This window comes from Acanthopagrus latus, chromosome 11 (assembly GCF_904848185.1).
Source record: "Acanthopagrus latus isolate v.2019 chromosome 11, fAcaLat1.1, whole genome shotgun sequence".
Classification (NCBI taxonomy): Eukaryota; Metazoa; Chordata; class Actinopteri; order Spariformes; family Sparidae; genus Acanthopagrus; species Acanthopagrus latus.
This window is the reverse complement of record NC_051049.1, coordinates 1,782,159-1,924,608: the sequence shown is the minus strand read 5'-3', so window position 1 is coordinate 1,924,608 and position 142,450 is coordinate 1,782,159. Positions and strand designations below refer to the sequence as shown.

General features: G+C 42.9%; 9 protein-coding genes across 14 annotated transcripts; 4 read left to right on the top strand and 5 right to left on the bottom strand.

Annotated features, from left to right (window-relative positions):
* Positions 1-14,314: 14,314 nt before the first annotated feature.
* Positions 14,315-17,198, top strand: LOC119029114 (interferon-induced protein with tetratricopeptide repeats 3-like). The gene is made up of 2 exons (XM_037115715.1): positions 14,315-14,610; positions 14,935-17,198. The coding sequence occupies exons 1-2, from the start codon at positions 14,603-14,605 to the stop codon at positions 16,235-16,237; spliced, it is 1,311 nt and encodes a 436-aa protein (XP_036971610.1). The 5' UTR covers positions 14,315-14,602; the 3' UTR covers positions 16,238-17,198.
* Positions 17,199-17,371: 173 nt separating this feature from the next.
* On the bottom strand, positions 17,372-22,486 carry LOC119029116 (interferon-induced protein with tetratricopeptide repeats 1-like). Its single transcript, XM_037115716.1, has 2 exons — positions 21,170-22,486; positions 17,372-20,615 (listed from the first exon to the last, which is right to left on the bottom strand). Exons 1-2 carry the CDS (start codon positions 21,175-21,177, stop codon positions 19,313-19,315), a joined length of 1,311 nt encoding a protein of 436 aa, XP_036971611.1. The 5' UTR covers positions 21,178-22,486; the 3' UTR covers positions 17,372-19,312.
* A 389-nt stretch (positions 22,487-22,875) lies between these two features.
* LOC119029167 (interferon-induced protein with tetratricopeptide repeats 1-like) lies at positions 22,876-27,362 on the bottom strand. Its single transcript, XM_037115808.1, has 3 exons — positions 27,347-27,362; positions 24,908-25,022; positions 22,876-24,529 (listed from the first exon to the last, which is right to left on the bottom strand). Exons 2-3 carry the CDS (start codon positions 24,913-24,915, stop codon positions 23,227-23,229), a joined length of 1,311 nt encoding a protein of 436 aa, XP_036971703.1. The 5' UTR covers positions 24,916-25,022; positions 27,347-27,362; the 3' UTR covers positions 22,876-23,226.
* Positions 27,363-30,768: 3,406 nt separating this feature from the next.
* On the bottom strand, positions 30,769-36,550 carry LOC119029168 (interferon-induced protein with tetratricopeptide repeats 5-like). Its single transcript, XM_037115809.1, has 4 exons — positions 36,525-36,550; positions 35,603-35,661; positions 32,801-32,915; positions 30,769-32,422 (listed from the first exon to the last, which is right to left on the bottom strand). The coding sequence occupies exons 3-4, from the start codon at positions 32,806-32,808 to the stop codon at positions 31,120-31,122; spliced, it is 1,311 nt and encodes a 436-aa protein (XP_036971704.1). The 5' UTR covers positions 32,809-32,915; positions 35,603-35,661; positions 36,525-36,550; the 3' UTR covers positions 30,769-31,119.
* A 4,606-nt stretch (positions 36,551-41,156) lies between these two features.
* LOC119029169 (interferon-induced protein with tetratricopeptide repeats 2-like) lies at positions 41,157-42,870 on the bottom strand. Its single transcript, XM_037115810.1, is given in 3 exon segments — positions 41,157-41,200; positions 41,203-42,458; positions 42,844-42,870. Coding segments are annotated over 3 exon segments (1,305 nt in total). The 5' UTR covers positions 42,849-42,870.
* Positions 42,871-48,567: 5,697 nt separating this feature from the next.
* Positions 48,568-57,534, top strand: trmt1l (tRNA methyltransferase 1-like). Of its 2 annotated transcripts, none has more exons than XM_037115805.1 (16): positions 48,568-48,797; positions 50,192-50,299; positions 50,393-50,455; positions 51,379-51,492; positions 51,834-51,898; positions 52,293-52,449; positions 52,758-52,878; positions 52,996-53,075; positions 53,184-53,436; positions 53,902-54,114; positions 54,202-54,392; positions 54,922-54,988; positions 55,132-55,295; positions 55,378-55,443; positions 56,009-56,135; positions 57,034-57,534. In XM_037115805.1, the coding sequence occupies exons 1-16, from the start codon at positions 48,737-48,739 to the stop codon at positions 57,221-57,223; spliced, it is 2,040 nt and encodes a 679-aa protein (XP_036971700.1). In that variant the 5' UTR covers positions 48,568-48,736; the 3' UTR covers positions 57,224-57,534. The 2 variants fall into 2 exon arrangements, with proteins under 2 accessions (XP_036971700.1, XP_036971701.1); XM_037115806.1 differs by lacking the exon at positions 48,568-48,797 and adding an exon at positions 49,339-49,362.
* Positions 57,535-58,348: 814 nt separating this feature from the next.
* On the top strand, positions 58,349-85,807 carry niban1a (niban apoptosis regulator 1a). Its single transcript, XM_037115803.1, has 14 exons — positions 58,349-58,615; positions 72,170-72,300; positions 72,736-72,864; positions 72,969-73,083; positions 76,324-76,488; positions 77,197-77,312; positions 80,062-80,166; positions 80,456-80,618; positions 80,969-81,156; positions 81,799-81,945; positions 82,252-82,371; positions 82,485-82,592; positions 82,692-82,803; positions 82,899-85,807. The coding sequence occupies exons 1-14, from the start codon at positions 58,561-58,563 to the stop codon at positions 84,110-84,112; spliced, it is 2,868 nt and encodes a 955-aa protein (XP_036971698.1). The 5' UTR covers positions 58,349-58,560; the 3' UTR covers positions 84,113-85,807.
* Positions 85,808-86,044: 237 nt separating this feature from the next.
* kifap3a (kinesin-associated protein 3a) lies at positions 86,045-119,609 on the bottom strand. The gene is made up of 20 exons (XM_037115804.1): positions 119,419-119,609; positions 117,838-117,969; positions 117,462-117,607; positions 117,307-117,365; positions 117,046-117,187; positions 114,542-114,641; positions 112,792-112,916; positions 112,541-112,639; positions 111,431-111,609; positions 108,275-108,437; positions 103,491-103,591; positions 100,801-100,909; positions 100,609-100,721; positions 100,361-100,526; positions 98,520-98,645; positions 97,803-97,901; positions 97,150-97,235; positions 94,698-94,884; positions 94,448-94,538; positions 86,045-88,620 (listed from the first exon to the last, which is right to left on the bottom strand). The coding sequence occupies exons 1-20, from the start codon at positions 119,592-119,594 to the stop codon at positions 88,521-88,523; spliced, it is 2,499 nt and encodes an 832-aa protein (XP_036971699.1). The 5' UTR covers positions 119,595-119,609; the 3' UTR covers positions 86,045-88,520.
* mettl11b (methyltransferase like 11B) lies at positions 119,571-133,266 on the top strand. 5 transcript variants are annotated; one of them, XM_037115814.1, is made up of 4 exons: positions 119,571-119,669; positions 127,822-127,994; positions 129,951-130,203; positions 131,226-133,266. In XM_037115814.1, exons 2-4 carry the CDS (start codon positions 127,923-127,925, stop codon positions 131,480-131,482), a joined length of 582 nt encoding a protein of 193 aa, XP_036971709.1. In that variant the 5' UTR covers positions 119,571-119,669; positions 127,822-127,922; the 3' UTR covers positions 131,483-133,266. The 5 variants fall into 5 exon arrangements, with proteins under 5 accessions (XP_036971709.1, XP_036971710.1, XP_036971706.1 ...); XM_037115815.1 differs by lacking the exon at positions 119,571-119,669 and adding an exon at positions 121,549-121,687; XM_037115811.1 differs by lacking the exon at positions 119,571-119,669 and adding an exon at positions 123,735-123,933.
* The last annotated feature ends 9,184 nt before the right edge of the window (positions 133,267-142,450 follow it).

Below are 142,450 nucleotides of genomic sequence, written 5' to 3'. Positions count from 1 at the left end.
GGGGCAGCAGTTGTGGGGGTAGCAGTTGTTGGTGCAGCAGTTGATGGGGCAGCAGTCGTTGGGGCAGCAGTTGCAGGGGCATCAGTTGTTGAGGCAACAGTCGTAGGGGCAGCAGTTGCAGGGGCAGCAGTTGTTGGGACAACAGTTGCAGGGGCAGCAGTGGATGGGCCAGCAGTTGCAGGGGCAGCAGTCGATGGGGCAGCAGTTGCTGGGGCAGCAGTCGTGGGGGCAGCAGTCGTGGGGGCAGCAGTCGTGGGGGCAGCAGTCGTGGGGGCAGCGGTTGCGGGGGCAGCAGTTGTGGGGGCAGCCGTTGCTGGGGCAACAGTTGTGGGGGTAGCAGTTGTTGGTGCAGCAGTTGATGGGGCAGCAGTCGTTGGGGCCGCAGTTGCAGGGGCATCAGTTGTTGAGGCAACAGTTGTAGGGGCAGCAGTGGTTGGTACAGCAGTTGCAGGGGCAGCAGTTGTTGGGGCAACAGTCGATGGGGCAGCAGTTGCAGGGACAGCAGTTGTGGGGGCAGCAGTTGCGGGGGCAGCAGTTGCAGGAGCAGCAGTCGTGGGGGCAGCAGTTGCAGGGGCGACAGTTGTGGGGGCAGCAGTTGATGGGGCAGCGGTCGTTGAGGCAGCAGTTGCAGGGGCAGCAGTGGTTGGGACAGCAGTTGCAGGAGCAGCAGTTGTTGGGGCAACAGTCGATGGGGCAGCAGTTGCAGGGACAGCAGTTGTGGGGGCAGCAGTTGTTGGGGCAACAGTTGAAGGGGCAGCAGTCGATGGTGCTGCAGTTGAAGGGGCAGCTGTTGTTGGGGCAACAGTTGCAGGGGCAGCAGTCGTTGAGGCAGCAGGTGCAGTTGTTGTTGGGGCAACAGTTGCAGGGGCAGCAGTTGTTGTCGTTGAGGGGACTGCAGTTGTCGTGGTTGGTGGAGCAGCAGTTGTTGTCGTTGAGGGGACTGCAGTTGTTGTGGTTGGTGGAGCAGCAGTTGTCGTTGTGGGGGCAGCGGTTGTTGGGGCAGCAGTTGTTGTGGGGACAGCCGTTGTTGTGGTTGTAGGTGCAGCAGTTGTTGTGGTTGTCGAGGCAGCAGTTGTAGTTGTTGGGGCAGCTGTTGTGGTTGTCGGGGCAGGACTTGTTGTGGTTGTGGCAGCAGCAGTTGTGGTTGTAGGGGCAGTTGTTGTTGTGGATGTGGGGGCGGCAGTTGTTGTGGTTGTGGGCACGGCAGTTGTTGTAGTTGTAGGGGCAGTAGTTGTTGTGGTTGTCAGGGCAGCAGTTGTTGTGGTTGTGGGGGCGGCAGTTGTTGTGGTTGTGGGCACGGCAGTTGTTGTAGTTGTAGGGGCAGTAGTTGTTGTGGTTGTCAGGGCAGCAGTTGTTGTGGTTGTGGGCACGGCAGTTGTTGTAGTTGTAGGGGCAGTAGTTGTTGTGGTTGTCAGGGCAGCAGTTGTTGTGGTTGTGGGGGCAGCAGTTGTTGTGGTTGTCGGGGCAGGACTTGTTGTGGTTGTGGGGGCAGCAGTTGTCGTGGTTGTCGACGCAGCAGTTGTTGTGGTTGTAGGGGCAGTTGTCGTGGTTGTGGGGGCAGCAGTTGTCGTGGTTGTCGACGCAGCAGTTGTTGTGGTTGTAGGGGCAGTTGTCGTGGTTGTGGGGGCAGCTGTTGTTGTCGTAGGGGAAGCAGTTGTCGTGGTTGTGGGGGCAGCAGTTGTTGTGGTTGTGGCAGCAGCAGTTGTGGTTGTAGGGGAAGCACTTGTCGTGGTTGTGGGGGCAGCAGTTGTTGTGGTTGTCGGGGCAGTTGTTGTTGTGGTTGTGGGGGCAGCAGTTGTTGTGGTTGTCGGGGCAGCTGTTGATGTCGTTGTGGGGGCAGCAATTGTTGTGGTTGTGGGGGCAACAGTTGTTGTGGTTGTCGGGGCGGCAGTTGTTGTGGTTGTGGCAGCAGCAGTTGTGGTTGTAGGGGAAGCACTTGTCGTGGTTGTGGGGGCAGCAGTTGTTGTGGTTGTCGGGGCAGCTGTTGTTGTGGTTGTGGGGGCGGCAGTTGTTGTGGTTGTTGGGGCAGTTGTTGTTGTGGTTGTCGGGGCAGCAGTTGTCGTGGTTGTCGGGGCAGCAGTTGTCGTGGTTGTCGGGGCAGCAGTTGTCGTGGTTGTCGGGGCAGCAGTTGATGTGGTTGTGGGGGCAGCAGTTGTTGTGGTTGTGGCAGCAGCAGTTGTGGTTGTGGGGGCAGCAGTTGTTGTGGTTGTCGGGGCAGTTGTTGTTGTCGTTGCAGGGGAAGCAGTTGATGTGGTTGTGGGGGCAGCAGTTGATGTGGTTGTGGGGGCAGCAGTTGTTGTGGTTGTCGGGGCAGCTGTTGTTGTCGTCGTAGGGGAAGCAGTTGATGTGGTTGTGGGGGAAGCAGTTGATGTGGTTGTGGGGGCAGCAGTTGTCGTGGTGGTCGGGGCAGCAGTTGTCATGGTTGTCGGGGCAGCAGTTGTTGTGGTTGTCGGGGCGGCAGTTGTTGTGGTTGTGGGGGCGGCAATTGTTGTGGTTGTGGGCACGGCAGTTGTTGTAGTTGTAGGGGCAGTAGTTGTTGTGGTTGTCAGGGCAGCAGTTGTTGTGGTTGTCGGGGCAGCAGTTGTTGTGGTTGTGGGGGCGGCAGTTGTTGTGGTTGTGGGCACGGCAGTTGTTGTAGTTGTAGGGGCAGTAGTTGTTGTGGTTGTCAGGGCAGCAGTTGTCGTGGTTGTCAGGGCAGCAGTTGTTGTGGTTGTGGGGGCGGCAGTTGTTGTGGTTGTGGGCACGGCAGTTGTTGTAGTTGTAGGGGCAGTAGTTGTTGTGGTTGTCAGGGCAGCAGTTGTTGTGGTTGTGGGGGCAGCAGTTGTTGTGGTTGTCGGGGCAGGACTTGTTGTGGTTGTGGCAGCAGCAGTTGTGGTTGTCGGGGCAGTTGTTGTTGTGGTTGTGGGGGCGGCAGTTGTTGTGGTTGTCGGGGCAGCAGTTGTTGTGGTTGTCGGGGAAGCACTTGTCGTGGTTGTGGGGGCAGCAGTTGTTGTAGTTGTTGGGGCAGCTGTTGTTGTCGTTGTAGGGGAAGCACTTGTCGTGGTTGTGGGGGCAGCAGTTGTTGTGGTTGTCGGCGCAGTTGTTGTTGTGGTTGTGGGGGCCGCAGTTGTTGTGGTTGTGGGGGCTGCAGTTGTCGTGGTTGTTGACACAGCAGTTGTTGTGGTTGTAGGGGCAGTTGTCGTGGTTGTGGGGGCAGCTGTTGATGTCGTTGTGGGGGCAGCAATTGTTGTGGTTGTGGGGGCAACAGTTGTTGTGGTTGTCGGGGCGGCAGTTGTTGTGGTTGTGGCAGCAGCAGTTGTGGTTGTAGGGGAAGCACTTGTCGTGGTTGTGGGGGCAGCAGTTGTTGTGGTTGTCGGGGCAGCTGTTGTTGTGGTTGTGGGGGCGGCAGTTGTTGTGGTTGTTGGGGCAGTTGTTGTTGTGGTTGTCGGGGCAGCAGTTGTCGTGGTTGTCGGGGCAGCAGTTGTCGTGGTTGTCGGGGCAGCAGTTGTCGTGGTTGTCGGGGCAGCAGTTGATGTGGTTGTGGGGGCAGCAGTTGTTGTGGTTGTGGCAGCAGCAGTTGTGGTTGTGGGGGCAGCAGTTGTTGTGGTTGTCGGGGCAGTTGTTGTTGTCGTTGCAGGGGAAGCAGTTGATGTGGTTGTGGGGGCAGCAGTTGATGTGGTTGTGGGGGCAGCAGTTGTTGTGGTTGTCGGGGCAGCTGTTGTTGTCGTCGTAGGGGAAGCAGTTGATGTGGTTGTGGGGGAAGCAGTTGATGTGGTTGTGGGGGCAGCAGTTGTCGTGGTGGTCGGGGCAGCAGTTGTCATGGTTGTCGGGGCAGCAGTTGTTGTGGTTGTCGGGGCGGCAGTTGTTGTGGTTGTGGGGGCGGCAATTGTTGTGGTTGTGGGCACGGCAGTTGTTGTAGTTGTAGGGGCAGTAGTTGTTGTGGTTGTCAGGGCAGCAGTTGTTGTGGTTGTCGGGGCAGCAGTTGTTGTGGTTGTGGGGGCGGCAGTTGTTGTGGTTGTGGGCACGGCAGTTGTTGTAGTTGTAGGGGCAGTAGTTGTTGTGGTTGTCAGGGCAGCAGTTGTCGTGGTTGTCAGGGCAGCAGTTGTTGTGGTTGTGGGGGCGGCAGTTGTTGTGGTTGTGGGCACGGCAGTTGTTGTAGTTGTAGGGGCAGTAGTTGTTGTGGTTGTCAGGGCAGCAGTTGTTGTGGTTGTCGGGGCAGTTGTTGTTGTGGTTGTGGGGGCGGCAGTTGTTGTGGTTGTCGGGGCAGCAGTTGTTGTGGTTGTCGGTGAAGCACTTGTCGTGGTTGTGGGGGCAGCAGTTGTTGTAGTTGTTGGGGCAGCTGTTGTTGTCGTTGTAGGGGAAGCACTTGTCGTGGTTGTGGGGGCAGCAGTTGTTGTGGTTGTCGGCGCAGTTGTTGTTGTGGTTGTGGGGGCCGCAGTTGTTGTGGTTGTGGGGGCTGCAGTTGTCGTGGTTGTTGACACAGCAGTTGTTGTGGTTGTAGGGGCAGTTGTCGTGGTTGTGGGGACAGCTGTTGTTGTCGTAGGGGAAGCAGTTGTCGTGGTTGTGGGGGCAGCAGTTGTTGTGGTTATGGCAGCAGCAGTTGTGGTTGTAGGGGAAGCACTTGTCGTGGTTGTGGGGGCAGCAGTTGTTGTGGTTGTCGGCGCAGTTGTTGTTGTGGTTGTGGGGGCGGCAGTTGTGGTTGTGGGGGCGGCAGTTGTCGTGGTTGTGGGCGCAGCAGTTGTTGTGGTTGTAGGGGCAGTTGTCGTGGTTGTCGGGGCAGCAGTTGATGTGGTTGTGGGGACAGCAGCAGTTGTGGTTCTGGGGGCAGCTGTTGTTGTCGTTGTAGGGGAAGCAGTTGTTGTGGTTGTCGGGGCAGCAGTTGATGTGGTTGTGGGGGAAGCAGTTGTTGTGGTTGTCGGGGCAGCAGTCGTTGTGGTTGTAGGGGAAGCAGTTGTTGTAGTTGTTGGGGCAACTGTTGTTGTCGTTGTAGGGGAAGCAGTTGTTGTGGTTGTGGGGGCGCCAGTTGTCGTGGTTGTGGGGTCGGCAGTTGTCGTGGTTGTGGGGGCAGCAGTTGTTGTGGTTGTCGGGGCAGCTGTTGTTGTGGTTGTCGGTGCAGCAGTTGATGTGGTTGTGGGGGCTGCAGTTGTTGTGGTTGTGGGGGCAGCAGTTGTTGTAGTTGTCGGGGCAGCTGTTGTTGTGGTTGTCAGTGCAGCAGTTGATGTGGTTGTGGGGGCAGCAGTTGTCGTGGTTGTTGCGGCAGCAGTTGATGTCGTTGTGGAGGCAGCAATTGTTGTGGTTGTGGGGGCAACAGTTGTTGTGGTTGTCGGGGCAGCAGTTGTCGTGGTTGTTGGGGCAGCAGTTGATGTCGTTGTGGGGGCAGCAGTTGTCGTGGTCGTCGGGGCAGCAGTTGTTGTGGTTGTGGGCGCAGCCGTTGTTGTGGTTGTGGGCGCAGCCGTTGTTGTGGTTGTGGGGGCAGCAGTTGTTGTGGTTGTGGGGGCAGCAGTTGTTGTTGTTGCCATGATAGTATTACACAAACTGGTCCCACAGCAGGTTGGGCCACTGTTGAGTGTCCCAATACTTCCCATGAACGGTAGGCTACCCAGGACTGGAGCAGCTACACATACATTTGAAGATGTACACCCAAAGGCTGGAGTAGCTGTGCCTGAATTAGTCACTGTAGACAAAAAAGATAGAAATAATTTTTAAATCACAGTCTTGAAGCATAATGTTTTTTGTTAATGATTTCAGGAAGAACTATTCAGATTCTTCACTTGTAGTAGAAAAAATATTATAATAAATAAAGGAAAAAAATTAAGAAACTTAATCTTAAGGACAATTAGTTTCACCTCATTATTATTTTTTTACTAAGCGGACCCAAATTTAATTCTTAAATCAAATGTGAGCGTTTTGAAAAATTGTCTACATTTGATTTTTATTAAATCGTCTAAGTCACAATAGCTTTTATATTAATTTTGAACAGTGAAATATACACTCGCCTCAGACGTATATATTCAAGTTCTGCAACATTATACATAAGTTCAGTGCTTTAGTTACTATACTTAATAATGTTCCTCAATTTTTTTCTAGCATTTACAGGTAATGACGTCTTTGAAAAACCTCCAGGCAGCAACATTTATTTAAACAATCTGTTTTTTACTGTATCTTAAAGACTCACAACTCGCTTGAAAGCATCGGTCCTCGTTTCCCCTGCATGTCAACGGAGTGTTGCATAGTTGGTTGGTACAAGAGAAACACTGTAGGCTGTTGGCTGTCGGAGTCGCAGGAGCTGAGAGAGAAAAGAACAAAATCATTTACTTGAAGAAAAGAGAACATTAAAGTGTTTCATGATGAAAATCAAACATGTTTGAAAATAGCAGTATTACATATGGGAATATATTTCATTTCATATGCTGTCTATACTAACCAGATAAAGTTGCTGTGTTACAGTTATCTGTGTTGCAGCACTCAGCAGATGTAACTGCACTGGAAGCACCCAGGTTGACTGAAAATGTCTGAGAGCCTGTGGCTGGACACAGTGAGGGAGATGCACATCCCTTGAAGATCTGTGGCACCGTCACTCCAGATGAAGTGGCTACAAAATCAAAGGTTAGTTTGTTAATGTTGGACTCACAACATTACATACAGTTTATTTATATTTCACTAAACAGAATAGATGACATAAAGAAATGAATACCTTGAATATTAGCTGTTATACACATCGTCTCTGTAGTACATGTCACAGCTGCCTGGGTTGAACACTGTGTATTGGTGCAGGTTTGACACACGAGTGCTCCAGCTGCAATAAGGAGAAAAACAGTTAAAGTATGATCACATCTCAAATGTCGAACCAAATGTCTGAAGTTTTCTGATCACCTGTGAAGGCTTAAAACTCTTCTTCCTCTTCTGCAACAGGATTTTAAATTACACAAGGTTGTGTAAATGGTGTCTAGTTTTTTGGACATTAATCTAAGTCATCATTATTTTCTGTCTCTTTAGACTCTGTCGCTTACTGCTATATCATAACATTCAAATGTATCCTCGAAGTCTTACCTACAAGGATACAAAACTTGTTTTGGTAATATAAAAAACATCAGATGATAATCAGTGTAATATTTAAGTGTCTTTCTGAAATTGGTTGTTTTGAAATAAAAATCTAAAAGCTCCTAAATTAAACTCAAGCACCTGCAACAAGTCTAATGTAAGAGAGAATAGGTAGAGTTACCTGTGCTGGAGAGAGCCCAGATGAGAGTCAGAGAAAGGATCAGCTTCATCATGATGAACGGAACAGTACAACAGATTTCTTTTCCTGGACGGTGATACTAAATCTTATGAGCAGCTCTTGTCTTTATATACTGTACAGGTGCTGAATAACTTCATGACAGATGCATTCACGTAAAACGTCAGGGATCGGGTGTGTTCCCTTTATTAACAACGTCACTGTTCAGTTACTCCCTTCCTCTATTGTCAATTGGAATATCAACATATAAACACATCTTCCCACACCCTTTTCTGGCACCTAAAAAATATCTTAATGTCAGCAACCAAAATGCAGTTTATTTCTTGTGAAAGGTGGATGGACTGAGTAAATACCGCTGACAAGAGCAGAAACAATTACAGGAGTTATGTGTTATGTAATTTACAAATTCTGTCTTTCAATATACCATTCCAAAACCAAAAGCAACACATTTTATCAGTAAAAGTGTCAGAAACAGATCTTAGAGAACGTATATGATTCTCACCAATATGCACTTGACTGTATAAAGATTCACTTTGCATTGAAGATTATCAGATTATATAATTTAGGTCATTTTAGATATTGACAGTTTAGAAGAAAGGAACGCCAGCTTGTCATTTATTTCCCGTTTCTGTGTTTTATTTTTTATTCTGTCCTTGAAGTCAGGACAAAAGCCAAAACAGCTTGACGCAAAAAACAATTATATAGTCATTGTGTTAGACATTGCTCTGACGGGAGGGACACTGTTTGATATAATATAAATAGGCTTGTCCGTACTACACTTTACATCATGGTTTTCTTCTCCTCTTGTTTTGTCTTGATGAGGAATGTTGTGAAACTGCCAACTCGTCTGTACACTTGAATCAATGATGTTAATTGCGTAGACTGTCGTGTGAGCCACTGTATCTTATTAAGCAATCTTTTCAACCATTATTTATATCTTGCACTCCACTGCACTGTAATTTGTATTGTGTTTTCTGCTTTTTGTCATCTATTGTGCTTGTAAATATGTAACTTTGAACTGGCTTGTTGTTGAAAGTTGCTATACAGCTGAACTTAACTTGTATGACCTTACCTCTACCATTTATAACAGTACTCTACCAACAGTATATGTAACTAAATGCATCAGTAATTATAACTACACATAAATATACTATATTTACAGGTGTACTATTCAGGATTTGTTGGTTGATTGTTTGATATAATCGATGATAAAACCAGAGAAATCCACAAGTTTATTCAAGGTAACATTTAATTTGGTTGCCTGTCACTACTTGCGCGAAAGAGCGGTCGCTGAACGAGATTAACTCTGATCCAAATAAAACTTTAAAACACAGGACATGATAAGATACAATTGTGATGCCCCTGTGGGCATGTGTGGGTGTGGTTTAATTCCAGGGCTGATTACAATAACTCAGAGCACCTGTTCCCAGTGCCCTTTAGTCTTTGGCTGCTCCTCCTTGAGTTTAAAAAGAGGCTGTGTGAGGGCTCACACTCTCTGTGTCCTGTGTACTAACATCCCTCTGTTTCCCTCCCGCAGATGCCACCGGAGTGATCCTCTATTTGTCTGTTGATTATTAAGAAAAAAATAAACTTGTTTTGTCAATTGCTGACATGGTGCGTCTACCTCTTGTTGCGGCCACTTGAGCCAGGTCGTAACACAATATACTTTATTGTCCTTGTAGGGAAATTAGTCTTGGACTCAAAAGCATAATGCCCCCAAGTTACAATAAAATAAAGTACATAAAACAAAACAGCAGCACCTGTATCAGTCACAGCAATAAATTGTACATATCAAATACTGCGCAAACTCCATAATGAATAAAAACCCTTAATGAAACCATTACACAATCCCTTCAGCCTCGAGCAGCCTTGTTTTAAAGTTTGATAGAGGCAATGACCTTATGATAACAACCACATGACCTTGTCTGTGAACATTTGCGCCTGAGTCACGTCAGATAGATTTTTTGACCTCAGGATAATTTGAGTCTGTGCACATTATTCATGCATTATATTATTATGCATTATATTCAAAAGTAACGTATGAGTTTTCTTTCCACCTGTAAACGACTCTGGATTAGAGCAGAATCCGATGTGACTCTGGGTGTTTATCCTCCAGAGGGTCTCGCTCTACCCCTAACTCTCTACCCTTCTTAATTGAAATCAAAGGCATTAACATAAACTCACTTTTAATTTTACTTTTTCATCAACAGTAGCAATGTTAAGTGACTTTACCTGTCAGTGGGTCAGCTTCCGTTACCTATAATGTGACAGTCCACGAGTCCATCTTACGGTTTTTAATTTATAGTGCTGTAGTGTTCACTTGCGTGCTTTAAAATGCATTTTTAAATTGTTTTAGGTTTCTGCTTAATTTGATGTTTCCAGGCCGGGTTATGATAATTTACAGGTGCACAGTCACCTATGGCGTTGAAGAAATGTGTCAAAGGTAATAAACTTAAAATGCAGTTTGATTTATGTTGACGGCAGTGCTGCTGTGTTGTTGACATCATTGCCACACCTGCTTTTGCTGAATAAATACCACAGTTCTGTATTTTTGTCTATAAATAATAGATCATAAGAATCAGGTATGTTCTTTACAATAGTTGGTTTGTCTATCACACACACAAACACACACACCCAGTTACTTTACGTGTGTCATCCTTTTTGCCTTGTTCATTACAAGCAATTATTTTCTATTTTTGGACACGCATTGTTTAATGAAAGGAACAACAATTCCAGTTGTTTGATTTGCAGTGGTGGAAAGGAACTAAGCACATTTACTCAAGTTTACTCACATCTAGTTTTGAGGCACTTGCTTTTATCTTGAGTATTTCCACATTCTTTTCTTATTGCAGAATGAGACTAACAGGCTGAGTCAACCTTTATGTGGGTCACTCTACAGGTACACCTGGTCAATCATGTAAGACTTGATTAAATACACATTCAGCTAATTACAGTCAAGTCATTACAAGAACACTGGAACAATATTCCATCGCACTGACACAGTCTCATACACGTTTTGATCTAAGTACATACACTGTTAGCTTGAACACTGGAAACAAGACCAAATGGTTCATGTTTTGCAAAAATATCTATGTATGTGTGGACAAGACCAAAGTGCTGCAGGGCTGATCAGAACAACAGTGGGAACAGATGTGTAGTTCGAAGGGGTTGTCAGCTGACTGCAGGTCAGGCTGCTGAGCCTAGAAGCAGAGAAAAGTCCAAGGACGCTTGGTGGACAGCTTGAGAAGGGCAGGTCTACACAGTGAGACAAAAGAACAGGGAGAACTAAGAGTAAGAGTAGATTAATTCAGATTCAATTGTTGAGAAGGCACAGAAGGTCTTACAGCGCCCTCTCCTGGCTGATACACATTATCAGTTTAAGGAATACTCACTGACTGCACACTGAACAAAAAATATAAAAAAAAATATAAAGGCAGCACTTTTGTTTTGAACTCAAAGATCTAAAATAATTTCTATATACACAAAAGAACCATTTCTCTCAAATATTGTTCACAAATCTAAATCTGTGTTAGTGAGCACTTCTCCTTTGCTGAGATAAGCCATCCCACCTCACAGGTGTGGCATATCAAGATGCTGATTAGACGGCATGATTATTGCACAGATGTGCCTCAGGCTGGCCACAATAAAAGACCACTCTGAAAATGTTCAGTTTTATCAAACAGCACAATGCCACAGATGTCACAAGTTTTGATGGTGTGTGCAATTGGCATGCTGACTGCAGGATTGTCCACCAGAGATGTTTCCTGTGAAGTGAATGTTCATTTCTCTACCATAAGCCGTCTCCAAAGGTGTTTCAGACAGTTTGGCAGTACATCCAACCGGCCTCACAACCGCAGACCACGTGTGACCATGTGTAACCACACCAGCCCAGGACCTCCACATCCAGCATGTTCACTTCCAAGATCATCTGAGACCAGCCACCCGGTCAGCTGCTGCAACAATCGCTTTGCAGAACCAAAGAACTTCTGCACAAACTGTCAGAAACCGTCTCAGGGAAGCTCATCTATATGCTCACATTCAATGGTGTCTGGCACGTTGGAGAGTGATGGTCAGCCGTCTCTTCCCCTGCACCACAGGTGTGCTTCACACACCATCGACATCATTTCCACATATGATGAAATATTTAACTTCCAATGCAGAGAGCAAGGCTGTGTATAGGAGCAGCACAGCAAAATGCACAGCTCTTTAGACCAAATCAATAGATCTACCCTTGCATCAGAAACAGTGGAGGAAGTCACAAAAAGAAAGCCCCTGGTACTGACATCCACAAGCTGGAATTCCTTTGAATGAGTGAGCTTCATACACTCTGCACCAAGCTAGGAGTTAAGTGCTTCAAAGACAAAGAGTACCAGTTCCTACATGAGTACTGCACCACCATGAAGCCTCTGACTGCAGCACTGGACTTCTTACAGGGTGACTGTCCTTATGGAACTTTACTACCAACACTTGAAGTTCTGATGCAGAAGACCCTGGCTGTGAAAGATGCCCTCTCCAGCATGACTGTAGGCATTTCAGATGCCAGAGTGCAGGTATGTTCCATCTTTTAGCTAGTTATAATTTCTTGCGTCCCATTATTCAGGAACATGGAACAGAATATTCGTTATCATTGCTAAGGAAGATTAAAACAAACACAAATATCAGTAAATAACCTAAAACAAAATTAAATCCATAATTTATCCCAAGTTAGGCATGGTGTGCAAGTAATTCAATGGCATAATAAATAGTTGGCATAAACATATCAATTATATTTTTCAGGATATCCAGACTCATTTTGCAGGTGTGTTGGACAACAAAGATGCCCTTCTCACAGCTGTCAGTTGTCCAAAATTCAAACTCAGATGGCTGAGAGATGAAAGTAGGAGGGAGCAAGTAATTTGCCAGCCAAGGTGAGATGGACTTTTTGACTTTTGAGACAAGAGCCAGAGACCCTCTCGGCAGAAAAGGAGGTCATGAGGTCACTACCTGAGGTCAGCCTATGACCTTCAGACTCCTGTGGAGCGGCTTTTCAGTCTGGCAGGTTTGGTGCTCACACCTAGAAGAAATAGACTCCCTGACCAGAGGTTTGAGAAGCTTCTGTTAATGAGGTACAACCGGTGATTTACTCACCCCACTCTACTGTTTCACTCATAACATACAATTACAACATGTTGGCACTTGGGCCAAAGCAACAAAAGTAGACATGATATCAGCCTACATGTGGTGTTATACTCTGTTTTTGTTTTGTAAAACCACTCAACCACTCACATGCTGCTTTAATGCTCTAAACATCGGGTTCAACATTCACAAAACATGTTAAAGAATGTAATAGTTACATTTGTAAACATGTAGATTATACAGTCAGTGTGGGTTTACAGAAAGGATGTAATACCATAAAACGACTCTTTTGTGGAAGATGTCCAGATTGAGGTCGGGTTCGGGTTAGTTGTATCTTAAAATTGCAAATCCTCAGATCCACCACCAGCTCTTTGGTTTTTGTTGTGTTGAGCTGCAGGTGGTTCAGCTCACACCATGTGACAGAGTTATCCACCACAGCCCTGTACTCAGCCTCATCACCCTTGCTGATACATCCAACGACAGCAGAGTCATCAGAGATCTTCTTAAGATGGAAAGACTCTGTTTGGTAGCTGAAGTCTGTGGTGTAAAGGGTGAAGAGAAAAAGAGAGAGGACAGTCCCTTGCGGGGCTCAGGTGTTGCTGACCACTGCATCTGACACACAGTGCCGCAAGTGCACATACTGTGATCGGCCAGTGAGGTAATCCACAATCCAGGACACAAGGGGGGGGTCCACCAGCATCGCCGTCAGCTTGTCACCCAGTAGAGCAGGCCTGATGGTATTGAAAAGCACAGGTGAAGAACGTGACCCTCACAGTGCTCCCCGGCTTGTCCAGGTGGGCGTAGACACAGTTCAGCAGGTAGATGATGGAACACTCAGCTCTGATCTGGGGCTGGTAGGTGAACTGGAGGGGATCCAGGTGCGGCCTGACCATAGGCCTGAGCTGATCCAGGACGAGTCTTTCCAGGGTCTTCATGATATGTGACGTCAGTGCCACGGGTCGGTAGTCTGAGAAACCACTGGGCTGATGGTGTCACAATTTCCAAAGAAGTTTATAAGTGAAACGGCTTTGCCTTTTTAGTTGATGCGAAACTCTGAACATAACCGGCTCTGCAACAGGTTGGCCTCCTATTGTTGCCTAAGGTACTAAACTGGCTAGAACCAGCCCTGGATCCCAGGTGGTGTAGGAGTAGAAGAATGGTGAGAGGGCCCGTTGCAGTTGCTTCATAGGAAAAACAACCCTTCACTGACATATAAAATCTAACTGACTTGGTTTATTTTTGGTAAGGGTATATCATTTTTGTGTTGATGAAAAGTAGAGTTGCAGCTTCTGAAAGCAGCTAAAAATAAGGTTTTTCTTATGACTGCATGGCTGTGGATGTAGCATACGTGTCCATCAAAGAAAACCTGTAGTGCAAGTTATATTTTTTAACTTGCTTTTAGCCTAAATGCGCGTATTGCAGCTGTATGAGTGAGGAGGAAAACAGCGTTTACAATCAAAATAAATATCAGAATGGACTCTGAAATCAACAGAACATAAACAGGATCCTGACTTTCCAATTTTGACTAATCTTGGTCGCCTTACATTAAAAAATGTTAATAGCCGTTGCTTAAAATAGGGGCTCTGGTTTAGGGAGGTTCATTAATAAGGGTGGGTAAAGCCTTTGGTGTAGATCAGGTTTTATACATGATAGAGCTGTGAAGGTCATCAACGTTTACTTGAGTGATAAATCTTCTGACTCTTAGCTAAACAGTAACTTGTCTTAATGAATATTTTGTGAATCCTAGATAAGTGATTATACACCTATAACTAAATGTGTTGTAGTTTCCTAATTGTAGTTGCTACTCTTACATCAATTCAATAACATTTAGTATCTAAATAATGAGCTGTCCCCTGGCGTGTTTGTTCCGTGACGAAGTTACAGTGAACTGAAAGTTTTGCATGTGGCTTATCTGTGGTCAGGAAAATGAAGAGTTAAAAGTCACTGCACACTTTTTAATCTGAGGCTAACTGGAATTCTTTTCAGCGTCGGAAAACATATATCACTTCATTCCAAATCAAAAGGCCAAAGTCAAAAGGCTGAAGTCCAACAGCGAAAGTGACGAGATACCGTGAGCACCACATGCGTTCCTTTTTGTGACTGACGTGTGGCTGCAGCTTTCTATTGGTGGGAAAAGAGAGTCCACAGTCCAAATCCAGAGCTTAACATGAAGCCATTAACAACTCCATAGAAGTTAAATATTACTGATTATGACAGTCAGCAGCAGCGTACATAAAGAACAGAAACCAGAGTAATACCAGTAACAGCTGGATGATGAGGTGAGTTTCTGCTCCTGCATTAATATATCAAACTTTAAATATATTAAATATTATGGATTATGCTGTTTCCTTCCTTACCTGCCTCAATCCGCTTACCTTTATGCCCCCTTTCTTTAATTCTTCATACTTTTTTTTCCTTCTCTTCTTCCATCCCTCCCACACACTCCTTTCTTTCTACCTTTTCGCTGCTTGTATAAAGGATATCACTACATGTGCTTGGTGAACACAGTTTGTTTGCAAATGATTGTTTTTTACTTTACTTTTTTTGGCATCAGTATTCTGTATGTCATTTAGTGTTTGTTTTATTCATTATGTGTTGATCAGTGCTACTCAATCAACACTGGAGTCCAAACTGGAGGCCCTGCAGTGCCACTTCACCTGGGATCTGGACCCCAGCAGGTCCAGACTCTTCCGTCTCAGGGACCAGCTGGAGGACATCGGCACCGAGGAGGGTTACTGTTGGCTGGGTCACACTTACAACCTGCAAGGTTACATCCACTACCTGCTGGGATTCACCGAAGAGGCCCTGCGTTTCTTCAGCAGGGCTGCAGAGGCCTTCCGCCAGATGAGAAACACCGTCTCAGAAGAGGGTCCCTGGTTAGTGGTGAACTACGGGAACCTGGCTTGGCTGCACCACCACCTGGGAGAACAAGCAGAGAGTCAGGCTTACCTGTCAAAGGTCGACGCCCTGATGAATAAATACCCATCTCCATCCCAGGACGAGCTCCATCCAGAGATCTACGCTGAGAAAGCCTGGACCCTGATGAAGTTCAGCACAGACAAGAAGCAGCTGGCTGCAGATTACTTCCAGAGAGCCATCAGGATGCAGCCGGACATGGTGGAGTGGCACACCAGCCATGTCTTAGCGTTAGTCAGTGCTTTTAAACACTGCAACAAAAAGCTGGAGGCAGATATCTTTGAGAAAATGAAAATCGCCAAGGAACATGATCCAGAGAACTTGTACCTTGCTGCACTTTACCTTGAGGCATGTGCGAAGAAAGGGAAAAAAATACAAGATGAAATACGTGAGTTAGCCAGAAAGGTTTTAAGAAAGCCTGTCAGCAGCTACAGTGGTATCAAACCAGTACTGAGGCTGTACAGAATCTACATAACTATGGATGAGGCCATTGATTTGGCAGAGGAGGTTCTGGAAAGACACCCTGACGAACGTTATCTGAAGAGGTGTGCTGCCATCTGCTACAAGAAGAAGATCTTGTTACACAAGTCCAATCCCCTGGAGAGCAGCATGATCAACAGAGCAATCAGTCTCTATAGGGAAGTGATTTCTCTGTACCCACATTCTTCACTTAAAAGAAAAATAGTTCTTGCAGACATGTATGGAGAGTCGAATCACCAAGCTGAAGCTGACCAGATATATGAGCAACTGCTAGAAAGTGATCTGGATCCCGAAGAGGCACAGATGCTTTACAACTGTTATGCAAAATATGTACATTTCATTCGAAAGGAGAGCTACAAGTCCATAGAGTATCACATGAGGGCAGCGGAGATACCGTTACAGTCTTCATATCGTGAGAACAGCATCCGAACGCTGCAGAGGATTAAAGACAGAAACAGAAACCGAATGTGCGGACAAATCGAGGAGCTTCTAGCTAACCTGCAAGCTTAAGACGCTGCAATACAAACGGAACATGCTGAGCTGTCCAACTGAGTGGACTATAGTGGATTTTCTTGTCTGTTTATTTTGTTTGCAATTACTGTTTGAATAATGTTATCAAGCTGCCCTCTCAATTTTAATCTTAACAAGACTTTTACCAGGTGTTTACTGCTCCGATGAATCGTTGTTTCCTTTAGTATTGGCAGGGAGAAGGGATTAGTATTGTGTTGTTTATAAGGCATACCTTGGCCAAATATTAATTACATTTTTAATTTATAATATATATAAAGGGGATACGATGGGGGAGGGAGGTGGTTAAACTAATCCCAGATAGAAAAATTGACCAGATAGCCTCACCCGGCTTAGAATGAGCTGTGGCCCAAATATTAAACAGACCTGGACTAGAGCAAGTTTGCTATCTGGGATGTAAGACACAGTTTACAGAGAAACTAAGAACTGAGACATGGCCTCAATGATTACAGTCCCAAAAACACAATTATTCACTTATTTTGGTGAAGCTCGATCATAATTAATGAAGGAAATAACTGGGATTCATTGATTTTTCCTGCTGATAGAAAGCTCTACTTGCTGCTGAGCTAGTTACTTGAGTTAGCCATGCAGCTAGCTGTCCTGTCAGCTGGCTCAGCTCAGACTTGGAGCCTGAAGCACAGAGGAAGGTGGTGATCGCATCTGCAGCACAGGAGATCTGGACCAGCGGGTGGGAGAGTCAGTTATTAGGACTGCTAACTGCACAGCTAACTCAGCTAATTAGCTAACAGAAGCTAATTTTACAGAAAGGAATTACAGGGTACATTTTTGACGTATATCCTCAAACTCAATAGAACACAAAACATAAAAGACCAAAACATGATAAAGGAATTAAAACATCATTACTTCATCATTTTATCATGAGAGACATTCATTTCACATGTTGTCTTAATTTTTGTCTTTGTCTTAAAAGGGGCACTATGACATTTTGGAGAAGAAATTCAAACTGTGATTCCTACATTCACAATATTATTGAGGTAATGATACAAAATCATGTATTTGTTCATGTTCTCAGAGAAAAATAACTTCCCCAGGACAGTGATTGAAGCTAGAAAGGTGGCAGGGTCCGCCACAGTTAAACAGTGTGAAACTGTGTTGTCCTTTGAGGTGAGTTTTTTATTCAGTTTGGACAAACTGACCTTGAAAACAAAGACAGTTTGTTTATTCAGCTTGTTTAAGCAGAAAAAAACAAAATCAGCCAATGAATCCTTCTCTGCACATAAACATTCTTCCCCAAAACTACAGAGTGCTCCTTTAATTGTGCATTAGATATGTTGGCTAATATTTTGCGAGGTCACAGAGACTTTAACCTTTGACCTCTGAACATTAGATCCTTTCATCCTTGACAACAACAACACGCACTGATGCAATAACCTGCAATGATCACGTGTGCAGATCATTATCACTGTTACCATTGTTACAACATTCAGGTTGACAAGCAAAAAGGATGTGAGAGGGAAATTGTTACGTAACAAAAGGTTATTCAAAGTCACTCCTTTACACAGTGGATGTTTCCCTCACAGCAACAAACAAGAACACAGAAAGTTCCCTTAACAGAACCAACGTACCAGGGGAACAGAACTCAGTGCCACACTAATGACCAGCATTGATGAAAAACTAAATGTTTGAAGGCTGCCGTAGACTGATGCCAAGTCTCCTTATAAATATGCAGGACAACTATCCGTGTGAGTCCCCCACCGAAACTGACCAAACCAAACATAAACACAAGTCCATTTAGCTGACGAGCCCTCACTTTGTCTTGATCCAGCTCTGGGTTCAGACATAAAATATGGGAGACCTGCATAGAAATGGGTTAACACAACAGGGTCATCACAGTGACACTGGCACAGAGACTTTAAACTCTCTTCCTTGTTCTCTCTTCAGCCATGACAGTGCCGTGTCACCATCACAGAACTGTTTATAACAGTAATTATGTCTGTTGATCTTCAGCCAACTTCTTCCTGACACTTTTCTCTTCCCATATTGATCCAGTTTAATACATCATGCAACCAAAATGACAGCTGAACATGCCAAAGTGTCAAGTTCTAGGATTATCAAATACAATTTGTTAATTAATCTTCACATTGATAGATTCCTGTATAAAAGTTACCAAATTAATCTTATTTGAAACAAACTCATTAGAAAAATGATTCTGAAATCTCAGACATATAAAATAAAGCCTCATCAGGACCCTCGCACATGTGTCAAGTTTAACGCTGGTGGCAAACAAAACAAGATTTCTTTGTGTACATAATCTTTATTTATTGATATTCATATTTTGCACAGCTGGGACACAGATTAACAAGATTTACTATGAATACAATCAGCTGCATCTGGTGATAATATTCAGGTTATAAGACACATCTTAACATGATCAATAAGAGAGTTTCAGTAATCAATACTCCAAAGAGAGATACTTTAATACAGTCCAAAAGAAAAAACAAAGCAACCCAGCAGGGGGAGGATGAGCTCATCAACATCTACGTGAATGACTCAGGTTATTAACTGAGTTCAGATTATATACACACACCAGTGGATGTTTTGTTAACTAGCAAACTGCACATTCAAAAGCAAAAATCCTAATTTGTTTCTTCAACAATTTACATGATTTCTTTTGTGTTTGTAACTCTGAAGACATTCAGCCACACCTGGGAAACTAAAGCTGATCACGTCAGGAGGTCAAAGTGAAATTACACGTATTTACTTAATATTTAGATTAAAAAAAATCTTTTCTGCTGTAATTATTCGCATTGATAAAGTCAAACCTTGCTTTATATCGCGCTGTGATCAGTGGCATTTTCTAAATGTGGTTGTTATCAAATGAATCACGCTGAATAGTGCCAAACTTTGTTTCCTGCAGCGATCAGTGGCTCACTTCCATTTTAGGTTTATTTCAATTATCATCTTTTCCTCAACTGCTGCATATCTTTCCAAAATGTGTTGTGTTTTGTTTTTTTTTTACTTTCTCTGTACAGATTTCTTCCGGTGATGCAACACCTACACTTCTGCCTGTATTTGGAACCAGTGCTGTTAAACACACTATGGCTCTTGCAGGTTTTCCAGAAACTGCTGGATTTCTCTACACATTCGGTTTCTGCTCCTGTCTTTAATCTTTCCCAGAACTCTGATGCTGTTCTCACGATAGAAGGATTGGATCGGTATCTCTGCTGCCTTCATGTGATATTTTATCGACCTGTGACGATCCTGTCGATCAAAGTTCAGAAATTTTGCGTACTGGTTGTAAACCATCTGTTTATCTGCAGGATCCAGATCACTCTCTAACAGCTCCTGGTAAATCTGCTCAGCTTTAGCCTGGCTGTGATTTGACTTTGCGTATATGTTTGCGAGGTCTATTTTCTTCACCAGAGAAGACTGAGGGTAAAGAGAAACCACCTCCTCATGGAGGCTGATCGCTCTGTCTATCATGCTTTGCTTCGGGCGACTTTCTCTGAAAAAAATGATCTTCCATTTGTAGCAGAGAGCAACACATCTCTTCAGAAAACGCACATCTGGATGGTTTTTCAGAGCCTCCTCTGCCAAATCAATGGCCTCATCCACAGAAACATAGTTTCTGTAAACCCTGAGTATTGCTTTCACACCGCTGTAACTGCTGACTGGATTCCTCAGAATCTTCTGAGCTAACTCTCGAGCTTCATCTTCAACTCTTTCTCCTTTCTTTGCACATTCCTGGAGGTGCTGAGCAGCGAGGTACAAGTTCTCTGGATCTTCTTCCTTTGCAATTCTCATTTTCTCGAAGACGTCAGCCTCCAGTCCTGTGCTGCTGTGCTTAGAAGCATTGACTAACAATAAGACATGGCTGGTTTTCCACTCCACCATGTCCGGCTGCATCCTGATGGCTCTCTGGAAGTAATCTGCAGCCAGCTGCTTCTTGTCTGTGCTGAACTTCATCAGGGTCCAGGCTTTCTCAGCGTAGATCTCTGGATGGAGCTCGTCCTGGGATGGAGATGGGTATTTATTCATCAGGGCGTCGACCTTTGACAGGTAAGCCTGACTCTCTGCTTGTTCTCCCAGGTGGTGGTGCAGCCAAGCCAGGTTCCCGTAGTTCACCACTAACCAGGGACCCTCGTCTGCGTCTGCTCTTCTTGTCTGGCAGAAGGCCTCTGCAGCCTTGTTGAACAAACTCTGGGCATCTTTGCTGAACCCCAGCTTGTATTGAACGTACCCCCGCAGGTTGTAAACGTGACCCAGCCAGCTGTTTCCCTCCTCGGTGCCGATGTCCTCCAGCTTGTCCCTGAGACGGCAGAGTCTGGACCTGCTGGGGTCCAGATCCCAGGTGAAGTGGCACTGCAGGGCCTCCAGTTTGGACTCCAGTGATGTTTGACTGATGGAGAACAAAAATACAGATGATCAGTCAGCTTCAACAACAGACTGAAGTGTTGCTGCGTGTGGAGAAACTCTGTTCATGTGGAGGAAGGAATATATACATGATGTGAGGAGCACTGAATGGTCAGGAAGGAAGGAAGGAGCATGGTAGGGAAGGGTGCAAGGAAGAACTGAGTAAGGAGCCTGGATAGAAGGAAATAAGGAAACAAGGAAGGAAAGCTGAAAATGCAGTAAGGAGCATTGCATGGTCAGTTAGAAGATAAAGAAGAGCGTAAAGTACACCGACACTGAAAGAAGCAGAGAAGGGGAGAATGAAGACATGAAGGAGGGAGAGAGGAAGTGACTGGTTAAAGAAATATGAACAAAGGAGGAAGATATAAGAGACTTAAAACCACATTTAATTCAAACCAACCATCCTGGATACATTTAACAACACCAGGGTCACAGTTGACAGAATAAGAAGGGAAAAGGAGGAATGAATATGTCGTCAGTGACCCAAAACTAAAACATGAAATGCATCATAGTGATGTGAAAGCAGCAGCAGTCACTCACCTCATCATTCAGCTGTTTCCTCCACACAGAAGCTCTCTGAATGTTGCTTTGGGGTTCGCTGACACGATCTGAGTGATGTCCAACTTCCTCTTTACTGTAAGTGACGAGCTACTGTCGAACAACCACAGGCGAATTTAACAGGCGGGGCCGTTTCCAAGAGTGCGAGGACCGCGAACTGACGCGAATTCGCCTCGGACGTGCGGCGAAGTTTAAAACAGCTGTAGGAGCTCTCATCATGAACATTCAGAGATACGAGCAGCTCTCATCATGAACATTCAGAGAAAATCAATAAGAGAGGAGAAAATAAGAGAAAGAAATTCTGAATTTTGAGCTGTGCGAACTGGTTCGCGCGAACAAGGCGGCGAGGAAGTCCGCCCTGAGTTTCGTTTCCTCGGAATGAAAACTGAAGACCTGCAGCCACTTGAGTCAGTGCTGCCTAATTACCATGGAAACTCAGTCCTAGCCCATCTTAACCACTAACGTAGAAAAGAACATAGTGCAATAAAATACATGATTGGAAAAATAAAAGAGATACTAAAATAAGATAAAACAAACATAAACGAGTACTGAGGTGGGAACGGTGTAAATGGATATGATGCAAAAGAGGGATGAAAATAGCCTACTTATAATATACTACTTAATATTCATATATCATTTTTATTCATATTTTTTTCATTTTGAAACGATCGATGGATTTATACAGCACACCTACAGGAGCACCTGCACCTGTACCTGCAGAACACTGTGTACAGTAACACAGATGTGCTTCTCGTGCTGAGGAAGTCCAGAGACTCGACTCGCTCTCCGGCTCTGACGTTTCGGCATCGCGGGGCTGGTGGGCTTGCTGTGTATACAGCTCTGTGTGACGCTATTTATCATTTTAGATTTGATTATAGTAGGACTCAAGTGATTCGATTCAATGATACCAGAGATTTGCGACTCACAGGTTATTTTTAAGACCCAGGTTAAATTTCCGGATGAGTCACGATTCATACACCTCTAAATCTGCCCGAGCCCCCCCGACTGCACAGAAACATGAGTCAGTGCACTAAATGTAAGAAGATTCACAGTATTTCTGCCATCGTGGCATAAAATCTGCTTGATATTAATCATAAATACTCAAATGAGCAGTTACCTGGTTACCTGGGCACACCTGCGTCATGACGCTCTGCTGCCACCTGCTGGTGTCACCAGGTTACTGACGACTCCATCAGTCGTCCACATTAAAGTGTGTTAGTTCCAGCAATAACAGCTCAGTGACTAAGTTGCATTGTGGGTAATGTAGGCGGCAGGTTTTCAACAGGAAGAAGAGTGTGTGGAATAAAAAAGTGATATCTCTGGTTCTGCTGCATCAGTTTTTGTATCACTTGTTTTAAAAGTGTTCATAATAAATCCAACAGTGTTCGACCAGTGGACTGCTTTTCAGGAATTATTTTCCCCTGATAATTATTATTAAAATCATTCAAATTAAATACAAACTCATCAGGAAATTATTCAGATATTTCAGACACATTAAATAAAGCCTCATCAGGACCCTTTTAAAAACACAGAAGAAAAAAGTAGTGATAAAACAAATGATTTGCATCTCTCGTATTTCCAAATGTATTGCTGAGGTTTTAATATTTCAGTTTGATTAAACCTCATCAGCGACCAGCGTCCAGTACTGCAGCCACCAACACAAACAACAACAAAGAAGATTTTTAAGGTATGTTTATTATATTTATTAGTCATTTGTACAACTGAGACATCTTAACAAACTTTCTATGAATACAATCAGTTACATCTGGCATCATTGTTCAGTGACACATCAAATAACTGTTACATCATCAAAACTCTACATCAGCAGAACAAATGTTACATAAAAGGTGTAATCTTCTTATATAGACTTAAAATACAGCACAGGAGTACAGTGAACATAAAGGACAAAATGGGTTTAATGAGCTTGTAATTTGAATTTTAATAATGATAGTTGAACATGTGGATATTGATTAAAAGACCATTGCACTGCTGTTGAATGACTGGAATCAAATTAATGAGCCTGTACAGATTTTTCGGCATTACGGCTCCTGCCGGTTCTGCAGAAACTCCTCTAAGTCTTCCGCCCGTTTCCTAACTGCATCTTTAATCTTTCCCAGAACTCTGATGCTGTTCTCACGAAAGTATGATTTGTACGGTATCTCTGCTGCCTTCATGTGATACTGTATTGACCCTTGACGATCCCTTCGAACAATATTTAAATAGTTTGCGAACCTGTTGTAAACCATCTGTTTCTCTTCAGGATCCAGATCGCTCTCTAACAGCTCCTGGTAAATCTGCTCAGCTTTAGCCTGGCTGTGATTTGACTTTGCGTGTATGTTTGCGAGGTCTATTTTCTTCACCAGAGAAGACTGAGGGTAAAGAGGAATCAGCTCCTCATGGAGGCTGATCGCTTTGTCTATTGTGCTTTGTTCTGGGAAACTGCCTCTGGAAGTAATGATCCATTTGTAGCAGAGAGCAACACAGCTCTTCAGATAACGCACATCTGGATGACGTCTCAGAGCCTCCTCTGCCAGATCAATGGCCTCATCAACGGAAACATATTTAAAATAAACCCACAGCAAAGATTTCAAACCGCTGTAGCTGCTGACTGGATTCTTCAGAATCTTCTGAGCTAACTCTCCAGCTTCATCTTCAACTCTTTCTCTCTTCATCGTTTTAGCGTTCTGCTCAAGGTAGTGAACAGCGAGGTACAAGTTCTCTGGATCTTCTTCCTTTGCAATTCTCATTTTCTCCAACATGTCAGCATCCAGTTCTGTGTACACTGACGTTAAGATACTATACAGCACTAAGATGTGGCTGGTTTTCCACTCCACCATGTCCGGCTGCATCCTGATGGCTCTCTGGAAGTAATCTGCAGCCAGTTGCTTCTTGTCTGTGCTGAACTTCATCAGGGTCCAGGCTTTCTCAGCGTAGATCTCTGGATGGAGCTCGTCCTGGGATGGAGATGGGTATTTATTCATCAGGGCGTCGACCTTTGACAGGTAAGCCTGACTCTCTGCTTGTTCTCCCAGGTGGTGGTGCAGCCAAGCCAGGTTCCCGTAGTTCACCACTAACCAGGGACCCTCGTCTGCGTCTGCTCTTCTTGTCTGGCAGAAGGCCTCTGCAGCCTTGTTGAACAAACTCTGGGCATCTTTGCTGAACCCCAGCTTGTATTGAACGTACCCCCGCAGGTTGTAAATGTGACCCAGCCAGCTGTTTCCCTCCTCGGTGCCGATGTCCTCCAGCTGGTCCCTGAGACGGAAGAGTTCGGACCTGCTGGGGTCCAGATCCCAGGTGAAGTGGCACTGCAGGGCCTCCAGTTTGGACTCCAGTGATGTTTGACTGATGGAGAACAAAAATAACAAATATTAATCGTCAATCATCATCAAAGGTCAACATAATACTATCTGAACTGTAATATGTTTGGATATCCTGTTCATCTCATGTGGACAGAATGAAGGCAGGACAAACAAGTGGTTTGAGGAGAGAAAAGGAGGAAGGATAAAAGGGAATGAGGAGCATCAAATGGACCAGAAGGAAATAAGGAAGGAGGTAAAGAAGGAGGATTAAATGGAGAGCAAGCAGATACAGATGTGAGGAGAGGGGAAGAAAAGTAAGATTAAAGAAGGAAGTGAGAGAATGAAAACATCATTATAAATTTAATATTTTGGGCTGCTGGACTCAACAAAACTCATTATTTTTTACAAAAAAGCCACTCACCTCATCATTCAGCTGTTCACTCCACACAGATGTTCTCTTTTACTTGATTTTATGCTGATTTTAGCTCCTGAAGCTTCTTTGGGTTTGCTGACACGATGTGAGTTATGTCTACTTTCTGTTGAGCAGGAAATGATGTGAGGTTGTTGAGCAAGTACATCTATAAATAGGTGTGCTATTGGGTGTACACCTTTATAGGTGAACATGTGGATATAGGTGTACACCCAATAGGTGTACACCTTTAAAGAGGTGGACCAAGTCCAAGGCAAGTCCAGACAGGTTCAACAGGTGAAACTTGTTTTTTTTACTTTCCGTTTCCCTTCTCCAGTTATGATCCTTGATTTTCATTTCCTAGTAACTGAAAACTCCAGCCACCTATCTGTCTGTGTGGTCGTAACACTTTAAAGTGTCTTTAATGAAGAAGGAAGTGGGCTGGAAGTGTAAGTGCTGTGATGCACACTGCTGTATTTCAGCTGGGGTGGACTTCTGTTCTCAAAGTGTTTCTGGGCCTCTATGGATGTTTGTCTCGGATGTCTCGTTAAAGTTGGCAGGTAGCTTGAAAGTGCAGCTCAGTTATCACCTCCTGATAACTGAAGCTTACTTGAACAGTCCCACTTAAGTTTATTTGATTAAATGAACTTGACGTAAATTTCTGTTTTGGGAGGAAACTTATCAGCAGCATCACCATGATCCGCCAACATTTCAAGTTACTCTTTTAGTCTTTTTACTTAGTTATTTTTTCCACACAACTCCTCTTGTAGCATTAACACCCTGTCTGTTGTGGCTGTCTGCAGAGAGTACAGTTACAGTTGTGTTTTTTTTAAGGTGATCGGTATCAAGCCCACTTAGTTGAAGCCTGTTGGTGTTGGTGACATGTTGACTGGGAAGATGCATGTGCACGCGTTTACTGCACCTGGTCCGAATGGATGAAATAACACGTCCTGTGTCCACTATGTGGCGCTGGAGATCATCCATCAATTATATGTCATGTTGTAGCGTAAGATGATGTGGAGAAAACAACCTGCAAATCTCATGTTAGTCGGATGATGTTTGTGCTTGTGATAGTTCTTCCTTCTTTCAACAATATGTGTTATGTGTGAGAGAAGGTGTGTGTTTGTGTATGTGGGTTTGTGTATGTGTGTTTGTGTGTTGCTTTGTGCTACATGCAGAAGAAAAATCTCCACTTGCAGATACAACAGAGCTGATGGCGCTCGGGTCCTAATAAAAGGAAAAACTTTGCGGAGTAAACTTGAGGTACTTCAAACTTGTATCTAAATACAGTACTCAAGTAAATGTACATAGTTACATTCCATAGCTGACGTTTGGTATTAAATCATGGAGGGTTAAGACTCTGAAGCTTATTGTCACCCAGGTGTTCCTGGTGTTTGGAGTCATCCGCTTGTACTGTGCTTTTATTTTGAAAGCTGTGATATGTAACTCCGGTATCAATCAGGTTCGAAATCCTAATTTCATTTGTTGCCATAAAAGAGTTTTTTTAAAGAGAATTTTACTGCAGTCAAGCCAGCCTTGGGCCGCGTTTGCTTGATCAAATCGGTCGCACGTTTTTTTTTGTTGTTTTTTTAAATCCTGTTTCAAAATCCTTAACAGAGAAAAAATAATAGTATATTTCAGTCCAGTCCAGTTTTGATGTGGAATAAAAACAAACGCACTTAACATAAGTAGTAAAAAATAATTATTATTTTTATCTAGTAAGTATTTTGATAAAGTATTACTCGAAAGTAACAGTGCACAGTAAAGGTACTTCATATTATCCATTCAAGTAGTCTAGGAAGGACTAAGATCAGCAGTATATGAATACTGGAGTACTTGTGGAAATATTTACTTTTTCTCACGTTGTCCTTTACTTTGAAATCCGGAAGGATACCTTCGTGATACCTTCAGTTTATTACCTGAAATAATCATGTAAAATCTGGTATGTTTCATGGTTCTTGACTGCAGTCTGACCACCAGTCAGGCCGGGTTCAGTAAGATTACCGGACATGTTTGTGCGTTTGCGAACTGGAAAAAAAGGTGCGGCTGATTTTACCAGTCAAACGCGAAACACGGCTGGTTGGACCGCATCTTTGTTGCACTAACGAAAGCTGATGCTTCCAGCAACACGTAACTGTGGGACTGTGGTTGTAACCATAGTAACGGGCACGCAGTGTCTCCTGGCTTTCCGGTTCATCCGGTCATTGCGGAACTGACGATGCATTCAGGTATGCACTCAGACAATGGGAGATGGGAGTTGTCAGATCTGGGGGGAATGTGTCAAGCAGGCGCCACCTACTGGATATAAGGGTAAATGTACTTTTCTTTTTTCAGTGCAATTTAGGCCACTCTGATGTCAGAACCATGTGACAATCCCAACACAAATATAATGTGATCAAATATCAGAAACATCTTCTTATTTATCACTGATCAGAATATTAGGTCACTGACCGCCTCATGTGATTCCCAGGGAATGTGACTGAATCAGAACTCCTTTATTAGTCCTGCAAACAGAGATATTTCTCAGTCTCAGCAGCCTGAGGACAGTTCAATTTAACAATAAACAATAATACAAAATAAACTATATAATAAAAAAGTAGGAAATAGATTCTTATATACATTATATACATAATATGTACAAGTGCCCTGGCCCCTTTCTGTGACATCACCCCCATGAAGTGATCATTCATATTTAATTTCATTAATCTTATGGTATAAGTGCAGAGCAGTAATCAAAAACACTTGAGCTGAGGTGTCAAAATTACCTGATTACAATATTAATGTAACTTGATTACATTTCGTTAGTAGTGGAATTATAACAAAGACCAGAAAAACGAAATATCAATGAAAAAATTACCTTTTTGAATCCTATTAACAATTGCTTATCCATGTTGGATCTATTGATATTTGTTTTATTTTAATTTTGCAAATTATAGGAAACAAGATGCAGTGGAGGGACTCCATGCCTAGACTCAATCCCAGGGTAAAGACACCTGTTCTATCTGAGACACCTGCTCTACCGACTAAGCTAAACAGCTTTGACCCATCATAGACTCTCAGGTAAAATATAGGTACACCATGCAAAATAAGCCCCGCCCACATATCCTCTGGCTAATCCAGGAGCTGAGTGCCAAAAGGGGCGGTCTCGCTCGCTTCCCGCGTGAAATAACTGCATTTCCCTCCAAAATTTAAGATGCCTGTAATAATGGCTGAGGGATTGTTACTCTGGTCGGAGCTGCTGTTCTCTGAGGACACGAACATGGTGAGTAAACTGTTGTGTATGATTCTGCTTTACCTGTCCAGTTACCTGCTCAGTGCAGGTGTATTCATGTCTGTGTGGGAGGTGTACAGATCAGTTACTACTTACAGATCTCAGGTAATAAGCCCAGGTGATGTTCCTTCATATACCAGCGAGCTCCACATCATAACTAACTTCATGCTTGTCTAAGCCCACTTAGTTCTACATACGTGCGGGTTACCAGGGAGCCAGCCTCCCCCTCATGTCGGTGAGATTTGTGTTTGCCTCAAATGTTTCAGAAATAACCCTGAACAGAAGCTGAAGACGTTTTGTTTAACTGTTAAGTGTTGAGGTAAATTGGCTGGAACATAATCCTTAAACTATACCAATTTAATCCGCTATGGACGTTTTGTTTTGCTCCGTGCACCAAACTCCATTTTGATTTTTGCAGTTTTTTCTCTGCCCTGTTTATGACATGAATAATGCACAGTTAATTATATTTCGGTTACTTTCTCAAAACACGTAGGTAGTTTCGGTAAAATCGGCATGAAAGTTGTTCGTTTTTTTTTTTAAATGTATGTATTATTTAGAACGCCATGAAATCTGGTTAGGCACCTCAAGAAACATTATTTGCTGTTTGGGACCAGAAGGACCCAATTAGTGTAAATTCAAAATTGTAGCTTCATACAATAAGTAGTTTTCTCAAAAATCAATGTCCTCATATGAGGACAATGGGTCGATCTTACTGTATGACACAAATAGACACCATAGGTCAAAAAAGTATACAACAATTTATTTTAAAATGTAAACATTAAAGAGTATACATTAAGTGCAAACAGTTGTTTATTTAAAGCCCTAAACATGGCTATACAAAATAAAACTGGAAAGTACCAGGTAAACAGTTCATTTCAAGCCCTTAACATGGCTAAACAAAACAACAACAGTACGAATAATGCCACATATTACTAAATATTATGTCTCTGTTTGCTCATGTGAAATGGTGCTTAACACAGTGGAATTCATTGCCTGAACACATGTTCAAAGAAACAGAATAAATCAGAAAGTGATGTCACGTTCCCTGAGCAGCCTTTGAAGTTTAGCTTATTTCTAACTAGCCTAACTCCTCTATCTTTCCAGAAAGCAGTCTGTCTGCTTGTCTGAAACAGCCCTACTGGCCGCTGCAACTGCATTTCACAGCATTTAAGAAATGCTGCAAAGCAGCTGCGTTCACTTTATCTAGCTACCTTGCCCGCTAGTGATTTAATTCTAAGGTTAAAATGAAAGGTTAAAGGTGTAAAGTGTTTACACCTGTAAACTTTAATTTATTAAAAGTCTATCTAACCACATATACCACTTAACATAACTATTTACAACTGTAAACGCATCTAAATATTCCCAAGTTTAGCTAACAACATGGTACAATCAATAATGTAATACCGTCCCGATGTCCTCAAACGAGTATGTGACATTTACTGATGTTCAAATTTGATCCTATTACTAAAATGTGTAAAAATTTTATGCTATATGAAATTAGAGACATTATTGTACATACATACACTGGTTTCATACATAATATTTGGATATAATTGTTACCTCGCTCTTTTTTCTTTTGGGAGCTGCTGTAGAAGGCTTTCGCTGATATTCCCGCCATTTTGTTTTCACTGAAATTGGTGTAATTTCATGGTGTCACCACAAGATGGGATGGGCAGTGTCCCTAAATGTGGCTAATAGGTCAAAGTTTTAAAAAATTGAGTATCATGGTGCTAAGAGGCAAAAATGTAATGTCCTCGTATGAGGACGCAGGGTCTCAGGAGGTTAAGACCCAGGTTAAAGATCCGGATGAGTCACGATTCATACACCTCTAGATCTGCCCGAGCCCCCCCGACTGCACAGAAACATGAGTCAGTGCACTAAATGTAAGAAGATTCACAGTATTTCTGCCATCGTGGCATAAAAACTGCTTGATATTAATCATAAATACTCAAATGAGCAGTTACCTGGTTACCTGGGCACACCTGCGTCATGACGCTCTGCTGCCACCTGCTGGTGTCACCAGGTTACTGACGACTCCATCAGTCGTCCACATTAAAGTGTGTTTAATTACAAACCAGTGGTATGAAGCTCTCTGAGGCTCCAGAGGAAGCTGCGCGTCATCTGAGAATCTAGTTCCAGCAAAAACAGCTCAGTGACTAAGTTGCATTGTGGGTAATGTAGGCGGCAGGTTTTCAACAGGAAGAAGAGTGTGTGGAATAAAAAAGTGATATCTCTGGTTCTGCTGCATCAGTTTTTGTATCACTTGTTTTAAAAGTGTTCATAATAAATCCAACAGTGTTCGACCAGTGGACTGCTTTTCAGGAATCATTTTCCCCTGATAATTATTATTAAAATCATTCAAATTAAATAAAAACTCATCAGGAAATTATTCAGATATTTCAGACACATTAAATAAAGCCTCATCAGGACCCTTTTAAAAACACAGAAGAAAAAAGTAGTGATAAAACAAATGATTTGCATCTCTCGTATTTCCAAATGTATTGCTGAGGTTTTAATATTTCAGTTTGATTAAACCTCATCAGCGACCAGCGTCCAGTACTGCAGCCACCAACACAAACAACAACAAAGAAGATTTTTAAGGTATGTTTATTATATTTATTAGTCATTTGTACAACTGAGACATCTTAACAAACTTTCTATGAATACAATCAGTTACATCTGGCATCATTGTTCAGTGACACATCAAATAACTGTTACATCATCAAAACTCTACATCAGCAGAACAAATGTTACATAAAAGGTGTAATGTTCTTATATAGACTTAAAATACAGTACAGGAGTACAGTGAACATAAAGGACAAAATGGGTTTAATGAGCTTGTAATTTGAATTTTAATAATGATAGTTGAACATGTGGATATTGATTAAAAGACCATTGCAGTGCTGTTGAATGCTTGGAATCAAATTAATGAGCCTGTACAGATTTTTCTGCATTACGGCTCCTGCCGGTTCTGCAGAAACTCCTCTAAGCCTTCCGCCCGTTTCCTATATGCATCTTTAATCTTTCCCAGAACTCTGATGCTGTTCTCACGAAAGTGTGATTTGTACGGTATCTCTGCTGCCTTCTTGTGATACTGTATTGACCCTTGACGATCCCTTCGAACAATATTTAAATAGTGTGCGAACCTGTTGTAAACCATCTGTTTATCTGCAGGATCCAGATCACTCTCTAACAGCTCCTGGTAAATCTGCTCAGCTTTAGCCTGGCTGTGATTTGACTTTGCGTATATGCTTGCGAGGTCTATTTTCTTCACCAGAGAAGACTGAGGGTAAAGAGAAATCAGTTCCTCATGGAGGCTGATCGCTCTGTCTATCATGCTTTGATTTGGGAAACTGCCTCTGGAAGTAATGATCCATTTGTAGCAGAGAGCAACACAGCTCTTCAGATAACGCACATCTGGGTGACGTCTCAGAGCCTCCTCTGCCAGATCAATGGCCTCATCAACAGAAACATATTCAAAATAAACCCACAGCAACGGTTTCAAACCGTTGTAGCTGCTGACTGGATTCTTCAGAATCTTCTGAGCTAACTCTCCAGCTTCATCTTCAACTCTTTCTCTCTTCATCGTTTTAGCGTTCTGCTCAAGGTAGTGAACAGCGAGGTACAAGTTCTCTGGATCTTTTTCCTTTGCAATTCTCATTTTCTCCAACATGTCAGCATCCAGTCCTGTGTACACTGACGTTAAGATACTACGCAACACTAAGATGTGGCTGGTTTTCCACTCCACCATGTCCGGCTGCATCCTGATGGCTCTCTGGAAGTAATCTGCAGCCAGCTGCTTCTTGTCTTTGCCGAACTTCATCAGGGTCCAGGCTTTCTCAGCGTAGATCTCTGGATGGAGCTCGTCCTGGGATGGAGATGGGTATTTATTCATCAGGGCGTCGACCTTTGACAGGTAAGCCTGACTCTCTGCTTGTTCTCCCAGGTGGTGGTGCAGCCAAGCCAGGTTCCCGTAGTTCACCACTAACCAGGGACCCTCGTCTGCGTCTGCTCTTCTTGTCTGGCAGAAGGCCTCTGCAGCCTTGTTGAACAAACTCTGGGCATCTTTGCTGAACCCCAGCTTGTATTGAACGTACCCCCGCAGGTTGTAAATGTGACCCAGCCAGCTGTTTCCCTCCTCGGTGCCGATGTCCTCCAGCTGGTACCTGAGACGGAAGAGTCTGGACCTGCTGGGGTCCAGATCCCAGGTGAAGTGGCACTGCAGGGCCTTCAGTTTGGACTCCAGTGATGTTTGACTGATGGAGAATAAAAATAACAAATATTAATCGTCAATCATCATCAAAGGTCAATATAATACTATCTGAACTGTAATATGTTTGGATATCCTGTTCATCTCATGTGGACAGAATGAAGGCAGGACAAACAAGTGGTTTGAGGAGAGAAAAGGAGGAAGGATAAAAGGGAATGAGGAGCATCAAATGGACCAGAAGGAAATAAGGAAGGAGGTAAAGAAGGAGGATTAAATGGAGAGCAAGCAGATACAGATGTGAGGAGAGGGGAAGAAAAGTAAGATTAAAGAAGGAAGTGAGAGAATGAAAACATCATTATAAATTTAATATTTTGGGCTGCTGGACTCAACAAAACTCATTATTTTTTACAAAAAAGCCACTCACCTCATCATTCAGCTGTTCACTCCACACAGATGTTCTCTTTTACTTGATTTTATGCTGATTTTAGCTCCTGAAGCTTCTTTGGGTTTGTTGACACGATGTGAGTTATGTCTACTTTCTGTTGAGCAGGAAATGATGTGAGGTTGTTGAGCAAGTACATCTATAAATAGGTGTGCTATTGGGTGTACACCTTTATAGGTGAACATGTGGATATAGGTGTACACCCAATAGGTGTACACCTTTAAAGAGGTGGACCAAGTCCAAGGCAAGTCCAGACAGGTTCAACAGGTGAAACTTGTTTTTTTTACTTTCCGTTTCCCTTCTCCAGTTATGATCCTTGATTTTCATTTCCTAGTAACTGAAAACTCCAGCCACCTATCTGTCTGTGTGGTCGTAACACTTTAAAGTGTCTTTAATGAAGAAGGAAGTGGGCTGGAAGTGTAAGTGCTGTGATGCACACTGCCGTATTTCAGCTGGGGTGGACTTCTGTTCTCAAAGTGTTTCTGGGCCTCTATGGATGTTTGTCTCGGATGTCTCGTTAAAGTTGGCAGGTAGCTTGAAAGTGCAGCTCAGTTATCACCTCCTGATAACTGAAGCTTACTTGAACAGTCCCACTTAAGTTTATTTGATTAAATGAACTTGACGTAAATTTCTGTTTTGGGAGGAAACTTATCAGCAGCATCACCATGACCCGCCAACATTTCAAGTTACTCTTTTAGTCTTTTTACTTAGTTATTTTTTCCACACAACTCTTCTTGTAGCATTAACACCCTGTCTGTTGTGGCTGTCTGCAGAGAGTACAGTTACAGTTGTGTTTTTTTTAAGGTGATCGGTATCAAGCCCACTTAGTTGAAGCCTGTTGGTGTTGGTGACGTGTTGACTGGGAAGATATAGTTCACTGAGTGCATCACTGACTGAGATTTTACTTTAATTAATTGAGAAATATGATATTTGTGATTCATGACACAACTCAAACAGGATCAATATATTATTTGTCTCTCTTCCTTCACTAAAATACAAAGTTCATATCAATAAGGTCCCATGGAGGAGACTGTAAAGGGGCGGGCCTTCACCTCTCTGCTGCCACCTGTAGGTTACACTTCACAACGACAGGATTCAGTCTAACTGAAAAATCTTATTTTCCAAACAAAAGTTCGTATTTAATCATTTCTTCTTGTTCACTTGGGAAATGTTGTTATAAAGATGTAATGTTAATTACAAGGCGCTGTCAAAGGGTGCGCACATAGATGTATGCATGTGCACGCGTTTACTGCACCTGGTCCGAATGGATGAAATAACACGTCCTGTGTCCACTATGTGGCGCTGGAGATCATTCATCAATTATATGTCATGTTGTAGCGTAAGATGATGTGGAGAAAACAACCTGCAAATCTCATGTTAGTCGGATGATGTTTGTGCTTGTGATAGTGCTTCCTTCTTTCAGCAATATGTGTTATGTGTGAGAGAAGGTGTGTGTTTGTGTATGTGGGTTTGTGTATGTGTGTTTGTGTGTTGCTTTGTGCTACATGCAGAAGAAAAATCTCCACTTGCAGATACAACAGAGCTGATGGCGCTCGGGTCCTAATAAAAGGAAAAACTTTGCGGAGTAAACTTGAGGTACTTCAAACTTGTATCTAAATACAGTACTCAAGTAAATGTACATAGTTACATTCCATAGCTGACGTTTGGTATTAAATCATGGAGGGTTAAGACTCTGAAGCTTATTGTCACCCAGGTGTTCCTGGTGTTTGGAGTCATCCGCTTGTACTGTGCTTTTATTTTGAAAGCTGTGATATGTAACTCCGGTATCAATCAGGTTCGAAATCCTAATTTCATTTGTTGCCATAAAAGAGTTTTTTTAAAGAGAATTTTACTGCAGTCAAGCCAGCCTTGGGCCGCGTTTGCTTGATCAAATCGGTCGCACGTTTTTTTTTGTTGTTTTTTTAAATCCTGTTTCAAAATCCTTAACAGAGAAAAAATAATAGTATATTTCAGTCCAGTCCAGTTTTGATGTGGAATAAAAACAAACGCACTTAACATAAGTAGTAAAAAATAATTATTATTTTTATCTAGTAAGTATTTTGATAAAGTATTACTCGAAAGTAACAGTGCACAGTAAAGGTACTTCATATTATCCATTCAAGTAGTCTAGGAAGGACTAAGATCAGCAGTATATGAATACTGGAGTACTTGTGGAAATATTTACTTTTTCTCACGTTGTCCTTTACTTTGAAATCCGGAAGGATACCTTCGTGATACCTTCAGTTTATTACCTGAAATAATCATGTAAAATCTGGTATGTTTCATGGTTCTTGACTGCAGTCTGACCCACAGTCAGGCCGGGTTCAGTAAGATTACCGGACATGTTTGTGCGTTTGCGAACTGGAAAAAAAGGTGCGGCTGATTTTACCAGTCAAACGCGAAACACGGCTGGTTGGACCGCATCTTTGTTGCACTAACGAAAGCTGATGCTTCCAGCAACACGTAACTGTGGGACTGTGGTTGTAACCATAGTAACGGGCACGCAGTGTCTCCTGGCTTTCCGGTTCATCCGGTCATTGCGGAACTGACGATGCATTCAGGTATGCACTCAGACAATGGGAGATGGGAGTTGTCAGATCTGGGGGGAATGTGTCAAGCAGGCGCCACCTACTGGATATTAGGGTAAATGTACTTTTCTTTTTTCAGTGCAATTTAGGCCACTCTGATGTCAGAACCATGTGACAATCCCAACACAAATATAATGTGATCAAATATCAGAAACATCTTCTTATTTATCACTGATCAGAATATTAGGTCACTGACCGCCTCATGTGATTCCCAGGGAATGTGACTGAATCAGAATCAGAACTCCTTTATTAGTCCTGCAAACAGAGATATTTCTCAGTCTCAGCAGCCTGAGGACAGTTCAATTTAACAATAAACAATAATACAAAATAAACTATATAATAAAAAAGTAGGAAATAGATTCTTATGTACATTATATACATAATATGTACAAGTGCCCTGGCCCCTTTCTGTGACATCACCCCCATGAAGTGATCATTCATATTTAATTTCATTAATCTTATGGTATAAGTGCAGAGCAGTAATCAAAAACACTTGAGCTGAGGTGTCAAAATTACCTGATTACAATATTAATGTAACTTGATTACATTTCGTTAGTAGTGGAATTATAACAAAGACCAGAAAAACGAAATATCAATGAAAAAATTACCTTTTTGAATCCTATTAACAATTGCTTATCCGTGTTGGATCTATTGATATTTGTTTTATTTTAATTTTGCAAATTATAGGAAACAAGATGCAGTGGAGGGACTCCATGCCTAGACTCAATCCCAGGGTAAAGACACCTGTTCTATCTGAGACACCTGCTCTACCGACTAAGCTAAACAGCTTTGACCCATCATAGACTCTCAGGTAAAATATAGGTACACCATGCAAAATAAGCCCCGCCCACATATCCTCTGGCTAATCCAGGAGCTGAGTGCCAAAAGGGGCGGTCTCGCTCGCTTCCCGCGTGAAATAACTGCATTTCCCTCCAAAATTTAAGATGCCTGTAATAATGGCCGAGGGATTGTTACTCTGGTCGGAGCTGCTGTTCTCTGAGGACACGAACATGGTGAGTAAACTGTTGTGTATGATTCTGCTTTACCTGTCCAGTTACCTGCTCAGTGCAGGTGTATTCATGTCTGTGTGGGAGGTGTACAGATCAGTTACTACTTACAGATCTCAGGTAATAAGTCCAGGTGATGTTCCTTCATATACCAGCGAGCTCCACATCATAACTAACTTCATGCTTGTCTAAGCCCACTTAGTTCTACATACGTGCGGGTTAACAGGGAGCCAGCCTCCCCCTCATGTCGGTGAGATTTGTGTTTGCCTCAAATGTTTCAGAAATAACCCTGAACAGAAGCTGAAGACGTTTTGTTTAACTGTTAAGTGTTGAGGTAAATTGGCTGGAACATAATCCTTAAACTATACCAATTTAATCCGCTATGGACGTTTTGTTTTGCTCCGTGCACCAAACTCCATTTTGATTTTTGCAGTTTTTTCTCTGCCCTGTTTATGACATGAATAATGCACAGTTAATTATATTTCGGTTACTTTCTCAAAACACGTAGGTAGTTTCGGTAAAATCGGCATGAAAGTTGTTCGTTTTTTTTTTTAAATGTATGTATTATTTAGAATGCCATGAAATCTGGTTAGGCACCTCAAGAAACATTATTTGCTGTTTGGGACCAGAAGGACCCAATTAGTGTAAATTCAAAATTGTAGCTTCATACCATAAGTAGTTTTCTCAAAAATCAATGTCCTCATATGAGGACAATGGGTCGATCTTACTGTATGACACAAATAGACACCATAGGTCAAAAAAGTATACAACAATTTATTTTAAAATGTAAACATTAAAGAGTATACATTAAGTGCAAACAGTTGTTTATTTAAAGCCCTAAACATGGCTATACAAAATAAAACTGGAAAGTACCAGGTAAACAGTTCATTTCAAGCCCTTAACATGGCTAAACAAAACAACAACAGTACGAATAATGCCACATATTACTAAATATTATGTCTCTGTTTGCTCATGTGAAATGGGGCTTAACACAGTGGAATTCATTGCCTGAACACATGTTCAAAGAAACAGAATAAATCAGAAAGTGATGTCACGTTCCCTGAGCAGCCTTATAACTTTAGTTTATTTCTAACTAGCCTAACTCCTCTATCTTTCCAGAAAGCAGTCTGTCTGCTTGTCTGAAACAGCCCTACTGGCCGCTGCAACTGCATTTCACAGCATTTAAGAAATGCTGCAAAGCAGCTGCGTTCACTTTATCTAGCTACCTTGCCCGCTAGTGATTTAATTCTAAGGTTAAAATGAAAGGTTAAAGGTGTAAAGTGTTTACACCTGTAAACTTTAATTTATTAAAAGTCTATCTAACCACATATACCACTTAACATAACTATTTACAACTGTAAACGCATCTAAATATTCCCAAGTTTAGCTAACAACATGGTACAATCAATAATGTAATACCGTCCCGATGTCCTCAAACGAGTACGTGACATTTACTGATGTTCAAAATTGATCCTATTACTAAAATGTGTCAAATGTTTATGCTATATGAAACTAGAGACATTATTGTACATAAATACACTGGTTTCATACATAATATTTGGATATAACTGTTTCCTCGCTCTTTTTTCTTTTGGGAGCTGCTGTAGAAGACTTTCGCTGAAATTGGTGTAATTTCATGGTGTCACCACAAGATGGCGCGGGCAGTGTCCCTAAATGTGGCTAATAGGTCAAAGTTTTGAAAAATTGAGTATCATGGTGCTAAGAGGCAAAAATGTAATGTCCTCGCATGAGGATGCAGGGTCTCAGGAGGTTAAGACCCAGGTTAAAGATCCGGATGAGTCACGATTCATACACCTCTAGATCTGCCCGAGCCCCCCCGACTGCACAGAAACATGAGTCAGTGCACTAAATGTAAGAAGATTCACAGTATTTCTGCCATCGTGGCATAAAAACTGCTTGATATTAATCATAAATACTCAATTGAGCAGTTACCTGGTTACCTGGGCACACCTGCATCATGACGCTCTGCTGCCACCTGCTGGTGTCACCAGGTTACTGACGACTCCATCAGTCGTCCACATTAAAGTGTGTTAGTTCCAGCAATAACAGCTCAGTGACTAAGTTGCATTGTGGGTAATGTAGGCGGCAGGTTTTCTTTTTTTTCTTTTTTTTTTAATTTCTTTTTTTTTAACAGTTTTGGTAAACAGTTAGTACAGGACTATATACAGAAACAATTGGTGGGGGGGTCCCCGCCGCCGCTGACATAAAAATATACATTTCTTATCAGGCAGATTAAATGATTAGGGTACAACATAATATTGCCAGCGAGATCAAATAAAGTCTGCTCTCATGGGGGTAATGAAGGAGATCCATTTGTTCCAAATTTGGTAAAATTCGTTCTTTTGGATTCTTATTTGGTAGATCAATTTTTCCATTCTAAATATCTCCAAAGTAATTCCAATCCAGTTGTCTGAGGTGGGCGGAGGCGGACTTAACCAACTCCTCATAATTGTCTTTTTACTTGCCACCAGGAGTATCTGCAGCAGCTTTATCTCTCTCTTACTTTTCAAAAAAGGAACATAACCCAAGTACAGTGCATCAAAGCTCAGGGGTATTTGGGTGTTAAAGACAGTGCTTAATGTAGACTGGATATCCCTCCAGAAGACTACTAACTTGGGACAGTCCCAGAAGATATGGTAGTGGTTGACAGCAATCGAGCCACAATTCCTCCAGCATGGCATAGTTGCACCTTTATACCTCTCCTGAAGCGGTGTCTTGAAATATCTTATGATATTCTTCCAGCAATGCTCTCTCCAGTCCATAGAGCTAGATGTTGACCACTGGAAGGACCAGATATTACTCCAGGCCTCCTCGGAAAGCTTGATCCCTGATTCCCCCTCCCATTTATCTTTAATGTATATGGTGTTATTATTACTGGAGTAGGAAAGAGCTTTATACAGTTTTGAAATAGATTTAGAGGGGAACATGGTCATGCCATTTTTCAGAATGTGGAAGAAAGCTAATTCAACATCTGAAAGGTCAGTTAGTTTACATTCATGATCGATATAAGAGCGTAGTTGCAGGTATCTATGGAATTCGTTCCGTGCCAAGCCATGTTTGACTCTCAGAGTATCAAAGCTGCACACAGTGTTTTTTTGCGTAAGTGATATGAATGCTGTGAGACCATGCGTTGACCACAATTTGAATCTGGAGTCGTGTCTGTTGGGAAGGAAATCTGAGTCATAAGCAAACCATCTGAATATCCTCAACATTTTATCTATCCCGCTGATATTGATCACCCTCTGCCAAACCTGCAGCGTATGGGTCAACCAAGGGTTACCCAACTTAACCACCCCGTCTATTAGGCCCTTATCCGCTATAACTGCTTGAATTGGGAACTGTATCAGTAATTTGGACTCTAGCTCCTTCCATTTGGCTGTATATGTTGCATTACTCCACAATAGAAGGGGAGCAATTTGTGCAGCATAGTAGTAGTTCCTTAGGCAGGGGAGGCCCAGCCCTCCCCTTTCCTTGGGAAGTTGAAGAGTGGCAAATTTAATTCTTGGTTTCCGACCCAGCCAGATAAATCTGGAGATCCATTTATCCCACTCCCTGAATTGGTTTTCACTCACTTCAACAGGCAAATTCCTAAAAAGATAAAGTAGGCGTGGTAACACATTCATTTTGATTGCACTAATTCTAGCACTAAGGCCCAGGAAAGGGATCAGGCTTCATCTATGTAAATCGTTCTTTACAATAGAGGATATTGGCTCATAGTTTGCCCGGAAGAGCCCCGCGAGGTCCCTGGTCAGAATTATCCCTAGATATTTGATTTTCTCGTTTTCCCAATTTAGCTTAAATTTGTCACTGAGAGCCGCAGGGGCTGTATAATTAAGTGTCATCACCTGGGTTTTTGAGATGTTGACTTTATAGCCCGAAAGCTTACCAAAATCACTCAGAGACGACATCAGTTCCCTGAAAGATCTCTCTGGCTCCCCCAGGCACACCAGTACGTCATCAGCAAACATCGCTACCTTGTGTTCAACTCCTGAGAGAGCAATACCCTTGATATATTTGTTTTGTCTTATTAATTGACCTAGAGCCTCTATAAATAAGTTGAAGAGGAGAGGTGAAACTGCACAGCCCTGTCTACAGCCACGTTTCAGGGTAAAGACCCCAGAAAGATCGCCATTGATCTTGATACGGGCTGAGGGTCTATCATATAAGGCCTGAATTGTTCTGATAAACTTGTCATGAAATCCAAACTTCCCCATCACCTTGTACAGGAAAGCCCATCTGACTGAGTCGAAAGCCTTCTCAGCATCCAGGCTTCCGACAATTGCTTGAATTTTGTCGTTTTGTATTTGTCCTAGGATATGTAGTATTCTTCTGATGTTATCGGTTGTTTGTCAGTGATGAATAAAACCACTCTGGTCTAGATTAATGAGGTTAGGCAGCAGCTTCTCCAATCTGCGGGCAAGAATAGAAGTGAATAGTTTATAATCTAAATTTAAGACGCTAATTGGTCGATAATTCCCACATTCCTGTCTATCTTTCCCTTCTTTTGGGATAACTGAGATAGTAGCCTCCCTCCAAGAGGGCGGAACTCCTCCCTTCAGCAAGATGTAATTGAGTGTCTTAAGCAATATAGGGACTAGTTCCGCCCTTAGGATACGATACCATTGGGAATTGTATCCATCCGGCCCAACTGCCTTTCCTAGTTTTAGTCTGGAGATAGCTGCATTAATTTCCTGTGTTGAAATTGGCTTTATCAAATGCTCATCATGGCTCCTGCCGGTTCTGCAGAAACTCCTCTAAGTCTTCCGCCGTTTCCTAACTGCATCTTTAATCTTTCCCAGAACTCTGATGCTGTTCTCACGAAAGCGTGATTTGTACAGTATCTCTGCTGCCTTCATGTGATACTGTATTGACCCTTGACGATCCCTTCGATCAATATTTAAATAGTGTGCGAACCTGTTGTAAACCATCTGTTTCTCTTCGGGATCCAGATCGCTCTCTAACAGCTCCTGGTAAATCTGCTCAGCTTTAGCCTGGCTGTGATTTGACTTTGCGTGTATGCTTGCGAGGTCTATTTTCTTCACCAGAGAAGACTGAGGGTAAAGAGGAATCAGCTCCTCATGGAGGCTGATCGCTCTGTCTATCATGCTTTGATTTGGGAAACTGCCTCTGGAAGTAATGATCCATTTGTAGCAGAGAGCAACACAGCTCTTCAGATAACGCACATCTGGATGACGTCTCAGAGCCTCCTCTGCCAGATCAATGGCCTCATCAACAGAAACATATTTAAAATAAACCCACAGCAAAGATTTCAAACCGCTGTAGCTGCTGACTGGATTCTTCAGAATCTTCTGAGCTAACTCTCCAGCTTCATCTTCAACTCTTTCTCTCTTCATCGTTTTAGCGTTCTGCTCAAGGTAGTGAACAGCGAGGTACAAGTTCTCTGGATCTTTTTCCTTTGCAATTCTCATTTTCTCCAACATGTCAGCATCCAGTCCTGTGTACACTGACTTTGAGATATTATACAACACTAAGATGTGGCTGGTTTTCCACTCCACCATGTCCGGCTGCATCCTGATGGCTCTCTGGAAGTAATCTGCTGCCAGCTGCTTCTTGTCTGTGCTGAACTTCATCAGGGTCCAGGCTTTCTCAGCGTAGATCTCTGGATGGAGCTCGTCCTGGGATGGAGATGGGTATTTATTCATCAGGGCGTCGACCTTTGACAGGTAAGCCTGACTCTCTGCTTGTTCTCCCAGGTGGTGGTGCAGCCAAGCCAGGTTCCCGTAGTTCACCACTAACCAGGGACCCTCGTCTGCGTCTGCTCTTCTTGTCTGGCAGAAGGCCTCTGCAGCCTTGTTGAACAAACTCTGGGCATCTTTGCTGAACCCCAGCTTGTATTGAACGTACCCCCGCAGGTTGTAAATGTGACCCAGCCAGCTGTTTCCCTCCTCGGTGCCGATGTCCTCCAGCTTGTCCTTGAGACGGCAGAGTTCGGACCTGCTGGGGTCCAGATCCCAGGTGAAGTGGCACTGCAGGGCCTTCAGTTTGGACTCCAGTGATGTTTGACTGATGGAGAATAAAAATAACAAATATTAATCGTCAATCATCATCAAAGGTCAATATAATACTATCTGAACTGTAATATGTTTGGATATCCTGTTCATCTCATGTGGACAGAATGAAGGCAGGACAAACAAGTGGTTTGAGGAGAGAAAAGGAGGAAGGATAAAAGGGAATGAGGAGCATCAAATGGACCAGAAGGAAATAAGGAAGGAGATAAAGAAGGAGGATTGAATGGAGAGCAAGGGGGAAGAAAAGTAAGATTAAAGAGGGAAGTGAGAGAATGAAAACATCATTATAAAGTTAATATTTTGGGATGCTGGACTCAACAAAACAACAAAAACATAATGAAATAATTATACTCATTATTTTTTACAAAAAAGCCACTCACCTCATCTTTCAGCTGTTCACTCCACACAGATGTTCTCTTTTACTTGATTTTATGCTGATTTTAGCTCCTGAAGCTCCTTTGGGTTTGCTGACACGATGTGAGTTATGTCTACTTTCTGTTGAGCAGGAAATGATGTGAGGTTGTTGAGCAAGTACATCTATAAATAGGTGTGCTATTGGGTGTACACCTTTATAGGTGAACATGTGGATATAGGTGTACACCCAATAGGTGTACACCTTTAAAGAGGTGGACCAAGTCCAAGGCAAGTCCAAACAGGTTCAACAGGTGAAACTTGTTTTTTTTACTTTCCGTTTCCCTTCTCCAGTTATGATCCTTGATTTTCATTTCCTAGTAACTGAAAACTCCAGCCACCTATCAGTCTGTGTGGTCGTAACACTTTAAAGTGTCTTTAATGAAGAAGGAAGTGGGCTGGAAGTGTAAGTGCTGTGATGCACACTGCCGTATTTCAGCTGGGGTGGACTTCTGTTCTCAAAGTGTTTCTGGGCCTCTATGGATGTTTGTCTCGGATGTCTCGTTAAAGTTGGCAGGTAGCTTGAAAGTGCAGCTCAGTTATCACCTCCTGATAACTGAAGCTTACTTGAACAGTCCCACTTAAGTTTATTTGATTAAATGAACTTGACGTAAATTTCTGTTTTGGGAGGAAACTTATCAGCAGCATCACCATGACCCGCCAACATTTCAAGTTACTCTTTTAGTCTTTTTACTTAGTTATTTTTTCCACACAACTCTTCTTGTAGCATTAACACCCTGTCTGTTGTGGCTGTCTGCAGAGAGTACAGTTACAGTTGTGTTTTTTTTAAGGTGATCGGTATCAAGCCCACTTAGTTGAAGCCTGTTGGTGTTGGTGACATGTTGACTGGGAAGATGCATGTGCACGTGTTTACTGCACCTGGTCCGAATGGATGAAATAACACGTCCTGTGTCCACTATGTGGCGCTGGAGATCATCCATCAATTATATGTCATGTTGTAGTGTAAGATGTGGAGAAAACAACCTGCAAATGTCATGTTAGTCGGATGATGTTTGTGCTTGTGATAGTTCTTCCTTCTTTCAACAATATGTGTAATGTGTGAGAGAAGGTGTGTGTTTGTGTATGTGTGTTTGTGTGTTGCTTTGTGCTACATGCAGAAGAAAAATCTCCACTTGCAGATACAACAGAGCTGATGGCGCTCGGGTCCTAATAAAAGGAAAAACTTTGCGGAGTAAACTTGAGGTACTTCAAACTTGTATCTAAATACAGTACTCAAGTAAATGTACATAGTTACATTCCATAGCTGACCTTTGGTATTAAATCATGGAGGGTTAAGACTCTGAAGCTTATTGTCACCCAGGTGTTCCTGGTGTTTGGAGTCATCCGCTTGCACTGTGCTTTTATTTTGAAAGCTGTGATATGTAACTCCGGTATCAATCAGGTTCGAAATCCTAATTTCATTTGTTGCCATAAAAGAGTTTTTTTAAAGAGAATTTTACTGCAGTCAAGCCAGCCTTGGGCCGCGTTTGCTTGATCAAATCGGTCGCACGTTTTTTTTTGTTGTTTTTTTAAATCCTGTTTCAAAATCCTTAACAGAGAAAAAATAATAGTATATTTCAGTCCAGTCCAGTTTTGATGTGGAATAAAAACAAACGCACTTAACATAAGTAGTAAAAAATAATTATTATTTTTATCTAGTAAGTATTTTGATAAAGTATTACTCGAAAGGTGCACAGTAAAGGTACTTCATATTATCCATTCAAGTAGTCTGGGAAGTACTAAGATCAGCAGTATATGAATACTGGAGTACTTGTGGAAATATTTACTTTTTCTCACGTTGTCCTTTACTTTGAAATCCGGAAGGATACCTTCGTGATACCTTCAGTTTATTACCTGAAATAATCATGTAAAATCTGGTATGTTTCATGGTTCTTGACTGCAGTCTGACCCACAGTCAGGCCGGGTTCAGTAAGATTACCAGACATGTTTGTGCGTTTGCGAACTGGAAAAAAAGGTGCGGCTGATTTTACCAGTCAAACGCGAAACACGGCTGGTTGGACCGCGTCTTTGTTGCACTAACGAAAGCTGATGCTTCCAGCAACACGTAACTGTGGGACTGTGGTTGTAACCATAGTAACGGGCACGCAGTGTCTCCTGGCTTTCCGGTTCATCCGGTCATTGCGGAACTGACGATGCATTCAGGTATGCACTCAGACAATGGGAGATGGGAGTTGTCAGATCTGGGGGGAATGTGTCAAGCAGGCGCCACCTACTGGATATTAGGGTAAATGTACTTTTCTTTTTTCAGTGCAATTTAGGCCACTCTGATGTCAGAACCATGTGACAATCCCAACACAAATATAATGTGATCAAATATCAGAAACATCTTCATATTTATCACTGATCAGAATATTAGGTCACTGACCGCCTCATGTGATTCCCAGGGAATGTGACTGAATCAGAATCAGAACTCCTTTATTGGTCCTGCAAACAGAGATATTTCTCAGTCTCAGCAGCCTGAGGACAGTTCAATTTAACAATAAACAATAATACAAAATAAACTATATAATAAAAAAGTAGGAAATAGATTCTTATATACATTATATACATAATATGTACAAGTGCCCTGGCCCCTTTCTGTGACATCACCCCCATGAAGTGATCATTCATATTTAATTTCATTAATCTTATGGTATAAGTGCAGAGCAGTAATCAAAAACACTTGAGCTGAGGTGTCCAAATTACCTGATTACAATATTAATGTAACTTGATTACATTTCGTTAGTATTGGAATTATAACAAAGACCAGAAAAACGAAATATCAATGAAAAAATTACCTTTTTGAATCCTATTAACAATTGCTTATCCGTGTTGGATCTATTGATATTTGTTTTATTTTAATTTTGCAAATTATAGGAAACAAGATGCAGTGGAGGGACTCCATGCCTAGACTCAATCCCAGGGTAAAGACACCTGTTCTATCTGAGACACCTGCTCTACCGACTAAGCTAAACAGCTTTGACCCATCATAGACTCTCAGGTAAAATATAGGTACACCACGCAAAATAAGCCCCGCCCACATATTCTCTGGCTAATCCAGGAGCTGAGTGCCAAAAGGGGCGGTCTCGCTCGCTTCCCGCGTGAAATAACTGCATTTCCCTCCAAAATGTAAGATGCCTGTAATAATGGCTGAGGGATTGTTACTCTGGTCGGAGCTGCTGTTCTCTGAGGACACGAACATGGTGAGTAAACTGTTGTGTATGATTCTGCTTTACCTGTCCAGTTACCTGCTCAGTGCAGGTGTATTCATGTCTGTGTGGGAGGTGTACAGATCAGTTACTACTTACAGATCTCAGGTAATAAGCCCAGGTGATGTTCCTTCATATACCAGCGAGCTCCACATCATAACTAACTTCATGCTTGTCTAAGCCCACTTAGTTCTACATACGTGCGGGTTAAAATGGAGCCAGCCTCCCCCTCATGTCGGTGAGATTTGTGTTTGCCTCAAATGTTTCAGAAATAACCCTGAACAGAAGCTGAAGACGTTTTGTTTAACTGTTAAGTGTTGAGGTAAATTGGCTGGAACATAATCCTTAAACTATACCAATTTAATCCGCTATGGACGTTTTGTTTTGCTCCGTGCACCAAACTCCATTTTGATTTTTGCCGTTTTTTCTCTGCCCTATTTATGACATGAATAATGCACAGTTAATTATATTTCGGTTACTTTCTCAAAACACGTAGGTAGTTTCGGTAAAATCGGCATGAAAGTTGTTTGGTTTTCTGAAATGTATGTATTATTTAGAACGCCATGAAATCTGGTTAGCTACCTTAACATCTACCGGTCAGTTCAAGTGTGTGGTTATGTTATGCTATGTTAGCTAGCTGACTTTAAAGTTGTTGCAGATGCACTGCACGGTTTGGGAAACACGGTAGCAGCGGCTCAGCTGCCTTTATTAGCGGGTAACGACACATGAACAAGGTACTGACAGTATACCGAGCTTATAAAGATGTCTGATTTCATTGTCGTGTTAAAGACAGGTTTGCATGTTAGCTAACGTGTGTGTCTGTTGGAGAGTGATAGCATGACGCTATTATTGTGCTGTGTAATGTTAGCTTGTTAATACTAGCATCATTACAGCCAAACACAAAAACCTCCACAAACACAAAACATATACAAACAAACTCAAAACCTCCACAAACACACATGAAACTACCACTGCTCCTCTTTTTCTTCCTGCAGGTAACGGACAAGTCAAAAGGAAGAATCCCCAAGACGAGCAGCCGACACCAACAAGACGAGCAGTCAAGAAACAAGACGAGCCAAACCCTGGAGAGGAGCTACAACAGGAGCCTGAAGCAGCAGGAACACTGCGTACCTGAGTATCCGTCTGCCAAACAAGTCTCCAAAACTGTAAACACATTTGTTTCTGCTTCACACACATTTTGCAATTCAAAATGGCACTTTTTAAATGCACTGAACACAGATCTCTGCATAAGACACAACAATCTGACATAAAGTCACATGTTTGCCATTTCAAAACACTGCCATTGAAAATGACACTACATGAGCTAATTGGCCACTGTATGTGCCACCTGGCCAAACAATTATTTGTTACCACTTAAATTAGGAAGTAAGCACTAAAAGACCACAGGTGAGCACCTTTTTTTTTTTTTTAACAATGGAAGACGTTGCAGAGAGAGGAAGAGGGAGAGGGAGAGGTAGAGCTGGTAGAGGAGCTCATGACCAAAGAAGATGACAACATTCAAATGAAATCAGCATCCTGAGTTGATCATGTCATCAACCATGAGCTGACACTGAGAGGCTGGACAGAGAGTGCAGCCTCTCGCTCTGTCGCATCCTTTTTTCCTGCAATTTTCTTTTTCAGTTTACTGTTTTGTGAGCATATTTTAGTTCATTCCAATGTAAATATATCTGCTGTGCATATGCTGCACTGACTTGTTTGGCGAAAGATAAAAAGATAAATGTTTCAACAGCATGTGTGTGCATCTGCAAATATTTCTGTGCATGTGAAGAATCTGAAAAATTCCCTCCAATTTGAACTATTTTAGTATTATGGCAAAGCACACTAAAGATGAGAGTGCTTTTCAGTATGCCCGACAGTGGGTGCAAAAGTTTGATTTTGATAATAGTTTTGGTTGCAGTGTTTGATTTTGCAGGATGTATGAGGTATTTTGCAGTTTGGGTGTATGTGTTTTGTGAATAGTGTTAAGCATTTTGATAAAACCAGACTAGTTTGCAAAATTGTGTTTTAGCAATTGGGGAAAAAAAAAGTGTAATGAAGGGCCATGAAAGCCATTAGGGGGCGCTACTGAGCTGTGCCGTACCTGAGGGCAGTTGTGGTATCAAATTAAAGTGTGCAAGAGTTTGAACCTACGTGTCAAATTTGGTGAGTCTGTGAACATCCTAAAGTCCTTTAAACAGTGACTGCAAAATGAAAAGATTGCGGACTTCCTGTTGGGCCAAAAAATAAATAAATAATAATAAAAAAAAATCCACAAAATGAATTCCTGGCTGTATCATGAGACATATTTTCATGAAGATCAGAGACTGTTGTTGGTCACATGGCCGGCGTTAGGTGGCGCTACTCAACCCAATTATGTTGAATCATAATCATGTTTGACCAGATGTGAGCTGTGTGCAGAGTTTGGTGAGTTTTGGGGATGTTTAGGTCGCCTAACATGCTCTTCTTTCCAGAGACGAACAATTCTAACTTACAGAAACATCAGTGTCCCCGCAGTGAAAGTGCTCCGGTCCTAATTAAACGTTACACGGGTCAGATTTCAGGAAAATTGACTCGCGGCTTACGTTTAAAAACTGCGCAGTTTGCGTAAAACTACGCACGACAAGATTTCCTGCGTGTGTTGCCGTAGTTAGTAATGGCGGAGCTCAAAGAGGCAGACGCTGGTCAGCTTCACCAGGAGGACGTCGATATCAAACGTAAGTTAACTGACCCTGTTTGTCGCTTGAGTGCTCAGTTTGCGGCCTTAAAGTGTAAAATAAATTGCAGATTAGTCGCCATCAGCGCTGCGCAGTGAATTCACGGAGAATTTGAGTTGTCAACTGCTCAACTGAACGAGGGCCTCACCGCGGAGCTCCGCCATGGGACCTAAATAGTCAACAAAAACAGCGACAAACGGGCTGTGGCTAATATCAGCTAAGCTGTTGTCGTTTGCAGTTAGCTACAGCAGTGAGCCCCTCCACAGAGGCGGTTTCACGGGGTCGAATTTGGGTTGAAATGTTACTACAGTTTCGGTTGACACGGTCTCATCACGGAGCTGCACTACAGGACCACAGAGCCGCTCAGTTTGGACATCAACCTTGTGATCGTTAACGGTTTATTAACGGTTTAACGTTCACGGAGCCGTTGGTCAAAAGACGTTGGCTTCAGTTTGCCAACAACAGACGAACGTTAGCTAAACTTCAGGGGATATTAGCATCCTGACACTGACTGCTGCTGCTAACCGGTGGTGGGAAGTAAATTTACTCAAGTACAGTACTGAAGGTAACAGTTTCTCTGTTTTATGTTGTAAAACCCTGATCTTTTAAAAGATCCCACGACGTCAAAATGGCTGTTTAAGTTGTCATATCTCACAAATACACCAGCATTAAGCCCGATAATGGCAAAAAATGTTGTGTTATTATCTATTTAAGTGTATTTAACTGACTGGAAAATCATTTAAAATGTCGCTGACTCATCCTGCACTCCGGGGTTTATGTTCATTTTTCGTCCCAGCACTTTTGATGGACCCCATTGGACCTGATTTGATAAAAAAAAAACTTTGTATGGGAGTGAATGAAGAGTGACAAATAATGTGTTACTCCTGTTTGACTTGTGTCAAGAATCACACATAGGATGTTTATCCATTTAAAAGAGATCATGTTTCAAGTCAATAAAGTCTCAGTTTGTCATAATTAAAGTTTAATCTCATGCAGCTTTGTGTTGACTACATCTCCTCACTGAACACACATCACTAACACAGAGACAAGTCAGCACAGAAATGGTCGTAAAACAACAACTAATCTATTTTTTAAATTAATTCCCATCCATTTTTATAAAGTATTAATCGTTTAACTAATTCTGTTCAAAAATAGGTAAAAATGATCTGATCCCAACTTGTTGGATGTGGATATTTACTGGTAATTTCCTCCTCTGTACTGTGAATTTGAATTTCCTTGTGTAGACAAAACAAGACGTCATCTTTTGGAAACAGAGAGCCACATTATTCACCATTTACTTTTACATTTTGACAGATTAATCAACAGTGAACGCTGGTCGTTAGTTGCAGCCCTAACTCACGCTGCTGTTCCTTCCTTCCTCTCTGTCTCTGAAGGTGGAGAAGGTGGAGATGCACCCTCAGCTGGCGACCCGGTTGCAGAACAAGCAGCGAAGCATGAAGCTGCTGCAGACGCCGATACCAAACCCTCAACCACAACTACTGGTGACTGATCAGCTATCCACTGACTTTCACTAAAGCTTTACAGACGGATGTTTTCTGACCTAATATAATGAGAATTCTCTCTTCCACAAACAGAGAGACACATCTCCATCCAAACCAAACTGGAGGGCCTCGAGATGCTCGTCGACCTCGACGGTGGTAGGTTCACTTCTTCAGTAAATCTTCATCACTTCTTTTCTTCTTCTTTTAAGTTTCTTCGAAGATAATTTAGAGGACATATTGACTTTGTCGCTTGAAGGATGATACACAAAATAATGACATTTTTAATTGTGGTGTCATTTGCTATTCAACAACTTGAGGCTACTAAATAGCTCAACTGTAATATTATCACTGAATATAAAATGTACTCTTGTATTTAATAGTTTAACTGATTCATCATTCATTATTAATATCCCAACTCACAAGAACAAAATCATAATTTAAATTTAATATACAACTAAGATGATTTCTTTTTCAGTGACATTAAGTCAGCAGGTACATTGATACATAATATTTCTGCAGCGAACATCTGACCTGCACGGTTCCATCTCTTAATGAATATTTTCAAGGCATCATTATGAGCTACTCAAAGTCTCTATATGCCTGCTTCTCTGTAGTTTGACCACAAGTGTGCAGCACACAGTGTTGCACTGTATGCTGTGAACAGAGACCTCTTCACTCCATCTGTACACACACTAAACTGAAAGCATGTTTACTTGTGCATACATCTTGCAGCATAGCCTCTAAATGTCACCATCATCTGCTTATAAGAATCCTCAAGATTATTATCAGACAATTTGAAGTCAGGGATTTTTTGACATTTTTTTCCATTTGGATTTACAGATTAAGAAAACTCTCTTACCGGCACTGTATGTGATATCCTGTTCAACACCATACAGAACATACAGTATAGTCAGGAGCTGCTGATTTTAACTGTTTAAGCTGATTTTCAAGCAAATATGCAAAAAAAAATGTTAACCTTCTTCTTTAAAAATACAGCATTTCAGTCAATTGTTTAAACAAGAAAGTAAACTGCAAATTCATCTGTGAAGAAACAATTGTTTGTGTTTTTCACTCCTCAGCGGGACGTAAGTCGTGTCCTCTGTGTCCGGAGGAGAAGTTTAAAGCTTGCTACAGCCACAAGCTCCGCCGACACCTGCAGAACCTCCACTGGAAAGTCTACGTGGAGTTTGAAGGTGAGAAAACACAGTCACAAACTTCTGGCCACATATTGTCAGGTGCTTGCATAGGTTTGGAATGAGGGGAAAAGTAGGCAAAGCTAAAAATTAGAGCCCCACTGATCAGTTTGTAGATACCATCCACCAATGTTGTACAGTATCAGTAATGTCAGTATTGTCTGATATATAAATGTTTTTATAGATTATATTGCAGAAAAAGATGCTACGGGTGATTCATGATTATTTGATTCCTGGTGAAGGTTACTGATTAAAATGCTAAAAGTAAAGATTTCCAGAGCTGTTAGAATATACAACCTGTGTGATGTGACATCTCAACTTAACTGTTGATCTTTTAACAGGCCAGAGGATGTGCATCTGTCACCTGCCCTGTAGAAACCTGAAGCCCAGCCTCAGTGGAGATCAGGTGAGAAATGAAACACACAAACTGTCTGCAGGTCGAGTTTCTTCATTTGGGAACAACAGGGAACAGTTTGGCTTCAGGCGGCATCACCACAGATTAAATCATTCATGTTTCGTCTTTATTCTGAAATGTTACATCGGTATTGTGAATCAGAAAAAAAAGATGCAGATCATTTCCAAACAGAACTTCCCAGTTGTGCCATATTCAATCCACCCAAACACAGAAATAAGAGGGGTCAGATAAAATACACACATAAATTAATTAGCAACTGTACTTGTGTAAGTGGCAGGGAACACATGTGGTTAGATAAAATATTACCATGCTGCATATCATAAAGATCATCACCCCTGAAGTGGCTGCCGTCACCAACATTGGTTTTTGTGTGAACTCCTTCAAGGCACCGGGGAGACACGTGGCTCATTACCACTGTGTCGTGTGTTCAGTCACCATCGCCAGGAAGACGGACATGATCAGCCACCTGAAGCGACACGTCAACAAAGGAGAAACAGAGGCCAGTTACTCGGGGAACGCTGACGTACCGTTTGAGGAGCCAGGTAATAAACACCTACACCATCTCTGCTCACGGCTCTGATAGCCTGCCAGTGTTAGCAGCTGTTTAATCTGATCCAACCATGAGCTAGTAACCACAACCTCACCAGTCTACATTAACAAATCACCTGATTCTAAGAGTTGTTTCATGAGGAGAAGATAACAAACTTTGTGAAACAACTATAACAAATTCTAAATCATTGTCTCCTTGTAAATTGAACATTAAATCAGAACATTAAGTTGTTTGTTTCTTCATGAAACACAAATGTAAGAAGTGATTATGATGTTTGTGTGTGATGTAATGTGTCTGCAGCTCCGTCTGGTCAGGCGTATGAAATCATGAAAGAACTTGGAACCAACGTCCAGCTTCTGCCGAACCACACCACCCCACAGAAGAGTGACACCTACTTCAACCGCAAGATGAAAACCAACAGGTCAGCGTGCACATGAGATGACTTCTTTTTTAAAAATATGTGTGTGTTCCTTTTTTTTTTATCCCTCACATCCTTTTAAACAGAATGTGCTTCTGTGTGTTTGTGTGTGTGCTTCAGGCAGCTGGTGTTTTGTTCACTGGCTGTTCTAGCGGAGGAGAGAAACCCGCTCGAGTGTCTGGATGCTTTCGGAGCAACAGGTGAGCGTGTAATGATGAAATATAAAACAGCTGTAAAACACACAGAACTCCACTGAAAAACAAATCAATACCCCAAAACCTGATGTTTTAACTGCCGGACTCTCTCAGGGATTATGGGCCTCCAGTGGGCGAAGCACCTCCGTAACGCAGTCAAAGTCACCATAACGGACATCAGCGACACGTGCGTCAAAATGATCAAGGAGAACTGCGAGCTCAACCACATCCGGGCGGAGGGAGGCCCACGAGTCCCGAGGGGACCCGACGGGACCAGCACCGAAGCCAAGGGTGTGCCCATCGCTACCGTGGAGGTCGCCAAGATGGACGCCAACGTCATCATGCACCTGCGACCCTTCGATTACATGTAAGTAGGAGACCAGTCCTAGTCTTTAGTCTTGTGGAGATTTCAAAATATCAAGATACATATATTGTGTATTGCAATATAGCTCAAATATATCACAATACTACATGATGATAATGAAACTCATATTACCTCTTCAATGGATTTTTCTTGTGTTAGTAATTTTCTTCAGTTTACACAGATGTTGCTTGTCTGTAAAAGAGGATAAGCCTGGACACAAGTTTTTTCTTATCCTGCAAGTATTGATATCAATATTAATATTTAAAATGGCTTCAGTAGTCTATTTTTGCATTATTATTACTCCAGTACAAAGTGTGTTTTTGCTTTCCCTCTGCGACAGCAAGTTGTGAAACACACTGCTGTGTCCGTATTTGATCTTCTTGTGCCCTCGATGTTGTCAGTTCTTCTAATATCAATATTGTGTTGAAGTTGGATTTAATTGGTCACTTAATGTAGTGAATCTTTCAGCCACTTGGATCCTTATGGGACGGCAGTGAACTACCTGGACGCTGCCTTCAGAAACGTCCGGAACCTGGGCATCATCTCTGTGACGTCCACTGATACGGGCTCTCTGTACTCCAAGTCTCCCAACGTCACCCTGCGTCACTACGGCTGTCACATCGTACGCACCGAGTACTACAAAGAGCTGGCTGCACGCATGGTGGTAGCCACTGTGGCCAGGTAGATCTGTCTGTCCCGATGGGAAACTGAGATGGGGGGGAAGAAAAACATCAGACTTGAATTCTGATTTCTGACCATCTGTTGCAGGGCGGCAGCTCGCTGTAACAAAGGCATCGAGGTGCTGCTGTCGGTGGCGTTGGAGCATTTTGTCCTGGTGGTGGTGAGAGTCCTCAGAGGTCCCACACAGGCAGATGAGTCGGCGAAGAAGTTACGTAAACTGGTCCACTGTCAGTGGTGTGAGGAGAGAGTCTTCCTCAAACAAGGAAACATGGTGGACGGTGAGTCTGTTACAGAACCGGATTTGATGGTTTGACTTTGGTTTCATTTATTGACAGTGTTCTTGAATATTAATAAAGTACAACATATGAGACTTTGTGCAGTGCATGAAGCCTCACCACATTGTTTTACCAGCTGGAAAACGATTTGTAAACTTTGGTTTGACAGTTTGACTTTGGTTTGTCGCTTCCTCACAGGTGATAGAGACAGCCATGTTTCCATCAATGTATTTGGAAGTGTTTTCTCATCTTTCTCACTCTCTAAAGGTGGTGTTTGTGTTACAGCGAGATAATCTTCACGGATGATTTTTTAAAAGCAGAAATGCAACGGCTATAAAGACTTTATCATAATACTTTTATTAGTATTGGTGTTTAATTTGCTCAGCACATACAGTAAATGGAACTACAGTTACTCTCACATGTTGTCAGGTGCAGCTTGTTAACGTTATTCAGTGGGTTTTGCCAAAATATCTTTTTTATATGAAGTTTTGTATGAAGCTTAAAGTAAATCCTGTTTCTGTGTTTCCTCCAGACACGCTGCCCTGCAACTGTCATGGAAGTCTGCCTGGAAAGACAGCAGTGCAGCTGGGACCATTATGGTAAACCTCTCAGCACGACACACACACACACACACACACACACACCACCAACAACTTCTGTGTGTAACAAAAATTGAGATATACTGTAAGGTGACAGTCCTCGCATGTACAGTACAGTTACTGATTTGTGTGTGTGTGTCCAGGTGTGGTCCACTGTTTAACACAGGCTTCCTGAGGAGGATGCTGTCGGCGGCGGTGCAGCACAGCATGGACGACATCCAGCCGCTCGTCAAAACTCTGATCTGCGAGTCTGAGTGCACCACCCTCAAGTCTCTAGTCCACGGGCCGTCTGCTCTCACCAACCAGGGTAAAACTCTGACATCACACCACTCGTCTGTAACGTGTGAGGAAAACTTGTGTTTACAGGATATTGTGCTTCCTCTCTGCAGTGGAGTGTGGTGTTGTCATTAAGACCTTACAGAGCGGAGAGGAGTCGGGTCCTGCTGATCAGTCTGGTGAGTCCGTCACAGTCGTTACAGAAGGGTTTCTTCCAGTTAAACTGAAAGAGAACAATCTATTTCAGCTGTACACATTATCATACAGACTTTTACAGTTGGATTATTTATTAATATGCTTAGTACCAGCTTGTACGTGTCTCTCTGGAGTTATATAATTTGCTAATTTCTGTGTCGCATCCTCAAATGTGATGTATAAGACTATATTTCATTTATTGACTTCCTTAGTGTTCACAAAGTCTCTAAAGTCTGTAAACTGTCCAAGGCTCCATGTCATACAGACCTTTACAGTCGCTGTAGCTCTGCCATTGACCTCTAGAGGGCAGTGTAGCTCAGACAGAGAAAATGTGAGTCTTTAACCTCCTTAACTCATGATTTTTTCTTGAGTTTCCTCTAAAGATTCTTGTACTCCAGAAAACTGTTTCAGATTTCTGCTTCTTCAAACACGTGAAAATTGAGATATTCTAGATGTAAAGATGGAGCAGAGTATCAGATGATATTAAACATGACGTTGAATCCTCTCAGTTTTGTTTTCTCTTCAGATCTATTTTTTTTTTCTCTGCAGGGAAGAGGAAGACTGGAGAAGAGTCTGGTAATGTCGTGAAGAAGCTGAAGTCTGAAGCGTCTCTGGAACATCCGTCCTTCTACTACAGCATCCACCGCCACAGCATCAAAGGCATGAACATGCCCAAGTAAGTGACCTCTGACCTCTCTGTCTCTGGGTGTGTGGGAGGTGGTGGACCGTCGAGGGAGTCAGCTGTTTGTTTTGTTCCACTGCACTGGAAAATTCCCAGAGTGCATGGTAACGAGCTGGGAGCATCTTTGGTCATTAAACGGCTCGTTTAAGGGAATTCCCACTCAGCCTGGAAAGTGGACGAGAGCAGGTGGAAGAGCGACGACTAAAAGCTGCTGTCAACTCAAGAAACCTCTAGCAGTGAAAAGCTAATGTTCAGCTATAAACAGACGACATCACGGTCACAAGACTAAAACATCACCACCACTAAGCAGCGTCCTACACTGTTACTATACAGGTTGTTAAGTTTAGAGCTAGAATAGTTCTTAACTAAAGTGGCCTGTAAAGACGGACTAGTGAGTAGATGAGTCTCCATGTTCACTGTGAGGACGTTTAATGTCCCCGACAACCTCTGTAGTCTCATTCAGACACTTGTTAGCAACTGCTAATCGTTTTTTAACACACGGAAGAGCTTTATAATTAAACTGGGGGACATTTAATGATGGATTTTATGTTGGAGAACAAAACCTGGCAATCCTTAAAGTTTGTGTTAATCAAACACTTTTTAGGACTCGCTCCTTAACAAGCTCTGTTTCCTCCAGTCTGTTGATAAAACTACAATGAGCAGCTGTTCTTAGGAATGACTGAACCTTATTAAAACACTGTGCTATATTATTTATATTTTGTGAGGTGTTTTTAGAGATTTATGTCCTCAGTAGGAACCAACGAGCTTGGAGCTGAGACAAAGTGTTGAGGAACAAACAATAAGGAAAATACCGAAGATGTGAAACAAAACTGTAAATCCAGACGTGAAACCTGAGGAACTGTTCATTTTGTTTTTCTACTTCTCTGCACAGGTTGAACAAGTTCCTTCAGTACCTGACAGAGGCCGGCTTCAGGGTGAGTCGGACTCACTTCGACCCGACGGGGGTTCGAACCGACGCCACGCTGGAGCAGTTCAAATCTGTCCTCACTAAGTACAGCGTGCCAACGTACACCAACGCCACCGCCACTCAGACGAGCGTGAGCTTGGATAAAACAGTGTGAGAGAAACCAGCACTGAGAGGAACTCCAGACACTCTCAGTTACTGTCCTGTTTCTGCAACCCGAACAAAGTTCTGACTGCACTGATCTCTAAAACAAAGTAGAAACTCTTTAATCAAACCAAAAGTGAAATCTGTTTTTATTGAAACTACAAACCAAACTGATCCTGCAGCACAGATGAGCCCAGTGTATCCTCTGTTTCTCTATTTATTTCAGATTTCTCCTCAAAGAAAGTTATTTTCTAGCTGGTTTATTGTCTCTTTTTTGTTCCTCTTGTCTTAAAAAAACTAAATAAAATCTGCTTTCTGCATGTGTGTGAAGTCTGGAATTCTTCAGCCAGCACCGACATTTCTTTAAGCCTCTCGTGTTCCTGTCAAAGATCAAATCGACGAAAAGTGCAACAACAGTTGATCAGCCTTCAGTTTACAGGCGATGGAGAACTTTTAGAGAAGAACAATTAATTTGTGTATTTTGCAAAATGCAGCAAAAACAACAGAAACAAATACGTAAATGAATAATGTAAAATAAAACTAATGGATACAAAACACTGGATGATTAATACAAAGGTTAGTTCACATTTAAACAGAAATGTACATTTTTGTGATATTTTAGATTTATTTAAAATATTATCAGCAGTGGTGCATTTAACAACAATAAATAAATAAATCTATAGGTGGATATTGGCGTCTTACAGATAAATCCGATATTAAAGTTTTAACTTATTCATGATTATTTATAATTAATAATTCTCTGAAATTTACTGTTAAATTAATCTTAATCTAACACAAAGTGTTCAATGACCATATTTCATCTCCCAAATAAATAATCATCACGCTCTTATATTTACTTATTCATTGAATCATTTATTGATGGGATTATTGTTTTGTATTTGGCAGCATCAGTCCTCCATACATCTGGTTCCTGCTTGTTTCCCCTCCAGCTCTGCAGGTTTTACTCCGCTGGTGTTTATTGTTTGAGTTTATTTGTAAATGTTGCTGATGCGGGTTCATAAATAAAGTTTATTCAGATTAAGTGTCATTAATCTTCATCACCATAATTACAAAGAATATAATAACAAAGATAATCCCGGGTGACTTTTAGGCGCCTTGGGGAAGATAAAAAAGAAAAGAAAAGAAAAAAGAAAAGGCGAGCTGGTTTTTCTGCCTGAGCGTCCCTGGATGACACAAGAGGAGGAGGAGGAGGAAGAGGAGGAGGGCGTGCCGTGCCGTGCCGTGCCGTGCCGTGCTCCTCCTCCTTCACTGACTCCTACAGCCCGATGTGACGGTGTCAGTACCTGAGGACTGAAGCCCACCTGTGGATCCTCTCCCTGCCGCAGCACCATGGGGATCTCCGCGTCCAGCCTGCTGGATGAGACCAAATCCGCCTTCATCAGAGGTAAGACGCGCCGAGGACGCTCCAACACGTGTTGCTCCAACACGGCGGCTCGGTTCTGATAACGTCTCACAGCCAAACTTCCTCCTCTCCGGTTTGTGTTGTCGCGGAGCTGAACGTGTAATTGTCGGTGATTAGTGGACATGGGATAGAAAAGCGCTCCTCCCTTTTCCTCCCTGCGCCTCAGAGGAAGCGTGATCTGTCCGGATTCATCTGAATGTCTCATTCATTTATTGAACTCAAATCTATAAATGCAGTGTGGTTATTTTTATGTTTTACTTTCTTGAGAAGAAGAATGATGAATACTTTCACCTGAAGTTGTTTCTGATCTGGATCTCTCAGTGGAAACCTGCCAGTCTGGTTTTGTTGCGTCTGTCCGCAGAAATCTTCCACTCGTGTGTTTTTCTGCTCTCCGGGCGGTTTGTCTGACAGATGGAGACGCGCAGAGGGATTTAAAGCGTTTACTTATTTCCACTCAGTGTTTATCAGGTCACTCCTGACTTTCCAGTCCTGCAGGGGGAGGAAAAAAGTGAGAGAGGAAAAGTGCCAAGACCTGTTCCCCTCCTCCTGTCTGCGGTGTCCTCTGCTGCTGGGTTTGTCCACTCATGGCTGCAGAGGACAAACGATGCTCCTGCTTTCTTTATTGTGTGTGCATGATGCACAGGTGATGACACGTGTACATTCATGGATGGAGGCCTGCGTGTTCACAGAGCGAATCGCAAATACTTGAGGAGAAAGTGTTGAGCAGAGACGATGTTATTTCACCTCACAGTAAAACGGAGTTGCAGCATTCTGCCAAACAACTGAAGCAGCTGGAGACTTGATTTAAAACAGAAAACAGCAAATAAAAGAAACAGAAAAAGACTCAAACTCCATTCAGACTTTGCTGAATTAGCTGTTAGCACTTCCTGTTTGCAGTGAACCTGTGGAAGTACAAATAACTGTCACTGGGTCACTGTGATACTGAAGAAAACTTTAAATCATCATGTTTCTAAGGCAAGTTCTGCATGTAAGGAGCAGATTTATAAAGTCCTCCTCTCCTCCTCCTGATGATAGAAAGTCAGGTGAAGTGTCGTAGTCCAGAACAGTTCTGCAGCTTCACAGTGAAACAGAGTTGCAGCGTTCTGCTGAACAACTGCAGCAGCAGATTTGATTTAAAACAGAGAAACAACCAGAGAAACATCAGATGTCTCCACGCAGCTCGTCTCCAGAAGCCCCCGAGGTCCCAAACTGGATTGAAAACATGTTGTTTACACCCTTTGTTAGGCTGAAATTATGATCAATTAATCGATTGGTAACATCAGAGAAAGAAAGCAGAAAATATTCACATTTAACTAGCTGGAATCAGAGCAGTGACTCAAACTGATGAATCGATTATCAAAGCAAACAACCAAGTGATTAATTGATTAATTGTTGGAGTGCTGATGTTCATCAGGATTTCCCTGATTCATTCAGCGGGTGATCAATCACTCTGATCGGTCAGTATGGAGGAAAAGGAGTCAGGATGAGACACGACGTACACCTGAAGTTAGTCTGACGATCATCAGCTGGAGTTGGTTTGTTTCGAGACTGAACGGCTGCTGTGTCCACCGACTGATCACAGAGAGTTTGAGCGCTTCATTCAGAAGCCGGTCAGGTGTGCAGGATGGAGGCCGCTCTAGCTTTCTTGGGGTCACCTGAACAACAGCCGGGGGGTCAGAGCTCCGTGAAACAAAACAAAATAAAGGTGAAAAGTCAGAGAAGGCTGCGACGAGACAAAAGAGAGCTCAGACAAAAGTGCAACAGTGATTCAAAATGCAGAATAATCAGGTCTCCTTCAGCCGGAGAAAAAGGCTCGTCTGTGAAACAACACCGCCACGTCTGTTGATGCTGGCGCTGGTTGCGTTGCTGCTGCTGTTGCCGTGGTAACAGGACAGAGTATCATATGCTCAGAATGTAAATGGAAAAGTTTAAAAAAAAAAAAAACCTGTGACCGAGCGTGTCTGCTAAAGTGGAAAATGATGGAAATGCGTTGATGTTGACACACAGGAAGCTTCAGAGAGTCTGCTGGGTCTCAGCAGGACTGCAGATATCAGTACACAGTTCATGTTGAAGGCCGTCAGACGAGTGTGTGACGGGCTGAAAGCAGCTCGTGGCATCAAGACTCTGGACGTTTCCCAGCTTTGCATGTTTGCCTCGTCAGTTTTTCCTGGCTGCTGTTTTTGGTGCAGGACTCAGTCGGAGCGGTGACTCTGTTCATCATCTGTCAGAGTGAAGACATTCCTCTGTCTCAGTCTGCAGAGGGAGGAGGGAGGAGGGTGATGGGTGGAGGGTGATGGGTGGAGGGAGGAGGGTGATGGGAGGAGGATGAAGGGTGGAGGGAGGAGGGTGGAGGGTGATGGGTGGAGGGTGGAGGGGGGAGGGCGGAGGGAGGAGGATGAAGGGTGGAGGGAGGGTGTGTTCGGGAGCTGAATGTCAGTTTTCTGGGTTGGGCTGAGATGACAGTCCAGTTCTGGCGGCAGCCGGTCCCTCGATGGAATGATGTCACTTGTCCGCTCCGTGTCCCTCTGCAGTGTTTGGACTGTGTGATGTAGAAACTCTTTGCTGTTTGATTCCCACTCGTGTGACTTTATTTGAACAAACCCAATCTCCAGAGTAAATGTTAGCAACGTATGTTTCTGCAAAACGTTTCCCTTTGCTGCAACTTCAGGTTTGTTTTGGTTGAATGTTTCTGTTCCTCTCTCTCGTCACAGCGCTGTGTTCGTTCTCCGGTTGGGTTCAGGCTCAAAAACCACTTGGTCAGGGTGACGGAAGCATCATGGTTTGGCTTAAAATACTTGTTTCGGTCGGGACATTCATGGATGGAAATTGTCTGACTTTATGTGAAAAATATCTACTTTTGGTTGCCACAGTAACATCTGGAAACGGCAGCAGGTGTCCTGTAAAAACACTTGCTTGTGATGCATTCATTAATCCTGTGGTGTCCTCTCAGATATACTCCACCTCCGTCCCCTCCCTCTGCTGTTTGACAGTCAGATAATAATCATATAATGTGAGCATGATAAGACACCTTGTGTATGAACATAAACATCTGTGGTTGGCAGAAAGATTAACCGCCAACATTCCATCCTGGAGACGAGGCTGATTTGGCTTTTTTTAGTCCATGAAAGTGATTTTCTTCAGGGGGGATTGAGGCTGAACACAGTGTGAACACACTGCGCTGGCGAGGCCGTGTGGTTTAACTCTCTTTATCAAAGTCGGGGTTGCTTCTGTTGTTGTTTCTGCATAAATCCGATGAGAGAAAGTGGCCACGCTGATGTGGAATTCTGATTAAAATCGAATGTTCAGCTCTTCCTGTAAGAACTTGATAATGAGGCGGTGGAGGCCATATTTCACTAATTGCTCCAGCGTGTCTCTGTGGGGCTTTAAGGATCCTCGGGAGATATTCTGAGCTCAGCTTGTGAGATGTGTTTTTTATTTCTCTCTGTGAAGCCGTGAACATGTAGATCTCTACAAAATACGGATACCAAACCACGAATCTACGGCTCCTTACAGGGACGATGAAGAAGACATTTATTTATCTGAGTGTCTTTAACATCTGGCAGCGAGGTGACTCGTGTTTATCGTCCACATATTTTATAAAAGAGGGAAAACAGAGAAGCTCAGCGGGGTGGAACATCTGTCTCTGCGTTACTCAACAGTTTGAAGCGTTTCCTTCAGCTCGTCGTCACCGATCAGACTCACGTGTTCCGAGGGTCCAATCTGCACCGACCTGACGATTTGATTTGGATTCACCTGTTGATGATTCTCAACTTATTCTGATGAATCTCATTGTGTCACACATGCAGACTTCTGTTATTTTTCTTATTTGTATATGTATTGCTTGCTTTAAGGATCAGAACCGACAGCTTGCAGTAAAACAAGCGTCAGTGTGATTGAAGAATCTCCTTCTAACCTCTGAGGAAACTGGACTCGGCTCAGCGCAGCGCTACATTAGGCCCGTATTTGTCTTCGTGTGCAGAACTTTATAGTAACTTGGATTTCTCTGTCATGGCTGTAGAGTTTCTGGCGTTCCCGGTCTTGTTTTTGCTGTCAGTGTGCCGCCATTCTTCATGCTGTGTCACTCGGCCTCCAGCTGCCATTACACAATCCCTCAGATATTCAGAGGAGCTGCGAGTCTGTGAAACTTTCCTCCCCCCTTCAGATCTGAATGCTCAGCTCTCCACAAAGAGAGGAAACTGCTGCTGCTCCGGCTCTCAGCTGGAGCCCCACCTGTTGTTTGCCCCGACCCACCGAGTAAATAGATACCACAAATACAAATACTGCAGAACCTGCTGCCACTCAGACGCTTTCACCGTGACACCTTTTGTTTTTTGTTCCTTCCTATCAGCATCATTTGCTGCTTCACTGCACGATGATGTGCAGAAGTGTGACTGCTCTGAGTTCAGACAGGACGGACGAGCCTCTGACATGACGTCAGGGGAATTTTGTCTCCAGGCAAACAGCTCGTCCAGAGCCGAGATCGAAGCCGTGACGGTTTCCCACAAACGTTTGTCCGTCTTCAGCTTGTGTCTGTGTGAGTCAGTGCTGATGCAGTTTTTCAAAATCTTACAGCTGAAAGTTGAGCTCTGTATGCAGGTTATTTTGTGTGTAAACACCGAGAGATGAAGGTAGAAACTCAGAAGACTGTGATGATCTTCTTCTGCATCGTCCTGGTATGATGGTATGTGAGTGTCAAACTGGCTCCGCAGCTCGTAAAAGTCACTGACAGACGGATCAGAGAGTTTATGAGTGTTTCAGAAAAGCTTTTAAATGGTGACGCCCCTCTGAAGCAGTTTACTCCCTAATGATCACAGTGTGTGAGCATCTTTCCTGTCAGTGGAATCACATCAGGCTAATAAACGCTGTCGGCTCAGTGAGGGATGTTTATTGATGCGACCTTTTCTCTGTGCAGCTCTAATTGCATTCGAGAACGGAGCGAAGTGTTCATTTATCTGGAAGACTGAAAACTCCTGAACATCCGCCCTTTAACACCTCAGCACTGTTCTCCAACACTCCGAGACTCTTCTCAAGAGCTGCACAACGTGACAGCAACGAACGGTGAAAATCTAAAAGCGGCATCGGGGAGATTTTTCAACGTTTCAGCTGTTTGAAACTTGAGGAGAGCCAGAAATGAAGTTCTCAGTTATCAACGATGCACAGCTAACGTATGCTAACATTAGCTGCTGTCAAACTGTAGCTGAATAACAATGATTTGTCAGATTGTGAACTTCCAGCTCTCTGTGTGACGCCAGAGGAAAATATGAGCCATACCTGCAGAACTGACGACATTCCCATCAGCCTCAGCTGTGCTTTGTGTTTAGCTACTGCTAGTATGCTAACATGCCAGACCAACACTGTGAGCATCAACACGGCGTCAACATTAGCTCGTTGACATTAGCATTCAGCTCAAAGCGCCGTGCAGCGTCTTAGTCCTGTCAATAATTCAGCTGACAGAAGACAGTCATCAATTATTAATTAACTGATGCATACACTTCAGCTTTTAGTCTGGTCAGATCTGATCTGTATGCTGCGACACACACACACACACACACACACACACACCCCTCCTCTTCACACACTCATTGTGTTTTTGTGGGACATTTTTCTGCCTTGCAGCGACTTGTCGGTCGTCTCGGGTGTTTCCTCCTGACACCACCGCTCAGAGGAGTCGTCCCAGCAGCTGGCCTGCAAGTGGAAAAACATTACAACATTATTTCTGAGTGTTTTTTAGTCTTACTGTCCTGAAAAACACTTTGAGCCTGTTCTAAACATGCGTGTATCTGTGAGTTCTGACTCGCCGTGTAGATTTAACTTGAAACTGTTTAAGAGACGTCCGCAGCAGTGTGTCTGCATACCTGTTCACCCCGTCATCATGTGTGTTTGCATGTCACAGTGTGTGTGTGTGTGTGTGTGTGTGTGTGTGTGTGTGGAAACAATAACATGTGCGGACATGTTAAAGTTCCACACACACACACACACACTGAGACATCAGCGGGGGGACGTTCTCCTCTTGAGCTCATTGTCATCTCCCTGTGTTTGATTTTTAATCGTTACTCTCCTGAGAGACGTTGGAGACTCACTCAGAAAAGTTCACAATCCAGAGCGAGCGCCGATTTCTCAACACTGTACGCTGTTAAATCACCCCCACACACAAACACACTGTCCTGCCTCAGTGTCGTGTTTCAGAAGGAAATATTCACGACGTCACTGTGCAGATATGCAACAACTCACTGTTTGAATGCACAGAAGAACCAAGTGACTGATCCTGAGTAGATCTACACATTTTCACAGGTTGAACCTTTAGTAGATGTGACGTAAGATAACATTTGAGTGTGTGCAGGTGAAGTGACCTTGTGTTTAACTGCTGGGCTGCAGCTTGCCATTATTTTCATTGTGAATAATCCATCTATTGTTTTCTCAGTTGATCGATTTCTTGGTTTGTAACATAAGAAAAGGTCTGAAAATGTTGAAAAATGTCCCATAACCCATCGACTATTAAAACAGTTGCAGATTGTATTAATAGCTGACAGCGACTTGATAAATCGTGAGTGCATTCACAAGTTATTTTCTCGTTACAAGTTTAGTTTTGCTTTTGTGAAATAGCTCAGCAGAGTTAACGAGCCGTCCACATCCGATCCTGCAGATTGGTTTCATTAGAAGACGATTCACTGAACGAGCGCCACTCGTAAGAATGAGATCCTCCTCGAGTGTTGTCTTACTGTGAAGCTCCAGAAACGTTTTGTGGACGATGAAAACTTCACCTGAGGAGACGAAGACTGAACTGGTCCTTTAACATTTAAGATTATCTTTCACCGTGTGTGTTTTGGTGCCGGTCACAGTCAAATATCTAAACAGGATTTGGAAATGAATTAGGAGGATTGTGCAGCTCTGGTGGACGAATGAGACGTTTGAGTGTTTCAGTAATTAAATTGGTCTTATTTGTTTCTCTTTAACTGACCGACTTCATCTTCAGACGACTGATGAAACGTGCAAAGAACCTGTGAGAACTTGTGAAGACGGAATGTTTCTACTCCTGCCTGATGGTATAGATGTTGGAGGTGGAGGAGCAGGTTTCCCCAGTGACTCACACACACACTCACACACACACACACACACACACACACACACACACACACACACACACACACACACACACACACACACACACACACCCCTCACTCATAGTTCACATACCAGCTCACGTCTCTCAGGTGAAGGATCGGTTACTTCTTCTGTCCAACTCGACACACAAAACATTTTGTTACTGAAAACGTAAAATTCTGATTGTAGATCTGCACGTTATGTTGTTTTAAACACGCGGTACTGAAAAGTTAAATATTCCAATATTGATTTATCAGCTGATTCTCACATTTTTTATCATGATCCCTGAGATGTGTTTATCAAACACATGTGACAAAGACTCATTAGAGGCAGATTTTACAGTTTAACGACTTTATTGTCTAAAATGAAATCTGTGCACTGAAACTTACTGTAAACTTCACTGAGAATTGAATAATTCTGAATTACCACGAGCATCTGATTCTGCATCATAATAATTAATAACACAAGAGGGTTCAGAGGATAAATACAGTGATGTCAATATATCTGTTATATCCATGTTATATTATTGTTTCCTGATACAACCTGAAAGCCGATTCATGAGAAACCAAAAACACGTCATTACTATTTGAATCTCTCTGAATCTTTGTGTCTCTGAGCACAAGAATCAATGAATAAACAGTTAGACAGTGAAGTGTTTAACCAGCGGACTGTTAAGAAATGTAAAATGTGAGTGTGTGAGGCATGTGAGGATAATTACTTCATCGTAAAGAGTTTCCTGGCACAAAAGCAGCAGAAAGCACCGAGTTCCTGACAGAAATCCACTTTCAGACAAACACATTTGACAACACGAAAACTTTCTTAAACCACCAGAAAACCTGTTTTGTTTTGTTTTGTTTTGTTTTTGTGTGGACGTTGAGTTTTGGGACGAGCTGGCCGAGCAGAGTGTCACGATCCCGTTCTCACATTAAAACGTTGTGTTTACAGGCTGGAACGCCCTTCAGTTACAAGAAAACTGGAGACGTGAAGTCCAACTATGAGCATAATGTCGTCCACATAATGTCAGTCTGTGGTTCGTGTGACCACGTTATTAGTCTGCATGTAAACACCGACGTTGGCTGTGTGACGGCTCTGCTGCGGTCCGTCGACCCAGTTATGTTGCTTTTATGACGATTTTGTATTTGTCTGTTTTGCATCATATAATATCTTTACGATCTGTGCTCGCCGCTCCGCACAATATTCAGTTTTAACTGTTTTTTTCTTTACTGGTGCCAAAGGACAGAAAATGAGAAGCAGGCAGATGGCTTCAGTCCTGCTGATTAATAAGAATCGTCCTGAACAACAAGACAAAGCAGCGACTGTGAGTCATCAGTGATCATGTTAATGAGATAAGTTTTTCTGCACACTGTGAAAATGATTCGGGTGTGAGGAGTGTAGCCGAGTAGTTGAAGCGAGACGCGACCACGGGACAAGAGGAAGACATTTTGAAAGATGGTGAGAGGTTTTAAACATCCGTATGATGTCGATCAGTTACTACAGAACAGCTGTGAGAAGATCGGGAAGTAAAAGTGGAGGCAGATTTGAGTCTGAGCGGCGCCCTCCAGTGAGGGATGTCGTGTTTAACATGCACGCCAACGTGAAGGACGCCTGGAAGTGTTTGAAATGGACGTATTTCTTTCTGTACGTAAAGAATTAATAAGTCTGAACTCCTCAGCCATCTTGGCAACACCAAGTTGTATTGGTGCCAGTTGTTTCCTGGTTCAGCTCAAGGAACCTCAGAAAGACGGAAGTATCATCATGTCACGTCTTTAACTCTGGTGACAGCTAAAACCTGACGTATCTACATCGTCTGACCTGTGATGAAGGAATCACTCCGGAGAGGCTGAAAGCTAAATGTTTATCACCACGTTTGTTCCTCACGGTTGAGTCCGACAGGTAGCGCTGCTGGTCCGCAGTCTCAGGTACTGCGCCCACCTGTTTACTAAATATCCATCGTTAACATTGGCTGGTGTGTATTTTGATGTGTGTTTCTGAGCTCTTCTGTTGAACAGCTGAGGCAACGATCACTCCAAATCCCCCCAGAATACACCTGTTACCTTCTTAGGGAACGCCGGCTGTGTGCAGCGTGCTGTCGTGTGCGGTTTCTGATAACTGTGGTTTTGTGCAGCTGATTATGCACAAGGTGATAAGAACAAAGCTCTCAGTGTCCGTGTGAGTTAAACGAATCATTTGACATTCAAAACAGCGTCGATCAGCGACGTGTGAGGCGAGAGAGACACCGGTTTGTAGGTCAGCAGGACTTCATGTGGAGGCTGTCAGGGAACTTTAAAACACGTTTCAGAACTTGTTTCTTAGATCAGGATGTCGGCACTTTATTTGGAAGTGATCGGATCAGATTTTTGTGTCCAGACATCTCCAACAGTGGTTGCTGTGGTAACCACGAAGGTGTCAAGTCCCCCTTGAAGAGCGTCCGGCTTTGGAGTCAACTGTCATAGTGGCTGAACTGTGTAATTACACCGTCACATGATGCACTGGGGCCCGAAATGAAGACATTGATTATTATTTTGGTTCAACTTAGCGGTTCTGAACCGGACGTAAGCCGTCTCAGTCGGGGAAAGACTCTAGTGGTCCCCACGATGCAAAGATCCAGATTATACTGTCACTACGTACCACAATCACGGCGTCGACAGAGCAGCCGATTTACTTCAGCTTGGATCCACAGACTTGTTCTTTGTGTTGTCAATCTGGATAAACCAAAAAACAGATCTGTGCTGGCAGTCTGAACACATTGCCTCAGTTCTCACTTCTTCTCTGATTCACTGCTCTCAGATGTAAACAGATCCAGAGTAACAAACTTTTAGATTCAATCCTCAAGAGGTTACATTATAAAGGCCATCTCGAGGTGTGTCTGGATGTTTCCTCCTCCCTCCGTCCAGTGTTTGCATATAACCATTCAACCTGAAAAGGGAATATATTAAACAAACAGCGGCTGGTTGTATTTGCATTAACAGCAGCCGAGCGGTCAGATCAGCACTGACGTCACGACCATTCAAATCGTCTGTGAACAGCGAGAGGAGAAATCGATCGACTGTGTCCCAGCTGCAGCCACAGACGACCGAACCAGCTGACAAATAAACTACGATTTCTGTCCGGGCTCTGCGTTCTCTCTGTAAGATGAAACCTGCAGCTTTTTTACGATCGCCCCCGAGTGACTCACCGCTTCTTCTTTATTGGAAAAATGTGAACCTCCAACCTGACTGAAGTAGGCTGCAGTTTACATGGTTACATAAGCAGAGTCTCTGGTTCTGTCTGTGGACGACCGGGTGTTGTCTCATTGGAAATATCTTTGGGATTGGTTTACATCCAGGAACCAAATGATGTTTTCTGTCGAGGAAAAAAAAAAGTTATTTACTGTTTCAGTGCTCAGTGAGCCCCAGCTGACAGCTCAGAGGCACAAACCTCCATGTCTCCAAGACTCTGCAGCCCAGACTGAACCAATCTAGATGTGGAAAGAGCAAGATGAACACAAATACTGTGCAATAATAAATGCTAAAATTGAATTACTGCAACATATTTATAGTATATGTATTTTTAATGAATTATCTGCAGGTTCAGGGGCCGTAAACTTTAAAGGGGATGGATTTCATGCTATTTGGTAAATCTGGGCTTTTAAAAACCTCTTTAACCATCAAATTAAAGGGGCAATATGTAAGAATTTTGGTTGGAACTTTAGAAAATTAAAACATTTGTGTGTAGCCTTGCCCTCCGTTCGTCCCTGAGCTCCGAGTCTGAGCCGCTAGCCGAGCAGCTAACTGAGCTAACTAGCTAAGAGCAGCCACAGTCTACGCTGATTCTTACATGTTGCATCTTCAAGATCTTTATGAGTTTAAAGTAGTTGTAATGTTTTTTTGTAACTTTGGATCATTAACTCCTTGAAAACACTGTAATCAATGTAAAAAAAAAAAACATTATAAGGCATTAACACATTACAAACCAACAGTTTATTGGTTTATTTATCCCAAATCTGCGATCATTAAATACATGACGGCTGGCTAACAATCCCTTCACACACTTCAGAGATCTGATGTAAACCAAACTGCTGACTTTAAAAACAGCTTCAGTTGAAACTGAATTGTCCTGTTGAATGTGTCTCTGAGTGTATTTTTGAAGGACTGTGTTTCACAGTGGAAGTAAGGAAGAGGTTGTTTCTTCATCAGCAGCTCGATGGAGGATCTCAGGGGACCTCCTTGTTTTTTCCTCGGTCTCAAACAATGCGACGCGTAAAAAGGTCAGCGCTGTCTCTCGTCTCCCCGCTGACCCTGACGAGGCCCGACGAAGCCTTTCCCCTCTGATCAGCTCATCACGGTGGATATCCTGCTCCCGTCGTTAACAGTCTCCAGCTCCAGTGCACAGAGATGTCGTCTCATTCGAGAGTTGTACCCTGATGATTTCAGATGGATCCTCCAAACGTCTGGACCAGAACAAGAAAACCTCTGAGGATGTTTGCTGGGAGAATCCAGATGTTTTGTGATGGTGTTCCTGTGTACAGAGGCTGTGTTGCACACAGTGTTCAGGACGTGTGCACGGAGGATTCTGGAGAACTGGCGATGAATGTCATTTTCCAGTACTGTCAGATGTCCAGCGATGATTAGAGCTCTTTGTCGGGTCATGTGGTCGTCTGTCTGTATCCAACCTTAAGATGCTCACAGACTTTGTTTCTCCACATGTAAACTCTCACATGTTTTCACTTCTCGACTCCTGAATCCTCGGCCCAGACGTGACGAAGCGCTGCAGGTTCTGTTGCCATAGCGATGTGCAGAGACCGTCATCTTCCCCTGACGTAAGACGTCCTGGAGAGATAATGATGGAGCCGTGAACCCGTCGTCAACCCTGATACAGTACAGTGAGAGAATAAACAGCAGCCATGTTGATCCTTTAAGTGCAGGATGTGTCAGTGGGAATTACCTGTAATAGTTTGTGGATATTGAGCGTCTAAGTCTGAGTAAACACTCATCGAGCAGATCTTCTTTTTTTTTTTTTGTGATGTGGTTTGCAGCCGTTCATGCAGAAACTGGAACCTGTTCGCTGCCGAGATTCATTTGTTTTTCCGTAGAAACTGAATCCCTGCGTGTCGGGAATCTGTCCCAGTTAGGCAGAAATCAGAGAGGATTTTCTTTCCTCTCAGTAACCGTGTGAATGTGCTGCCAGCAGCCGGAGGTTGACAAACCACAGGAGGGGGTGATGGGAGGGGAGGGAGGGGAGAGGATCTGGTTGATGCTGTGTAAGTGAGAGTGGCCTTGGAGACTTGGACAGAGACAAAGAGTCTGATTGGACGCTTGTAATCTGGATAGAAGTTCCTCACAGACAGTAACAGCAGCATCAGTGACCTGATTACTGTGTGATATCATCTGGTGTTTGTTCTCCAGGCGGGAGGAAGACTTTGGCTGCTCTCAGCACAGAAGAAGAGATAGAAAAAAAGATGAGCTCAGGTTTTGTTTTCAGAAAACTGTTCTGTGTGTGTGTGTGTGTGTGTGTGTGTGTGTGTGTGTGTGTGTGTGTGTGTGTGTGTGTGTGTGTGTGTGTGTGTGTGTGGGTTTCTGGCAAATGAGTCGCTGCACAGACGTCCAAAGACTTTTCAGCAGTTCTGACAAATTCAGCTTCGAGTCGAGTCTGGTTTTACTTCTGCAGATTAATCTGACAAGGCTTGAAAATATTCAGATGGACGTCGAGCTCATGACTGTGTGTTGAGAGCAGAGCTGGATGTGATTAGCCTAGCTTAGCATAAAGACTGGAAGCAGAGGGAACACCTGAAGTGATCAGTCTGAAGGTCAAATACAAAGCTGCCATTGAGTGATTAATAATTACTCATACTCAGCTAAGCAGCTCTCTCCTGTTTTGATGACGACGTGGAGAACGAGATGGACAGATCTGTTTCCTCTCTCCTCTCCTGCCCGTCCAGCTCGCTCTCCACATGTGGTTTTACTTTGTGAATAATTCTTGCTTCCCTGATTATTGGCAGCCTTGTTGGTGTTGGAGCATTTTTTTGTACGTTATTGTTCCCGAATGATTCATTCAACCTTAATTCTGCTCCCCAGTTTTCCCCCCTGCTCACGTCTGAATCACTTCAAATTAGTCGCTGATTCACTTCCTAAATAAAAATAAAAATAAGCCTTTCAGCAGCTGGTTGAGCCGTGAACAACCATGCTGGTAGAATCTGGTCTCGAGCGAGGACAAACATGGAGTCATTGTGTTTGAGAGGCTTCAAACTAGACTTCCTGGTTCATATTTCATCCTCCGCCCTGCCGAGCATCCTCTTTCTTATTGTTAGTGTGAAATCTGACCCGGTGCTCCAGGGTCACACTGTTCAGCAGAGATCCTCCATCATAATCGCTGCTTTTAAAGCTCTTTAATAAAGTTTACCACTGAAACCAGTCAGCCTGACTTTAAAAGCTACCTGTTGTCTCTGTGGTCCTGCAGGCGAGGCCGAGGCTGAGCTGAAGGCGTTCAGTCCGTACTACAAGAAGCAGTACTCCACCGCCTGTTTCTGTCAGTTCGAAGATGATCTGGAGCAGCACAAAGAGAAGATGACGCAGCTGCTCAAACAGAGGGTACGAGTCACTCTTTAGAACGGGCCAATCAGGAGGTTTGGTTAGCGGCTGCACCAACACGCAACATAAACAGAGAAGATTTAGAAGTTTATCTACATTTCTAAGATCATAATCTATGAGGAAAAATCAGACAGGATACATAAATATTCTCGTAAATCTACAACATAATTCTTTGAATTTCTCTCCACACTCCCGCCATCCTCAGGATCTGTATTTATTTATTGTATTTATTATTTTATTTTACCTACAGTGGTCCCTACATAGGACATAATCATTCATTTCAGGGGTTTTGTAGGAGAAAATAATTTTATAAAGGATGTGTAAAAGTGTGGATTTAACCTCTTTCTGAATATAAGTTATTTCTAAGAGTGAGACAGAGCACAGATCAGATTCTCAGCATCGTATTCATATCTGTGTGTTCTGTGTGTGGACCAGGAGGCTCCTCAGGAGGCCGAGGTTCTGTACGAGGACGCCGTCCTTTTCTTTGACGAAACCAGGAAGTGGAGGGATCGATACCTGGTGGTCAGAGCCAACTACTGCCTGGAGTGTCACGACAGCCTGGAGGTGAGCGCGACCACAAGGATTGATTTTACGCTCCCATAAAACAAAACCAAGTGTAATTTCACAGCCTCTGTTGTTTTCTCCTTCTTCTTCTTTTGTCTCGTCAGACTTTTGTTAAAGGAGTTCCTCCACGCCAGAAGCTGCTGCCGACAGGCGGCGCTGTTCTGACCACGGAGGAGAAGTACATGTCCATGGTGGACAAGTGTTTCCCTGACGACACCAGTGAGTGAAAGACTCAGTAAATGTTATCGTTCATCACGTCGTGGAGAATTTATGGAGCCATGTAGTGATTTTCTGTATGTATTTTTATTTTGGCGGCATCAAACTTAAAATGATATTTAAAGTGTGTTCTTCTACACCTGGTGTTTGATCACCTGCCGATCATCAGGATGATTTCAGCCTCAGACGTGAGTGTTGTGAAAACAGGCGATTGTCTGCTGAGCAAACGTGAACCTCCACAGAGGACGAGCTTCTCACGTAATCACATACGTTTTTGCTGTTTGCACACAAACACGCTCTCAAAGTGTCTGTCGTCGTCTAGAAGGATAAAAATAAGAGTGAACTGAGCGGCCGCACACTCAAAACTTATTATTTTACAGATTAACCTGCAGAACAGAAAGAAAATGACTCCAAGTTTCATCATCACCGTCTATCATTCAGATCACTGAACAGTTTGTAGTGATACCAGCGGCTCTTTAGACTCGGGCTCACTCTTAAGTTTTCTTTTAGTTTTGTTTACACATCTTAAATCCAAGAAAACACAAAGTTGAAGTGTGATTCTGAAGAACAAACTCCACCCACAACAGAGCTAAAAGCAGCTCAGGTGGGAGTCCGCAGAGCGAAAGGACTGAAGGAACTTCAGTGAGAACATTTTGCAGGACTCTGCTGATTCAGCCAACGCAAAATTAGTTTAACTCCAGTTTGACACATAAATCTCAATATTAAGTTACACAAATCAGGTGAAAACATGCGACACAGAGCACAAGATGCAGCAGGAAACAGCTTTTGGGTGAAATTGTTCTACAACGCTCCTCGTGTTTGATGAGTTTCTGTGGAATATTCCTTTTAATCTCATGTCTTGTCACCGTGTCATCCGTGGTTTTCTCTGTAAGTGCAGGCAGGTTTGAACAGGCAGACGGTTCCAGTGTAGTTACTGTTTATTCACGGCAGCACGCCTGGAATCAGACGACTCATCACATTACACAACGCGTATTCACACCTGATCACCACCAGGATGACCTGCGACAACACACCTGATCCTCACTGATCGGTAATCAGAAATCTTTAATGGATCCCCGTCAGCTTCCACAGTGACTGCTGTCTTCCAGGGATCTTTATTAGAATCTCAGCTGCAAAAAGTACAAATTAAAACAAACTGTACAGTATAAGTTCAGAACAAGCGACGAGGAGACAAGTGAAACAGAAACACTCTCAGAGAGAAGAGAGAAAACAAGACTGTCACGGTTTCACTGAGCTTCTTTTATAACTCGATCGTGAGTTGAAAAACAATCTCCACTGTTCTGAAACTCACAGCAACACTAGCTGCATGTACAGGGAGCACGATATCCTGATTAAAAGCAGTTAAAAAGCCAAAATAGAATAAAAATAGAAGAGAATAAACAGTTCCTAAACCTGTTCTTTTGGGATGTTGGATGCTGAGACGATGGATGTTAATCTGCAGGACGGCAGCTGATCAAACACGCAGGAAAAGAGATTTAAAAACATCCGACGAGGACGATTAATACGTCTCGTAAAGCAGAGAGACATCTTGTTGTTACACCGTGGCGCTGACACCTGACCCGAGGGCCTTTTCCTTCAACTCGATGGAAGTCTCATCCTGTCTGTTCGTTAACAAACTGGATCACGTCCCACGCGAGCGCTCAGAGGTCGTTCATGCAGACGGTCTGTTACAGAGAGCAGCTCACAGCCGGCGGCGCTCTGAGGACGATGATGCGTGAAGTGTTAATGCTCGAATGTGCAGAAAGCTAAAGTTACATAATACATTTAATTTCCACATTACTCCGTTATCACCAATAATCAGCCTCACTCAGTCGTTGTTCCTGGGCTGCAGGTGAAAAATTATCGTTGGTCATTAATGTTTGAGACACATAAAAGCTGTGGAGATGCTTCAGACCAGCTGGCAACATCTGGACAGAAGTCTGTCAGTTCACAGCTACGTTAATCTGCGTCTGAGTGAGCACTTGTGATCAGATCTCACTTCCTCGCTTTGTATGCAAATAAACTCGTACAGCACTGGGACAAACAGACTCCATGTTTTTTTTTTACACAAAGAAAGAAAGAAGTTCATGTGGAACATTCGCCGAATTTACAAGAAGGAACAAATGATGAAGACTGAGTCAGAGACAGAGTTTCACAGAGTTTAGAAAGATTCTCCAACTCAACAACTCAGTAAATTGAGACATTTGTTAAGGGAGTCTGGGGACTTTTTTTTTAAGCCCGACAAAGACGAGGTTTACTGTATTTGTAAATATCTGGCATGTTTAGCGTCAATGAAATGTTGTTTTCATTCATAAATCAGACAGTGTGTGATCCATTCAGCTGGCTGTTGTGGCCTCTTCCTCTTCTACTTCCTGTTTCTCAGAGGACATCAGTTGAGTAGACGCAGGACACACGTGTCCACATCACTGCAGCAGTTGTTGTGTCTCAGTTCAGGGTCTGCATCCTCTGAAGGACCCGGCCTTTGCGGTCTTTGAAGGCGAGTCCTTCAGAGGCGATCTACGCCACGTGATGTCGCCATTTTTTTTCCCCAAATATCAGTGTCCTCACTCAAAGTTGTGGGAAAACAAAAAAGGGCCTAATCAGAGTTCGTGGCTGACAGTCAGAGGGGACTGATGATGGTAAAGCATCAGGGAGTGATTCAGACTGAGGGTGCAGGCCACCTGTCAGTCATTCCCCACCTCCTTTAAGCCTTCACAAAGAGACGGTGCACCCCGATTGGCTGCTTCCGCTCCTCAATCAGAAGTCAGTCTCCCCACTCTGTGCACAGGTGATCTGAACCCCCTGCCATTAGTCCAGAGGGAAAATCAGCACAGACAAAGAAAAATGGCAAGTTTCAAACAGTCGGACTGCTGCATGCTTCTGTGTGTGAAGTGCTAAAGTCTTACCTTTATTTACACTCCAAAGAAGAAACATGTTATTGATCTAAACATGTCACATGTTACAAAGACACTAAACAGGAACAATACAGGCGACTTCTTTGTCCCCGTGGAGAAAGTCCCCAGACTCCCTTAACAAATGTGTCAGTTTAGTGAGTTGTTGAGTTGGAGACACTTTATAAACTCTGTGAAACTCTGTCTCTGACTCATTCTGCATTATTTGGACCTTCTTGTAAATTCGGCCAATGCTGTAAATTAAGTTCTGTCTTGTCATTAATTAAAAACATGAACTGATCACAACGTAACTAAACGTCACGTTCATACATACACTGTGTTTCTGTTTCAGGTGTGAAGGAGGACTTTGCTCCTCCTCTGGCTGGGATGCCCGGACAGTTTCCTGTCTACCTGCGTCTCCCCTACAGGAGAGACTCCTACTTCTGCTTCAGGCAACAAGCCAAACAAGAGGCTTTCCTCTCCATCCTGTCAGACTGCATCAGACACCAGAACCAAGGTGAGACCACCACAGACCTTCAGGACAGAGAAGATATTTCTCTTCTACTTTCTTGGACACTTTACTGATCCACCATTCAGAACACAGAAGCTTAAGTGCTAAATTACTTGTGTTTTAATCGCACATTGCTCTCTTGCGTTCAGATGAAGCGTTCCAGTAGATCAGCTTGATGGAGGCTGGAACAAACGTTAGGCACCAGCATCTCCCTCCACGTTCAGAGAGGAGGCGAGGCCGAGAGTCTGTTGCCTGTTTCTGGCCTGCCTGCTCGTCCAGCCTCGTGTGTAGACTCGTCTTCTGTCTGTAGTTCTGTATCTAGTCGAACGAATGATCTCTGCTGCAGCTCAGCAATCAGCTGTGATCAGCTGCTATCTGCTACAAACGATCATAGGAGCGAGTGTTTGAAACGTTTGCGGTTTGTTAAGCATCACTTGAACCACTGTCGACAGTTGCCATGACGACAGACTCGCCACACCAGAATCACTGAGGAGAACTATAATCAGGTCGATGCAGAGCGCCGGGGTGCAGCCGAGAGCACACTGATGAATCTCTCCATCTCATTCACATTTATGAATGTCACATCGCGGCGCTTAATCACAGGGAACACACACACCAGACTGAATTCACAGCATGATGGTAGTTCATTCATAACAACATGCCTGTGTGTGTGTGTGTGTGTGTGTGTGTGTGTGTGTGTGTGTGTTCCGTCAGACTTCCTGAAGAAGAAGACGTGTGAGGTGCAGGCCTTCCTCAAGGCCATCCAGCTCTACAGGCAGGACAAAGGCAGCTACGAGGCGTGGGACATGCTGATAGGAAGTGACGTCAGGGTACGTACGGACACTTTGTTACTGTACTTGTACCTGCTGAGTGTTTATTTATCTGACAGCTTTCCTGACGTTTCCTCCCTACACTTGTACATTTCGGAGCCTGTATTTTCTTACTTTTACTGTGTTTGTAGGGAGCTTGGGCTGAGTTTTGACTAACGCTGGTAAAAATGTAAAGAAACAAGACAGCGGAAACAAACCCAACAACTTCTCCACCTAGATGAATAATCTCAGTGTGATGTTGAGGGTTAAACTCTCTGTGAAGGTGCAGCGCTGGCCGACGTGTTACAGCTGCAGCGAGTGTCACCCTGACTCACGGTGACGTCTTGCTCTGTCTTTCTTTAAAGATTTGCTCTCAGGTATCAGCTTTTGCAACGGATTGATTAATTGTGAGTTGCTGTACACAACCCTCCTCCCAATTAGTTTGTATAGGAGGGAGAAATGCAGTCTAACCAGCATCAGCAGCGACTCAGTCCTCATTTTTAAACGTCACGAGGGCTTCAAACCTCCTCATCATATATTTAACTTGAAATCTATAACCTGCTGGAGTTCAGAGTCAGAAACAGGAGAGCAGCTTCCTGTTTACAGGCTGCAGCGTATTTGCATGAAGGGAGTGAACAAATCAGAGTCACGGCTCGTTTGCATCATCTCCCCCGTTTGCTTTTAATGTTCTGTGGAGAGAGAGAGAGAGAAGCTCTCAGTCGTTCTTACTCTCGTCGTTTTGTTCCTCTCTGTTCTCTGTTGTGCTTCCTGCTGTTTCTGTTTTCCTCTCTGAGCAGGAATCCTCCCACAGAATGGCAGCTTTCACGCTCCATTGTGGTGTTGTTGTTGTTCGCTTGCATTGTGTTTATTCAACATTAGTTGGAGGTGAAGGGAAGTTTGACTACAGGAAGGCACACACACACACACACACACACACACACACACACACACACACACACACACACACACTCACACACACAATTTAAAGTCAATTTGTTTGAGCAATAAGTCAGACATTTCCTGTTTTTTCTGCTCCACACACGTGCAGTAAACGTACATGCCGAAGCGTTTGTGTTTGCACTCACTGGCACTTTTTTTTCTTCCACATAGCTTTCAACACACACTCCCTCAACCACACACACACACACACACACACACACAATGCCTGCCAGTCACAGGTGACAAATGAAAGGAATGAGTGAAATGTTGGCAGCAGATACAACTCGAACAATATCAGCAGGTTTTAAAACAGCTGCCAAATCATAAATCAGTCAGACTGAAACTGGTCAGACTCAACACACCCCTCAGGATAGATGGTTACTGTGTGTGTGTGTGTGTGTGTGTGTGTGTGTGTGTGTGTGTGTGTGTGTGTGTGTGTGTGTGTGTGTGTGTGTGTGTGTGTGTGTGTGTGTGAAGACGGTTCTCTCACATGTTCAAGAACAATATTCATGTAAGAGGAGACAGGTGGGTAGGGTAAAAAAAATTCCAACTAATAGATATATTGTGTTTGTTTCACATGTTTTCTGAAACTATATGTGTAACATAACAGAAATCTGAACTAAATTAAACACCTAAATGTGCATTTTTGAATGTTTTCTTTCCTCCTGCTGTGAAAAAAAAGACCAAAATCTGAAAACTGACTGCAGCGTTTTCACCTGTAGCGTCTCCAGGTAGAAGCTCCTTCAATGAGAGGATCTGTTTCTGTCACTTCATATTGGATAATAGAATTCAAAGACTATTAAAGTTAAAGGTAGAATCAGTAGGATTTGTCCCAGCTGTTCCTGAACGCACCACAAAGACAGTTGATTGTTGAGTCTCATTCCCAGGACGTCAAATAGACACATGTTGGGTTGGTAAAGCGTCCCGAGCAGCAACAAAGAGAGAAAATCAGAAACTCTCTGCAGATACGAGACACTAACACGCCTTTTCTCCACATTCCAGCCTCCCTCTCTGTCTGTTTACGGCTTCTTACGTCTTTTACATCTTTGTCTCGTCTCGCTGATTGGTTGAAATCAATCTTAGGATGTTGGGAAAGAAAATCAAACAAAAGTAAGGAGCCTGTTTTTAAAATCAAATCACTCCGACTGGCTGCAGCTCTGAGACTCTGAGCACCTGATGTATGTTTCTGTAAACCTCGTGTTTTCATGCTGTTGCACCTGACAGACAGGTGTGTGGTAAACTGACAGTCTTAATTTGAATACAGCAACAGGACCTCGCTGTCATCAACAGTTCAGCCTCTGACAATGAGGTTTACTGTGTTTCTTGCTGCTCCTCGCTGAAATTCTTAGATCAGATTTGGTTTGGATCCAGAATTATTAGCAGTTGTTGAATATTTCAGCTGTTTTCTCATGAACTTTTGCACTTTTGATTGGAGGAAATCTGGTATTTTGATGCTGATCCAGGACTGAGAATCACTTTTAGTTAAGAGTAATTTGATCCCAAGCTGAGCGGGACCTTCAGTATTTCAACTACTTCAAAACCAAATATGGCAAAATTTCAATTATGTCTTTCCAGAAAATGCAGCGTTACAAATGTGTTTTGTGTTCTGCACCATTAATGCACATTTCATCTCAAAGAGGAGCACAGAGTCACAATCCAGTTTGTAAGACTAAAGTAGTAAAATTTGCATATTCTCTAAATTAATCGGTGTGAAATGAAACACCCACTCGGTTAATCTGCCAAATGGAAGCATCTCATTAATCGTTGGGATAAAAAGGTGAATGTATCTGCTGAATGGTAATAATCAGTCCAGGTGTGTCTGTGTTTGCAGGTGATGGCCAACCTGGTGATGGAGAAGCTGCTGCCGTCTCTTGAGAAAGACATGTTGCCTCGTCTCAAAGCCAAGAAGACGGAGAAGAAGAGAGTCTGGTTCGCTGTGAGTCTCGCAGAAATATGCTGGAATTTATAACTGATGTCAGTGCAAATGAAATGTGGGTCTCATTTGCAAATTGGCACATGAAGAGCTTTTTTTAAATCAATTTAAATGTACATTACAGCGTTCTGTTTGATGGGCTCACAAATTTAATCCAGTTAGGTCTGAAAACACACATCATGCATTCACGCTGGAGGCCTTTCCCTGAATTATTGCTCTTATGTAACGGACAAATGAAGTCACTCCTTAGGAAGATTTAGAAACTTTATTTAAATTCACTGTTTGCACGCAGACGGTGGAGGCGGCCTACATCCTGGTCCAGGAGCATCTGTTGGAGGGACTCTCGGCGCTGAAGGAGGACTGTCGGATATCGGTCCGGCAGCAGGAGGTCCTGATCCACTCCGACATGGACCAGATCCTGGAGTCCAGGCGGCAACTGGAGGAAAAAATCCGAGGTAAATGTTCCCGTTGGTCTGACTGATACTCAGTGCTGTCACACACAGGATGAGCTGCATTCCTCTGTGATAAATGTGAATGAAACTGGCTCTGGGTGAAAGACCAGCCGAGGCCAGATGGATGAAACTGTGTTCGCACAAAGATGCAGATGTTCTTTCTGTCAGATTCAGAAGGCTTTAATCTGAGCCAACGTGCAGCTGGATTTATTATTTATTTGTTCTATAGAAACAAACAAATAATTGTATTAATGGTTACAGCTCCGCTCCTCCACGGACACGATAAATGTCTCTGACTCGTCAAAGCCGATTCAGGTCGGTTGTAACATTTAACATTTTCTTTCTGTCTTCAGTCAAAGTGTCGGAGCCGGCAGAGAAGCTGTGCTCCGAGTCCGTCCAGCCGTATCTGGGCTCAGTGCTGGAGGAACTGATGGAGCCGATCAGCTGTGGGTTCCAGGAGGGACGGCAGCTGAGTGAAACCATGATGGACCAGGTGTGTCAGGACGTCCTGCTGCAAGGAGACAAAGAGAAACTCAAAAAGGTTTGTCAGTAAGGAAACCTCTCGATCAAAACAGATGTTGGATGTCATGAAGGAGTGTGGGATCACTGGGATCACTGGGATCACTGGGATCACTGGGATCACTGGAGTTGCTGTCGACCACTATTGTAGCCAAATGTTCTCTTGATTCAGCCTCAGATGTTTTGTCTCACGTCACAGTAAACTGGAAATATTTGAGCTTTATTTTTTCTTTCTGATGATCTGTAGATCAAATAATGAATTCAGATGACAGTAGTTGTTTGCTGCATCACAATAACTCTGTGTGAAACCCAAGCAGCTCATTTAACTCTCGCTGCTGAGTTTGTTTTGCGTTTGGCTGCACTTTGCTGTGTGCGCACTGACTGATAGCAGGTGTTGCTATGACAGCAACCACTGTTGCATCACAGCTGTACATAAAACTGTGGTGAGGTGAGAGAAATGTCATGAATGTGAAAGATCCAGCTGTTAAACTCTCTGAGCGCTCCTCCCTGTTTGCCTCCAGGAGGCACACAAACCTGTAGCTGCAGTTCCTCTGCATTCGTTTTAAAATGAGACCAACTAAATCGTTCAAGGAGCAAATTTGTTTTCAGGCAGCTGCATGAGCTAAACAGGCCGTTCTCTCAAACCCCCTCCTCTCTCTGTCAGGCTCTCTCTGACATGGCGAAACCGAACCTGCTGAGCTGCTACCAGAAGATCGGCTCGCTGCAGGAGAAGCTGCAGCACCTGCAGGAGAGATTTGGCTTCTCGAACATCACAGGAGTGATTCACAGCGCTCAGATCGACCTGCAGCAGGTACACACACACAGTTCACGTCTGATTTATTTTCATTCAGTTCCTCCGCGGTCAGACAGCTCAGCTCTCGTGTTTCTCAGCTCAGAGTGGGCGGAGGAATTTCCTCTGAGTCACTGTATTAGCCAGCATTTCTGACACACTGGTGATTGTAATGTTTCAATGCACTGACTCAGCGTTTCAGACTTAAAACAAAGAAACTGTCAGCTGTGTGAACACACAATGAATCAGATGGGATTTCCAGCTCTGTCTCTGGGGCCTCAAACAGCCGTCTGATCTGATCTGAACTCGCCCTCTTGTGTGTTTCAGCTGATGGAGAATGCAGCTTACACGTTCGAGCTGCTGCTTTACAAAGCCGTCCAGGACAACCCGGACAACCCCAACAACGCCAGCTCCGCCATCGAAAAGGCCAAACACAGAGTGCTCAAGGTCAGAATGTCACTGAAAACAATGAGATAATACATTTTTGTAACTGTAGTCGAATGAAAATGTGACGTCAACACACCTGAGACATGACGCAGAGTCTCTTCTGTGTTCTGCAGCAATATGATTATGACAGCAGCACAGTGAGGAAGAGGATCTCCAGGGAGGCTCTCGTCTCCATCACGCTGCCCTTCATCAAGAAGAACCTGGCCCCCACCTGCAAAACTGTGAGTCTCACACACACACACACACACACACAGAAAAAGTAATCAAATGTAATCATGCACACACCGTAAAGCTTGACCCAGGTGTGTGTGTCTGTTCAGGAGCTTCAGGGTCTTGAACAGTTCAGCGACGCCGACCACTCCAACTTCATCCATGTTGACAACGTTTACGAGAGCATCCTGCTACAGACTCTGGACAAGGAGGTCTCCAAAGGTAAGACGCTGTGTTCACACTGATGAGACACACGAACACCACCTCACAGGGATGGAGCGGTGGTTTTAACCCTTTCTTCTCTCCTCGTCCTGCAGTGGTGAAGGAGGCAGCGAGCCTGAAGAAGTACAACCTGTTCACAGACAGCAGAGACCTGCTCAGTCAGTCCAGCCGCTCCAGCCTCTCCTCCCCGTCCGTCTCCACCCCGAACAGCCCCGCCATGGCGCTCGCCTCCCCGACTAAAACCTCCTCTGAACCGCAGCCTGTGTCTCCTCTTGCAGTGAACGGCCAGCCGTCCACCCCCGAGAAGGAGAAAGTGAACGGAGTTCTGCAGAGTGAAGCCTCAGCAGACAGAGCGGCAGTCATTGAGACGCCACTGGGGAAGGTGGAGCAAAAAGAGGCAGCACAGAGCGTCGCGGTCAGCCAGGAGGCACCCAAAGAAGAAGATATCATCCAAACTGTGACTCCGGCTGCTGTTGAGAGCACAGCTTTAGCAGCGACAACCAACCAGAGTGAGACACAGGAAGTGAACATAGAATCAACTTCCGTCCAAACAGAAAAAGTGGAGACGGCTGCTGCGCCTCTGGTTCAGAACACAGACGCCCCAAAAGAAGCAGAAATCAGTTTGTCAGAAACTCCCGCTGTTGTAGAAAATGTAAAGACAGAAGTAGAAGCAGCAGCAGCAGCAGCACAGACAGAAGCTCCTGATTCCACAAATGTACCAGAAAACACTTCAGCAGAAGGTGCTCAGTCCCAAACTGCAGCCAACAGTGAAGTACAGACACACTGTGAAAGCTCAGAAGCCAAGTTAGAGGCTCCCTCTAGTGGTGAAACAGCTGTACTCTCACCTGCAGACGTCAGCCTGAAGGAGGCAGAACCAGATGCAGTCTCAGACCCAAATTCTCTGGATGTGTCAGTAGGCAGCGAGGTGGCTCCATCGGATGTCGAGTCCACAGAAGAGGTGAAAGTGACACAGAGCAGCGAGGATGAAGTCTCGACGACCTCTGACGTCTTGGAGGACGAGAGAACCAGCAAATTAGCTTTGAGTTCAGATGATCCGGCTGAGGACAGACCGGCTCCTCCGGCCCAGACTGAAGCTGCGAGCGACGACATCGAGGCCGGAGCGAATGTGGAGGCAGCCGGAGCTGCTACACCCTCTGACTCTTCTGATCCCGTCATGGAGGAAACGGCCTCCAGCCCTGAAGTCCAGGCCTTCGACTCCATCAAGGAGATCCGGGACCTGGTGGTGGAGGTGATCGAGGTGGAGGAGCTGGTGCAGCATTACCCCGATGGAGTTCCAAAAGAGGAATGAAGCACCTGCATCGCTTGTTCTGCTGAAGGAACCAGATCACGATCCGCTTCCTCAAACTGTCCTGAAGTTCAAACACGGTCCTCCGAGCAGAAACAGAAAGACTCCTGGGAAACATTCAGACACTTTCACGAACTTTTTTTTTTTAAAACCACATATGCATGAAATTACTGTAAATTATTTATACAAATCATTAACATATCAATATATTAGCATTCTATCAAACCAACAGGTCTGATTCATTCTGACAGGATTTGTTTCTTAACACTACGATTATTTTAGCACCAAATTGTTTTAGAAAATCTGGATGTGGAAATGTTTTATCAAGATTGTGAAGAATCTTCTGGAAATGTACTTGTGCTGCGGTAGATAAATATTTTGGAAAATACTTTCTAAGAGTAAGATGTGAAGATGGATATCAATTTTTTTTAAATTTTCTCACATCAGCTGGAGTCAGGACGTTGTTAGCCTAGCTTAGCATCAAGACTGGATGCTGCAGCAAAAAGCTAACCCAACAACACGTCACATTTATAATATATATTTACTGGAACATAATTGGGTAATATTGTATTTCATTACAGCGCATCTTCATTTACAAACTGATCACGTGTTTTCAGTAGTTATAAACTAATGTTGGCTCTGACACTGTCGTCTCACAGAATGTCCCGCCCACAACAATAAAATAACATGAATCTGCAAATTAACTAGTAATTAAGTTTATCAAATGAATCAAGGGGAGAGGAAGTTCAAAGTAGCAGAAAAAGTAGAATTCAGGTAAAGTAACTGAACAAACTGAATCACTCCTGGTTTGAAATTTGGAAGTTTGAAAGTGCAGAGTTTCATTTTTGCTGCGGCTGAATATCAGTCGACCCCTCAACAAATTACATGGAACAGTGACAGAGAAACAAAGCTGTATTCTGTACAGTTACAAAAAAACAGACAGCATTATCAGATACTGACACATTTTATAAAAGTGGGGACTGTAATCAGGATTAGACAGATTTACGGCCTTTTTCTCTCAGCGAAAATCTAATTTATAACTGAAAACACATAAAGGAGTGAAACTTATCGTCACTCTGAAGCTTATTGATATGTTAATTATACGTGTATTAATCCCCAGATTGAGGACGGCCGGTTAGCTCATCACCCAAACGTCTTCATCATCGATTGATCATAATGACTCAGACTCATCAAACTTCACTGATACTGAAGACTGATATCCATCTGAACATCTCACTCTCAGGGAAAAATGTTCTCTAGCAACAGAAGTGTCACCAATTAATCTAGAAATCACAGTAACAGATATTTGATTATGTTAGACTGTTTATCGATCAGCTTGATCAATACCACTGAAGTCTTAGTTTAGGCACATGTTAATCTTTTGACCTACTGAAGGATTTTAACTGAAGAAGTAGCTCATCAACGTGCCTTTACGTACCTCCGTGGTGCCTCCACGTGCCTTAACTCGCGCGACGACGGACATCCGCCTGTCGTGTGGATGCGGTTGCCGTAGAGACCGGTCTGAGTCTGGACACCTGAGCTGGAGCGCCGTCTCCACCGAGTGCCTTCTCCCTGCATAGAGCATCTCATGCAGACGTGGTTAGTTTACAGCGATGACCTGAACTGACCCCCAGATGAATGTCGCTTAATGGAAACATGGTGTGGAAATATGAATAATAAAAGAAGTCTGTAAACAAACGTGGCCTCCAGCGATTCCTGTGTGAACTCTCTGCTCTCAGTGTTGGGAAAACAACACAAACAATAAATGGATTTATTTGCCAATAAAACAAACACAGCACGATGCTTTGATTATTTATTTACGGTCCACAACATTTTTTTTTTTTAACCGATCACAGACGCGGCACACTGAGTAATATCAAAAACCTGCAACTCATCCAACATCTGTGACGGATTACAAACTAAACACAGTTTGACTTCAGTAATATTCCTTCCATTTATTTGATATATTGCACCACAGAAAAAAAAGTAGCTCATATTTCAGCAGGCGAGCGGCGCTCCAGGCACATCAAGGACGAGGATATAAAAAAAAAAGCTGCAGCAGATTCTCTTTAACATTTGTTCATATTTAAAACACATTTTTCAAGATAAAGGCTGTTAACATTTCTTCTTAAATTACATTCACAGATATAAAGATAAACGACATCTTAATCCAGGGACGAGATTTCACACAGTCGACTGCAGAGCTTCCAGTGTAGAAGGAAAAAAAACAGCAAAAACATAATAATGGTCACTTTTCAGTTTTGGTCTGTAATTTTCGGCGACGTTTCCTGACAGAAGTGTGTCATTTAGTATTTATTACAAGGAAATAAAGACAGTTGTCTCAGTTATTGAAGCATTCCCACTTTGGCTTCCATGAAAGAAATTAAACCAATTAAACCAAAATAAATATTTAGTAACAGTTCAGTTGTTACTGGGAGCTGTTTTTGTTGTACATGTTGGATTGTTTGCTTTCCTGTAGAAGTTTCACAACTGATACTGCCAGAATCAGAAATAAATAAACATCTCAGCAAATATGAAACTGATATTAAATACACAGAAAATACAATAAAATACATGTAGCCACTGATTTATTTATAAATCATGACTAAATTGGCATTTCTGTATTAAACTGATTAACTGTTGTATTAATTTCCATATTTATTCACTGTAACATTTAACTTAATATTTTATTAATTCACTTTTAAATGTATTTTCTTACATATTTATTTTCTGTTACCTTTGGATTTTGCCAAATAATAACGAATCAATAAAAAAAAAGTAAAATGCATAGTAAGATTAAAAACAATAGAGATTTAATACAGAAGCAAAGTAAAATATAATTTATGCTTTTATGACATCTTATAAATTAATGTCTACAATTATTTCTAATTCTTATTTTATGGTGCAATGTTTTCTTTTCTTTCTTTCTTTTTGTAGTTTCAGTCCTCTACTGATTAAAAGATGCCACGTTATACAAGCAATTAATTGGTATTAATTACATTTAAATTGTACCAACAGAACTTTCTGTCGACAGTATTTTCCTGATAATACTACTAATAATAACAATAACAGTAACAGTAACAATAATAATAATAATAATAATAAGCACCAAATTCCATAGTTAAATCATACCTATTTCCAACAAATATCCCAGTAAATACTTGAGAACGTTCAGTGACACAAAGTGTTCATCCTGACGTATAATTATCTGAAGCATGTAGCGTCTCAGAATGATTAAAGGGATCAGACAGAAAGTGTTTCTCTCATTTTTTCATACTTTGTTCTCTTCAAGCCTGAAGGGGAGACACCACAGATGAAAAGGGAAAAAATAAATAACATATAAACACAAAACTTGCCCTGGTGTTCACTTAAATTAAGATAATTATTATTTGTGGAACCAGCTTTGTTATATGTTATGTTTATAAGTAAAAATGAGGCATTCTGCCATCAAAGATCCATTTTCTCCATGTTTTAGTGTTTAAAAGTTATTTAAAGAGACTGTGTAGTGTTTGAAAGTTTCTGCCTCAGAATCTGAATTTTAAAAATCTAAATGTTTAAATTATTTTTTCTTCAAACTTTTTTTTTGTTCTTTAATTTAAATTGTTGCCAACCAGACTTCACCATGAAACGTCCTCAGTTGATTTAATTTAATATGCACTAATTTGCTTAAATGCCCAGAACAGAAACTTGAATTTAAATAAACCGTCTACATTTTATTTCTACTCACAGAAGGAAAAACAAAAAGTGTAACAGTGCAGGTGGTGAAGCTGGTGAACTGAAGCCTTTATACACTTAACAAAACATCTCTGTTGAAGGAGAAATCTGATGTTTTAGATTTTTCTGCATGAAAGACTCAAACCAGCACAAAGTTTAAATATAAACTACTCAGAATCAGTCAGGGACATTTTAGTGTTTCACTCGGCTGCTTATTCTGCAACAAATCTCAGGATTTATTTTGTTTAATGTGAATATTTCTGGTCCCTAAAAGTAATGCATATCCCAACATCCCCAACTCACTCTGAGTCGTGTTTCCAGAAACTATTTAAAACACATCGATGAGTTCTTGTTCTCTTTTGATTTAAATAATGTTCATGACATCACAGAGTCTGAATGCAGCTGCTCAGCTCATCTTTAAAAACAGAATAATATCGAGTGCTCTTCAATCACATCAGCAAAGTCAAGTGTTAAGTTACAAATTCAGAATAAAACTAAAATTGAATCTTGTTGAAACGAGAAGAAATGACTTCCAGTTGGTCTCAGCAGAGATCCTGAATTAGTGTCAGTAGTATTAAGATAATTCTTGCAGTGAGACACATAAAGCTGAAACACGTGTTCATATTATTCCTTCACAATCGGCTGCAGAGTGAAGACAGTGTTTGTACAGTATTCACGTGTGCGAGAGGCTCCAGGTTTACCGGGAGGCCGTGCTGTAGTTGTAGAAGAACGGGTCGTCAGGGTGGAAGCCGTAGGCGCTGACGGGTCGGTCTGCTGCCACAAACTGCTCCGACACACTGAGACAACAAGAGAGACGGGAAATTAATCCAGCCTGATAGAACCAGACACAGAGACGAGGAAGACACAAAGACTTTCATGAATGACTCTTCGTTAGAAGCCGCGTGTCGGCCGGACGATGATTCAGTCAGTCGGTCTTTAATTCAATCATACAGCCGTCTGAACATCAGGCCAACAAGTCAATCACAAAATATATTTCAATTACTGTATAAAAACACCCAGAGATACACTTTCTACATGTTTCTGTTCAGTGGCATTAAATCCACTGACGTGTGAAGTTGGATGAAACGGTCCGTTTAATGAATCAAACATGTCGCGGTGACTGGCTGTTTGCTGACGGCAGTTTCTGCTACTTCACACATCACCTCCATTACAATTAATAACTTCGGTTAATAGTTGCTGTGCAGATTCAGATTATTCTGTGTTTATAGGCTGTCACTTGTGACGTTAAACCTGAGACAGATAGTGCTGAGTGAGAACACAGAGCGGTGACTGCAAACAGAGAGAGAATCCTGAAAAAACGTTTAAATTAATTTACTCCAATTGTACACAAAAAATGCAAGACACAGACAATCTGGAAGAAGCTGATTATGTCAATAACCAGAGTTAAACTGGAGGACGGGGACTTTGAGGGAATGCCATCTGACGATCCCCCAGAAAATGTTGGACTGACTGGTTGTCCACATACTTTTGTCCACATAATATGACAGCGAGGACAGAAAAGTTTAGGATCACAATCAGGGATACATTAGTTTTATACCATCAGACCAGCAGGTGGCGCTCTGACACCAGACATCTCTCAGGAAACCTCCACCCTGCCCGAGGTCAGACCGATCACTCAGTCACAGCACAGATGAAAAAAAAAGAAAAGAGGCTCATAAAAAGTTAATGTAATATTCATCTGCCCTGCTGCAGGTGTTGGACATCCACAATGAGTGTGTGAGTTACACACTGCTCATGGCTGGAGGGGTAAACAGCAGAGCGGCCAAGTCATAAAAATCCTGAGAGATGTCAAAACACGCCGCCGTGACGAGGACGGAGGCTGACGGCCAAACCTGGAGGACCTGGCTGCCCTCTGCCCGGCAGCAGGGGCCTGTTGAGGGGGACGATAAAAGGCCTGTATCTACAGCGTATAAATCAGTTACTATGGGGATGTGGATACGGAGGGTGGGGGACGATTTCACGCTCCATCTTCTGACCAGCTGCTGGGAGTCTGGCGGCAGCGGTGGTGGTGGTGGTGGGGTCACGGCGATGGGCCTCGGCAGGATGGAGCATTTGATGGATAAACTGGACTCTGATGGATGACACCACCTCTCACACGTATCCCGTCCGTCTGTGCTGCCGGCCGACCCGTCGTCCTCAGCCCAACTTCTAAAATACGAGCTGTTTGCTTTGCCCCTGCAAGCGCCTATAATGACGTGTTGTTTTTAGCCAAATCACTTCCAGCGATCAGTTACACAGCTTGCACCATATCCCTCCTCCTCCTCCTCCTCCTCCTCCTCCTCCTCCTCCTCCTCCTCCTCCTCCTCTGTTTTGCCTTTGCCCCCCCCAACCACCATCTCCTCTCCCTCCTCCCTGGGCAGAAATATGTCTTTTTCCTCTCCGCACGCTACGGCTGTCAGGGGGGATTTGAGAGCCAGGCTAAAGGAGGCTGGAGGAACACTGGAGCTCTGACTCACACCATCCGCCTGCCTGGATAGTTAGACCTCAGCCTGGACTTCCAGGATGTCTGCAGGACCTGTATGAGTCCTGATGTTCAGTCTCAGGATGGGACAACAACTATGCTTTGTTGTAAGCAAAGCTCCAACTATGATACTCACGCGATCACGTGAACTCGCAAATTCATCTAGCCAGGCTTTAAACCGGGCGTCCAACCATCAGCGTCCTCTGAGGAACTACTGGCAGCTTCAGCCGATAGAACAGACAGTTTGTTAGCTCATCATGGACCGTGACTGACAGCTGGTTCATCCAATCAGCTGCCACTTATATTTCGAAGGCGCTTGCTCTTTTCCAAACAGGTTCTAACTCCACGTATCCAGATCGTTCTGTGTAACAAACCATCCGGCTGACGTGTCTATAAAATGTCAGATAATAGTGAACAGGGCAGATTATGATATATATCATCACTCTTAAACTGTTTTATGTAACTTAATTAGATTTTTTTTCCTTTTGCTTTTCTATCCTGTGTATCATCCTGTAATCAGTCATTTATCTTACAGGACTTCTGGTCTGAACCTTCAGATTCATCAACAAATCATCAGATTGATTCTTGATTATCTGATTGTTAACTTGGAACTAACAGCTAACAAACTCCAGGATTGTACTTCTATGATTCATCAGGATCAGGAGTGTTACTCCATCAGAATAATATGACGTTATAATAAGAGCCAGGCGGTACTGATTTATGATCATTTTTGAAAAATGTTCTCACTTTCTCAAAAGTTTTGTCAATCTTTGTGACCGATATTACCATTTCAATATGACTACTGATGAGTGCAAAAGAAAAATTTTGCATCACACTTTTCATTTTCTCTGAAAGTCACACTGAAACCCTGATGATTAGATCTGTATGTCAGGAATCTCTGCAGCTCTACAGTACCTCACTGTGATGCTGTTTGTCACATGTTGTAAGTTTATTTATTTATATTTTAACAACATTTCCATTAATTGTGGAGCACTGAGACAAGTACTAAAGTAAGGTTGTAAAAAGGTTGTAATTTCTTTTAGAAGTGCTGAAGAAATGGATCAAAAAAACTAAGATGGAAACACTGGAAACGTGGCTCTTAAACGAGGCTGAGAGCCGTCGACACAGGCAGAACTTGATTTAAAAACTCTGTAGCTGAGGATTTTTAAAAACTGATCCCAGGGGAGGATTGTTGCCTTCTTTCTTTCATGTTTTGAATATTTTTGGACTTTAGAAAGATGCTGCTGCCGTCAGCTGTGATATTTCTCATTATGAAACATGTAAATTAACCTGCCAGCTTGTTCACTTTGTGTGTGTTGTGACACGCCGACATAATGAGGCGATGGTGGAGGAGACGACTGAGACAAGGGGCCCAGTGTTCCCTGTTCGGCCCCAGAGGAGGCGGCGGGGACACGTACCATCCCACAGAGGACATTCCTCTGCAGTGAACAGGAAAAGGAATCAGGCCTTTTTCCTCCTTCGGTGTGACCCTTCACCTCCCTGCGTCCGACTCTACAGGGCCTCACTTTCATCTCCTCCTGCTGTCACTGCTCAGGTTACAGATAACCAACACGCCAGCCTCCACACATCATTATTATTTCAGCATCGATTCTGAGTCGTCGAGTCAAATGATCCGATATCGATGTTTTCATAAAGCAAAATGCAGACTAACAATAAGAATTCCCCTAAAATGCAATATAAACAGGTGTGTCTCTTTTAACCTGTATAGACAGAAATTTGGAGCATTTAATCTTCAAAGTAACTAGTAACTAAAGTTATCAAACAAATATAGTGGAGTAAAAAGTACAAAATGTAGCAGAGTTGAATTATAAAGTAGCAGAAAATAAAGTACAAATACCTTAAAATTGAGTATATAGTTTGTACTTTGTTATATTCCATCATTGGTTATTTGCGCCGAGTATTTACACTTGGTCTAAAAGCTCATCATGATATTCATATAAACAGCAGTGATTGTACAGCATGACGTCCATTTTAAAAAAGGCCCCATTCACACCATGTTTCACACATAGTTTAAAATAAGCGCCGGAGCTGGCTTTGATTATTATGTTAACCTGGATCACTCAGAGTACAGCGGCCAAATTAAAACAGTCTCACAGACGCCGATTCCCCCGGCGCTCTCAGTATATTTAAAAGGTATCAGTTACAAAGCTGAGAGAGAGCGAGCGAGCGAGGCGAGCGACAGAAAGAGAAAAGAAAGAGAGAAAAAACAGACAATAAAGAAACGAGTGAAGGGGTTTCTCTTTCTGGACGTCCTCCGGTTGGAGCGACTGTGTCACAGTCGGCCTCTCAACAGCCGCCAAACTAAACATTCATGCCTGCGAAGGGGGAGGAGGGGAAAAAAAATCTATCAACACGAGCTTTATCGCACGCAAGGAGAAGTTTGATAACACATAAGACAAATTACTCACAACAAACTCTCCGTTTCCTCGACTATTCATCATCAGCAGCGAATCAAATCAGCTGCCGCTCGATATTGGGACGACTAAAAACGGATTCAGGAGAAACTCGAGCGATAACAGGATTGATTTTTAATTCCTAGGCTTCAGTTTCATGTTTCTCTGTGGAATGTCAGCGGTGGACTGGGACTGAAGCAGTTGATATGTTGGAGCCACAGAGGACAGAGAGAGAGAGAGAAACACGAACATGGAGACGGAGAGACAGCCAGAGTGTTTGTTCTCAAAGCTGCAGTATTGCTATTGAGGGTGGAGCGATGCCTTCTGGGATTGGCGAGGCTTGTTGACTCAGGCCCAGCCTGGTTCAATAACACAGATCAGCGAATAGTGATTCAGAATAACAATGTGAGCGGGCAGCGCTGGCTGCTGGACGAGCCGGCTGAAGGTAAACACTCGCAGTTTAGTGTTTCCTCTGTGACACAGCCAGAGTTTCTGGACGAGGACAACCTGCCCAGGTTTTATAATCTGGTCTGCAATGATTGTCACCTTCACCAAAATCAAAAGCCAAACATGAATATCATCAGTTGTCTGGTTAATGTGCTGTAAGCAGAAACGGTGAGGTGCCGCGAACCTGCATTCCTTCTAATGACCAGCAGGGGGAGGACGTCTGTTTGTATGTAAGCTTATGAGAAAATGCTCCGACTTCTCACTTCATCCACAGTCTCAGTAAATTGTTTCCCAATGAGAATGTGGTCTTAAAGGTCCAATGTGAAGCATTTACGGGGATTTATTTGTTGATTTTTATTTTATCATACTTTCATTAGCAGTTAATCACCTGAAACTAAGAAACGTTGTGTTTCCGTTCCCTTACTAAGAGCCTTTTATATCAGAGGTGAGACGTAACAAAGTATAAATACTTGTTGCATGTTCCTGTACTGACATCTGAACACAAATATCTGAATTTTCTCCTCATCATTTGCTATGAGCCAGTTTGTTGTTAAATAAGTAATAATTTGTTGTGAATTAAGGATGCACATGTCGATACAGCCCTACACTATATGGTTCAATTGTGGCTCCAAAAAAATTGGAGCTGGCCAAAATGCCAAACTCAAGACTTCAGCAGTCCACAAACATCTGAATGACTTCACAGCAGCTACATCCACTTCTTTTATACGGTCTGTCGCTCTTAAACAGCTCATGTGTTGACTCAGCCAGAGAGTATTTAACAGAGAAAGAAGAAGTTCTCACCATCGTCACTCTACAATCTGGGTAAATGTCTAACGTCTCCTTCACACCACTTCAGTTCACTTAGCTGGGACTGGAAAGAATAAAGATCAACAGTTTCCTATAGTTCTGTGTTCTCACTGATGCGCTGGACCAGGAGCTGTAAACATGAAGTCACATGGACCGACAGGTAACTCATTGTTTGGGCTCTACATGGACCCACGTGGGGAGATCACATTCCTGTAACAGCAGGTCCAGCAGCACTTCACTGATCCTTATGTGTTCCATATGTCATCAATAATGTTCAACAGCTGTTAAAATACGCGACACACCTCCGTCTGAACTCAAACTGATCAATTAGATATCAGGCGTCAAAGCGTGTTGAGCCATTGCAATTCTATGCATCATAAATGTTGAAGCCAAACCTAAACAATACGATTTTAAATGATTCAGGTTCTCTAACTGGATTTGGGACCCGGTCCAGGTAAACAGGGAGCTTCGTACCTGCTCATGAATCCAGTCTGTCCCAGCTCTCCGCTCTGGAAGTCTGTGTAGAACTCGGGACTGAGGGCGCCGTCGGCTGTGATGATCCCGTCTGGATCAAACAATTCAGATACTGGTTAATATACACGATCAAGTTAAAATAACATGACAGTGTAAATGTATAAATGGACAACACTCTTCTCATCTCACTCTCAAAATGAAAAAGCCTGTTTTCTAATTTTACAAACTATCCCTTTAAATCCGTCAGTACCAGGGCTGTAGAACAGGTCGGGTCTCTCCAGGATGTCTCCGTTCCCGATGAAGGATTCTGCGTCCTCTCCGAACGGGAAGGGCTCTCCTTCATCCATCTGACGGTTCTCCACCATCTCCAGCCACTGACCGTTGTACCAGCGGAACTTCTCAGTCTGGATCTTCTTCCCCCACTCCTCGTCGTATTCCTGGAGAGACGTGGAGGGAGGAGAGGGTCGAGTGGAGGGAGACGGAAACAAAGACTGTCAGTCCACAAAACGACAAGCAGGTAACAGAAACAAATCTTTTATTGCACTGTTTGGCTGTGCTGTGTTTTGAGCTGCCTGCTAACATGCTCAACCTTTATTCATACTGAAGAGATCAGTTTCATCAGACACTTGCTCTCTGAAGTTTTCACTATATGGTGTCAGAGTCACTGCCGTCTGATCATTAGGGCGGCAACAACAATTAATTCATTACTAATAAATCATGTCAGATAAATATATAAATTGTTAAATCTATAAATTATTAAACATTGCAGGAAATTCTAATCACAATTTCCCAGAGAACTAAAGTGACGTCTTCAGGTTGCTTCTTTTGTCAAATCAACAGTCGACAATCCAAAAACTCAGCAAATCCTCACATTTAGGAAGCTGGAACCAGATACTGTTTGAAATTGATTAACTGATTATTAAACTAATGGTTGGTTGGAGCTCTGGTGATCACTATACTGGTCCATGTCAGCATGGAGTGAGAGCTTCCTGAGTGAGTGTGTGACTCGAAATCACTTAAAAAAGGAAGTGTGTGCACAGGTATGTGTGTGTGTGTGTGTGACTGTGTCATCCTCTTCACTACATCTAATAAAAACCTCCGTCCGGTCAGCTGGGCTGTTTATGTGCAAGAGGACGACTGCAGAGTTTTCTTTTCTTTTCTCTGTGGGGGCTGAAGGGGGAGCGATTAAAGGCCGCCTTTGAGACCACGACGCCCCAGTCTGAAAGATTAATCATTCAGATGCAAAGCAGATCCCCGTGGGCACTGACAGCCACCCGAGGCCCCGGACTCAAACAGGCCCATTGACCGCCGCAGAGGCCCCCGCTCAGCACCGGGTGACAGTGACACATTTGATCCAGTTCAGAGGCTGGAGTCATGAGTCAGGTTGTGACCGAGCAGTAAGTTTCTCTAATGTGACTGATTTTAGTTTATTAGCCACTGAGCTCATGACTCAGTGAGCTCATCGCAGCAGGACTGAGGAAGTGCAACAGTTTTTGGAGCTGGAAAATTCAGCCCGGCTAAGAATATCACTGTTACTTCGGCGTCTGTCCCACTTGGAGCATCTACAAAGCTGCTCGCGAGGCCTCGTGTGTGTTGGTACACGAGCAGGTCCACGATGATCAAAGGCCAACGGTTCAGGACTGCACAGCTATGGCGTGTGCTGCCAAAAGGAGCCCGCACAGCCAAGCAGTAATGATTGCGAGTGTGTGTGTGTGTGTGTGTGTGTGTGTGTGTGTGTGTTTGGGTCGGCAGCTCTGCTTTCTCTCTCACCTCTGCTGTCCAGCGGCTGACACACTCCAGAGCCCACCGGCTGCCTTTCATGTGGTTCACATCTTAATAGGTCTCACTGATAATTTCAATGAAACACTTCCTCTGGCCCGCCGCACTGCCTGGCTATAATCTACAGCTAATTACGCTGATCTGAGGTCTGGCAGCGATCACACACTGACTGGGAGCTGACCACACCTGTCAGTCACGAGGTGATTCAGGAATTCATTGGCCAGTTAATTGCAGATGTCAAATCTGACTCGAGCGGATCAGGAGAAGGAGAAAATGTTTGACTGGAAACCTGCTGGAGGTAAACTGACCTTTCATCCTCTAACTCTGTGGTGTTCTCTGGACACCTTTGATATCCACAGCTAGATTACCAACTCTGTTGAAATACAAAACTCAAGTACTGAAGGTTCTGCTTTATAAGGTGAAATCAAAGGTCCCTGACTGAAGTGCAATTAACTCATCTTGATTGTTTAGCTGTGAGTTGCAGAACAGCGTGTTTACATCATGAGCATCAAGTCCATGAGTTGATTTCCCTCTGCGTGGTGATACAATTCAGAAAATAGTTTGGAAGAAAGAAAATAGTTCCTGCATGAAACTGCTCACAACAAAGTCTGTGGATTATCTTGAGTCAGCCGGTCATGATTTCTATAAAGACACATGTTCAGTTTTTCAAGAGAAGGCAGACACACATCCACAGCCGACAGCTCCAAAACTCACAGCACAACAATCTTCATGGAAGAATATCACTACAGGCAAGAGAAAATATTTAGATTTTGGGGTGAACTGTTCCTTTAACAGCCTGTATTTTTTAGCGTCAAAATCTTGTTTTAAAAGCTTCAACGTTCATTATTATATCTGATATTCAACATCAATATTCCAGCACAAAAATGATGAACACGTTGTTAGTGAGGCGTCTGAACACTCACGGCGATGATGTCCAGCGTGTTGTTGCAGACTTTGCGGATCTCCGCGTTGTTATCGTGCATCAGGTCGATCAGGTACGCAGGGGCTTCTTAGATTAGGACTCAAGGATGGAGAACATTTGATAATCTCTGGGACATTTCAATGCTTAATCAATCATTTTCCCCTAATCAATCGAAAGGGGGGAATAAGTGGATGTGTGCTGGTATCATGGGAGGGAAAATCTGCACACAGCTTTTCATTTAAATACACAGGAGAGAGACAGGTGAGGGCGAAGGGAACTACATTTCCTTCAACAAAATGAAAACTTACTGCAGCGCTTGAATCAGACTTTCCTGTCATTTTCTTTACACAGAAAGAAAAACACCTCTCACAACATGCAGAGAGAAAGCATATTTGTAATTTGACACCGACCACAACTATGTACAATTACAGGCAGCTCAGAATACTCAGAGGGTTAAAAAAAAAATGATTGGGGGGGTTAAAGAGGTTGCCATCGAGATGCAGATGGAAATAAACAGTGATGAGAGATACATACAGGGTGGTACTGGCAGTTACCAAAGGAACATACACTCAAGATGATGGAAGCTACTCATTCATACTCTCTAAAGATGGGAGAGAAATTCCTTTAATACTTTAAAAGCAAAGAAAAGGATACGAGTGTCTTTGACGATGACGTCCCTGGTTGCTTTGTGAAAGACCATCTGGTAGAAGACGTAGACGATCTGACACACAAACTCATCGTCCTCTTGTTGAGCTGAGATGGAAACACAATTAACAGGCTTCATTTGGATTACGTCACATTTCAGTGATTCTGTGGAAACTTTTGGTTGTTGTTCGGCACGCTGATCTTAGTTTTCTAACTCGAGAGAGAAATATAGAAGAATGTCATGATGATCATCTGATTGGTCACAGAATTTTACTTTGATTTTGTAACAATCAGCAAGATTTAATCTGCAGAATCTCCAGAAAGTTTTAAAGTCTCAGGTCAGGTCAAGATTTTGTGTTTTTTAACTGAACTCAGACAGAAATGTAGTTGTTTTATTTAAAAAGATGCACTTGGTTGTTTTGGACTTCCAAATAAATTACTGTCTGACCGATCTGACCTTTCCTAAAGAAGTTACAGTCATTTATTATCCTTTGTACTTATTGTAGATGTATCCAAAACAGTTCAGACAGTAAACACAAGAGTTATTAAATTATAACAGAAACACACATTTTCCACAGAAATATATGATCCATATGGCCGTCAGCCAAAAGGAAGAGAGACAGAAGTTGTGTAGGAGCTACCAGCTACCAGAAACTGGGCTACAAAGGTTGTTAGCCTCCTGACCCAGACCGTAGAAATACTGTGATACAGGATTTAAATTCTTACCATTGAGCAGCTCGATGAGAGCAGGAATGATGCCGGACTTGGCCAGCATGGCTGCACAAGAGTCATCCACGGACACGGTGCCAATCATGATCACCACCTCCAGAATGAGGTCATCCTCAGCAGAACCTGACATCAGGGAAAGTACCAGTTGAGTGGATGGCTGGCAAAGAAACCTCATTGATCCTGTAAAACATCTGGCCTCCGCTGAGCCAGGGAAAACATCCATATTGTGCGTCCGTACAGAGCAGCTGGACTTCAGTGTCTTCATACCAACACTGTCTGGAAAAATAAGGTTATAAAACGGCTCTTTTCCATTTGTGTCTGAAGACATCTATTTTGTTTTAAATGATCCCCGGAGGCTCCTTTAAAAGATTATGAATGACTCATCAGCCTTTTCTGTTTGAGGTGTAGTGAAGGATGAAAGATTGCTGGACGTCTGTGGATCGCTGGGATCTGTTTGTGTCATCAGTCAAACTGTTGCAAGTGGCACATCATCACCACGTGTATCAAAACCACATTACAGCACCGACTGAAATCTCAGGTTAGATTCATCCTGTTACTGCTACTTTTTCCTTTGATTAAACATTTGATTTAATTCATTATTTTGTCAATTTTTAGAGCAAATTTAGGAGTTTATTCTCTTTCAACAACTTGTGGCAAACAGTACACTTGATGTACACAAACAGAATATTCCACACCCCCCACCAAAAAAATCTAAACTCTGTAACCTTCTTACCCGTCTGTTAATGAAAAGTCAGGGAACTTTCTGAGCCAACAAAGAATTTCTGGTGTTTTTGTCAGGCCTAATCCAATTCTCCAGGAGCCCTAAGATCCCAAATTAATTGAAAAAAGATGTTATTTACACCCTCAATGCGACATTGTGATCTTGGACCCAGACGAGGTGCACACTAACACTTTTGGTTCAGCAGCTACCGTGAAGAGTTCAGCTATAAAAAAGGACGTACACGTACATGTCTTTTTAAAATCAACTTTGGATTTTGGGGCTTCTGCAGACTGTCATTACAGCAGACGAGCTGTTAGGAGACCTTTAATGTTTTCCATTTTAAAACAAAGCTCCAGCTACTTCAGTTGTTTAGGAGAATGCTGTTACACTGTTTGGCAGTGAAGCTCCAGAAATGTTTTGTGTACAATGAAACTTCACCTGACTGTCCATCAAGATGTGGGGAGGGGGTGATGACTGGATTTACATTTTTGGGTGAACTGTTCCTTTAAATGAAGAACAGGTATAAAAGTGTGTCAAAAAAGCAGACATGGGATCAGAGTTGTATTAAACAACTGACCACGTCCAAATGGCACAAAACAACAATTTAAACTTGATCCAAAATACGGTAAACCTGCAGCTCTGGCAGCAGCATGAAGCAGAGATTAACATAATTTTTCTTAAACATCAAAATAATGACGCACCACATGATCAGAGTCGGCACCAAGACACAGACCTGCAGCGATACAGCGAGATTTTTTGTGCTTTGATAAAGACAAAAAAAGGAAACGGGGTGAAAATGTCAGGGGTCATTAAAGGTAAAGATAAGGCCTCTGACCTTAATGAGGGATCTCTGTCCTCATAGCATCCGTGACCTGAGACACTTCACTGCTGTGTGATTTAGGGAGAGTTTTAGAGGCTAAGACAGGTCATGGGAGCGACGACTTGTTCTCTGGTTTTAAAAGGGAGACAGATGAGAAACTGTGGCAGGGTCATCCTGCAGGAGCATTTCTGTCGGTTCAAGGCTTCAGGAGGGTTACAAGATATTTCAGAAACTATTTTTTAACATGTGACAAAAAAAACTCTGATCATAAACATTTTTGTATTCATTCACACACACCTGGTTTGAGTCTGTCTTTCAGGTAAGGCACCAGTTTGTACTCCTTGAGGACCAGAGCCCAGTCCAGGTCCGGGATGGTCAGATTGGCCAGCGTTCCCAGACACTCGATCACAAACTCCTCAGCCTCGTCCTCAGTGATCTGAGCGGCCAGATCACCGACGTGGTCCTGCCAGAGGATACAGCAGCGTGAGTGGATCACATACATACCAGGTGGTGGGGAGACTCATCTTAAAAGACCAAGCACTGACCAGGAAGAGGCTCTTGGTGGGTCCGTTGTGCTGAGAAAGATTTCTGATCATCTTCATCACCAAAACATCCTTCAGCTTCAGTGCGCGCTTCATCAGCATCTTCAGACCGTTACCTAGGGCAACAAGGAAAATCTCGTTTACTTCAGTCTGTTCATCCACATGAAGTGTTCTTCCTTTCTTTGGAGCTCTTACCTTCACAGATGACCTGGGCGTCACTCTTGTTAGCAGCCAGGTTGATGCAGAGTGAGATGAGCTCAACATCCATCTTCTCCTCCCCGCAGTCGAACACCATCCTCATCAGCTGTCAATCACAGGTTACGAATGTCAGTTAATTCATGACTGAAACAACACGTGACTACTGGAGGTGTGGAAATTTCTCAATTCTGAGACGAATCTCTGTCATGAACGATTCATCCTGATGCAGCGTTATAGTCTGCTAATTGTTGATTTTCAAGCCTCGGATGGATAATAGGTTGTACAGTTAAGTTGCAAAATCGCATTCTTGAAATGTGAACAAAGATTCGACTAACGTTATTTTTATGTGTTGGGAGATGTGTGCAGTTATATAGAGCAGCTGTGTGTATGTTTGTGTGCCTGGTTATAATTTGTCATTTAAAGAAGATCATCCCTGCAATCTCCTCCAATCACGTTAAAGACAGTCCTCGACGTTTGAGCCCTGGAGAGTTGAGAAAATGATAAAAGAGTGAGTTTGTGAGTTGAAAGGAGAGTGTTAGAGATAAAGAGAAGGTGAGCGTCATTCCTTAAGTTCCCCAAACACCCTCCTCCTCCTCCCTCGGTCTGTCCGTCACTCCTGCACTGATTTAACATTAAACAGGAAAAGCTTTGAGCTGAGGGGGTTGGCAGGGGGTGCAGAGGTGCGCTGCTACCCTGCGAGGAGTCAGGAATCAGAGAGAGGGAGTGAGAGGCTAGGCCGGGCCTGGGTAAGGTATCACATACCAGGGGCCCCGGACCCCAAATCAGCCCCGTCTAGACTCTCTGGCACCTGCCTCTGCTTATTTACCACAGACGGCCACCGGAGGCCCAGGCAGGGCCGCAGCGCCACGCTGCACTACGACCAGCACAGCCGCCTCCGCCCCACCTCCACCTCCACCTCTGTTCCTCCTGACATCTCTGCTCTGGAAACCTCACATGCAGCACCACACGGTGACCCCATTAAAAGCTGCAGAAGGGGAGAGGGGCAGGTCAGTCACTAGCCTGGGAAAGTGATAAAAGAGAGAGCTGTTAAAAATCCTAAATAAGGTGGGAAACAGGGCGAAGCAGTTTGTTGAGAGTGTAATTCTACAAAACAGGACAGATGGAGCCACGTGTAGACGGGACAACATGAGAGCTGGACTCTCTTCAGTGCATCAGAATGGTTCTGGTGTTTAGGCTGTTTTTGTAAATTTCTCCATTAACGCTCTGAACCACTGTTCATCACAGTAAACATCTGGCGAGCAGCGGGGCAACACTCTGTTCTGTCCCTCTTGCTCTTCTGACTGATGCTAGACGTCGACCAATAGGTGATTATTAAAGGCCGATCTAATAATGATAGTTTACAGCAGGAAATAAGACGATGGTGGATTAATCGGCTGATATTAAACCAGTCCTGTTCATCTACCTCTATCAAGTTCCAGTGATAAAAACTGTTCTTCAAACATCCTGTTGGTGCAGATTCATCAAGAAAATAATGATTTGACCACAGCTACCTGTTAGCCAGCTGGCCAGTAACTCCTGCTGTGCTGCACAGACATGATAATCCAAACAACTAGTTTATGATCTCCTTGCTGTTGAATAAAATCTGTATACATGCATGTATCAATGTGTCATAAAATCAGCCACATTGGCATTTAAAAACGATGTGTCTCCTGAATAATGATCTGAAACATTTCATTTCAATTTAATATTTCAGTTTTCTTAAAAACATCATCTTTTCATCTAAAATCAATAGAATGTTGAATTTATAGGACCTTGATGTTCATGCTAAATAGCAGCTACAGCTTCAATCTGAGCAGAAGCTAAAAGTCGTCTTCTTGATGTTGTAGCTTTCTCGAAGTTTTGATTTTTTTTCATCAATACTAGAACACAAGACAAGCGTTCAATATTTATTTACTGTTCTGGTTATAAAAGATGGAGGTGCGGTGTTGCCAAATCAGCTAAGACAGAGCAAGAGATGGATAGACAGCATGAGAGAAATGGAGGCAGAAGAGGGCAGTGAGGGGAGAGTGAGCGGGCCTGGGGTGGGGTTGGAGGTCACATCCTGGTCATGCTGCTAGCCAGCAGCCTGAGGTTCAGATCTGCTGCTGACGTGACCTTCTGAACAAACAGCCGACTCTCCCGGCCACATCTGGCCGGCATTTACACCCAATCTTCGACAAACAAACACACACACATTCAGCTAATCGCTGATGATGTGAGGAGCGACTGACCGGGTCAACTCAATCAGGAGGGAGCGTAACTCAAAAATGTTAGGATTCGAAAGTTGAAAGAAATCAGCCTGAGGGGGTTTGAACCACAGCGGTAAACTTCATTTTCATGATCACTACCTTTAATTCAGTGTTGACAAACGGTTCCATTTCTGTGTTGATGCTCAAATTCAGTAATGCTCATCAGGAAGATAATATGTGAGCAGACACAGAAAAGGATGAAGTGGAGTGAGAATCTTTTCAGGGCTCAGTGGAAAGAAAAGGAGTGGAGAAAAAACAAAGTTGTCATCACTGTGAGAGTGAAGACTGAGCAGCAGTCCTCTGGTGGTTTCTGGTTCCAGATGTGGCGTGCGTCCCTCCCTCTCACTCGTTCTCATGCATTAATTCCCCGGTGCCGTTAGCAGCCGATGCTAATGCGCCTGTCTCGGTCTGCTGGCGGTGTACATTAGCCAGTCTTACCTGCGGTATGCAGTCTGTGTCGGCAAACATGGACTTGAATCTGTCGTCCATGCTGATGTGGTACAGAATGCACATGCTGAGCTGTCTCTGGGCCTCGTCAGCTGCAACATAAACAGACGAGAAGGAGGAAAGTCAATGGATGAATGACCGGTTGTGCCGTAACGCTCCGCGGGATGCCAATGACCACATCTAGAAGAGCTGGGTGTTTTTTAAAAATATTAATGGGCTGAATGGTCTTTTTAAACAGAGATCCCTGTTGGAGGTCAAACGGCACTCGCTGCAGAATCACAACCGGTCAACTGCAGTTTCTCAGCTTGTCGTGTCTCACAGGCAGCTAACCAGAGGAAAAACAATATTTACAAAAAAAGGACAAAAGTGGAACTGTAGCAAGCTACTCACAGCTTAAAGGGAAATAAAATAACAAATGTGGATTAATTTGCAGCTGAAAATAGTTCACCACAAATGTATTATTTCTTCCTGTTGGGTTACATTTGTTAAGAATTCAATCAATACGAAACACAGACTATGCACGTCCGATCATATAAAAAAAAAAAAAAAAAATCTCTTCTCAGTGCAAAAACAGTGACCCAGTTACTCCTGAGAATAATCCACTTCACTGTGAACAGTTTACACATGGACTATTTCTTTGGTCGAAAGCAGTTCCAATGAAAACTGTGGACAGTGAGGTCTGTGGATCATCCAGAATAACCGTGACACTGTTAGTGGAAAGACACGTTCATGTTGGAGTTGCATTAATAATTTTTTTGCTACTTGGAACAAACTTTCACCCTCATCAAGATTTGATTGCTGTGTTAGCACAATATTAACAAGTCCATCAGACGCAGAGCATCAGACTGGAGACGTGCTCGTGTCCTTTTGATGAATCCAAGTCCATCAGACGCCTCCTTTAGCTCAGTTTTTGTCTCCACCAACTCCTGACAAAAAACTGTTTTTTAGTTGCTGGACGTTCAGTTTCTTCACCGGCTCGTCTGCCTAAAGTTTGCAGGTAGAAAGTGGTGAACGGTGAGTTTATCAGTTCAATCAGACCTATAAGTTTGTCACTGACACGTTTTACAATAAAATCACTTGATTCATGGTTTACACTAAAGCAGTTTTATTAATGATTTACTTCTTTCTGTATGATCAAACCAGTGGAAGCATGCGTCTTCTTACTGACTGGAATCTAGCTGACTAAGCTATGAAACGATACAGCTCACGGAGGAGGACGCAACTCATTTATGCATCTGCACTGTCGGTGATCTGTGATAGAGAAATTAATTATTCCCTAAATGAGACTGCTCACAAAAACGTCTGTGGATTATCTTTTTGGCACTTTGAGCACGTCAAGCCGAGTGTGATCCAGCTCCACTAAACTGGACACAAGGCAGACATGTCGATAGCTGATATCTCCCAAACTCTTCAACTCACACCGAAACACTCTGGATGGATAAACAGCACTGATGATTTTGTGGTGAACCGTCACTTTAACTTTTTGCATAAACAGAAACTCTCAGATGAAATTCAGAAATTGTTTCTTTTTGTTTTGGTGAACTGACCCTTTAGTATATGCTCAATAAAATGAGTCGACTCCTCGTCACTGCAGTTTCAGGTGCTTATCAAGCATCAGCAGCAGCGTGAGGGAGATAAAGACAGAATGGATTGAGTGTTAGACTGTCGGGGAGCCCAGGACCTTTATGAGTTTGACCTCTGACCTGAGCAGGAGGCCTGGAGGAGGAGCCGGCCAGGGAGAATTAATAGAGTTCAGACCAGAGTTTGACCCGGGAACTTTTCATTAAGAGAAGTGTTAAGAGAGAGGCTCTTCACTGGACCAGAACCACTGACAGACCTCCTGTAATGCCCACCAGCCTCCAAAGCCCCAAGCAGGTCCAGTTAAAACTGGTCCCAGCCGTGTTCGGTCACCGGCCGTACAGGGAGCCTTATCGGCGAATATTAGATCCAGATGTGCTCAGTGAACCCCTGGAATCACAGGAGGGAGAGAGGGCCGAGCAGAGACGGCTTCGAGCTTTAATTGGGAAAACAGGAGGAAGCATCAATTTTACTGCCTTAAATAAGTTAAAGCTACGCTGCTCGCTGCTCCGGCCCTTCAGCACAGCCAGCGATTGGCCAGAACATGTGCTTCTCATTAGTGATCCTTTACCTCAACCAATACCTCCAAATGCACATGAAAACAACCAAGCACACACACACACACACACACACACTCACATATATACACACACTCGCAGGGAATAAGCTCCCCCAGACCTGGAAAACTCCCTCACGTTGCTGGTAGGAACATGGAGGATCCTTTATGGGCGAAGAGAGAGATCCCATTAAATGTTCAAAACACTGGTGGGGTTGGGGCAGGAGACAGAAAAAAAGGTGAGGGGGAGCTGTTAAGAATTAACTAGACTGTTCATGGGCAGTTAGTGGGAGAGCTAAACTCCAATTACACCCCAGCCTGATTTAAAACCGCCTAACCTTCGTAAAATTACAGCCGCTCACATTAAGAGGCGTCTGGGCCTCGGTTTGTGGACTGCGCCGCTCCGCTGTTATTGCATTTTCTGGATAAATAAGCAAGCTGGGTTTGGTCGCTGGAGACATCACACACACCACATAACAGGGTCAAACGCTCTTTAAGAGGGTCCCCACCCCCACTCAAGCCCCCTAATTTGTTTATGTGAAGTAAAGAAGCTGCATCAGAGTGAACAGAGTCGGAGTGGGAGACAACGGTGGAAGCATCGCTGCAACAAATGGGCACATTTCATTATCAATTAATCTGTTTGTCCTTTTTTTACACAATTTAGGAGCTGAAACCAAAGAACATTTGGTATTTCTTCTTGATAAATACATTTAAGAATTCAAGATATTCATAATTACTCATGTTAAAAATGTCATCATGATTTTTTGTTGTGCGCCGATACACTTAACTATACTTAACATTTCTGCATTAAAATGTCTAAAAATGACTTTGTTTTGTTGTGTTTTCACATTATTCCAAATGTCTCTGACAATGTACAAACTGAGACAATTCATAATTTTGACTCACAGTAACGCTGCGTTTCATTCGGTCGCCTGTCGCTCTAACAGAGTCAGAAAGTGACGAAGGAAGACGGAGAACGAGACGGAACGTGGCATTACATTTCTTTTAAAAACACAACCACGTCCGAGAACATTTCTGTGTAACTCCCATGATCCTTCACCACTTCACCACATCATCAGAGTACAAAAGAAAATAATTAGGTGTAATTTGTAATTGTTTTGACGCTGGCTGAACTGTTCACAGCTCATGTAAAAGGGACAGAATGCGTAAACATGACCCTGCAACTGTTTGACAAATTGATCAAGAAAGTTGTGATTGGTGGTCACTGACAAGGAATATCCAAATAAGTATAAGTAACCAAAAACTGTTAAATTGGATAAAATTATATCAAATAAAACTTTTCTTGTAGATTCGCACTGGAAAAAAGAAAACTGTACAAGTTTTGTTTTTTATATCAAGCGGTATAAAAGTTGTGGCAGGACGCGCTTGTGTTCATTTGCTTTGCTTGAGCCTGGAACTGATGAAACAATATAGTGTGCAGCCCAAGTCTGAGTTCAAGGCTGGAACCTGGGATGGGTTTAAGAGGTTGGGAAAGTATGAGAAAGGAAAAAATAAATAGGCCATAATAAGTTTTCCATAATCCAAGTGAACTCAGCCAATAACCAAATATATTAAGTTTACTAAGATATAAATCAGGGAAGGCAACAGACGGATCCAGGCCATGTTTGGTGTTTCTGCTTGATAACTGAACTGATGAGCTGAAAAGTTCTCAAAAGTTCTGTTGATCAAATAACTGACCAAATGTTTCTGCATGAAAAAAAAAACCGAAGAAGCAGCTGACAAAGAGGAATCAGTTCAGGTGCCGGTGGGATAGATCGAGTGGGAGGTGATGATGACAAGTGGAGGCTCCTTCTCCACTTTCATCTTATCACCAGGGGTCATGAGCCTCGGTTAGGTCTTGATGGAGGCTGACAGCTCCGGCCCCTCGCTGTCCTCTCTCTGCAGAGATAAGACTGGAGTCCTCGTCCAGAGTGCGTCAGTTGAAAAGAGGACAGTCAGCAGTGAGAGCAGATGATTAATGACAGCTTGCCTCACATACAGAGCGAATTACACACACACGCAAACACACAAATACAGCAAACTCAACAGTGTCAAAACTGTGAGCCGGCGTAATATTTCAGTGTTAACTTATATTATGTGTGTGCTTTGCTTCCTGAACGAGCAACCCCCACCCTCCTCTTCCCAAAAAAACAGCCCTGCCTAAATCTCTGAAGACCTCTCCACCTCTCCGGCCTGCTCCTACAAAAACAACATTTGTGCAGAGGCTCTGGCATGTTATTCTAACAAATATATTATATTAATTATGCGCCGTTACCCGAGCCTCCCCCTGAGAGGCTTCAAAAGGCCTGTCAGAGATGCCTCTGACTGTGTCACATGCCCCACGGATGAGGAGACGCACCAATCGCACACTCCGGAGCTTTCAGGAGGTCACTGCTGTAATGGTCACCAGAGGCAGATCTGTGGAAAAGCTGCACCTGCACATACGCCTCAGTATTAACAAATTAGAGCCTCAACCACTGGGCTCAGGACGGATATGCGTTTTCTCATGACATGTGTCTGTTTCTGTCAGTGAAACCTGATACAGAGGCAAACACGTACAGTACAGCCACAGTCATAAACACACAGACAATAAACCTGTTAACACTGACAGGAACAAACAAAAGCAACACAGAGAGATTACCGAGCAGTGAGGAGAGTTTGGGGACGAGTCCTGCCTGAACCATCTGGCTGCGCAGCGACGTGTCGAAGGAGAGGTTGAGCAGGAGGCGCAGGGTGGTGCTCTGGAGCTCCTCGTGCTCGCAGGGAAGCAGCCGAGCCAACTTCTCCACGGCCAAAGTTTCAGCCTGCACACAGCAGACAGAAATGACACCACAACACACGGTCATCTGTAACAAGGCAAGTCACCAAAACTCCAGCTGTACAACACAAACTTACAACAGTAAATTATAAAAACAAACCTGAAACAAAAATCTGGATCTAGTTGATTTAAAAACAGCGTTGATTGATTGAAGGGGGCTGTTGGGCCTCGGTGGAGGTATGCACTCTACTGACTGCTATGCTGGTTTCTTAAGTTCAGTATCTGAATGCTTCTCAACCACTAGCAGAGTGTATGTGCAACTAAGTTAAACCATCATGAAAATTAGCTTTTTTTCCATCCCGTTTGAAAGGTTATAATCAAATTATTCATGCTCTACGTAATATGATGATTACTAGGGCTGCAGGATATCATAAAGTAAAATAATTATATTGGCATAATTTTGACAAATACAGTGATTTCAATATGATTCATGATTAGTGGAGATGTTCATTTTTGCATAATAATTTTCATTTTCACTGAAAAATATCAAAATCCTGATGATGTGACATTTTCCTAATCTAGAGACCAATCTTATACTTACTTTCCCTTTCACCTGTACACACATCTATATTCAAATACAGGATTTGTATTTGTATAATTGTCACGATTATATGCAAAAGGATGAAATATGTCACTGAATTATCTCCGAGTAACATTCAGGAAACATCTGTTTCACAAAGTGAATCCTGCCTGCAGCTCGGAGAAGGTTCACAGGACCTACAGGTAGGTGGAGGTGTTGAGCTGATGAGCTCAGAGACAGACACATGACTGCTGACTCTTCAGGGATTCAGACTCGATCCACATGCCGTCACAGTGACCGTCGGTGTGACACAGCGGTACCAGTCGGTTAACTTGTCTGCCTCCCTCCCCTGTGGTCTCCCCACAGCCAGATATCACGGTGATGCAACCTGCTCCTAGTTAAAACGCGCTCGCTGCTACTGTGTGCAAAACCAGCTCCAGTCGCACCGTCACAAACCAGACGGCGAGCAGCTTAATCAACTGCAGCCTGCGTCAATTACCACTGACATCCCCCTCCATTAGTGACAGCAGCAGGAAAAAAAACTTATCAGCCTGTGTTTGAGTCTTATCTGATGAGGAGAAAGTCCCAACATGTTTTCTGAGTAAATAAAACCTGATGACACACAGCGCTCTATCATTAAGCCATCAGTCTTCTTTTGAATCTATTAAACGTCCGTGTCCTTAAAAGGAGGCTCGTCTCCCTCGTGTAAACTGATACACTCAGCTGAGTCAAAGTGTTGAAACCACCATTTTCCTGCTGGACACATGCTGGAGAGGGTCTAAACCCCTGAGGGGTTCTTTAATCTGAATCAAAGATACACTGGAGGGGAAACAAGCAGATAAAACTAGTTCCTAACAGGGTCTGGCTTTGATAAAGACCCACAAACTGAGTCAGATTGGAACCAGGTGGAGCTGGATTAGGGAGAGCCGGAGCAGCGAGGTTCCTGTACGAGCGCTGTGGGACACGAGACCGGCCGTGGACCTTCTGAGCATTTATTAAACTGAAATTTGATAAGCGTGGTTTCAGCTGGCATTTCTACAGGCGAACGGCTATTTGTCAAAATAAGCTCGGGAGTGTTTCGCAGTACAAATAAAGAATGATCGTTTCCTCTAAATATGACTAATTTAGTTTAAACGTCAGCGAACTATGTTGTGAAAGAACGCGGTCATTAGAGATGTAAAGAGGGTCTAATTAAGTGATTGATTCTGTTGGAAGAAACGATGATTAAAAAAAGCACACAGACGCCGTGAATTTCAAACAATGAACAGTCAGACTTACTCGCTCCAGCATGCAGTTAATTAATAAAACCAAATAAAATGTTGATCCAAGAGTAGTTTTCCTTTTTGACTTCACTGCAGGATTATTTTTTCATTTTTCTTTAGAAATCAGTGATTAATGTCGTGTTTGTTGTGAGAGTGAATTAGAGGAACATGAGGAGAACGTCTGCGGGTCAGAACTGTGTAAGAATCCTGAATCCAGAACAATCCTCAGTCAAACAATTTTTATAGAAACAACTATTGAAAAGCACAAAAGAGAGACAGTCTGGCTACGCTTGAGAAACATTACATGGTAAAAACTTTTTGGACGTCAGCCTCCAGTCTTCTGGTGTCAGTGTGTCCGTCATATTTTGGAACCTGCTGCAGGGATTTCAGACAAAACAGCCAAATGTGTTGGACGGGGTCGAGGTTAGAAAAATGTATGTCTCCTCGCGGGGAGATCAGTTCCAAATCATAGCTGGCCGAGATCGAAACATCTCCACTGGAACTCTTGATTTTCAGAGGTGTGGATACTTCTGGATTTTACAGATGTATAACAACGTGGGGTTTGCAGCCTACACAAAATTAAAGCCTTCTCGTGCTGGTTAGTGCAGTTGTAAAGTTAAATTTGCTCTCCTGCGGCTTTATCTTAGGTGTTTATCTTCATACTTTTGACTACGCTGCTCTCCTCTGCTGTCTGTGAACGAGTGTGACCCACTCAAAAGTCTTAAACTTTGAAATCTACTTCGGTTCATTTGACAATTGATACGTGTACCGACAGGGACGTCCTGGTGTGTTCAAGTGCACAATATTTATCCAGAATTCTATACTCGAACGGCCACGTTGTTTGAATAGGAATGTTTTCCCCCTCGTTCTTTCACTACAGCACTTTTATATTTTATAATTAGATGCTAAAATAATAATAAAAACCCTTTCCTGTAGCAGATTTTTCCTCTTCAAAAAAATCTGATCAAATTGTTCTCTGCAAACTCAACAGGTCCCTGAAGTAGCCTCTCTCTGATCACTGAAATATTGCAGCATTTTTTAAATAATTAATTGCTAAGGACGAGAGATGTGAAAGGCATTACATTAATTAACGGTTTAAATCAGAATAACACTCTGAGAGAGAGCTACAGTATTCTGCACATGTGAGCATATTGTTCAGGTATCTTCATCCCTCCTCCTCCTCCTCCTCCTCCTCACCATGTCGTTCTTGTTCTCCAGGAAGATGGAAAGCTTCTTGAGGAAGGAGACGACCACCAGCAGCAGCTCCTCGTCCTCCCTGTCCAGGATCTTCACCAGCATGTGGACGATGTTTTTGTTCCTCATCTTCAGCTCTGTGCGAGTGTCTTCAGCCAGGTTCAGCAGCAGACACAGAGCAACTGCAGGGTCAAACACACCAGAGACAGCAGGATCCTTCACTGTTCCACGCACATTCACTGTGTTTACATTCATTCTACATTTTCTTCTGCCCCTGGAGCAAAGACAACTATTTTTATTATCAGTAAATCTGTTCTGTTGTCTTTATAAATAATTGATTAACTGTTTAGTGTATGAAACAACAAAATAAATCAAACTGCCCAACATAAAACATCAGATTCATCTGATCGACAAATCAAACCTCAAAGTTCAGGATGAGCTAGAACCAAATACTGCTTTGTTAGTTTTGTTTTTGAAAAGTGCTGTATGAATATATGACATCAAATGAACTGTGTACTGTTCAGTGCAGCTGTATGATGCTGACTTTGAGTTCAATTGTAACACCAAGATTTTACTGTCTGACACATTTTGCAGACACCAAATGTGTCTGATAACTCTGGAAATGTTGCGAACGCCACTGAAATCTAAAGTAAGAGTTTGTCTAATGGACAGGGGGCCTGAAGGTTAAACAAACGGGCCTTCACTGAGAGCAGACTGGTGTTTGCTCACAGCGCCTTATTCAAGCAGTCTGAGAGCACGTCAGGTCCCATTAAGTCTCGATGAACTGTCAGACTAATCTTAGACACTGACTACACTGACCCTCATAATGTGACAAACGTAACGTGACTTAGAAAAAAAATTGCTGCTGTTGTCAGAAACAGGCAGAATGTGTAGTTTAATCTTTTACCCTTTCTCCAGGCCTGTGCACTGAGAGAGTTGTCGGCTTTAAGGTTCACCAGTGGCCTGACTTGTGCTGCACGACTGGAATGTAACCTCAGATTTCATCTGGATGCAGCTGCATCACGTTCTGGTCGAGCTGCGGCTCTGTGGCGGTTCAAATGTCCACAGGAAGCAGTTCAGTGGGGGAAGAGTTTCAACAGAAGAGTTCAGTACCTCGGAGAAGCTGCTCCTGCTTCATCAGAAGGCTCTGGTACTTTCTGAGCGACTTCTCATGTTCCTTCTTCAGGTTTTGGTTGTCAGAGAATTCTTCATGTGAAATCAGTCAAGGAGCTCCAAACATCCACACAAAAAACACAGAAGTGAACACAATGTGCTCTTGACTGGTACCATGAAAAGTCGAGCACATTATTGTACATCTGAGTTATTTTACACACACACCTCATCTGTTTTCAGAAAAAGGATATAGGCCTTCTTCTTCTTCTGCAGCTCGTCTTGCCAGAGGTCATACCTCTTCAGCTCATGCTCAATGATGTTCATACACAGGGCCCCAATCTTAAAATGTGTGACCAGGCCGTGAAACTGGGAGAAACTAGAGAGGAAATCAAGATGGAGAGAGAGAGAGAGGGAGAGAAAAAGACTTCCATTTATCCAAAAGTGGATTTTAAAAAATGTTTTTGTGGGGATATGGGATTCCAGCTGGGAGCTGTCATTGAAATGACCCAATCCGTCACCCCTGAAGTAGTTTACACAGTAAACTGTCAAAGTCAAAACACGTTCAGTCAAACAGTGTGTCCTGGTCCGACTTATAATCAGCCCAACTTGAACCGTTTCACAATCCAAACAGCATAACATGGAGATGGACGCGGGCCAAGAGTGACGATCAGTTTTCAGACGTGCACGTCCTCTCGCAGCCTAAATCAGCTCTGACAGACGTTTATGTATTATTCTAGTGAGGGCTAATTTTAGTGTTTCCTAACACCCAGTTGGAGAGCGAAACTTCAGTGCGAGGTACGCTGCCAAACGTGGATGACTACTGTATGAAGAGAGAGAGAAGAGAGCAGAGGCGACTGACTGTAACGCTCAGCGCTGTTAAAACTAAAATTCAGAAATACTGCAAGGAGGAAAAATGTTTTGACTGCCATAATTTGATAAAATCAGTTTGAGCTTCGAATGTGTGGTCAGCGATTGTGAACAGACTCTGTGTAGTTTTGATCTGTTTTTTTTCCTGACTTTTCCAGTGGAAGCAAATCTGCAGCGTGAATAATATTTTAGACAACAAGTGTTCCTATGAACGCACCAGTTTGATTTGTCTCTTATCTGAGTCAGCATGACAATAAACTTGTGCACAAAGCCATGAAGAAACAGTTTTCGCAGTTTGATGTGGAAGAAGATGCAGAGGACAATGATCAGGAATTATTATTTACAGTTCTTCCTCTAATTGCTAAGAAGATTATCACACTGGAAACACAACACACAACAGAGGGAGAGAATCAAGGGGTTTTTTAAATGTGGAAAACATATTAAAACAGATGCATTCCTGCATAAATGTTTCCACGTTTCCATACCTTTCCAACTTATGTGATTAAAGACAAAGTAAAGTTAAAAATACTGTTTTTTTCTTATCATTTAAATGTGAACAGAACATGTCTATTTTTCTTCCTCTTTTAGTTTATAAATATTTTCAGGATTTCTTCCCCTGAGAATATGGGTGGAGGGAATATATATATATATATATATATATATATATATATATATATATATATATATATATATATATATATATATATATATATATATATATATATATATATATATATATATATATATATATATATATATATATATATATATATATATATATATATATATATATATATATACATATACATATATACATATATACATATATACATATATATATATATATATATATATATACATACATACATACATATATATATATACATACATATATATGAGCTGTGTCTCTGAACATCTGACTGCACTGTACAACTATAACAAACTTTATAAAAAGGCAAAACCATAACTATCAAAGCAAGAATAAAACTAAATTTCCTATAAACTCCAAATGTAAAAGACAATAAAATAAATATTATTTATATTAAATACATTGTTGGGTCTCAAAGAGACGGAGTTGGCAACCGTCACTTGTGGCTCGGTGCACGTGTTGGAACGGAGGTGCTGCTGATTTACCTGGAGAAGCAGAAGAAGATGTACGTGATGGTTGTTGCCAGGTCCACGCTCTGCTTCCAGTCCTCCCTCAAAACTCTGGCCAGAGCTCCGAGAGCTGCCTCTGTTAACATACAAACACATATCAATGAAGACACACAAACGCAGACAGGGGCCGATACAGAAAAGGTCAGACAGGAAGAGTAAAATATCTGAGTGTAGAAATCAGTCAGAAAAAGCAGAGAGCCGTGCAGCTGCAGATTAATGTAAAGAAGCGTGGGGGGAACGTGATGGGCCGAGGCTCCTGGGGATTTTGAGCTATGGGTGCTTCTCAACGTAAGGACGTGCGTCCCAAGGTTCGTCTCCTCTTTCCAAGCTGACCCGAGGCCTCTCGGTTCACACGGAAACTCGGCTCTTATCAGCATCGGGCCGGTTGATGCGGCGCGGCAGACGGAGTGAGCTGACGACTCATTGTGACAGATACAAATGGAGCTGTGCCATCACACTGCGGCTGCAGAGGATGATGGCTCCGTGCTGTTGTGGAAGAAACAGTCCGGTTGTCACGGAGGGGAGCAGAACTGAAGCTGACCTGTGTTTCTTTAAAGGGGGAGCTGATAAAAGCCAAACAGACTCTTCTCAGGCCGTATTCTGATCAGTCCTATATAAAAAAAAAAACACAACTCTTTTTATGCTCCAGCTTGAATTTGGAATATGGCTGAGGTATGCACTTTTGAACTCTTGTGATTGGATCCACTTCACCAGGAAAAAAAAAAAGCTTTTTCAAAAATGAATAATTGAGCGTGAAAGTTCATTGTTGACATTTCCAGAGCTGTCAGCCACGTCTCAAGGTCTTCCTGTGCAGTCGCAGAGATAGCTGTCATACCAACAGTCACTGGACGGCCAGAAAAAGATCAGCGAGGACGGTCACGCAACACCATCTTCCCTCCATAAACAACAGCCTGAACAATCTCCAGCCAAAAGACATTTGAGGTCAAATGTTTAATCATCCTTAAAAGTTTTTTCTGATCCAAATCGACAGTCTAAGGAGGCTGACGTAAGCTGTGCAGACTGTGAAGCTCCCTGTGGAAAATCTTTTACACTGCATAAAAACATGCAGGGTAGGATTGTACCAAAAATATCTCTCATTCATGAAACAACAACATGCTGTATTAAAAAAAAAAAAAAAATGGATGTGGACAGTGGACGCACTATTAATACTGGTTGTTGGAGAACATTTATACATGACTGTTGGTGCAGACGGTGCACTGTGTCGCAAGTTTACACAATGTTGACTGAACCGATCACCACGAAATGCACTTGTCTGTATTTTGCAGGATACTGGAATTTTTCAAATCGGACACCGTGGCGACTCCCCTGCATAGTGCATCTGGTCAGGTTTCAGAATAAAACACCCAGTGCAGGCAAAAAAGTCAGAAATATCAACAACAAACACATTTACAACTGACAAATAATGAAACCGTTTCATTACGTAGCTTACTCAACTGTGGCCGTAGCACAAGGAAAAATTAGGAAATAAACACAATCTGAGAAAGTCATCTGTATCAGACGGACCTGGTGGGACGAGACTTTACTTCATTACAGATCATTTACTCATTACTGACAGAAAAAAAGTCTATTGATTTTAATCTCACGCCATTCTGTGATCTTTTTTTTAGTCTGAAGCTGTTATGATGCTGATGGGACTGAACCTCATTAAGCACTTTTTTTTTTAACACTGGTGCCAAAATGATTGCCGCCATATGTTTAGCTGCACAACAGCTTTTGACAAAAACAAGTTGATGACCGGCTGAACGGTGATTCAAATCTGTAACAATGTGATCAAAGAAAGTAAATACAGCTCTGAATGTGACCAGACAGGCACTGTGCTACAGACAGATTCTGGTCAGTACAGCCCTTGGAGTTATTAATAGGTGTACTGACATGATTGATTCCAGTGACACACATGCTGTCTTCACTGAGTACAGAGGACCAACAGAGAACTTCATCACATGAAGATCAATATCTGCAAAACCAGCATCAGCTTGTGGTCGACTACATTTCTTTAAATATGGATGTTGCTGCAAAGAAGCTACAACTTGTAAAAAATTGATGTTTCTCCCACAGAAGATCAACACAATCAGCACAGTTTCAAGGTGGACACACAAGATTTGCGTCACCAACTCAGCATTGGACAAAATGTGAAATATGATCAACACCTCGTTAGCAAGAATCAGACGGATGGAAATAAAGTTCATTACGTCTGGTCTTTTAGTAACGGGACGGAAGTCCTGTCTCATCATGTTGTTAGTGACAAAGCTCATTATTTTAAGATGGAAGTACTCAGCGACTTCAGAACCTGTATTTGTACATTGCTTTGTAAAAAGATATACATCTGTGTTATCCTGGAAAACGAACAGTTTGTAATCATGCTGTTGGATTTCTACAGTCCTACAGTTTTACATTAACAGACACAGAGTAAAACTAAAAGAGGAAGTATGTTACTGAGTTATTCGGGTCATCCTTTGTACCGTTCTGTATGAGTTCCTCCAGGTTGTCTGGGTTCCGAGCCAGTTGGAAGATGAGTGTAGCTCCTCTGATCTTCTCCTGGACGTCTTCATACAGCAGCTCCACATACTCATCGATGCGGTTGATGCTCGCCTCCTCGTCCAGCTGACAGAAAGAAAACAGTTCAACACAGTGAGACTGACGAGTACAGTCTGAGTGACGGTAAAAACAACTGCCATTGATAACAAGACAGTACAAACACACTTTCCTCTCTCAGTTCCTACCTCCACTCCTGCGTAAGGTGTGAAGTCTCTCGGCGAGATTCGTTTCTTCTCCTGGTTGTCTGTGAACGGAGACACTCGTCACAAAGAGGCCTCGTGTGACAAATTACTTTCACGGTTTTGTTTGTAAAAAGCAGTCATGATAAACTCTTCAGTACCGTTTGAATCTTTCCGTTTCTGCAAATAGAAAAGCAGCTGCTCCACCTCGCGGAGCTTCGACGGGTGAATCAGTCGACATTCCTCCACGACTTTCCGGGCCAAAGAGGACGTATCAGTGTGGGCGTTCAAGCTTTTCAGGCGAATACTGAAGGGAGCAACGACACGCAGACAAGTAAAATTAAAACAGAAAAGTCAACACTTGGTTTTCAGATGTAAGACATCATGTTTGGTCATGATTCAGATATAGTTACAGGCTAGGAATTGTTGATAATATCATTATTTGACAGAGAGGCATTCATTCTCATTCTTTAAATCAGCAGTACACACAGATCAGTAGTATGACACTGAATCCTGAATTTAACGCATTATTCTCACATTTTCTGACATTCTTTGCGTTCTCCGATCATCGCTTCTCCCAGCTCCCCCAAGATGGTCGCCTCCACCTCATAATGGACGACGAGTGCTTTCTCAGTCGGGTGGACGTCCAGACTGCAGCTCTTCACTCTCCTAAGTAAACAATGTTCTCACAATAAAACACAATTCAACAGTAATTTCACTGCCTTCATTTATTTTCCAAACAGTTAGTAAAAGTTAACACCTGTTCTGGTTTGATTCTGTAAGAGTAGGTTGTATAATTTGACCAAACTTATTCAGTAAACAATAAATAAGAGCATTACAATCACATGCATCAGTACGGCTCACAGGTTCAGTTCGACAGCAGGATGTCTGTATATACAATTAAATGGCAGCAGAATATTTACAGGAATAACACGGGTTAGAGTCAAAGTTCAGCTGTGATGTATAAACATGGTTCTCGGATGTAAAGCTTACTAAGACGAGGGGGACCTCAGCTTTCCAGATTCATTAATGAGGGCTTTTATTGTTTGTGTGAGGTGCAACACCAGTATGAAAACTACTTCTATTTAAATGTACTGTATATTATCTCACAGACACAGCACTTTGCTTATTGTTACTGGGATTTAGAGCAGACTTTTAGTGATAATCAGGATCTGGAAGATAGAGACTTGTGACTTGACTCCAGACATGACAACTGTCTGTCAGTATTTCACTGTTTGAAAGTGTTTTTTGATTGAAATAAATAAATAAGCTTTTAGAAATGTTATTTGTTTTGTGTCATGATTACACTTATTTGACTGAATATCAATAATCATACTATAAATATAACTTATCGCCATTGTCTTTTCTTTATATAAAGACTAGGATCTGCATGTAACACTGTTGTATCTTGAAGAGGAAAATGTGAGAATCAACTCCACTCGACACAAACTAAACTCATTTTGTTTTCCTCACAACCCATTTTTATTTACAATCACTTTGACTGGTTTGAAAGCTGCTACATCAACACATTTGATTAAGTAATTACAATGTTTGGTGATTACACCCTTTTTAATACAATCTGTATTTGGACTATTTTCTGTGACAGACCGAAATAAAACCAAACGTTGTCACATTAAAGCACAAATTAGCATACAACAACATCAACTAGCTAGCTACAAGGTGTTTGTATACTTGATTTCAGGCACATTTACTCAAACTTAGCAGCAGTTAAGACTGATAATATCAGGACAGCAAGTTTTCTATCAACATTAACCGTTTACATTAATATTAAATTTATTAATTGTTAGAAAAAATAAAGAGGGTGTGTGTTGTATTTTCTCCATTTAGCCTGGCTAACGTCAAACACCATTACCAGACATACAGGTTAGCTAACATTGGGCTAGCGGTAGCTGCTTTTAGCTCCTTTCAGCCGGTCAAACTTTCACAAAAACACATTAACATTAACAGAATTAACAGAAGAGTCTGTTAACCTCAGTCAGTCATTTAAATGACCTGTCGCACTGTAAATGAGCAGCTGAGCATCCTGCTGGCTGCACCGACACGATAACAAGCTAACGGTATAAAAACAAGTTAGCTTAGCATTTGTTTTCACTTCACCTCTTCAGGTAACGAGGGTCTCCTGCTTGTACACTGTCCATTTTCTTCAGAAGAGAAATAAATCCGTCATCAGAAGCCGTTCCTCTCGGACAGGAGCAGCTGGTGCTGATGCAGACGGGGCGGATGTTTTTTATTTCTTCAGCTTGTTGCCAGGGCGGCGAAACATCTCCCAGCATGCAACGTGACGGAAGTCAGCGCTGCTGCCATCTGTGGTCCGGGAGGACGAGGCTGCTGCGGACAATCACGCACAGGTGACGTCATATAGAGAAATATCTCCATGTATCACAGTTGCCGAATTAACAAGAAGGCCCGAGTGATTAATAATTTGTCTGAGAAAGTGTTTCACAGCGTTGATTAAGTTTCTCTAAACTCCACAACTCTGAAAATTTAGAGATTTTCTAAGGGAGTCTGGGGATTTTCTCCACAGGTGTCAAATGAGAAGCTTATTTATTCGTTTATTTTTAACATTGACTCGTTTATCATCAATAAAATGTTGTCTTTTTCATGAATCGGGTGTAAATGGTGAAATCAGCTGAAACAGGGTGTTCAAGCACAACATTACACGATGCATTTACAAGGAAGGAAACAACTCCATGGGTTTCTCCTCATGCAGCAGCTTGTTAAATGAGATGATTTGTAAAGGGAGTTTGGTGATACTGTGGTTATAAACATCTGCTACCAACATTGGCAGGTTAAGAGGGTAATTTAGATCACAGTGAACCACATGTATGAGACAGTAATTTGTTTTTCCTCCTTTTTTTCCAAGTTGAAATAAAACACTGAAGTCCCTTATGATACAGACTAACTGTTTCTCTCAAAATCTGAGCAGAAACTTGTTAAAAATCTGTGAGCATGAGACGTCTGTGTCAACAGTTCAAGACACAGCTGAGCACTAATCTGTTCAATCAGCAGCTTGATCAACACACCTGTCAGGTTTAACTGAAGCAGCACAGGAGACACACTCACTAACATGGATTGAGCTCAAAGATAAATGATATATTTTTGTTTATGAAATAAAGTATATTTGCTTCAGCTGGGGAAATGGGAGCAAAACATAAGTGTTGCGTTTATAGTCCTCACTGTTTTTTAATGATATAATTTGGTCTCAGCTTTCATTTGTATTTAATCTCAGACAGTTGCATGAAAGTGAACATCTGCTGATTTTCCTTTAAATGATCAACAAATGTGTTCATCAAAATATAGAAATTCTTCTTCTGTGTTAAAGAATGAAGCAGTTTGGTCAAAATCCTTTGTTGGTTTGACTCTGAAGTCACAGAAGACGAGTCAGAGTTACGTATCTACGAATATGAGCTGAAGTAACAGATCTGTGGAGGAAACTGACACTGACTTCAACTTTCTCTTGACTATTTATACTTTCTGGGTTCTCTTTGGTTAAACTTCAACCACAGGCAGCGCAAGACAAAGTGTATTCTACTTAGAAAAGATATAACCATGTGATTTTTATATTTAGTCATGTGCACTTCCGGTTTTCCTTCTTTTGTAAATTATTGAGTCCTTCAAGTTTTGATTCTTTGAGAGCAGACAGAAATATGTTTGGTTTATAGATACAATGTGATTAAGTTATTTAGAAACAAGTAGATTATAATTAATGATAAGAATAAGGCAAATCGTGATGAGAAGCAACACTTGATAATGTAAAATGTACTGAACCTGTTTTGATACATCAGCTCACTGAACTTCCAGATTTATTCTGACTTGTTTCCTTGAAATCAGACTTTTTAGAATTTAATGCAGAAGAAAGACACTTTATTTTTATTTTTTTTGTAGGAGAGTGTTGGTTTTGAACATTTAAAGTCCACACCAGCCACATATCTGACAAATTAAAGTTACAAGTGAGAAATAAACACAAGTAGTTGTAATCGATACTGTAACTTGGTAAATCTGCTCGGCAGGAAGTATTTGCTCGTCTCAGCAGCAGCCAGTCTCCACCTTTGTGACAGCTGATGTCACCGCACTTAATTTAGCCTCCGACTCGTGATGGAGATATCAGAACATTATTTGTGTTAAGAGTCAGAAATAAACCGTATTCCCTGGCGACAGACTGAATGATCACTGCCTGTGTTTACAGGCACGTTGGTTATGATCAGGCTTTCGGAGTATCCTGGTTATTCCTCTGTGGGTGTGAACAGTTCATCCTGATCCTAAGTGTGAGAAATCATACTGCCTGGAGTTCTCTGATAGAACCAGGATACTGTGGCAGAAACATCTTATTCATGTTCCCAAACCACCTGATTGAGTCGCTGAGATGGTGAGAAATCAACACACAGCTGCAGAATCATGGAGACTGTTATGATCATACGGGGATATGAATTACCTGCACCTGTATCTGAATACAATCAAAACCAGGATACTTTATTTTTATTTCATTATTTTCATACATCTGCAGCCATCAGGATTAAACATGTTTTACAAAGCTGCCCATTAAATGTTAAGTTGAGAACAGGGACTGCAGACAGCTCCATGAATCACCAGCGACTGTAACTCATGACTTGACTGTGACAACCTGAGGTGAGTGTGCCACATATAGGTGATGAGATGACATAACTGAGGCGCCGAAGCTTCAACCTCTGCACGCTGGAATGATCATTTCTAAAAGAAGCAAAAATCAGCAGCAGTTTGGTTAAAAGTTAAACTCCCAACATTCAAACCTTCTCTTGTGCTGTTGTTGGATTTGAGTCGGAGCTGCTGATTTTTTTTTTTTTTTAAAAAGCAGAGATCAGACTGAACATGACAGAATCAAAAAAGACTTTAACCTTCAAGTGATTGTGATGTCCTCCTCAAGCCAAAAAGATCCAGTTACATGTTGATGTTGTGGAAAGGATAAAACTGAGGTACAACTCATCGTTTTGTCTTTAAAATTGAAATTTCAGAATCAAAATATCTTAGATTTTGGATATTATGATATGTCATAACACATTGTTTATCTACATTACTGATGATTATGGATCAAAAGTGTCACTGTGCTCATATTTTGTACCAATACTCATCTCTGCAGTATGGTCACAACATCCATATCGAGGTATTTGATCAAAAATATTGTGATATTTGATTTAGGACTGGGCCACCGGGGGTTTAAAATTATCAAGATGTATTTGGTATATTTAGCCTAAAGATAGCACAGTATCATCGAAGGCCATATGGGGCAGCCTAGAATAACTTTACCAAAAAAGAAAAGTGCAGGACTTGGTCTTGACCTTGGACATAAATACAGAAGGAATTTCAGGTCAGTCTCTAGTTTCATGAATAAATAATCTCCCTCTGGCATGTACATCTTAAAATGAACATTTAGGCCTTCTGGACGTGTGTTTATGTGTAGACGGGACAGGATTTTTGTCTCGTCTCCAGCCTGCGTTTGCGTTTTCATACATTGGTTTCAATCTGTTCATGTGTGGACAAGATCTCATTCGTCTCTGACTGCATTTAATTGCAGGAGGCTCGACTCAACAGTGGCTACATATTTATGTTTTTTCTTGACGAATGCTTTCCACAGTCGAGATATACGAAAGATAACGATGACTCAAAATAGACTGAACTAGTGACTGGATGTAAATACAAACTGAACCAGGGAAGATGAGGTGCAGGTAGAAACCAGCGAGCAGGACGGGAGCTGATGGGCTGCAGGTGTGGAGGGAAACAGCAAAAGACAAGACAAAGTCCAGAAAACACGGCAGGTCGTGCAGGAGATTTCTACGCAGCTCTTGTCTTGGAACTTGATTTTAGTCTATAGAAACATTTTGTCTGACCTTTGCACTTTCTTATTTTCTAAGAATCTAGATGTTTTCTAGGGGGAAAAAAATCACATGTTCAATAAAAGTATAAGATGACTTTAATTGTGACTTTGCTGTCTGGAGTCCGAGGAGCGGTGCTGGTACAAACCAGGAGCCGTGTGTACAAACATGAGAAGACGTTGCTAAATTTAGCGTCCCGTTATATGGCAGCGAGGGGGTTGGACGCATGGACTCTCATGTCCTGCTGGAATCTGCAGCCTGAAGCTCCGTAGCCTCTGTTCGCCCTGAGACAGCAGGCGTCTCCTTCCCTACACCAGCCCCCCTCCCTCACTCCCTCTGAAGTCAGTGTCCGGAGCAGGTGATCTGTAAATCTGAGCACCGCCCTGTGAAAAAGATCTCTGCTGATCACTTGAACGCTGGCAGAGACGTGTTGAACACTCAGCTTGACAGATTTAGCAGCAGCTGGAGAAACAGTGTCCCAAACGGGCACCGTGAGTGTTACTCTCCTCTACCCTCCTCGTCAGGACACCAGCACAGCTCCCTGAGGTGGCCACAAACAGCAAGGAAATGGAGATTTCTGCTGAGGATGATGGTCGCACCTCATCACCGAGCTTTGAGTACAAGGCCGCTCACCAGGCGGTCAGGGATCGCTGGAAAGAGACGGATGACACCATGTGTCGTCACAGCATGTCCTTCCACCTGCACCACACGCTGAGGAGCGAGTTCTTTGCCAGCTACCTGTACCTGGTGGAGAAGATTCCTCTGGGTAAGAAGAAGGGCCACACACAGGTCCAACCCCCACCCCAGTGTCGCAGTGGAGAGGTCAGGATTTACAACCTTTTCTTGACCCTTGACTCCATTAAGAGCGACACATGCTGCTGGTTTTGCATGTTGAGTACGAATCACTTCACACTGCAGCAGAGGCTTCGAAATGTGCAGCGCAGCAAACTTCACACTCGTAATAAGTTTAGTTAAAGTCACACATTCACTGTAAGGCAATGCATCGTTAACTGAGAGAAATTAAAGCAGACCTGAAGAAAATAGTTTTCAAATCTGTACAACAGTGCATGTGATGTGCACCGGGTTCATTCTGAATGGGATAAAACACAAAAACATCACGAATGACAACAGAAGTGTTGAATGCTACACACCTGTTGTGCATGTATAGATGAAAACATATCTTAAATTGCATTAGTTATTTTTTTTTTTGTTCTTCCTGTATGAAGAGGTAAGAGCAACTAATCTCTAACTTCACACAGTTTCTCAGTCTGACTGTAAACATGAAACATGTTTCTGGAGTTTAAATCTTTATTCTGAGCTAAATGCACATCTGCTGATAACAGACAGTACACAAAGACGGAGCAGGAACTCTTTGTTACATATGTTATATAACAATCTGTTGCGTATTGAAGTGGGCCTACAGTACAGTGTAGGGCAGCTTAATGTACCTTGTGCAGACACGTCTGCAGCGGTTGTAGCCTGACGAGTGTCTGGTGTGTCAGCCTGCAGGTTCTCTGGTGATTTCTAAGTTACAAAACAATCACGTGATTTCACCAGGAATTATGGGTAAGAATTTGGGGCTATGTGTGAAACGTGGACTATTAATGTGTTCCGAACTGCGTGCTCCCTCTGCACATGAGAACATGCACATGTGCTGTCTGTGATTTGTATTTTTAACAGTGAGAATGGCCGAATGGTAGCCAACACACACATACACACACACACACACACACACATACACACACACACACACACACACACATACACACACACACACACACACACACACACACAAACATCTGTAGTTAAACTATTTGTGTTGCAGCAGCACAGACGCTACTGAAGGATCAAAGAAATATTACAGCATCCTCTCACTCGTCCACGTGCACACAGTGTGTTGCTATGTTTAGTTTAAATTGTAGTTTGAGTTTAATGATCAAAGTTGAAGGTGACAGGAAGGCAGAAAGGGAGAAATCTGGTTTCCCTTCTAATATTTCATATTTCTTCCATCTTTATTGCTTAAACAAGTGCTACCTGTGACAGAAATACGTTCATCAGCAAAGGTGAAGAAAACCGGACTTCTGGATTAAGAGCAGCAGGTTTGAGATGATCGTCCAACCCGACCAGTCGGACCGGCCCAGGGGAGAAAGACTTTCAGAATAACAGTCGTGCTTGTTCAGCTTGGATTTAATGCTGCTCCTGGCTAATGTCTGGTCATAGGAACGAGAAATGGACGAAAGTCTGACCAAACAACCTGAAATCAGAGACTGATGTCCACATCTTTACAAAGACCTGAATCCACCACAACGTCCTGGATCAAACAGCTGCACTCGACTCCGTGTTCTGACCCGACAGTGGGAGGAGGAGAGGTGAACCCTGTGTTTACATCACTGATGCTCGGTGCTCCTCGTAGCGGATTGACAGCGATGACCTGGTGTCAGACTTTTAATATGAATATTATCACCACCATCTTGTTGCTGCTGTCCAACAAACAATCCAATTACAGAACAGGAGAACAGGCAAATAATTATGTGATCGAAAAGGAGTCAGAAGACGTGTGAAGACACAGGCGTGAGATCGATATTTAAAGCAATTCAAGGTAGAAAATGTACGATTTGTTTCTTAAGCTGTATCTTGTTTCATGAAGAAAGACTTACAGAAAGTTAGAATACATTGAGAACTAAACGGTGGAACAGAGGATGTATATCATATCTTTATGTTTATTTCTTAACGTGAAATGCACCGTAAACACGACACAATCTCCTTACCATGAAGGCTACACTTCATCATCGAAGGTGTTAAGACCGAGTCGAACCTGATCCTCGTCAGGACGGGAACTTGTCCATCAGTAGAGCTCGGGCTGCAGAAACAGGAGATCGTGACCCGCCGGTCGTTCTGGCTCAAAGATGCCTTATTTTCTTACCACCAACTTGATACAGGGCCCATTAATGGCATGGCATGACAGGCATGACCGCACTTACTCATGTCAGTCAGACGGCTTCAGTCAGATTATTTACAGCTTTAAATGGACTCAATGAAATCTATTTTTTGTCTTTTTTATGTCTTAATACAGTAAATGTCGAGAGAGGGAGTTTTAAAATACATACACTGTACACTGGATATCTAGATTTAACTTTAGACATATGATACAGAAACAATCATCATCTTCTGACCCGATTGTTTAATCAGATGTCGTGTTTTGTTACATCGAAGTTCAAAGGTTGACTTCTAATGAGCCGGTCCACTTTGAAGGTGTGAGATAGAAGAATATGGCGTCTCTGGATTGACTCTTCCTTGGCAGACATGTTCGTTGTCCTGCTGTCTCCCCCCTCGTCTCGGCTCTGCTCGATGTTTCTATACTTACCCGTCCTCTGAAAGCTTCCCTGTGGAGTCGCATGACATGTAACTGCCGCCTTTAGATGCTCCAATGACAAAACCCTGAAACATTTCACGGCCGAGCGAGCGCTCGTGTGGAGTCGTAGCATGATTTGTCCGTTTCGACATGTATAGCGTGACTTCCAGGTGCTGAACGATTCAGTCCATCTCTTGGCTCTGTGCCTCGGCCTGATGTTTCTGGTCCAGCTGGACGTGAACCCCCCCTCCCTCTTAATGTTTCACTGTGGTGTCATGAATTCTGTCACTGAACATCCTTCACAAGAGGACAGACATTCCCCCTCATGACCCCCCACCTCCGCCCCTCTACAGCCGGAACATGTCATCTAAGCCTTCGGAAATGTTGCGCTCATTCTCAGGATTTATTTCAGCTCAGCAGAACCGAAGCATTGAGAGGTTGGGATGGTTGAAGAAGCCGGGTGTAAAGTTTCTTAATGTCACAGCATGTCATTGACAGCGAGTTATCAAAGACATCGTAGTACGACACATAATTGAACACTTCAATCAGCCGAGTCGTGTCCCGTTGTGATCACAGAAGCCTTGTGTCAGTTTCTCAGTAATGTAACTTAACCTAAAAACTCTGTAAATGCAAACAGTGGAGATGCTTGAACCAGCAGCATGTTGTCTTATATCATGTAACAGCTGAGCAGAGTGTAAGAGTAGCGCGGCAACACGTCTTTATTTATAGTCTTCTGGTAATCAAATTATCATTCTACATCTCCTGAGGGATCGTAAACGGTGTTCCAGTCCCGTGTCATGTCGGATCTATTGTTGGAAACAACCTTTTACTGATTACCTCCCTAAAACTCTCCCGTATCATTAGAGATGTAATCAGCCTTAAAGAGGTCACATGACGCTTTTTGGGTTTCCTTTCCTTTAATGCCTGATGTTTTGTGCACATGAGTTGCAAGCTGCTCCTGAAACACCTGGTTTGAAGGGTTTGAAAAAGAATATTTGTTGCAGAAAGAAGTGAGCTGACCTCTGCAGACTGCTGCTCATCTCTGCTACAGGCTCCAGGCTACATTAGCCACTAGCACGTAGCATAACACATATCAGGCGCCCGCCCAGCTGTTAGTGGTCCAGTTGTATTGTGGGTAACGAAGGTGCTGGGTTCTGCAAAGGAGAAGAAAATGTTGACATCGCTGCTGGGCGTCATCCGTCAGTAAATAGATTAAATTATCCAATTAATTTGAACCGTTGTCATTAATATGTCCACACCTGTCTTCATCTGTTGTCTTTCTGTCCGTCTGCGTCCGAACAGTGAAACTGTTTCCGGTCACCTGTGAGTACATCAAAGGAGAGAAACAGTTCTACTACAGAGCTCAGCAGTTCTACGAGGACGTCCCCGCCTCAGAGGAGGGCATGATGGGAGATTACGTGGAGATATCCAACGTTGATCTGGAGGGTTCCCGGGAGTTTCTGAAGAGGTTTGTGGTGAGTGTCCAGAAACGAACTCACATTAACTTCATGAAAAGCTGAATCAGGTCAGTGAAACTCTGCTGCTTCTCCATCTCCATCCTCCACTGCGGCGTCTGTCTGCGAGTATATCGATTTACACCGTTGCTGTTATCTCTGAACATACACGTCAGAATCTATTCTGGATGAGGAATTTATCATCCTGACTGTACAAAAAGAATTCCACCGTGTTTCACGTGGGAGGCGTCTTTCTAATAGTAGCTCAGACGTGATGCCAGCCCCATAAACACCCCATACAGAACAAGCTGAGCCAACAGCTGTTAATCAGTTTGTACTGTGGTCATTTTTTACTGCCACTAATTAGTTCACAGTGGAGGAGGAAGAGGAGGAGGAGGAGGAGAAGGAGGTATTTCTGAGACTTTCTGTCGAGAAACAGAGTGTGATAAAATACAAGGAGGTTTATAAATGTTTTAAAGTGATGAGTCTGGAAGGACACATTTGAAAAGGTGGTTACCTGTTCATGACACAACACACCTCATAGAAATGGTGTTTGTGCTTCTGTTGTTCTATCTGAAGCTAAATTCACCCCAAAAAATCAGTCAAAATATCATCATCCCGACACTGAGGATGACTTTATATCATCAGGAGGAGATGATGACTGGATTTTCACATTTGGGTGAACTGTCCCTTTAAGCCTTCCTACACTCACATGTCTGTGTGTGTGTGTGTGTGTGTGTGTGTGTGTGTGTGTGCACGGTCTCCTCGTCAGCTCCAGCGGGTGTATGTCAAAGTTTTTTTTTAGGTGCTCAGAGAGTCCAAGTGCTAATTCAGGGGGATGGGTTTGGCCCAGAGACCCGGTTATTTAGAGGATCATTTTTACAGGAGCTCTAATTATAAACTGCTAAGATTGGACGCTTTAGAGGAACCTCGGGAGGCTAAGTGGCTACTTCTGCACGGGTGCTAATGTAAACACAACACGGCCTGATTTAACAGAGCTCAGCTGTGGTTCCGTGTTCATGCTGGCTCATACAGAACAGTTCAGTTCAGCTGGTCATGAGACTGTAACAGCTGGATTATTGTTGCAGAAGCATTTATTATTTTCATCATGCATTAATCTGCTCATTTTGGATTAATCAGTTAGTTTATAAAATGTTAAAAAAATAGATCAATTAGAGAAGTTAGGGAATAATTTATCTTGATTGACTAATCGCTTAATCGATGGATACTTTTGGCTCGAGACTGCTCTCTCAGAAATTCACTTTTTTCCTCTCACTCTAACGTGAAGAAGCTGAGTGACGGATCAATAAGCTTCTCTTTCCTCCAACAACTCAGCTACAAATCATCCCCTCCAACAGTCTCCTCCCCGGCTGTGAACAGCTCCTGTTTAAACCTGACGTCTCCATTAAAAACTGGTGTGGTAGGAAAAGATTTAGAATACATCCAGATTAAACTGAGCTACATACGTATGGAGCAATATGGCAGTAATTCACTGCGACCAGGAAGCCTCCTGTAACAAGCGCAGAGCTCCTCGGGGCCCCATCTTTCATACAATCACACACCGGGGCCCCCGATGCCGAGGGGTTGGAGTGAGGTCAGAATACCAAATGAAAAGGAAGAAAAACCAGCATGATTCAAGTGAGGTGACTGTTGTTCCCCTCGTGGTAGAGTTCATAGTCTGGTTGCCCCGAGGAACTGAGGTCGACTTGTTTGTGCCGTCGGTGCTTTGAGGTGCAGCAGCCTGACATCTGGAAACACAGAATAAAGAATCGACTCCTCTCAGACTTATAGAAATGGTAATAACATGCTGCAGGGAAACTGACATTTAGTGTTCTGTGAAACATAAATACAGCTCTTCTTTTTATGATTACCTCACTTTTACTACAAACGATCTTCCTCCTGGAGATAAACCTCTAAATAAGGTTGAATTTTGTGATATTTACGAGTAATTTAATGTTTTTCCTCCTGCTGCTGCAGGGTCCTGGTAAAGCCGGCACACACTGTGCCCTGGACTGTGGCTCCGGGATCGGCCGTGTCAGCAAAGGCGTCCTCCTTCCTGTCTTTGAGAAAATGGAGTTAGCGGACATGATGGAGCACTTCCTGCTCCATGCACACGAGGAGTACCTGGGCGACGACGCTGACCGCATCGAGACCTACTACTGCTACAACCTGCAGGATTTCACACCTCCGAAGAACAAGTACGACGTCATCTGGATGCAGTGGGTGGCTTGTAAGTACGAAGCAGAGCATGTGTACAGAGATTTGGTGTAATGACAGCAGTGAATCATCATGTTTCGTGTGAATATATCCAGACCTGCAGAGCGCTGCCATGTCGAGGTAATGAAGAGAGATTCTTGCCTCTCGTGTGGTTATGGTGGACGCACAATGGTTACTGCTAAGCAGCATATACCCCTTTTCCATTGGTCAGAATATCACTTAAACCTGTTTAGACTGAACTTTTGTGTTCAAGGGGAAAGTGTAATCCAGGTTTTTATCACCTTGTCTCGGCTCTGATCTAAACGTAAGACCTCAGTCGACATGCTAAATTCTGATGCGACACATTATTAACATCCGGTGGTGGCGTGTAAATAAGGAAGGAATTTGGGAGGAGGTCTATTCAAGGATGTTTCATGTTGGAAGTGGTGTTTTGAAGCCGTAATACGAACATACCTGGATCTCCAACCGAGCCGGCTAACTTCCGACTAACTTAAATGGTCTTTTCAAATGTTATCGGACCGAATGGCTTAAACGATGTCAGTGAACTGAGTCATTTCTCTGGAGGTGTGATGCTCAAAAGAATTTATCCACCGTTTTACAGGAGCCTCTTTGACACTGGGTCTGTTGTTGTTTTCTCAGGTGAACCCGCCTTTAAAAAAAACCTGTAGAGCCGCTAATGATGGTTGAAAAGGGGCAACAATAAATTTGTTTTTTGCATCTCAATCCCAACTCTTCAGATTCTGATGCTTTGTGACTGGAGGTCAGTCAGTCATCATCACAAAGTGTCAGTATTTGGCGAGTTGGAAACGAGACTCAGAAATCCACCTTTAGGTTTGGAAAATATGATGATTATTGTTCAAAACAAAAAGGGCAGAAGTCGGATGAGCTGGATCTGGAGAGATTATATCCCATTAGACCTGAAGATGATCCTTCAGGAGGCGTGGCGGAGAGGACTCTTCTCTGCACCAGATTGTAGTTGGTGGTCTAATTGATGGAGCGATGTTACCTGAGGTTTGTCTCCGTCTCTCTCTTCAGGCCACCTCACAGACAAAGACCTGATGAACTTCCTGTTTCGCTGTAAGAAGAGTCTGCGTCCGAATGGCGTCATCATAATAAAGGACAATATGGCGCGGCAGGGCTGCAAGCTGGACCCCATCGACAGCAGCATCAGCCGCCATCTGGACATCATGAGGTGCATCATCGCCAAGGCCGGCCTGGAGATCCTGGCTGTGGAGCGGCAGGACGGCTTCCCCGAGATCATCATGCCCGTCTGGATGATCGCCATGAAGTAGAAGTGACACTATCACAGAGTCAGAGGGGAAATCCAACCTAAAGCTGAATTCACATGTTGTCCCACTTCCCAAATCTTCATGATGTCATCAGGAGATAAATCCTGTGGGCGGCGTGATGGCACCCGCGGTGATTATATGGGGACAGAAAATGAAATAAAGGTTTAAAATGGGCATTAAACTTCTGCAGAAGCACCCGTACGTCCACAGCGTCGGACTGTAATTTATTGCAGGACGACCACCTCCAGCTTCTTCATGCTGATGACAGATCGAGCCTCGGCTCTCTGGAGATCATTGGAAGAACATGTGGATTCAGATTTACTGTTCGGTTTCTCCTCTCAGTGAATGATTTGTACGCGTTTTTGACTAAATCCAGCATGTTACAGCAACAACAATAATGTTCATGTTAGGTTTGATTCAAAGACTTTATCGCCTTTTTATTTTTCAGTGTGATTAACATGTGATCTGTGTCTGGATGCAACCTGCCACAGCCTGAAAACTGAGTCAGGGTTTCATTTCACATTAGCTGCTTCTAGCAGAACCTCAGTCCGCTGGGCTGAACCGGAACGTGGCAGACAGGAAGTGTGGAACACCGATGCAGCGACGACCCGGCTGCCAGAATGACATATTTGCTTTGCACGTTTCTGCAAAACCACAGTTGAATTATTATGTTTCATACATACCATCTCAGCATTTCTACAGTATGTGTCATGGTACATTCAGATGATAATGATGAGCAGACTGTCATCCGGAGGAAGACGTGAGATCAGTCTGACGCCACTTTAGGTAGTTTCAACTGTGTGTGCAGCGACAAAACCTGGCACTTTATCTGAACTCTGACCACGTGGCTGTTGTGCCTAAACTTCAGAACCACCTGGTCACAACATCTAATTGAAAAGTGAAACTCATATCTGTGGTTTGCAGTAACGTACAATGCCAACATTTATTTGGCAGATCAGGTTGTGACCAGTGCACTTCTAAACTTTACTCCTCAGTGTTTTGTGACATTTTCTTACGTAGCAGACGAGCTGCCGCTGCTGTTTCCTGCCCTCTTCATATCACGCTGTGGACACGCAGGAGACAGAAGCTCCATGAAGCGCTGCCAGCTTCCTTTCGATGCCCACATTAACTAATCTTGCCTGTTCAGACAGAGAGCACGGTGCACCAATATGCTGCAGCAAATGTTCTGTTTTATCTGCGTGCTGCGAGCAAATCTGGGAAGAAAACCCTCCGATAATATAACAGAAATAGTGTTTTTTGTACGTATTTGTTCTGCAGAGACAAGCAGCTACACACAGACACATCCAGGTAATTTTAACTTGAGGTCTCTGTATGGGAATGATGGCCAGACTGGGACAAATCCTCTTAAGGAAATGGCCTCAGATTGTTTTTTTTTTTTAACATCAAACTTCCTCCAGATGTGGTCTCCAGTCGCAGCGCGGCGTTTATTTACATCTGCATCAACTCGACACTGAACATTTCCCTGATCCAGATCCAGATCACATGTTAACACCAGGTGGAGACGCGTCTTAATGTCACCTTCACAGCATGAAGTCCTCTGCTCACTTTCTACTGCAGTAGATATCATGTTCAATCAGTTTCGGTTGGGTGTAAATATTAATATAGTTTTTATGTAACGATGTGTTTTATACTTTTGCTTGTAACATTGCATTAATAGATGTAGTTTTTATATTGATCTCTTCTGTGCATTTCTTTCTGTGTAGAGCTTTTAACTTTATATTTCAGCTGAGGAGGTTTAGCTCAGGCAGCATGTGGATGAAGTTTAATGATTCCTGAATGCAATTTTTTTTGTGTGTGTGTGTGTTTAATGTTTTCATCTCACGGTCAGAACAAAGGCTAATGGGATTAGAGACAGATAATCACCGTTCGCTATTATAATCAAGGCTGGAACATAAATGACGAGCAATTTCTTTATATATTCCTACAGCACAGCCGTCCACACCCGTCACAGTGACGGAGCTGCAGTCCTCCACACTGAGCTCAAAACACACAAGATAATTGAGATCCTCTGAAATCGTTATGGTAATTCTTTTAAGTATTATGACTGTTATTATATATATATATATATATATATATATTTTTTTTTTTTTTTAACAGACTAACAGTAGAAGCAGCACATTGTTTCGGGCTAATGACTTTCAGATGGGCCCCTGAGGTGGATGGTGGGGCTGATTATTTCCTGGTTTTGACAGACAGTGCCTGCTTTCATATCTGCCCTGGCTTCATTTCAAGCCTGTCAGATGTTGTCTGCGTAAAACACATCCAGGAGTCGCCTCAAATATTCACCATTTGCGTGCGTAAGCGCTCGACGGGAGCGGCGCGGAGTTGTTCCTCCCCGAGCTTTTTTATGAAAGGATAGTTTGTCAATGAGCAGACTGCTGAGAAAGTACAAAATCATCAAAGTGTTGAAGGCGCGATGGCGTGAGATGATCTCCACGGCGTGTTTCTCTCGTCAGAATGACTCTTTTGAGATGTGAATATACCGAACACATTTTCCACATCCCGTATGAATTAAAGATCAAAATGCCCCCAAAGTTAAACTCGTAGGTATTTTTTTTCTCTCCCTCAGCAAATAGCAGCCAAATGTGCTGTCACCTTTTCAGGAGTGGTTAGCGTCGCTGACAGTCAAGGCTATCATTTCTAATACTTCTCAATGTCTTCTGCAGCCGCTCCGCAGCGGTTTGAATATATTAGCCGGAGTAACACTAATTTGTCCCGTCACGTCAGCAGAGCAGAGCTTTGGGCCTGAGTCCAGACGGAGTGTATCTCAGACAGCTCAGAGACACGAGGCGGTGTGGTGACCGATGCTGTATTCAGGACAGGAGTCGTCACCTCACCGTGCACAACGCCGCTGGGAACAGCTCAACTTAAAGTCAGAGCTCAAACAGTGGACAGAAATTAATACTTCTTTCAGTTTGCTCAGAATCCTCTGATCCATCGCTCACGCGCAACGCCAACACGTAAAATGTTGGCGCCTAACCGTCACATTGTTTGTTTGCAGCAACAGAACACAGCCTCACCTGCAGCTTACATGCAGATTACATTTTTGTTTTTCATGATGATCTAAAATGCTTGTTTGATGTTATAACATCTCTATAAGTGACAATACTTCCATTAATGCTGCATCATATGTTTATTTTATTCCCGTACAACAGTGGCTATATATGACAATGATAGTGAATAATTCTGATATCAACTGGCCCACACAGCTAGCAAATCATATCATAGGCTAGTGAGCTAGAGATAGCCACAGCTAGCCTCAGCTAAAACCCCCCTGTAATAACTGTTAATTACATCATAGTATTTTAGCGTTATTCCACATAAGAAAAGCAAAAGTTAAATCCAGGCGAATACTGTAGATGAAAATTGTGAGACTAGTTCTGCTGTTCAGCTAAACGTTACCTCAACAGAGCAGCAGTAACTGCAAGTTTTGATTCTTAATTAGGTGACAAGCTGCTTTTATATCATTTATCTACATTGTACTGAAATGTGTTTAGTTAAGACCAAAATCTGACTTGTTGACATTAATTTAACACACAGTTAAAACAATAAACAGCTAAAGCAAATCCTGTTTCTAGGCTAGCTAGCTAGAAACAGCTCCCCTGACTGTCATAACTGTTTCATATATTAATGTCATATTAGTTTTGTTGCTAGTTTTGTGAAACTAGTCCTGCTGAAATGCTAGCTAGCCAAAATGCTACCCTAGCAGAGTAGCAGCGGTCAATGCCTTTTTTCGCCTCTAAATTACAATTTCGTGATGGAAGGCAGCTTTTAAATCACACATTAAATATATTAATGTGTAAACTGAAGTATTATAGAATAAGTTTTACTAAAAAGATACTTGAATGCAAATCGCCATGACATACACCTATCACATTGTTATTTCTTTGAGGACAGTCTTGGTTTTCTATCTGTTCAACACCGAGGACATCGTCAAGAGAAAATAGGAATTTACAGTCGTGGATGCTTCTACATCTCAATCCTTTATTCAGAACTTCAACCAGAAAATGTACTTGTTTGATTAAGAGACTCATCTAAATGGACATTTCCTCCTTTGCAACTCTCTGGACCAACTTTGTCAAGCCCCATAACAAGTAAAAAAACACAAAAGCTTTTTCAGTATTTTTCATTTTTATTGTGGGATGTGATGAACACTGCAGCCTCTAGGCGGTGCTAACAGTACTTCAGCTGTTCAGTCATTACTCTTGTTGTAAAAATGCAATGGTCACACTATAGCTTCCACCCTCCCGAAGACAGTAAACACCCCCAGGAAGCAGCAGAGGGGTCATTTTCCAGAGCAGAGCCACCGGCTCAGACAGCCGGAGCTTTCATCGTGAACAGACTGAGTCTTTGTGGAATCAGCAGCCGAGAGGGAAACCTCAGTCAGCCGCTGGAGCCGGGATGGTTTCAACGAGACAGCGAGAGGAGTAAGCCTAACCTCCACTCCCTGGGAGAATCCATACCAGAGGAATGTGCCTCCTCTTCATCTCCAGTTCTCATAGTAAATCATGTCACAGAAAAAAAAAAAATCCTTGATGATGTTTGGGCTGCTCGTACGCTGGCTGCCCATTCAGGGTTTTTACTCTCCCAGCATGTCGTCGAGGGTCTGAGGGTGGGATTTTTTTGCCACACTCAGCTCTCCTCAGCTCGGAGAGCAGGGATTAGTTACACAGACTTTTTTATAGGCCCGGCCCTGAACATGTAATATTTCACCCAGCGATGTGGGTTTGGAGCTTGGATCAGGTGCTGCTGACTGTAAGGGTTTAATCTGTGAGCCAAACATAAGATGACAAATGATGACTGCTTCAGAGCACATACAGCAGGTCCTGCCTTCAGCTTCACACACACACACACACACACACATCGAGCTGTTTTCATCTGAAAGTAAACGCTGCAATACCAAACGGAGGAATCATTTGTCTTCCCAAAAATGACCTTCCTGCTGAGCCGCATTTGATGGAAAGCATTGCTCACATAAAACAAAAAAGAATTTCTTCCCATCTGGAGCTTGTGCAAAAGGCGTGTGTGTGTGTGTGTGTGTGTGTGTGTTTATGAGTGATTCAGGGAGCAGTGCAGGGCCAGTGTGTTCATGGGTGTGTTGCTGAAAACATTTTTATGTGTCATTATATTTTCCGAGCTTCATGACAACCTGCTCTCATCCTTCTGCTAACAAACAAGCAGCCCAACAGATTCAAACATGAACCATAATGACTTTTGTTATTAGCTGACTTTCAGTTTGGGAGATGGAGGGGATGGCGGTGGCGTTACACCGATGCTGTCGGGACAGTTTCTAGCCATGTTTGTGACGACAGAAACAGTTTCTGAGGCCAAAACACAATCATTTACTAACCGTTACCAAGTGGGTTTTGTACCTAAACATAACCAGGACAGAAGCAGAGCGCTGACACAACAAAAGGCTAAAAAATTGACCCTAAATAAACGTTAAGTTGTAACATTAAAGAATGTCAAATCTGAACATATCTTTGGTTTGCAGAAATGTACATTATCAACATTTATTCTGACGATTGGGTGGAAAAAACAGACTCATTTATCATCAACAGTCACAGTTTGGAAAACATGACATAAATTAATGAAGTTATGTTCGTTAACTTCGAGGCGATCAGCTCTGAAGGAGAGAGTCGGTGCAGAGCCAGATGTTCCTGAGGAATAAACATCAGATTCTACTCTGATCCGGATCCTGACAGGAGGAGAGCTCAGAGATTACTTTTAAACTTTTGTGATTAAGAAGTGGATTTATCTTCGCTCCTGTTTATCAACCTGACTGCAGCAAAGTTCACGGAGGTGACCTCCATTGTTGTGGCTGGAGGGGAGATGTACTTGATGAACCAGAACCGGAGTCTCTGCTGAGTGTTGAGCTCAGTCAGAGGCCGACTTGAATTCAGACAAACCTCCTCAGTGCTCACGAGTTTACAGATATTGTACAGTGAAGTAATGAAGTAAGTAATGTCACATTTAGTCTTGTGTTAAAGTTACAGCGACAGGTGACTCAAGATAAGTTAAAGAACTTAACAATGTATGTAACAAGGCTCGAGTTGTTTTTAGGCAAATTTAATGCAGGTATGCAAAACTTCACCTGACTCACTCTTTAAACTACGTCACCTGTTATTCTATATGAATCATAATTAGACTGATCCCCCCAAAATGAGAACAACTGGCTGATCACTTGGACGAAATTGTACCCTTGGCAAATTTTTACTGCGTGCAATTTTAAATCTCACATTGTGTTATTTACGCGGATTGACACAAATGGCCTGAGTCAGAAGAGCGGAGGCTGTTATAGCAGCACATTAATGCCCATGGAGCGTCAATCACGTGTTAAACTATCACATATGAGTGGAAACGCTCAGGTGTCCACATACTTTTGGCAACGTGGCGTTTCCTATAAACCTCCTATAAACAACTGAGTTTTGCCTCCTGACAGCAAACAACGTGCAGGTCTGAATAACATCCAGCATGTCACAGCTGGAAACCAACATGATGGCATCTGTGTGTGTGTGTGTGTGTGTGTGTGTGTGTGTGTGTGTGTGTGTGGTAAGTGTAAGTGTATACATTAATTCAGCGTAATTTGGAACAACAAACACCTCATTTCATTGCTCTGAGTGAGGTTTGAGAGCAGAGCCACCCAATTAGATTTACCCACAATTCATGCCGCTGCCGCCGTCACCCCCCCCCCCCCCAGTGTTGCCGTGGTAGCGTGTTGTCTGACAACATGTGGAGCCGCTCTCGGGGCCCCGGCGCTCTCGGTGCCCTTGGAAGCTCCGTCCCTCATGCTGGTTTCAATTCCATAACCTTTCAGATCACGGCGTAATGAGTCGAAATGGCTCGCACATGCACATTATGCCCCGACGAATCATTTTTCCACCGAGCCAATTTACTCCCATGATTAAATCTTTTTTTCCTACGTGAGTCAGAGCAGAGAGCCAGGCGAGGCCGAGGTTTGGAGCGTGTTGTGTGTCTTCAGGGAGTCAAGTGTGTGCGTGGAGTCAAGTGTGTGTGTGTGTGTGTGTGTGTGTGTGTGTGTGTGCTGGGCATCGGAGGTGGAAAGTAAACTCAGTACATTTACTCATATTCTGTCGTTAATTGCAGTTTTAAAAGTTCTGGTACTTTACTTAAATATTTTCAGACGTTTTCTTTAACATTTCAGATGGAAATATTGCACTTTTTTTCTCACAGTAAAGTGTTTCTCCTTATTTTCTTTCCTCCCCTTTGTCCTTTTCTTGACTTGACTCTTTATCATTTCTTCCATCCTTTCTGATTAATTTGACTCTTTTCGTCTTTTCCTCTCTTGCTTCTTCACTGTTTTCCTCCCTCAGCTGATTTGAGAGCACAGAAATCCCCCAAACAGCAAAGGGATTCCAGTCGGACACTCAGTAAACTATTTTTAAATACTTTTATATTTGCAGGAGCAGCGGTCAAACCATTAGCACTTCACTAATAAGACTGCAGTGTTTCAGCACCAGATGGACTTTTGCACCGGCACTTTTGGCCCAGTTCTAAGTTACCAGTGTAAATACGACAAGAGGTGCATCATCGTCATCGTGCATTGACGAACGTGAGCTTCCTTTTCTTCTTTTCGTCTCTGTTTTTCAAACAATAAGCAGTAGATGCCGTACAGTGCGATCGTAAACTGGGGCGGCTACTTTAAAACGACCTCAAGAGAAGTGTGTCGCTGGTGAAAGACACCTTCAAGTGAGAATGCAAGTCCTTGTTGCGCTGGACTGACGTGTCGGGTCAAACCGAGTCCCCAAATCCTGAACGTGTTTGGAAGAGGGCTAATTTACTAATTTAATTTACTACTTTGGAAGTCATCGCAGGATTAAAATAATTAATCCTGCGCTGACTTCCAGAGTAGTAAAGTTCGTTTTATAGAGTTTTGTAATTCTTTCTCAAGAGTTCTGTTATCTGATGAACCTTCAAACTCATGGATATGTTACTCAAACTGGACTTCCTGGATCAGATTTCATGTGAATGGTACCTGAAACGACGTGCCCCCACCCCGTTTACATTTTACTACGCGATACATTTTAGTCTGAACACTCGGCCTTGTTTCTTTACTTTTATCCATGAGTACATTTTTGCAAGTTTGCTTTCCAGCATGAAAAAAACCTTGTGTGTGTGCATGTGTGGATATCTGCCAGAGTGTTTGTGTGTCTGTGTGTGTGAGTGTGATGTGATGTATTCATGAGAAGGAGGGCAGAGAAACAGGCCCCGCTGCTGGAGCCATTAGCTGCTCCAGTAAATCTGCTGGGACCTGAGAGAGTCGGCCCTTCAGCGGCAGGTATTTCCTGTCTCTTGATCTCGGGAGGCAGAGCTCATTTCTGCCGGTGGGGGTTCGGCTTCATAATAAGTTGCGGTTTGATGCCAACAGTTTATTATTCAATTTCATTTTGAGGAGCCTAGTGTGTGTGTGTGTGTGTGTGTGTGTGTGTGTGTGTGTGTGTGTGTGTGTGTGTGTGTGTGTGTGTGTGAGAGCCCGCTTGCCAACTGTTGTAATTGGACGATTCTGTAAAACTGCACATTTCATTCATTGGCAACGTTCTCGAATGTTTACTGCCAATTTTTTTTTTTTTTTTTTTTTTGAATCAATTATTCCCACAATGTTCCTGCATTACGATGGCAATTTAGTTTAGGGTTAAGGTGTGGTTATCATAAAGCATAAAGCAAAAACACTTTATTAAAGCTCCACAAACTCAAATTCTTTATATTAACAATGAAATAAATGCTGTGTGTCGAGAAACCCCGCAGAGAATTCACACCAGTTTTTATTTCAATCTTTCACTGTTTCCACTCCACAGACTCTTACAATAAGTGTGTTCCATCTTATGGATCCCGACCAAAAATTGTAAGAATCCGGCATTGATACGAGGGCGAGTCAACCGTGTTGAAGGGCAGCATGTCCTCTACAACATACTGCCCGACCAACTTCTTCAACTCTCCCCCACTTACTTGTTTTGCACCAAAGTCCAGTTTTTGTGGTTTGGGTGGTGGGGGACATCCTGCAGAAGTCGACTGGTTACTGGTTTGGAAATATTAAAATGTTAGATTACTCGTTACTGAAGTAAGTGGTCAGATCGGAGTCACTGCTCGGGAACCACTTTCTCAACACACTTGGGGGGTGAGAGCGACAGGGTGGTATTCATTCAGACTGAACACAGCCGACTGCCTGTTGCTTTGAGGCAGAACAGTCTCCTGTGAGAGTGAGATGCTAAAAATGTCAGTGATGACATCAGCTAGCTGATCGGTACATGTTTTTGAGTAGGGATGTTATCAGGCCGAGCAGCTTCACTCATATTCGCTCGCTGACAGTCGCAGCAAACACGATGTGGAAGCTTCTGCTTTCATAGCCTGTGACGTTCTGGATCTCCTGCCGCATCATTTTTAGTGCTGTTAATGTTGAAATCTGTCCTCTTTGCCTCCTTGATGCCATCTTCCAGCTTTTTGCTGGGGTTGTACACTTTCTTCTCACTTGACAGGAAGTATAGCACCTTTCATCCAACACAAGTCTTAGTTCTTTTATTTGCTTCTTTGCCTCTGAACGTGGTTTCTTATCAGTAGCAGGTGGTTAAATTCTGCCCTTCATCGGGCAGAATCGATGCTACAGCTTCTCACCATCTTGTGGTAGAAAGTTGTTTATTTTTTAGACAGGACAGATTGAAGCTAGCTGGTAAGCATGCTAACTTCAGTATCTTGCAACACAACACAAAGACGTCTTCGACACAGCATCAACATTTTATTTTATTTGGAGAAAGACTCTAGCCATGGTGGTAAAATGTTGTGGCCTTGTGTTGATCATTGAAGTATCATCTTATCAAAGCAGTCTTGGAATACGAGTAGTAATTTCCCATCTGGCCTGTTTTTATGCACTATAACGTCCTAACTCTTAGCTTCCTCCCTTTTGTGCAACACAAAAGTCAAAATTCATAATTCATATGATGCAAGAGGTCACCCGTCAGATCAACATAATTATAGGTCGTTTTAGGCATTTCAACAAACCACCAGCGCTGGTGTTTTCCTGCTGAGGACAGTCTTGGTGCATCGGTTACACAGACAGTGAGACGGAGGAAGAGACAGTGAACGCCTCTTTCAGTCAGAATGCCTCCTTGTTCTCTTCCTCCTCGACTCCCACGCGGGAAAGGGCAGCAGCGTCTTCGAGCTTCTGATGTGTCTTTTCTCCTTTCCTGGTCTTGAGCCACTCGAAGATCCTCAACCTCAAGCAGGGTGTTTGCGTTCGGAGGAAAACAGGATGTGAACTTTTAAGACCACACTAAAGGAGTTTATGATGCAGAGAGACATTGTTCAGTCGTGTTCCAGCGCTTGTATACAAGGGGAACATTGAAACACGCCGGCAGTTAAGATGTGAGGAGGGGGGGGATTTATTGGACTCACATGGGCGACATTTTTAGTCAAACCTAATAGTAATTTGCCCCTCAGACTGTTCCAGGGGAGGAAAGCTAGAAGTAATTTGGGAAGGACTGAGATGATAAGTGACACTGATCGTTAAAGTACACACATGAATCAAAGCGTTTCACAGCACAGATTAAATATTTAGATTGATGTGGATAGGAAATACTTTTCTATAATGGACTTTAATGCTGATTGCGAACACACAACATGTTTATTAAGGGAAAATATCCACTGTTGTTTAAAAGAAAGTGTGAGGCAGAATCAGAAAAACCCCCAGAAAGTTTGTTTGTCTGTTGGAGTTGGACTTGTAAAGAGCAGACATCACCAGGAGCAAACAGATTAAAGATGATCAGACCACTCCTGCATTAAAGTGTCAAAAATCGACTTGTATGTACTTTTAGTCTGCAGGTCAGAGGGTGGACGTCTGGATGTAGCCGCCATTCTTTGGATTGAAAGTCGCCATCATTTACTATTTAAAATGGAAACTGGTTACCTTCCCACCTTCTAGAGTTTCAGAATGGTATT

Excerpts from the sequence above, each read along its gene's own strand:
- trmt1l (XM_037115805.1), top strand. The coding sequence starts at position 48,737 with ATGGCGGAGCTCAAAGAGGCAGACGCTGGTCAGCTTCACCAGGAGGAC. Across the intron at positions 48,798-50,191 it reads GGAGGACGTCGATATCAAAC|GTGGAGAAGGTGGAGATGCA; the intron begins GTAAGTTAACTG and ends CTGTCTCTGAAG. Across the intron at positions 53,437-53,901 it reads CTGCGACCCTTCGATTACAT|CCACTTGGATCCTTATGGGA; the intron begins GTAAGTAGGAGA and ends TGAATCTTTCAG.
- niban1a (XM_037115803.1), top strand. The coding sequence starts at position 58,561 with ATGGGGATCTCCGCGTCCAGCCTGCTGGATGAGACCAAATCCGCCTTC. Across the intron at positions 81,946-82,251 it reads CTCAGATCGACCTGCAGCAG|CTGATGGAGAATGCAGCTTA; the intron begins GTACACACACAC and ends TGTGTGTTTCAG. Across the intron at positions 82,804-82,898 it reads GGACAAGGAGGTCTCCAAAG|TGGTGAAGGAGGCAGCGAGC; the intron begins GTAAGACGCTGT and ends CTCGTCCTGCAG.
- kifap3a (XM_037115804.1), bottom strand. The coding sequence starts at position 119,594 with ATGCTGGGAGATGTTTCGCCGCCCTGGCAACAAGCTGAAGAAATAAAA. Across the intron at positions 108,438-111,430 it reads TGGAGAACAAGAACGACATG|GCTGAAACTTTGGCCGTGGA; the intron begins GTGAGGAGGAGG and ends TGCTGTGTGCAG. Across the intron at positions 98,646-100,360 it reads GAAAGACAGACTCAAACCAG|GTTCTGCTGAGGATGACCTC; the intron begins GTGTGTGTGAAT and ends CCCTGATGTCAG.
- mettl11b (XM_037115811.1), top strand. The coding sequence starts at position 123,735 with ATGGAGATTTCTGCTGAGGATGATGGTCGCACCTCATCACCGAGCTTT. Across the intron at positions 123,934-127,821 it reads GGTGGAGAAGATTCCTCTGG|TGAAACTGTTTCCGGTCACC; the intron begins GTAAGAAGAAGG and ends GCGTCCGAACAG. Across the intron at positions 127,995-129,950 it reads AGTTTCTGAAGAGGTTTGTG|GGTCCTGGTAAAGCCGGCAC; the intron begins GTGAGTGTCCAG and ends CTGCTGCTGCAG.